The sequence below is a fragment of the Scomber japonicus genome, chromosome 11 (genome assembly GCF_027409825.1).
Source record: "Scomber japonicus isolate fScoJap1 chromosome 11, fScoJap1.pri, whole genome shotgun sequence".
NCBI lineage: Eukaryota > Metazoa > Chordata > Actinopteri > Scombriformes > Scombridae > Scomber > Scomber japonicus.
Window position 1 is genome coordinate 5,897,070 of NC_070588.1, and position 144,179 is coordinate 6,041,248.

Here is a 144,179-nt window from a genome sequence, read left to right on the forward strand (position 1 = left end):
AGTGTTTGTCTTCTTGTTTCTTGGAAAGCTGTGAGTGTGGTGAAGAATTCATATTTTATGAATTGAAAAGATTACTTTGAAAAAAACCTTAACATATCCTTTTTTTAAAGTCTGTCTTAATACAATACTGATGTGCCGTATGTCAAAATGGGTTTCAGTTGATGCAATAAGTCCGACTCTCCATTACTCACCCTGCAGCTACACTGTAAGATATAATGGGGCTGAAATCTATAACCCTCACTCTGTGCAAATATTGTTATGCCCGACTGGTTCAGGAGCATAACAAACAGGGGAGATCCACACAGTAACAGCTTAAGTAACCGAATAATTTATTAAAGATAATTCAATACAAACAGACTTTGAGGTGCAAAGTCAGAAGTGAAGGACGGGTGTTGGATGCTTAGAAACCGTGGGTGCTAATCTACACTATTCGTAACATGAACCAACACAATTAAAACCTAAACAAAATCAAATATAAAATGCCCGAGAGACACCCACCAGCCAGCTCATTAAGACTCCCAGCAGGTGACACCAATCCCTTGATGAGGTGGGAGGATCCAGACCACCAGGGAGAATCTGGAAAGAGGAAAGCAGACGCAGACCAACACAGATGCTGTCATATGCGTTTTAATGTTCAGCTGAGGCTAAAATCAGACTTCAGTAGCCTCAGATAGTTTAAACTTTAAACTGAGCTGATATCTGGGTATCATTTTAAAAAAACTAGGATACCAGTACCAATACTTTAAAGTGATACTGATACCAATTGAGTACTCGATATTACACATTTAGGTCTCTGTCTTTTATCCGGTGTAACAGGCGTGTAGCGTAGACACACTTCAGAGCGTTTAGGTGGCATCTTGGCTGCTGAACCGCTAATCGCATTGACTCAAATTCACCATGACTTCACCACCACAGAGGGGTCGTAGCTGCTGAGGCAGTGGACCAATCACATGTTGCATTAAAATCGAAGAATGCTTAAGTTAATTGGCTGTGAGAAAGTCCATACAAATCAAGTCATATTTTCTAGCTCTGGGTGCAGAAAAAGATCGATTGCAGGTATATATATGTAGGTATATAGGTAATGGGAGACATTCCGATACTACTTGATATATGACGTTTCGATACTACTTGATTTATTTCGGTTGATACCTTAAACGGTACCGATTATTGATACCCAGCCCTATTATCTACTATAAGATGTCCTTTTTTTGTTTTTCCAGAGGGTTACTTTCCAAGCTGCAGCAGAAGGATATATTCTAGTAGTTGTGTGTATATCTGCTATTTACACTTTTCAACTCCTCAACTGTTAAAAGTTTCTTCTACTGAGCTTTTCAAATTGTGTATTCATGTCCATTTCACCAGCTATTAGGCACGACCCAGTCCTAGTGCAGGATCTCTCAAAGGAAATCTCTTGAAAACATTTCCCCCCCTGTTGCTGGTTTCTTTCATAACACACCAGACAAACACTGACGAGAACTGGAGATAGACGCCAAAAACAGTCAAAGAGCTGGGTTGTTACCAAGATATTAGTGTCCAAAAACACAGACTGCAAAAATTCTCCAGCTATCAAAAGAAGAAAGATCACTTCAATCAGGGAAAACAAAAAGAGAGGAAATTTCATACTAAACAAACTGTCATTTTCGATAATACCAAGTAACTCCGAAGGCTGAAGTGTCATTTTAGCATCAGCCAAACTATGGAATGAATTTTTAAACAGAATAAGAGGATGTAGGTTTTTGTTACCCATCTCTTAAGATAAGATAAGATATTCCTTTATTAATCCCACAATGGAGAAACTTACATTATTGCTGCAGCAAGTGGATAGAATAAATAGAAGAGCATTAAGAGAAAGAATAATGAATACACAAACAATAAATAGTGAAAAATATAGTTCAGTGTCGTTTCGTTCTGAGAGAATAGCTCAAGTATGGAGAGCAAGAATAGTTACAGCTGAGATCCATTTCCAAGTATATATCAAAAACATCAGTATTGTATTGAGACAGACCTGAAAATACCTGAATATATCCTTGAATTGGATGAATCTCTTGAGTTTGAGACAGTCCTAATACGAATCCTTTCACAGAACTTTTTATATTTGTGGTATCATTCTACAGGAGTACGAATGTGAGCTTTAACAACTTGCCGTGTCATTTTTTTAGACACATCTGTCCATATTCACCGCCAAAAAAATAGCAGCTTAGTTTACACTGATGAAAACATTCTTCTGATTCAACACTCAGTAAAACACTCATTAGATGATTCTCAGGCTGGAAATTAAATGTTACTGCTCTCCGTTTGTCACTGTGCATGGTGAATTACAAACCTTACCAGCTAGTTTCACTGTTTCATGAGGTTACATTGATATCAAAAACAGAAGAAAACATGTTCAGACTGTTAATAACACAACATTGCTTGCAACATGTTCAAAAAAACAACTTTTAATTTGCCTTTGATTGACTGATGCAACATTCCCATTTATCCAGGAAGGCTACATTGGTCGTGTTAGATAATTATCTCATGCCTAAAAGCTTGAATTTTTTAACTGCAGTTTATATAGTTGTCTCCAGTAAAAGTCACAAACAAAAGTTTCAGAACAAGCCTTGCATTTAAATTATTGATTTAGAGATCTGGGGAATTTTATTGTTGTGTTCTTCAGAAAAAAGCTACAGATGTGATTCGCTTCTGAGACCACCTGCTGTTCAACTAAACAACACTGTGATTATGATTAATGGATGAATTCACTGACAGCTGCGAGGTTAGGGAATATGTAGGTGACAGGATGATCAGTACAAACACTGTCACTGAAAAACTGTTTTACTTGATTTGTTTGGCTGCTTTAAAACACAACTTCTACTCCACCAGCTTGTACTAGAAATATCTCCATCTATTAAATGCTCCACTATGTTCAAGCTAGCTGTCTGATGCAGTTTGAATTCATTCTTGAAGTCTTAAGGCCCATTTATGCTCAACGTTAAATACGGATACGGACGGAGCCTTCTGTCCGTGCTCTGCGTTCATTTCATCCGTATTTCTGCACGTTCCCATACAGCTATACGGACCAAATGGAGCAGTACCACCGGAAACCACGGGGAGGCAGTGTTGCTGTCACTACTCGATACGTAGCTCTAGTGAGACACGAAGAGGAAATAACAATGGCGGAACTTTTTGAGGAAAGGTTGTGTGAGTTGGTTAGAAACTTTAAACATATTGTTTTTGTCTTTTATGCAAGAGAAACATTATCAATATCTCCTCCACAGTCGCCATGTTTGTTTTTGAGTTTGTTGTTGTCATAAACTTTTGACTCTGCGCTGCCCCCTGGTGGATGTATTGGTTAACATCCATGCCAATGTAAAGGATGCATGGAAGTATGTGAGTAGTGACGGTAACATTGTTTGAAACGGATGGATACATTTTCACACGTCCGTTGAGCATAAATGGGCCCTTAATTGACATTATACGATATATAATGCCATTTTCAAAAGGCATCTCTGCAGTATACTCAATAAAAAAAGAAAGAATAAAAGAATAAATAGCAGATAAAAGAAAGTCTATTTTTGTAAACAACTCACTGATCGTAATTTCACAACTGTACAGCATATATGTAAATTTGTTATCTGTATCTCTTGTGAAATCCCAGTCTCTCTTTTGACCTTCCTTTTAATAATCTTTAGATTTCTCTTCATCCTTTGATTAAAGTACCACCTCACACTGCAGAGAGCCTAGATTAAGCCCCCTTGAGGTTTTTTTTTGCACGTCTCCATCACATCCTATGTTGTAATTTGTCTTTGTTTAAACTAATTAAAATCTAAAAATCTAAAATACCAGCAATGGCTCTGCTGCAGTCCACTTTAGATTATGTGGAGCACTTTGATTGGCTTATAGACATCCAATTAGATAAAATTGTGCATTTTAGATGACCGTAATCATAGATCTTAGAAAAGTTATGTCCGTCTGTGTTTATCTCAACAACCCAACTCCTGCTATTCTTTCTTATAGTAGTAGTGAATGAATCTCGTGTGATTTTGTTTCCACTACGTTTGGAAGGAATTCTGGTTACAAAGCCTATTTTATACTTTCTGCCACCTCATAGCGCCATGTAAAGAGTTACTTTCTTCTTTCAGTGGATTTAATGTTGTTTAATTGCAGAATGCATTTTATTCCCTCTGAATTTGGTTCAATAAGACCAACAGGGTGGCTAATCGGCATGGAAACTACTTTTTTGTCACACTCAGGGAAGCAGTTAAAACTGAAACTTTAAAACTTTCATTAAAATAGACCTCAGGAGGCACTGAAATGATTTCTACCAGCATTCAACCATTAAAGTCAAAGCAAATTCTCTCCATGTGAAACTCATTCAGTCCGCCAGACGTGGTATGTTAACATCATCGATCCTCACAAGCTCCTTTTGTCTAATGATCCTCACCTGTCTTAGTCATGAGCCTGGCCTTGGAGACGAATCATGACTCTTGTACCTTCACAAAGTGAGAGCAAAGAGGCCAAAAATCCATCGCGCTCTACACACGCTGTTACAGGTGCAAAGAGCAAAAAAAATTAAACATAACCGATGGGGGAGAGGATCAGTGATGGGGAGGAGGAAATGATCAGTGAATGGTTTTGATACTGGAGACATAACACTCTGGCTGTGTATCAATTTGCCAGATAACACAGAGGTAATTATGTTTGAATTATTGAAATGGAAAATTTGTTTTTCACTGAGTTATGCTTGTTAGGTTCCTTAATCACTGTGACAGCACACCTGTTCCCCGTCAGGTTGATTGACTCCAAGTGAAGTTACAGCACTGAAGCTCACACAAAAGATAAAAAGAGTGAGAGAGAGAGAGATTGAGAGAGAGAGGGAGGGAAACAACTGTGTGTTTTCTAATTGTTTCTAGTCTGTGTTTTGCAGAGGGAATATGCAATAAAGAGGAACTTTGGAATAAAGTAGAAAGTGTATGAATAGTTAATAACTTTTCTTTGAGAAGTCAGCTAGATTTGTTTTTATGAGCATTCAATGTAATAATCAATGCATCTTAGGTCAGTCCACTAAGTACCCATGAATAAATAAAAGCATTTAATATAACTTTCATAAAAATGTTAGCTTTAACATAACAGTTGGTTATCAATACGAAGCAGCTGCAGCTGTTAAACTTGCTGCAGTGAGAGTTTGAAGTGCGGTAGCTTAAAGAGAAAGAATAAGAAATGGATTCAACAGTCTGTTTATCTGCAAGTATCTGTCTACCTACAGTACTGTGACAATGTTAATGCTACTTTACAAGGCCAAAGAAGTCATCATTAAAGTACCACCTGAAATGAATTAGCAAATCAACTCTTTAATAAATCAGTATCGTGGTGTCTTTAAGCAGAGGAGACAGTCACACTGAGCCTGATTGCATCCTGCTACACAACACAAGAACCACAGACTCTGAACAACCTGTATTATCTTTCCTTCATTATCTCTCCTTCTTATCTAACTTAAAAACATGAACAAACCTCCTGACCTGCACCTTAATTTGTTAAAAGGATCATCAAACTGGGGAAAAGTGCACAGCCATTAGATGCTGGTTCGATCGTTGCTCTTTAAAGAGCACAGACACACTGTCTGGCCCTCACTACAGCAGTTTATTTACTTTACTTTTGTTCCATATAATGTAACACTGGCAGCGACAGAAAGGCACAATTATAATATATTTTCAAAGACCTTTTTTCTTATTTCCTTCCTTCCTCCCTCCTACCTTTCCTTCCTTCCTCCGTCCTTCCCTTCCTTCCTCCCTCATTCCTTCCATCCTTCCACCCTGCTTTTCTTCCTTCCTCCCTCCCTTCTTTCCTCTCTCCCTCCTTCCTTCCTTACTTCTTTCCTCCGTTCACCTTCCTTTCCTTCCTCCCTTCTTATCTTCCTTCCTTCCTTCCTTGACTCGAGGACAACAGGAGGGTTAATAAAGAAAAAAAGACTTGAATTCTATACATTTTATTTATTAGGTATAATTGACTCTACTGGGTGTTTCAGTAAATGGTTGCACTGTTTACCAAAAATCCACAACATTACTGTGTTTGAAGTGTCTCTGTGCCAAAGAGCCCCAGCTGTTAAAAGTCGGTTGCCTTTGTAATGGAGTCGTCTGTTACAGTGTTATTGGAATTCAGTGGCAGAGCGACATTCAAGAGACCCGGGACTGTGAGGTTTTTAAACAGCAGCAGGTGCCTCTTTCCTCAGATAAACTTCCTATGAGGGCTGCAGTGAAAAGATAAAGGGAAATACATAATAAATCCACATTTATATATCTTTTTGAAGTGCTTTAAAATGCATTTGATTTTTTGCTGCTGTATGAAAACACATAACAAAGTCAAATGTATTTTTGCCCCTTTTGAAGTGTTTGAAAATGCATTTGGTTTTTGCCCAGCAGGGAAGATTCACAATAATGGTACAATACACAACATAAATAACAGCTACAACCTCATTGGCCTCGTTTGTATCAGGTTCACGTTCATAGCTTGATTTAAAACAATAAGTCTTCAGGTTAAATCGTGATAACTAAATCGTCTTTCCTTATAGAGGCCATCTGTATCTGTAGTGTGCAACGTTTGGCTCTTATAATTATAGACTCTGCAGCTTTACAGAGCTTTATCGTGAGTTTCAGCTCATTGTTTAGCTCTCTGGCTGCAACTTTGCTGGTCTTGTTCACTCTCAGCACTCTCATAGCGTCGTTTTCAGAGAAAAGGCTGTAAAAAGTCACCACACCACCTGCTCAGCACCAAACAGCAAACAAGCACAGTTAGCTGCAGATTAGCTGGTGAACACAGTGGAGCATTTAAGCAGCTGAAGAGCACTCAGGAGTTTGTAGAGACCGTTCATTCTGGTCCCAAACAAATTCTGCAGTGTTTTGTTTGTGGTGATACAACCTCGATCTGACCCGACTACTAGATGTACTCTGCAAGTTTGAAGTATATGGCTCTTGTAGCAAGTGTGCTTTACATGAATGAGTAAAATCAGCCGTTGTTCGCTGCTAGCCAGAAAGTGACTTGAGATCTGATGTGGATTAAAGATGAAGTACGATGCATTTTGGCTAGAAAACCTTCTCCATGTGTTTATGTTCTTGCTACCATTCGGATGTTTGCTTGATTTATTTCCATGTAAAAAGAAGCTGAACCAAAGGGAAAACAAAATACATTTACCAAGTCATCCACTGAGCTGAACCAGAGGAATATATAGGTTTTACATTTTACCAGCTGACCAGAAACATGACTCCAAATGAACGATAATGTTGCTTTGTGACTGTTAGACCTATAAATAAACAGCTGTTTGCTAACAAGTTCAACATATCAACTTTAAAGGTAACTCTAATGACTTTTTTTTACATTCATATCAACATACTGTCACATATTTACTAGGCTTTACACGATCAGGATTTTTGGGGCCAATCACAGATCAGTGAGTTTAAATAAACCGATCACTGATCCGATCACGTTTTCTTTGTCCACGCTCTGTTTCTGAAACTCGGCATTTGTGGTGAAATATTTTGCAGATGCTTCCCCACCAGGTACTTTAGTGTTGCATAGATTGAAAATAGCTTAGCTTTTATCTGTCTGCCCACAACACTGACATGTTTGTTTGTCTGAATTTACATCAGTCCCCATCACCCTTTAACACAGTTTGTTTTATAGTCAGTAACATATTCAGTTGCACTCCAACACTACAAGCACAGACCTCACCATGTAGAGATGCTACCTCGTGCACTCTGCTTTTTTCCAATCATTTCACTTGAGCTTCCCTCAAAGTGCACAGCAGTGCATGTAGTTAGAGTCCACCGCAGCCCGCCAGGCAGAGCACTGAGCAGCAGCCTGGAAAGAGGGCAGAGGAGGTGAAGGTGATATGAAGAAGACAGACATGAAGCAGTAGAGGAGTGAGAAGTAATAATACCCAAAGGGCTGAAGACAGGGAGGTGGATGCATGTGGTAGAAGTAACTGTTTCAAAGACTCGAGAGGAGAAAACAGGTATTTGAGGAGCAGCGGAATGAGTGTAACCTTGCTTTTTGCAGCTCGGGGGGGATGCATGGACGAATTTTGATGAGATTGTGAAATTTTAAGTGAACTTAATAGTCCATGAAAGCTTAAGTACATTGTCCTTGTGTCTGAATGCTGAATGGTCTGTTGGTCAGCAGCCTGGTTGAGTGCAGTGAATTTGAAAAGAGCTCAATAGTTAATTACCTCTTCGATATATATATTTTTTTCCCTAGTGCTCGCATTTATCAAACTTTTAAGAATTACACTTTCTAGAAGTTTACTCTAAAGTCTCAATTCAGGTGAGTGAGCAATAAAAAACATTTAACAAGTAAATTACTCCCATTTACAACAAAGTGTAACTTATAAGAACAACTATCAAATGATCACATGATTAATTACAGCCAGAGAGAAAGATGAATTAACCCTAAATCCTGCATATTGAACATTATTTAAAAGTCATTAAGATGAGTTATTCTGCTAAATAAAACATAATAATTTTTATTTAAAAGCTCATCTACAGTGAGTTGTTCGCCACTCTTTTTGAATGCTTACTCGGCGCAGATCAGTTGGTTTAGAAGGATTTGCAGTTAAATTTCCATTGCATGCAAAAAAAAAAAATTATATATATAGAAATGAAAGAAAGCATGGTGCCTGTAATAAAAGCATCAGCGTAATAGCTAATGCTCTGTGGAGAACCCTTCATAAGCTGTCGACTCACCAGCTGACAGAGCTGTATTATTGTGACTGAAAAAGTTAGACGTCATCAAAGATACTATCATTTATTTACACAAGTTTTTATGTGAGTGTGTCCGAGAGATGGAAATATACACACACTGATGATTAGTGGATATTTTACCAGATGCTCAGGATGACTCTTGTGGTCCAAACTGGTGCATCATATTTATTTGCAGGAGTTAAAAAAAACCTAACAAACAGCTTTATGACAAATAATCAGCAGCAGTGTTCATATCATCGGTTGCTGTTTGCTCATCTTACGTTATCTTGCATCAGCTCCTCACTGTAATAGTTTTAACTGACAGTTCTGCTCCAAACTTCTCATAAGAGTTCACTTTAAAGCTATATAAAGTTTCACAATCCTGGTTTATTTTTATATTAGTATTCTCTCAAACACACACAATACTGACATTTCTCACAGTGCCAGTCAAGAGTTTTGACACATTTTGATAAAAACTTTTACTTTGCATAAAACAGAAGTATTTTGGCATCATCATCATTATATCATCAACAAAATATACTGAATTACACACATGTCTACCATTAAAAACTTTCTTCTATGTCCTCCTAAAATCAGTTGCTTTACAGCTGCCACTGGACATATAACACCAATCCACCTCGGCTGCAATTTGAAAATAGTTTTGTTCAAGCCTAAAAAAAAAATCTCCCGTTTACAGATAAATCCATAAAAACTCACAGCTGCTACAAAAACCAACAGCACTATCAGCCACCACTCTAACAGCATGGTGGAAGTCAAATGAAATTCTCTATTTCAGCCTCTCACCATCTATCCATACTCCATCATGGTGTAAACCCCATATTTCTGATCAATAACAAACCTTATTATTTTCTCGACCTGGATTGAGAGAGGAGTAACCAGCTTGGGGGCAGCTGCTCAATGACTTTCAACCACATATAAAATAAATATTACATACTAGACCCATTGCTACTTCCAGTATATCCAGTTAAAAGAAGTCATAAAGAAGAATATCAGACTCATATCAGCTACATTTATAGTTACAATAAACCCACAGAGTGTATAAAAGAAATGGACGTAACATCCGTGACGTCACCCATTGGTTTGTGGACTGCTGCTCGGAAGCCAATAGTTTCGAATCTAGGCAGCGCCATCTTGAATATTTCAGGTGCATGCTGGGAAAAATAAAATCACGGATTTTACTTATATGGGCATGAGGCGGAGTCATGGGCGGAGCGGGGAGGTTGTGATAGGTTGCGAGGGCTGGATCTCAAGGACATTGTGCAATCAACCTATCAATCACGACGTAGCCACGCCCTAATGCATACCCTGCTTTATTGTCAAATATAAAATCAGGGAGGCCAAAATTTCACAAATGAACATCATACTGCATTGAAGAAGGCTTTAAACTAGCGATTGAGACCATAAACACATTTTGAAAATGTTTACTGAGGTTAGAAATCAAGTGAGAAGTTGGTGAATTCTCCATTGACTTGTATAGAGACGGTCGCCCCCTGGTGGCCTTTTGCTAGAATGCAGCTCTAAGTTACTTAGAGCTGCGTTGGCTTCATTTCAGAGGACCGGAACTCCTCGCCTGAATAAACCTCAAAAAACGTTATCCCCAAATGTGCCAACTCTTAGCATCCAAAGAGAGAATAATATCAGTCCATACATACAAATAAATACCTTACGAACAGATATCAATTGGCAAAGCATATGCAATAACGCATGCAATTGCAAAACCCAACTAATACAGTATAAAAATGGATTCACAAGAAATCTACAAAATCTGATCTGTTTGCTCCAGAACTGTCTCAGGTTTCCCCAATACCACCAGACAGGAAACAGCTTCAAAACAAGCAATTTTAGCACTTTTATTTACAGAAGTGTCATACATTTATTTATTTATGAATTCACTTTAAGTCACGACATAGATAGATGTACTTTTTAAATAGAGGAAGAAAAGGCACAGCACTATGCTTTTAAATCTTGAGTGAATCATGTCTTGTGCCCTTGTGGGATATATTCTTGACATATAAATGGATAGTAACAGAAAAAAACCTGCAAAGACATGTCAATATTGATACAGTCATCACCAGCGCACTGATAATGGATGTAGATGACGGATACATCCAGAGCAGCTCCGTACTTACTGTGACAAAAGTAACCTGCAGAATGTGAATAAAACTCATTTAGGTATTATTACTGTATGTGTCTAGGGAACTGATGATTTCTGCCAGCCTTCAGATAGTGTTTATCTTAATAGGCTTTCAGCAACTTTTTTCACAAGTATTTGAATGTGGCTTCGGTGCTGCAGCAGTCACAAGGACGCAATCTTCTTTTAAAAAAATAGCAATATGTGAGTTTTATGGCATAGAAAATGAATTATGAAGAAAAGTTAATTACAAAGTGGAACAAAATTGAAGGTATAAGCAGAAGAAAAACTCCACAGGCTTCATTTTTTGCCCTTGACTTTATAAGCGTTGTGCCTCTCTGATTGAGGGTTTTGTTAAACTGTATCACTTGTGTCAAATCTCAGATACCCCTCGACATGCTGACTGTAATTAGTTTCAAGATTAATCCACACAAGCATACTCAGATGTGGCCTTTTCCCACTTGTGCTCGTGAAATAAAGGCGGATAATCAAATAATAGGTGAATATCAATGAATGGTCCAAATCACTTCAGTCCCAAGCTCCCTTATGCAATTATTTCCTATTCACATTAATTATTACTAACAGATGACACTAATGACTTTGAGATGAGGCTGGCTACGGCCGCCCTGCAAACGATCAATGCTGTTTTAAATGGGGTCGCAACACTTGACACCTTCGGGGTCCCTCGGATAGGAAATGGCACCGATGGAAACAGCATCAGCAAGTCTAGTGAGAAGCTTTCTACAGAGCTCATGTCCGTCACACATACAGTAAACGGACCTACGGAAAGAGAAGCTGAAAACATTAAACGTTAGTCTTTTGTGAGAGAATTCCATCTAATGTACAACTTTTCAGGATGCTCTGATATCAATCTGTTTATTTAATAAGTTTATTTTATTTTGAAATATGAAGAATTTTTTATTTATCAGTTGTCCTTTGAAAAGGACAACTGACAACTGAAATTGAAGACAATGCCACTGTTTTTATGAGCAGAACAAAACATGCATTGATAAAATATGATAATACAGTATAAACAAGTTTATTAAATAAGTATCAGGTTTAATACGAAGCTGAACGAAACCCAGAGGACCGGTTGAGATTGTCATTAAATTGAGAATAGCTGATCCACCTTAAGTGAGTCTGGTTTGGGTCTTCAGGAGTTGTAGCATCTACTGTATTCATCGACAGACAGTTTGGGGTGGTCATGTGATTTCTAGCATCGTGAAACAAGGCATTAAAATATGTTGCAGCATTACTTGAAAGGTCAATACTTTGTCAAGTAGACAGCTTTGAGTGTTACATGACTAATCATTTGTCAGTTGGACAGAAAAGGATGTTTGTGTTTCGTGAGTATGCTGTAAAGCTGCAGTGTGGGACTTTAACATATAAAATAAACGTCCATTACATTAAAGCACTTGCTAAAGGAGTTACCACAATGCTGATTAAGTCACTGCCAGATAAATCTCTCTTGTATTTCAAAGTACACCAGAGTTTTTAAATCTGGTGTTTGAGGCGACTTTCCCACACTGATGCCCTGTTAGTATTTCGATGCATGTTACATCAACCAGCAGTGATTCGTTTTGTGACTGTTGACCAGGGCAGACCCCAACTGTACTGCATCACCAGGGCAGGGACCACCTCATGTAAAAAGTGTGTGGAGTCTGCAGAGATGACATCGACAGTGTTTGTGTAATTACTCCCGTTGCCGAAAAGGGGAAACGACAAAAGTTCCGCACTGCAGAATTAAGTTTGATTCAGTATGTTTTGTTTTCCCAAGTTAAGCCAAGTTTTGTTTAATTGTTATTTTTCTTTTCATTTATTTGGAGATAGCTGCGTTACTTGGGTTGCACAATGTAAGGCCCTGGTCGGATACAACAGTTTGAAGGAACCAGGGACGGCTTTTTGTGTTGCTAATTGTTTTCAGTGACATTGAAGCTTTGTGTTTGTGCTTTTGTGTTGCCAAGCGCCTTGCTTTAAGTGCCTCATATTCTTCCGCTCTGTGTTTTTACATGAGGACCCTGAGCTCCTTGAGTTTAAAATACTTCAACTCGATTGTTATTTATGTTTTTTTCCACATTGTCTAATCTGATGAATAGAGAGGTTGGCCTTCTGTGGTGGTTACAACAACAAATGAAGCTACCCAAACCAGTCTGGGACAAATTAATGGTGACTGTTACTGGATACCAACATCTATATTACTTAACCAACCGTAGTTATCGGGATCTAAACAGAAAACAGCAGCATTTACTTCACAGCAAAATAACAGTTAAGCTGAGAACAGGTTATTCGGTGGTTGCTTGGCAACCATTAAAAAAAGGAGTTGCAGTAAGCTGCTCTTTTTTTTTTTTTTTTTTAATTGTAGGCTTAAATAAAAAAAGATGGTGTGGTGCGCTTCACATTTATCTTATCAGGCCCTAAATCACCTTTTTATTTGTCGTTTACTGAATCTTTTGAGTCTGCCTGTTGCCATATTTTTTGACACTTTGGTTAGGCTTCCCCACAAACCCTGAAAAAAAAATCTCAGGAGGCATTTAATGGGATTTTTAAGGAAGAAAAAACTGCAGTAATTTGACTTTTAAGGAAAAAAACACTGTAGTAATGAAACAGTGTGGTATCAGAACCAATCAATCAATAAACCTTAAATAGACAGATGGCAGCTGGTCAACATCACAGGAAACTGCTGCCTCAGATATAAAACAAAGAACTGCAAAATACAGTCCATTTGATCAGCTATGTAGTGAGTGTCCTCTGTTGTCTCTCCTAACCTTTAAGTATTTTGCATTAGCTGAAGACCTCTATATAAACACTGTGTTCATAGTTCTACATAGTTCCTTGCTATTACACTAAACTTTTCAATCAAGAGTCTAACAATGTGCTTTCCTGTCCTGTCACTGATGACGAACAAGCACAAAGCGAGCTCTGGGAAAAACATGTTTTCTTTTTCTGCTTTTCTTTGGACAATGTTACTAAAAAAAAACCCACTCCAGCCAGTGAAAGATGAGATTAAGAATTGACTGACTCAGAGGAACACATTGTGAATGTTGATTCGTTTTGCAGACTACGACAACAAGAGCATCATCCTCCGTCATCATCAGCAGTCATTGTGTGGTTATGTTTGAAATATAAATGAAAAGCAGGCCTACCAAGAGACTTCGTGCTCAGTGGATACCATGTGAAAACAGAGGCATTACTTTAAAATTCCTCATTCAGCAGCTCCCAAAATATAATCATGGTACTGTTTACCTGTAAGAACAGAGAAACATAAAAACATATCTAACTAGTGAAGTGGAAACATGTCACTCCACTCCTTCACTAGCCTTTGGATGGAAAGGGACAGCTATGTATCTATCATGTCCTATTTTTAATATCTGAAAAAAACTAATTTAGAGCCAGAGAGCTTTTTCATTTCATTCAGACTAAGAAAATCTTTTGAATGTAAAATTAAATTAAATTGTACATCAATAAATACAAAGGTGTTTATGTAGAATAAATCACATAAATGTAATAAATTGTAATGTTAACTTTATTGAAAGTCAGCTTTTATTGAAGTCTGAAGAAAATTTGTTTGAAAATTAACGACAGACATAGTATGTACATATTAAACAATTGTTTGGCCCTGAATCAGTTTCTTGAATTCAAAAGATCTTCAGATGCCCAGTTTTTAACATTTAGGGGTAAAACTGTGTGAAGTGTAAAGTGAGTCCCAGTTTCTTTTGTACTGTACAAATCACGATGATATAAAGGGGACCTATTATGCTTCCCCTCATTTTCAGTCATATATGTATAATGTTACATTGTTAGATGTTCATATAAAACATGACCAAAGTGTCAAATAATGGGGTAAATGCATGGGAAGCCAAAGCAAAAAGCACCAGCTTCAGACTGCTCCGAACGCTCCGTTTCAATTTACAGCCTGAGCCAATGTCTGCTTGTGACAACATCATGATTTTTGGAGGTACTTTGTCGTTTTGGAGGTAGTCACACTAAACCATGACTTGAGATGAGCTGGCACACTGAGTGTTTTTCCATTACACAGCACGGCAAAGTAAAATAAGTTGCAGTAAAGCATAAAATGTGTTTTCATCAGCGTTAACTTAACACAATTCACATACAGCAGTTAGCCAATCAGAACAGAGTGGTCTCATTGGTAGGGGGCCCATAAATGGAGTTAAGATTAAGAAACAGAGGCACTGAGGGGCTGCATAAAGAGCCAGTATTTTTTTGTTTAACTGAACTGTTTTTGAACTCATGCAAAGCTACTTTAGTGGAAAGTGAGCCCCATTTTCTTTTGTCCTGTACAAATCTTGATGATGTAAAGGGGACCTGCAATGCTTTTCCCCTATTTTCAGTCATAAACATAATGTTGTAATGTAATAAAAATACAGAGCTGAAAATGAGCATAATAGGCCCCTTCTAAGAGAGTTAATTTTCCATGAAATGGCTCAACTGAACCCTGAAATATAATGGTGTACAAATTGTCAAAATTGGAATGGCTGTTTAATTGAGCATTGAAGTTTGCTAACTCAAAAGCCTAGAAAAGAAGACAATGGTTTATTTGATTAGACTTTATTATGATTATTGATTTCTCCCTTAAATACAGTATATATTTTTGTCACTGATGTTTTCATTTTGTTATAGACAATGACGGCCTGAAGATTTGATTGTGAAAGATGTTGAGTTGTTGTCTTTCTCTATTGTTTGGATTTGGAAATGTATATGCAGCACTCTGGTTCTGACTTTCGTGAATGTGCGGTGTCTTGTAGGTCTATGTGGGCTGGGCATAATTATATGTAGGACCCAATGATGAAAATGTAATTCATTCATTCTGACTATCACTGCGGTGACAATGTTTGACTGAAATGGTGACTTTTGACATTTATTGCCTGACAATGGTTGTATAACTTGGAGTCTTTATTACCATACCTACCTGTCATGTTTGATTATTTTCTGTTCATTGATTACATAATTGATTGTTTTCCAGGAGGTGCAAAGGAATGGAAAAGCTGGTATTCCTGCGGGACGGTGGCCCAGCCTGCTGAGTCTCACATGCCCGCGCAGCAGTGGAAGCGGCAGCAGCAGTGAACTCTCACTATCCAGTGCTTGTAGTGAGTACTCCAGTGGCTCCCACACATGGGCGGAGGGACGTGGCTTCTCCAAACAGGTGGGTTTCATTCATCTTCTATTCCTTTTCCATCAAGTTGAAGTATGAGGAATCCTGGTTAAAATCAAGTGATCCATTTATACATGCTGTGTCCATATCTTTTGTAATCAACAGTGTGCCACAAGCCGGGACAAAAGGATGAGCACGGGTTCAGTATCTAGCAATCATTCAGCACCCATTGAGCCGACAGAACTGGGATGGAAGGAAGGCCACATTATAAAAGGCCTGAAGCGTCTCCAGATGTGCAGCTCCAAAGAAGCATCCTCACTTGCATCTGTACCACATTGCAAAGACTGTATGACCTCCAATGAGGGCATATACTCACTTGGTGTCAAGTGTGGTCCACATGGGACTACAGCCAAGCAAGTAGCCCCTGCAAGTAAACCTTTCAAGACCGGAGCAGCGATTGCAGCCCTAGACTCTGATGATGCAGATGATGATTCATCGACATTACAAAGCAGAGAGACCAGCGACAACCCAACAAAAGAGCCTCTTTGCTCAGAGAAAATGGATGTCACTAGGGATGATGACAGCAATTTTCAAGAAGACCCTGTAAAACCTGCTGGAAATACTAGCCTTTTTCCCTCACCTGTCACAGACAATTTCTTATTTTTGGAGGCACCCACAGTAAAACCTGGTGTAAGCCCAACAGATAGTCTTACCCATCTGGAAGAAAAGAACAAAGATTCGCTGGAAAAACACAAGCCTTCAGGCATAAAGTTAAGCGACAGAAACAATAACCAGGAAAGGTCTACTGACCGTAAATCCAGACTTGATTATGTCAAAAGACACCAGGGAAGACTTTCAGGGACAATTGATGTGAGCTCATCCATTCCGCATACTGCAACAAGAGCCCTGAGCTGCGTGAGTGAAGCCAGACAACGCAGCTCTTCAATGGAGGTTCCTCATTGCAGGGACCAGGCAAGTCAAGCTGGTAGTGAAAGGCAAAACCACACCATATCAGATTCTCCACAGAGGAAACCAAAACCTCAGCCTTGTGACTCAGCAAGGAAGGCTTTCATTCTGCGGAGCAAGAGTGCAGATGGCGGGCCAGAGCAAGCTAAGCATGTACACTCTCCATTACACCAAAAGCTTATTAAAGGTCACAGGTCCAAAGGACAATCCAACCCTTCTGGACACAGCACTCCTAGCAAAAGGACACATCTCAGTAAAACGCATGCTCCAAGCAAGGGAGCGTTATCTAAAGGTGAAAAAAATGAGGATAATGCAGTGGCAACAGGTTCGAAGTCTCTCGAGAGTGTACAACTTCGCTCTCCTCTTGCTTCCCCTGTGAAACATTCAAAGGCATTTAAGCCTTCAGCGGTCAGTGAAAGCTCCAAGAGTCCAACAAAAACACCTCTGCAAATCTCCAGAGTTCAATCCAACAAGGACTCTGTGGAAGAGAGCATTTATGACAATTTACCCTGCTCTCCACGAAAACAACGACGTCAAGAACAGCACTGTGATGTTTCTGCTTCAGAACATAGGTCCCCATCGCCCCCACCACCCCCAGGTCGAACTACTTCTCTTATCCATCGGCCCAGTACTGACTCTTCGCCCAAAGCTCATAAATCTGCAGGTCAACCTCAGAGCTCTACCACTGGAAAGACAACATCTAGCACCACCAAGCCACAATCAAACCAGCCTTCTTCTGTTTTACAGCCTCAACAGTCCAACACAACTAAAGACAATCAACATACAGCCCCACAAATTAATGCTCAAGTTATTAAGCCATTGACAGATGTCCCGGCCAAAGGCTTCCCACCATCCAGGATACCACCATTCCCAGTTCAAGAATCTGACAGAACTGCCACATGCCATGATGGAAGCGGTGTTAGCTCTATTTTGCCAAGTCAGAACATGTTGCAAAGATCTCAGCAGAGCATTAGTGAGCCAAAACTTTCAGAAGTCTTGCCTCAGGCGTACTCTAATGTTTACTACCACGGGATTGCTAATAATCCTCAAAGTTCCACCTCAAGAGCTGTAAAAATGGCTCTCCCCATGAATGCTAAATCTCATGAGGCAATTGCTGGACAAGAAACCAATACCTTCTTAGTTTTCGGAAGACAAAACAAAGATGATGCAAACCCTACCACAAAAGGGTTCCAGACCTTCCAGACTTTCACGTGTGATCCCCAGGTGAGACCTGAATGTGCCCGTAGAAAGATTGAGACTCGCTGTAACTCCCTGGATTCTGAGCCGTCAGTTCAGCCTGTTGCATCAGACAGTGGTGTAATGTTAGATTGGGGATTTGATGAGGAAGGCTGGCTGTTTAAACGGTCTGTGTCTGTATCTACCAGACCTCCTCTTAAGCCAGTGATGGGCATGAATGGGGCCAAGGCTCGAAGCCAGAGCTTTGGTGCACGCTACATGGACAGGCCAAGTTTCAACAGATCTGGAAAGGTCCGCACACAGATCAAAACACATTCAGGGAGCTCCTTAAACTCTCTCGGTGATATCCTTCCAGGGAGTATGAGTTCCTCCAGTAGCTACCATTGTCCAATGAATCGATCTCTTTTGAACAACTTTTTGATCGAAGAAGGCTTGACAGTTCCTCCACATTTGGGGTCCTCAAGTGAAAGACTTCAAAGTCTTAAACTCCAACGAGAGCAGGCTAGGCGCCTTCAGATTGAGCAACAGTTTTCAAGCGCCTTTGGTGAACCAGTTTCTGAAGAACCAGAAAGACAAATTACTATAACCACAATTGAAGAGAAAGTGATGCTCGGCATTGAGGAGAACTTGCACAAGACGCAGGAACAGGAGAGAACCGTTGAAGTGAAGCAAAAATCTAGCTCAACTTTGGCAAATTGGTTTGGTTTTCGTAAGAGTAAGCTTCCTGCTCCAAGCAAAAAGACTGATCCACCAAAAGTAAAAGAAGACAAAAGGGAGCAAAAGATCACATCACTTCTGGGAGGAAAGCAGACAAAGTCCGACAAAAAGAGAGACAGAAGGAAAAGTGATGGAAAAGACTGGTAAGAAATAAAATTAAGTTAACGACAACAGATACTTACAACAGGGCAGATAAGAATTAAAGCTCTGAATAAATTAATAAAATTAATTCACTGAAATCAGCACATTGACGCACATTAGCTTTATAATTTATGCCATGCAAATGTCATCCGTGATTTTTTGTGTTGTGTTCACACTTTGTGTGTCTTTTCTGTAGCTGTTCTGTTTTCTAATCTTACATTTTAGTATGATTTTAAAATGTTCTAATCCAATTTCAACATTTTTTCATCAGTAAGAAAGTCAAATATTAACTTTGATGCACGAATCACCAATACCTGTGTTTTTAAGATTCTTTTTTCATTTTATCTCTTCATAGTTTTTATGCCATTGAAGTAATTAACTACCTTAGCTGACTTGGGTAATTTCTATCAAATGGTCTTACACAGGATGTATCTCCTGAGTCCCGAGACCCGTTGAGACATGTTGTGTACAGAATATTACAGCCAGGTTTCAAGAGTAATTCATCAGCCACAGCGCCCTGGGCATGCTGAGTCAATATCAAAGGATCTCACTATGTAGTGGTTTGTTGACAAACTGCTTTCTTTCAGCTCTGTGGGGAGAAGAGAGTCTCATGATGCAGTGCGGGCCTGCATCTCAATGCCATGCCCAGGAATGTCCCTGAATGAAATACAAAGACACACGGACATCGTTGGGGACCCAAAGGTAAATTAGATCATTACTAAATCCAAAAACAGTCTGTCCTTGATTGTTCTAATCACAAAAATGTCCATACACAACAACTCCAACCCTTTTTTTAATGGACTGTATGTTTTTTAATGTGACACCACAAGAATTGCACCAGGAAAACACCTTCAAAATGAAAAAGGAATAATAGAAAGATATTAGAGATGCATCATAGAAATGCATGCTGAGGGATTAAATTGCAGAGAAGCGCATAACTGTTTAACAACTGAGTGTACTTAAGGTTAATTTCAGCAACTATCACTCAAACCCTCTTACACATAGTTTCATCATTTTATCCTTTATTACAAAGCCTCATTTGACTCTTAAATTGATCATAATATTACCATTGGTGCCACTGTATGCCTACAAAGAAATTATCTACAATGGTGCAATTCTATTGAAGTCCAACAATGACAAAACGCTCACCTTGTACTCATACTGCATTTACAGTATGTATAGTATATGTTACCAAACTAACTGCCAGCTATGTATTATATAACCTATAGACCTACTACCTACCTACTAATACTCACCTACAGCCTAATATTTTGTGATGATAATGAAGCATAAATTGATCTCCTACCACTTAATACCTGTGTATGTTGGCAATGTATCCTGCTCGTGAGTGGTCTGAAAGGTGTGCAACATCAAATACTCGACATACTTGACAGACTTAGCAGTGTGGATCATAGACTGTATATAAAGATACACATAATGAGGCGTGACGTCACCCATTGGTTTGCACTGGAGCCTATTTGAAGCCTAGAGTTGCGCCTTATGGTCAGCGCTATCTTCTCTGTTTGGAGTTAAGACCTTCCAAAATAGGAGTGTGGGGCGTTGCCTAGAAAAACGTTCTGGATACGCGCCCCGCTACCTCAGACCGAAACCAATGCTAGTTTATTCGGAACAATGCTCAGAGGAAACTTGAGCTTCTGTTAGCTACTTTAGCTTAACTGTGCTAACAAGAGAGATTTTACAGATGTATTGCACCAATAGTCAAACTCACTGGGGAGCGCAGCAGATGGGGACAGCACCATGCAGAAAACATCAAAGCTACTATAAGTCTTCAAATCTTATTAACGGTACAATCATTTCCTAAATGACCACCAGCATACGTATTAGAGACATGAATTGTCGCAATTATGAACATAATGACTTATTGAAAAAAATGATTGACTGTTTTTCTAAAGAGAATTTGATGCTTTTTGAATGGATGTCAACTAGAGTCAGCATCTAGTGGTCGTCAGTGGTATTGCATTTCTGCATTGCCTCCAGCTTCAAACCACAGTAGTTCATTTGATCTTTTTTTTCACTAGTGGTCTAATGCACTATGTTGGTTTCATTATTATTTAATTCATATTATTCCTATTCTTATAAATACCTCAAATGATGTGCAGATGTGTGCATTAGCATCTCCATATAATAATACTTTTAGAAAACATGACCTTCCTCCTCCTACCTTCCAAACTCTGAGAGAGAGCGTATCGAGCATATCTGCAGTGCTGCACATCAGTCAAAAGAGAAAATGATGGTAGCGTGATGTCAGTGGAGCGACCATGAGATGAAAATGAGGGTGGAAACAAAAGCACACCAGCAGAATATGGATTTAGAGGGGGAACATTGTGACTATAGTACTGCCAAGAGCCACACAGAGATTATTACGAGTAGTTTTTGAATGTAACATAGAGGCTAACAATGATGCCGTGTATGAATAACTATGAAAGAACATAAAGGTCTTTTTTGTCCCTCTTTAAAAACACACAGATGCAGATGATGAACCGGAGAGCTGATGGAGAAAATGGATCTACAATAAAGAGCCCCAACCAGGATACAGTAATAGGTCAGACTTTATTATTCTCTTTATTCTGTGTCGGATAGTAAATAATCCCAAACAGTCACTGCAAATAGTAATTGATGGATCCCTTTTAAACATCTTGGAACCAGAAAAACAGAATTAGAAATGTTAGCTATGTCCTTTTTCAGCAAATTACCCTTAAGGTTTTATCTGTGCTTACCATTTTACAGTCTGCAGAAAGAAGTGAAGACCAAATATGACAAATATATGTAAGTTATAAACGTGAATATGCTATGAGCAGTCAAACAAACATGCAAAATGTTTAATTTTGCCAGTGTGTGCTTTTTTTCCTTCACATTTATGTTCATTTTATTTGTTTAACCTGTGAAGTTATTTATTGCTTTTGGTGGCAGTTTGAGTCAGGGCAAACAGGAACCATTTCATGGTGGTATTTCACGCAGTCTACCCTTTAGTGGGGGTGTTATATGTAGGCTTGACTGCTCATCTTCACAGATCCATGCACTGAAAATTTGCATGCACAGGCTCATCCAATCGGGATAAATCTATTCATCCATAAAGAGGCCTGAGCTCCCTCCTGGTCAGGCTTAGCTGAAATAGTGGACACACACTGAAGGGAAAGATTAAATTTCACCCATGTGCTCCGAACATAGTTTAAACTAAGAATAGGGCTGCTGCTAATGATTATATACATGATCAATTAATCTACCAACAATTTTCTCAACTCATTAATTATTTGTGTGGTCTGTAAAACCAGTGAACTGTGAAAAGTATCCAAAACAATTTCCCACAGGCCTTGGTTACTTTTATAACATATTTTGTTTTGTTCGATCAACGGCCCAAAACCCAAAGATAATTGATTTATTATCACAGAGGAGGGCTGGAACAGGGTGAATTTATGCCATTTATGCTTTTAAACAATGCTTAAATTATTATTTGATTATCAAACTCCATTAATCATGCAGATCTAATTGAAATTCAAAGTTATTTCTTGACTTCTCTGACAATTGAGAAAAATAACCTCCAATAACTACCAGGTCTATTACATTTAAACTATAAACCACAGAATAGCTTGTGCTGTAGGTCCTGACTGGTCCACTTGGTTCATAGTAATTAAATCCTACTTTCTGGGTCCCACATCTGTCTAATTTCAGGTCAATCTGTCAATAAGTCAAAATCCCAAATTGATCCCAACAAGCTATCTGTCTCTGCTTTGATCAAGTAGAGCACCATAACAACCCTGTCTCCTAGTAATTAACTTTATATACTGCTTAATTATTTTCCCACTAATACAGCAGTGGCAAACATTGTTGCTGCCAGGATTCACATCTAAAGTCCTGACTGTGGTTAAACTTTGGCAAGAAAACACTTTTGTTAAGATTAAAGGTTGTGAAAGATTGTGGTTTCCAGAAGATCTTTTATCTGTATTAAACCAAGAACAGGATGCTGCTGCCACTGCCTAAACATAACCATAAAAAGTTAACTTGCCTTTGAACATTCCACTCATATATTTTTGCAGCTAATTACAACATTTTCTCGTTATGCTGAGAGAAAATGTAAATCAACCAGCACTACATTTCTAGAAGGAAGTTTAGTATCTGAACGTAATTTCTAGGAGACAGCGTTGGAGGTTTCGTCATAATCATCACAGCAGAAAATGTTTTTTTGAAGCAGACAGAGTCATAACTGTGAAGTTCAGAGAAAAATAACATGTATTGCTTCTCTCTTGACTGTGACCGGTGTCGCATCAGAGCTGCTGCCAGTGTCGCTGTTCTCTACCGATTTGAGTCTAATTATTGTGTCCGGTCTGATCCTCACCGGCTGTTTTTGGGTCCCATAGGTCTTTAAAAAAAAAAAAAAAAATCAACTCACGAGCATCAGGTTTGGGTCAGTTTTCCATCTGTCTGTTTCTGATTGGGTCCAAAAAATATCCAGAATATGTGACAAAACCCTCAGGCTCGAATTGGACTTGGGTCGAGTTGGCTCTAAAATGACACTTTGGTGTGGATGTGATCTCTGTCGCTCACTCAGTTTTCCCCTCTTACTACCTCATTGAGTCAAAAAGAGACAGACAGTTGGGCGAGCGAACGGGGGAACCTAGACAGGAAGTAAAACTTATTTCATTGCGGTCACTTACTAAATTAAAATAAGCAGATAAAACTCTCCACGTTGCTCAGGTAGAGCGTTGGTGACCTGCTAAAATTTCATTGGCTGGAGCGACACCCTCGGCGAGGCGCTGGCTGCAAATATCAAGCATGCAGACGTCTGCCCTCAGGGGTTAATCACCTCATTAAAATTTCAGCTTGGCACCATCTAAGCACGTTCATCCGAGCCACTACGGAGTGAATTGACTTTGCCTTCAACTGTGAGCTGAATAGATGAATCCAGACTTAGTATAGACCTGTTACCATTATATAGAGTTGACAGAGAACAGTTGCTTTAAAATGAGGTGACGAACAACAAAAGTACAGTTCAGCCAATTATTGAAATAATAACGTATTATTTTACTTTATTGTAACCATCAATCACTTCTGTTCTCTTTTGTTAATTAGAGAGTGTGAAAGAAAGTGAACGAGATCCACCTTGGTTAGTTTATACTGTTATATGTTCACAGCATATTATTCTTCTACACATGTTGTGCTGTGTTTAAAGTAGGCTTTACACGATCAGGATTTTTGGGGGCGATCACCGATCCGATCACGTCTCGGCATGCTCCTCCTCGTGTTCCCTATCCAGGTAAATTTGTGCTGTTGAAACATTTTGCAGATGCTTCCCCACGAGGTGTGGAACTTCTTCAGAGTAAATGAGACCGATAAAACACAAGCCATCTGCAATCTATGCAACGGGAGCATCTGCAAAAAGTTTCAACATGACGACATTGATCGGATCGGCGGATTAAGATATTACAGCCGATCTCACTAATTGCATAAAATGCTAAATATCGGCCGATCCGATATAGCCGATCAGATCAGGAGTAAAGACTAGTTTAAAGTAATAAAACTATGAGCTTGGTGTGATAGAAAGAGGATGGTAGGCGTACAGAAACCTCATTGTTCGCGTTTAAAAGCTTGTTGAGATCAATCAATACTCTGTGATTCTGGGGTTTACACTTCAACACTGTGTCACAGACGTTCTTATTAAATTCTAATTAAAGACCAAACTAATCAATGACATCTCTGTTCTCTGTCTTCTCAATTCAATTATTTCCTCTTGTTCACAGCAGGATAAAAATAACCATTTTCAACTGATTTAGTTTCAAGTCGTGCTTCATTAACCAACATAGCTAATGAAGTTGATCTTATAGATATGTGAGAGATGTTGCAACAACACACCCTCTAAATTATACTCAGATTGTGATTTTTCAGTGTTGGATGCAACAGATCTTAAATTGAATTTGAGTAGTTTATATATGACATTTCACATGAAAGGAGTGTTTTACATAATACAAACTATTATAAGAACAAGAATAAGAAGAGTAAAAATACAAACAAGACTAAAGGAAGGAAATACATTAAAAATGTTTTTAAAGTGACAGAGCATTAAAAAAAGGCAGCAAAAAAGACTGAAATTTCACTAAACTAAATTAAATAATGTTGCTAATATGATTTAGAGATAATAGAGAGGGCGAAGACTGCATATCCATGGCAACAGATAGCTTTATTTGTGATATTTTTAACCCACACTCATATCCACATTTTAATGTATGGTAATTTAACACAGTACTTATTGTAACATTAAAACATTTAACACAAGCAATTTAAGGTGTGTAGTTTTAAAAATGAATTGAACAAAAGGAGGAGAGGTGTGAAGTCTCATGTGTGCATGTCTTAATTAATAAAGGGGGAGCAGCTGTTGCCTTTGCACCACAGTGTGATTGCCTTCAGGTTTGTGCTACAGGCTACATATTAAAACATGATGACAGCTTCAGGATATCTTTTCTTATTCTGATTTTGTGCTCGGTGGACAGACGGCTTGTCGTGATACATTTTTGTGTTTCTACATTTCTGCAGCTTCAATGGAAAAACAAGAGTTATATAAAAAATACATGTGAAGGTCTCTGTGCTGATTCTTTTGGAAGATTTGCTTTGAAAGGTAGTCGAGTCTCTGATCAAAATGTAGCTGAAAAGCATACAAACACATTGGAAATAGCTTCATCACAGGTTTATCAGAAAAGCTGTGCGATTTATTTATTTATTTATTGTCTCTTATTGTCAAGAAATCTCATGTGCAGAGCCAAACCAACAATGAAATGATCCACTAACAAGTATTGTGTGTGTATCCAAAGCCTGATATATCTTATTTCTCTGTGCCGTAGAACTCTGTAGAGCATAACAATGAGCCACACCGCTGCAATGGGAGAAATGGCTCCAAAGACTAATAATAGCAATCAGTTGAGAAATTTAAAGCACAAATGCAATAGGGTGTGATAAAATAGCACAACAAGCTAAGCAAAGAACTGTAAAGAAAATGATCACATCTGCCTCACAAAGAACTACTCTCCAGAGACCGAAAACATAATCGCTGATATTAGTCTTTTAAGCCGTTTTCAGTCTCCGGAGAGTAGTTCTTTGTAAGGCAGACGCCACTGAGCATGTGCATGGACACAGGTTTTGACTTTGTACTTCATTGTACTGCAAATTTCCCAAGAACTACTCTCCAGAGACTGAAAACGTGATTACTGTTATTATTCTTTGAAGCCGTTTCTACATAAACTAACATGACTAAACTCTTGGTAGCAGTGTGGCTCATTGTAGGGCTGCTCAGTTAGGGAAAAAATCATCATCACGATTTTTTGGGTCAAAATTGAAATCACGATTATTAAAACTTTTTTTTTTTTTAACTTTAGAAACATGCGGCATTTAATTAATTTTCTCTCCAAGCAGCAGCCTTTTATCTGCAGCTTGCAGGGATATTAGTGTAAGCTTTTCAAAATAAAACCTTTGTTATTGTGTGCTCATCTCATTATTATTAAAAATCGTTTCCTCCCGATTTTATTAGTTTTGAGATCGTTTGGCCCCTAAATAGTAATCACGATCAAATTTCGATTAATTGAGCAGCCTTAGCTCATTGATGTGTTTTTAATAGTTTTTGGACAACAGAGGTCTACAGCACAGATGAATGACATATATCAGACTTTGGATATACACACAATACAGTAAGTTGATCAATTCATTGTTGGTTTGGATTTGCACGTGAGATTTAGTGACATTAAAAAAAATCGTCTTAAATAGAAAATTCTTGAGGCACAATGTCAGACTTTTAATTGTTTTAAAGTTAAGAAATAATACATCCAACATAACTGACAGTTATGATTGGTATATTTCCAATAAAATACACACATGTGCGGTGTATTTGAGTTTCATTTCACATGCCATTACATGCATTTCATACTCACTGTGTGATCGATGCATGCTGCGGTGGTAGACACATAAACCCATTAAACAACATCTGTAATGTAAAGCAGTGGTTCAAGTGGGCTTGAATTGGATTGGCTGAGTCATTATCTATGGCAGTGCTATGGTGTAATTAGCAAAAATGAATAAATTAAGAAGTGATTACCCTGCCTCACACTTACATGTACTTAGATTGAAATGAACCACAAGATCTCAACTTGGCTCTTAAGAGGAGTAAAAGAGTGAGTGGCAATTAAAAAAAGAAGATAAATTATTGCAGGTCTTCTTTAAAATGATAAAAACACAACACTTGGATCAGCTGCTTAGAGCTCAAACTAACAGTAAGGATAATGTGTTAGGAATAACAAGGAGGCATGAGGGAAACAATCCAATGAAGTGAAGAGAAGGTGCATTATTTATTTATTTGTGAAGCTGAATTCACATCCTCTGTTATAATTTCTACAGTCGCACTTTATCATCACTGAGAAAGATTTTATTCTGTGAGTGGAGCAGCTTTTCACAGTTTTCTTTGGCGCCACTTCAACCATGTTTACCCTGCTGTTTCATTCCTGCTGTGCTTCCCTCTTCTTCCCGCTACCATGAGCCACTTCAACTGTTCTCCTTGTGCCGCAGGCTCCGGCTGCAAGATGCGAACGTTGGACAGTGGAATTGGGACCATCCCCCTTCCTGAATCCTGTTCCTTCTTCTCCTCCATCCTGCACTTCCTCCCCAAATCCTCATCAACCCCAGAACAGTCCCTCAGTCCTCCCAGTGTCCCCGGGTCCTCCAGCGAGGAGGTGTCTCCTTCCCCATTACCCCGATGGAGAATCCCCTCCAGCTTTAAGGACAGCAACCATGCAGGGGTTCCCAGCTCCCTGTCCGACTCCTCCATGACTCATATCCAATCAGTGCCTTTCCCCACTGTGGCCTTCCTCCAGCCCATGCAACCCCAGTCTGAACCCATTGTGACCTCTGCCAGTGTGTGTGATACCCAGAGCAGGCTACCCAGAGCACCACAAGGTACAGTAAAGCCACAAAAGCTCCAGCGATAAAGTGTAACATTTGGACTCCAGCAGTAGAGATGCTAGTTGGGTTTTCTCCTTTTTAGTGCTGTGAACTCATCCGGTCTCATGCAAGAACATTTTCATGTGTTTAATCTAAACTTTTATCCGACTCTCTTAGCTCCACAAATTTGCTGTTTCAACTTAAAGAAAACCACCTGTACATGAGTAAGAGCATGTTCGTGAGGTTTGATCATTACCGTTATCAAAGCCCCCAAATTACCATATAAGACTGTGGGCAAGTTTCATTCATAAAAATGTTACCCAAGAGTAAGAAACTTCAAACTACAGCGCTTGAAGTCCCGCTGTCGGAATTTAGAGGACAAAAGTGCAGTGCCACACACACACACACACACACACACACACACACACACACACACACACACACACACACACACACAGTGTCTATGGAGCCTGCAAAGTGAAAGCAGCACATCTGCAGCAGCTACAGTGCTCCATCTCTGTCTACACGTGATGCATTAAGGCACAGTATTGAGTGTAGGTCACCTGTGTTCTGTCAGCACTCAGAACTCAACACACAATCAGCTGTAGTACCCAAATAAAATTTTATCAAATAGCCAAAAAAAAAAAAACACGTATAATGCGAGTGAAACATGAGCCGTCACACATCCTGTATAGACGCTGATTACTATGTATTAATTCTATCAGACACGTGAGACGGACAGAATCAGAGTAGACAAGCTCTCATCATGCAAAAGGCAAAAGGAATGATTAGACATTCAGAAAGTTAGATGTATAACCTGCTTTATGTGAAATGTGCACTCAGACCTTCTGGCACTATATAGATAAAATGAATTGAATTGAGTACATACTAAAGAACATGTTTCTAAAGCAAAGACATCAATGACATATGTGTGAGGAGGTCATAGTTAATGTGTTAGTCACCTACATAGATGACTGAAAGCACTCTGCTATGGATGATGAAGAACACGAGACCTTGAAGGAAAAGTCAAAACTTTTACCTGCTATCCTGCCTTGAAAGATAAATATTTGCACTGGAAAAAACTTAAGTTTAAATCCAATTTTCCACAGCCTGAGCAGCAGACTTACTGTACGTTAAATAAAGCAAACATGTTGCATAGATACCTTTAAAAAAACTCAACTCACTGATGGATACTGTTTTAAATTTCCTCCAAAAATTTGCATGAAGAATGTTATGTGAGTGGCTAAAGCTGCTGTTACTGTATTGTCTAGTTATCATACAAAAATACTAAATTTTACATAAAGTTTTTTTTTATTAATTTACTTACAATGTTAAATTTTAACATACTGTAAAGAAATCCAGACAAAACATATGTGACTCGAAACAGAGACTAACAAATGATCTGGTTTCTTTTTAATCATCAATATGTGAGAACATGTTCAGAGTGGTTCTTGCATGAAGCCAGAGAACCATTAAATTTTACTTTCAGTGTTGGATTCATACATTTCGTGGCCATGTTAGATGGATTAATTCAGTTTCTAGTCAACAAAGCTGCAGCTACTTGATCAATATTTGCTTTTTATTTGGCTGTAGTTGGGAAGGAAGACATTAGTGACAGCACATAACCTATAAGCTTCAATCAGTATATTATCTATGAATTAATACACTAAATTACTTGTCATTAATACATGCATGTATGTATGTATGGACTTAAAGATGCGCTGGATGTTGTTGTATAAGATACAGAACAAGCTGTAAATCTCCATCTGTCACTCTCACTTCCTTTCAACAACCAAATATCCGATAGAAAATCATGCTTGGATGATTTATTATTCATTTAACCATTTTAAGAGCACTTCAAAGGAGATGGAGACACTGCGTTTGCACATAAAGGAAAATAAGCTTCACGACTCATGCCGTGATCTCTTCATGTTCTTTGCTTTAGTTTAACGAGGGTGCCGATTAGATAGCATGATTGCATCTCTATATGTGTAACAGTATGTATAATAGAAAGCAGTAGTAGTGATCATGGTGTACTATTACAACAACCAGAGGCTTCATCACTACACTGATAGCTTTTCATGCAGCAGGACTCCTCGTTGTAAACATGAATCTGCTCAGTATGCTAATCACACAGCATCTGCCCAAGAAAAACACTCATTTACACTGTCGAGAGGAAAGATGTATTTTCTGTGCTGTGTCCTTTGGTGGTTATTAATGTTTTCAGAGAGACTTTCAGCAGGACTTTAGGCGGGAGACGAAGCAGCTGTGTGTCTTGATTACTTGATTTACCTTATTATTTGAAATTGATTGAGGAGCCGATTTCATTCCAGTTTTACTTACTACCTTATGTCCACAGCATCCACCTGTGTTGCTCTCTGGCTGCTCTGTGGCTTTGTCGTGGCTTTGCAGAGTGTTGTTATATGAAGAATGACAAAAAGCAGCTCGATCAAAGCCCAGAACTCACCCAGATTAATCTTAGACTTTCTTTTTACTTGGAGCGTTCATGTCATTTACAGACTCAATATATTGACAAAAAGACACTGTATCCATTAAGTTTCATTTGATCACACTGACGTCTTTGGCTGATGTGAGGTGTCCATGTTTGTTTGGTTTCCAGGCACTTTTCTATATGATTAAGTGCCAAGTTGGATATAGCGGCACTTTCAGAAAATCGGCTTTTCCCAGTTTGTAGCTTTGATTTGGATGTTGACATGAACGATATTTATAAGTCGGAAACGCAAAAACTAAAACAAAGTCAGTAATAAATATATTCAAAACTATTTTAAGTCATCTGTTTGTAAATACAGGCATTCATATACATTCACAAGTGACTCTAAGATATGCTATCTGTTCCAGCAGAAATAGACCCTGGCTGTGTAAACATAGCAGAGTGGAGTAAAGAGCCAAGACCTCATGCAGCCGGATGCTGTGGACATCGTGGATTAAATCACATGGGTCATGTTGTGGTTGTTAAAAAAAAGGCAAAATTGTACTGCCTGAAAAGAAGAAAAGAAGAAAAAAAAGTAAAACAGATCACCTTTGGTAAATTGTCAAAAATCAAGACACATCACTAACCTTGCATCAGACTGACTGTGTTTCTAGTTAAATGTACAGTACCAGTCAAAAGTTTGGACACACCTTACCATTCAGTTAAATGAGAAAGTGTCCAAATGTTTAAAGCGATGGTTCGGCTTAATTTCGACCTAGCGTCATATGCACCATGAGGTCTATCTAAACACCAACCTCAGCTGTTCATTTTCATTTGGTCGGAAAATAATGGAGTTAGAGCCATCAGCTGAATGTCTTAGTACAGGCGCTAACGGGACCACCAGTGTATCTGGTAAATGACCCCACTAATAATGCCTGGATTGTTATCAAACTTCTACAGTAGTACAAATAGGGTCTTTACTCATAAATCCATGCATTGAAAAGTTTGTAAGTGCACCAGGAGTTTGTTAAAATAAACACTTACCTGATGGCTTTTACTCTGCTGCTAATGCTAAAGCTGTAAACATTGTGGAAAATATGGGGCAATCAATGAAATACCGTGTGGACTCGCTAGACACCCACACAGCACATCTAAAGATCTGATGATATTTGTGATGGCTCTAACTCCACTGTTTTCCAACCAAATGAAAATGAACGGCTGAGGTGGTGTTTAGATTGACCTCATGGTGCATATGATGCTAGGTCAAAATTACGCCGAACCATCACTTTAACAGGTAATGTTTGTCTCCAAAGGGGCTAACCTGATGCACCAAATGGTTTGTTACAGGGAACCATCAGAAAAGTCATTGTTAGAAAAGTTTGGACACTAATACTAAAATACTTGGTTGATCCATTTGTCTATCAGTGTTTTATCTTGTGAGGCAGCTGGATTCTCGACACCACAAGATCCTCATTGGACACTGATTGGTCTGAATCACTGGTGGTTTGGACACAAGTGCATAACTTGAAGCCCGAAAAGATGGATCCTCAGGTGATCTCATGATGTTGTGATCTTACGAGTCCAGCTGCCTCACAAGATAAAAAAAAAGGTCTTCTGACAAACAGTGAATACTTTTGGGTGTTTGATTTAAGAGGCTTAAACTGCAAACCTGCCAATTCTATTTCAATTTGTCACATGAAAGTCAGAATTATAAATGTGTCGTCTGTCAGGATGTCTGCACGAGCTCTTTAAGTGTCGCCCCTCTTCTGCCACTTTGAATTCAGAGTGATAATCCTGCTCTCTTTGAAGATGTCAGATCTCAGTCCGTCAGTGTCACTCTATTCTCCCAACTCCACATTTGACTCCTCTTCTTGACAAGAGATGGAATTAAGTCTGACTTCTGAGAAAAAAAACCTCTTGTGTCCTTTTTTTTTTTTTTTTTACAGGCGGATTGGAACCAAAGAAGTTGACCTACATCAAAACGAAAACAAGAGCAACGCCAAGCCAACAGAAAGAGCAGACGAGACTTCAGGTGGCCAACTGTAAGATATGATGAAACTGAACGGCAGTAATTAAATGGATTAAATAAATGTGAGCATGTGTTAGTGTGTCATTAGGATAGATGACTTTTCTGAAGAGTTGCTATGGAGATAAATACAGATAAATGCTGTATTCAGTTAAATTAATTCAATTCAACTCAAAAACTGCAGTCAAAAGAAATGTTGGGAATAAAAGCAGGGTTTGTTCTGCGGGCCAAAGACTACACATTAGTGAAGCTTTTTTTTTTGCACTCTGAAGGGTTTAATATTGAAAAGGTTGAATTGGTAGACCTCCTTTCAAAATTGTCACTGTAGCTGGAGGCAAAAAAAAAGAAGCTCAATAATTTCATTTTATCCGTTATAAACAGTGAATGCGGTTTACCTCAGAAGAGCTAAGCTTTGCTGTAAAAGTCATTTCCATTCCCATTGAGCAGAAAGCAAACTTAATGGTGGCGACTAAACACATGACTAGCAAACATCATTTACATCTTACTACAGTACATTAACACCAGCATTTATGACGAGAGAGAGAGAGAGAGAGAGAGAGAGAGAGAGAGAGAGAAGCCAAAGGTTTGAGGCTGCACACACAAACCTCAGAGGAAATTAAACAGATTTACAGCTGCAACAATTAATCAAATGGTTAGATGGCGAGAAATTGAATAATTGTTTTAGTTATTAGTAAAAATATGAGGATTTAATTTTTTTTGTTATGTGTGGTCATAAACTAAATTTCTAAAATGTGAGGATGTCAACTCAGACATTAAAATGAGCATTTTTCTCTATTTTCTGACATTTTATAGACAAAACAATTACAATTGTCAGATTAAATGATAATGAAAATAATCACTGGTTGCAGCCCTATTTATATTAGTTCCTGAGTTATCCTAACTCTAATCAAACCAAAGCTTAGACTTCATTCACACCTGAAAACATCTCGGCCTTAAACAATGCAAGGGGCTTTGTTGGTGGGGGCATGATGTTTAGGTACTTTTTAGGAGATAGTGAAATATTATCCAGGAAGAGGTAAAAGGTTACTGCGTATATAAAGGCTGCACAGCAACTTCGTAAAGTTATCACAATGGCAAAACTTTTATCTTTCATTGCAATAACCGTTAAACAGCTGAAACAACATGTTCACGTTTCACAGTAAACCACTAGGAATGTGCACGTTACCGCGGCAACAGAAGTTAAAGCCTGGTTCCACACCTCTTTTCTTTGCAGATGACACTGTGTTGTTTTGCTTGAGCTCTTTGCATCTGCACACACACAGCCTAAACCTCATCATAACTTTAAACCAGGCAACTCAATTTTAATTGTTTTACATTATGGGGACTTAATTTTCCCAGAATGTGACTGTGTAAACACATTTATGTTCCCACAACATCATAATACAAGTTCATAAAGCTGCAACTAACAATTAAGATAACTTTAATGTCCCGAGGGAAATTTGTCTCGGGCAACAGTGCTCCACAGAGCTGCAGTCAAGCAATGCATGACAATATAATACATAATCAAAATAATACATAACGTACAAGACAATGCAGAGGTGCACTAATGCAATAATGCACAATTCTTTCCATAATTGATTGTTTTGAATTGATTTATTATTTTGGTTATTTGGTCCATAAAATGTTAAAAAATGATGAAAATATCAATGACTGTTTCCCAAAGTGTTTTCTTCAAATGTTTTGTCCCGACCAACAGTCCACAACCTAAATATATTCAGGTTTCTATCAGACAGAGAAACAAGAACATCAAAGAAGCTGGAATCAGAATTTGGACTTTTTTTCTTAACCCTCCTGTTGTCCTTGAGTCAAAGAAGGAAGTTAGGAAGGGAGGAAGGAAGGGAGGAAGGAAGGAAGGGAGAAAGAAGGAAGGAAAGGAGGAAGGAAGGGAGGAAGAAAGAAGGACAGGAGGAAGGAAGGAAGGAAAGAAAGGAGGGAGGAAAAGGAGGAAGGAAGGAAGGAAGGGAGAGAGGGAGGAGGCAGGGAGGGAAGGAAGGAAGGAAGGGAGGGAGGGAGGGAAGGAAGGAAGGGAGGGAGGGAGGAAGGAAGGAAAGAAGGAGGGAGGGGGGGGAAAGGAAGGAACAGTCAAAACAGATGGGGTCAATTTGACCCGGGAGAACAACACAAAGGTTCAAGAAATGTCTCCAAACGATAAATCGATTAAAAATAGTTGGCGATAAATTTGACAGTTGGCAACCAGTTGATTAGTCGACTAATCGTTGAAGCTCTACAAGTACACACTTCATTCTGTGTTGCCTTTATGTCTCGTGGTATTATTCAAACCTCCTTAATAGAAATGCACTCAAATACAAATGTATGCCAGTCTGTAAAAACACATAATATTCACAGAGTGATCATCTGATGAATGTGAACATGCAGGGCAGCAGGTATTAAAATACAAATATAGAAATACAAACATCATCTCTGCCCAATCAAATCACAAACTGATTATTTCTACTTTCGTTGAAACTAAAAAGCTCTGACTGAAATGATTACATGTTCAGTTTACTTACAACAACACTGTAATACAACTGAAATCACCATAAACTGTAATTTAATGTGCTCAACCGTCAGTGGAAAGAGCTGCTGACTTTCCTTTGAGTATAATTGGTATGTGCAGAATGTGTTGAGACATACTGAGGAACCATTTCATACAGTAAATACCTTTAACATCACTTTTATAAATGTTTCATTGTTGTGTATGAATCCATTTGTAACAACTAGTGTTTTAATTTTCATTAAGTGTGAGATTTTTCATTCTGGACTCTGTTTGCATGGCGTTGTGTTGAAGGATCTCACTCTGCTCTGCATCTTCCATTTCAGAGTTTATGAAGCCGAATGAGTCGACCTGAAGCGTGGAATCGAGCAATCAGTTGGCATTATCACTCTCAACACACCTGGAGGATCAAATCAACCCTAAATCCTGCAGTTTGGACTCTGCGTTCGTCTATCAGGATAAAACGCTCAGAACTGGACATGTGAGCTTGGCATTGTAGCTTGGCTTCCACCTGCGCTCGGTTTACTGTTGAGACACTGAGAACAGCTGTTCAGGTGTTGTGATGAGCCTTCTGGCAGCCATTTTGGAGGTCTGCAGCTTTTTGGCGTCCAGCCTGTGAGCAGCTGGTTAAATTTCTCAATAACTAACATTTCCACAAAACATACATGACTGATTCTGGCTGTATCTGAAATCACTCATTAACTGATCACTATGTAAGTGACACTAAATATTTTACACAATAGAGAGCAGCTAATCGAGATTTCTGACACTGACTAATCTTCGTCATTTTGCGTCGTTACTATCAGCTGTAGAGTTGCGGTATATGTCATGGACTTTTTCATTCTATTGTGAAATTTTGACTGCACTTTTGCACTATTGTGGATTATTATGGATATTATTACACATTTAGCATTTAAACCATGGATGGATTAAAGGAGCTGGATTAATTTCCCAGTGGCCACTTGTGGTACTACAGCAAAAATATGCCCCCATTTTTCCCGTAGACCACCATTATATATTATGACTTTTACTAGCATAAATTTAGATTCCATGAAGGTTTTATATTTGTAAAACTTTCCTTGAGCCTAGAAAATATATGTTAAAATCCATGACGTCATCACAATGTAAAGTCTGTGGGCCGATTGTGGGAAAAATGTCCAGTATCCAGTTCTTATAATACATCCATGATTCAAACATTCAAATAAAATGGCAGAGGATAAATGTAATGGACTTTATAGAGAAGGGAGGGACTTTTGCATTTTGGTAATGTCAGATTAGCCACTATAGCATTACAGCTCTTGAAATCATCAAGGTGTTTCAATAGAATACTGTGTTTTTAATCAATATGACTGCTAAACGGGTTTTTCTTAATTGACAGACAGTCAATTTCCTGCCTGTATAAACGTTAGTTGTAATTTAGCAACACTTGCGTTTATCTTTGACCTCTGACTAAAGTGAGAACTCACCAAAAATTTCTCGTTCTCGTTATTTCCCTCCAGTCTCTGTCCATTTCATCTCGTCTCTGTAAGTTAATGAAGCTGTTTCATAACGTCTTGGTACACCTGCATTACTGTACAACAGGCTTCCTTCACATTACAGGAGTCAAAATATCCAAAACTAATGCAGGCTTCATTTTTCTTAAACACAACCTGCTCTTTAACAGACCTCCATGATGGCACCAGATGTGATTAGTATTAGACATTAATGAGGCAAATACACGACTTCCATCTAAACCCTGCTGAACAAAGGTTATGTAGCTCATTCATTTACATTTTCCAGCCATGTTATGAACATTTCTAGCATGTTTTATGTGAAGATCTACTGTAATTCTGCACTGGATCGGATGCAGATCTGATATATTTTTGAGCAGATGGAACTTGATGATTTTAAGATTACAAACTATGACTTCCATCCTGAATATATATCTTTATGTACAGCACTAACTACTGATTGCCATTCATGAGCTCTACACACCTGACTGAGCAATGTGATTCTTTAAGCTTTTTTATTGTCACTATGTTGATATCAACCTGCATGCAAACACCCACGGGGCTTTTATTCTAACCAGAGAAATGAAGATGCACCGTATAACTCTGATATCCATCATATGAAGGGTTTCATTTACAAGAGATGAAAAATACTGATGGTAACTGATATAAACTAAGCTGTTGAAAAAAAATACACCCTCATGAGTCTGACTTTCATGCTTGCAATTACTTTAAATAGGTGTCACATTTTAAAATCGGTGCATATCATCTTGAAATGAAACTCTTCATTCTGTATTTTCTTTATTTTTTTCTTCGTCTTTCCACAGTTATGACATCAAGACAAACCAGTGAGTTTTTTGCATGTAACCTTAGTTATAAAAAAGCACCTAGTAGACACATAGTGGACATTGTTGTGCTAGCTCAGGGAAGAAAAAAAAACAAAAAAAAACATTTATTGTCTCTGATAGATGCTGTGGATTTAAAGAGTAAACCTCAACGTTGCAACCGGTGGACGCACCAGATTACACTGTAATGGTTTAAAGATTATTACCTGAATTCAATATTTTCCCTCTTGTCAGTTTTTGTCTGTACATTTAACTGTAAGATATCTCATCATTGGTTGCTCAGTTTCTCTCTCTCTCTCTCTATTATGTATGCTGTGTCCTTTATAGTAACGTTTGTTGGTGTTATGAATGCATCCTGACATATTTCACACTTTTTAGCTGCAATGTTTTACCCGCTCCCCCACCCCTCCTCACACCCTCGCCTCGTCAGCTCCCTGCCTTTTCATGTGTAGATATTTGCCAAAATGCATACTTGCCAAACACTGCTCTGAGCTAAACACATATACAGAAAATGAATGCAACTGAATCTACATATCAGACTTGTCATGGTGACTATAGCCATATTCTTTTCAAACACCAGAGACAGTTTACAATTTCACGTGATGTAGCATTAGTCATGTCATCTTATTTACCTCTTCTTTAAAAAAAAATAAAAATCTTTGCTCACTTGCTACTGTACATGTATATGTTGAAGGTAATACTTGTAAAAAAAAAATTGCAGCGGTGGTTCATGCCAATAGCAACACACAGGTTTAATAAAATGAAATATGTAGCGTACAGGTGAGACAAGGGATCAGGGAACAGATTGGCTGTACTGATACGGGTAGATGGAGCATGGCGTCTGTGCTTTTAAAAATGGCTCGCATAATGAAGAGCGTCACTCTCACAAGAGTATTGTATTTTTCTAACATTTACTCAAATGCCCTGTATTTGTACTCAGCACTGATGAGTGTAATTTAACCATTTATTGCACATATTGTCACTCACTATTACAGTAATTCTCCTTCTAAATGTTTTTTTTTTCATAACCCAATAATTACAGTGATGTTCTTGTGTGACGGTCACCTTAGCAGTATTAACTGAGAATTGTATATTACTGATATTCTTTGTTTTATGTTAAAGAAGAAAGGAAAAAATAAACTATTTCAGTACTTATACAACATTAAGGATATTGCAGAGTGGTTTGTTGAATTTTAATGAATTGTTCTTGAGGTTAAAAAGGTGATTTTAGTTTTGTTTGGTTTTTTTTGCTTGTTTTTCATTCAAATATTAACCCTCCTGTTGTCCTCGAGTCAAGGGAGGAAGGAAAGAAGGAAGGTAGGAGGGAGGGAGGGAGGAAAGAAAAGAAGTAAGGGAGGAAGGACAGAGGAAAGAAGGAAGGAAGGAGGGAGGGAGGAAAGGAAAGGAAAGGAAAGAAGGAAGGGAGGAAGGACAGAGGAAAGAAAGAAAGAAGGAGGGAGGAAGGAGATAAGGACAGAAGGAAGGAAGAAAAGGGGATAGAGGGAGGAAAGAAAGAAGGAGGGAGGAAGGAAGGAGAGAAGGAAGGAAGGAAAGGAAATATGGAAGGTAGGAGGGAGAAAGGAAAAGAGGAAGGAAGGACAGAGGAAAGAAGGAGGGAAGGAAAGAAGGAAAGAAGGAGGGAGGGAGGAAGGAAGGAAGAAATGGGGAGGAAGGAAGGAAAGAAAGAAGGAACGGTCAAAAAAGACGGGGTCACTTCGACCCGGATGGACGACACAAAGGTTAACTGAATTTCCAGATAATCTGCAAATGAAAATTAAATTTTATGCATGTTTCCATCTGTTATGCAAATATTAGGAGTTAGGTCATCTAGACAAGCAGCTGGTTGTGCTAAATTTCCAGTTGGGCCATTAATCCATTGCAGAGGAAGAGGGCACAACAACACGATGTAATTAAAAGAAAAGCAGTCAAACCTCAAATGGTGACAAAAACAAATTTGAGATGCTTTCGATGTTGGAAATGTGCTGTTATTATAATGTAGAAAACCTGATGGAAATATGCTCTATATATTCTGTTCCTAGCTTCCTAGCTTTGTTTGGGACTGTCTCATACTTTGTGTAGGAGGAGGAGGAGGAGGAGGCAGTCCCAGGCTATCCAACAGAAAAGCTTTGGGATAACCAAACCTACATTTTACAAACCAACCAGGTAGTCGTCATCCTTAAAAGTCTTTTCTCTTGTTAGACCAACTTCTGATAAAGCATAAATCTCACCTTTGTGCAGCTTGCCCAAGTTCGTTTTCAAATGAGATCTTAGCTTATTCATGTGCTTGGTGGATATTGGTGGGAAAGCACCTAGTTTGACTGTGGTGCTCACAAATGTTGCTGATGGATGTTTTAAGCCATCTGGCCTCAGGAGTAATGAGTATATAATGGTTTGGCACACCAAAATGAGGGGGTGAAGACGCTACACTCGAACACTTAGTTTGAACAAGCGACACAAAAGTGAGATTTATGCCTTAACAGTAGTATTTACAAACTTTATTTTTCAGTTTTACAAGAGAAAAATCTTTAAATATGAGGAATAACTGGTTGATTTGTCAAATGTTCATCTGGTTAATGGCCCCACGTCTGGACCAGTGCACAGCAGCCTCCCAGAGCTTTCCCAGGAGATAGTGTGTGTACAGGACAGTCTGAAGAGATGCTACTCATTGCTCCACACAGATCTGATGTTTTCATTTGCTTTCATCTCTTCAGTGAATGTCACATTCTTCGTGAACATCAAGATCTGTTCACTAAATCTGTTTCCATTGCACTTTGCAATTTTTGCTTTTTAATGAAAAGTTTCATCATTCTTCAAATTTTCTGCATTTCCTCAAGTTTTTAAAGCACAAATTGGAAATATGAATAAAAACAAGTGAGTGGAAAAAGCATCTATTATCCTCCCAATTTGAGTGTCCACTCCAGGCTCGGACCCAATCACTCTGCTTGCCAGTGTGAAAGATGGAAGCTCCTCAGAGGCATTTCTGCAGGGACTCCAATCTGCTTCTCCAACAACAAGGAAACAGAATAAACAATAGAGAAGGATACCAACCACCATGTCTGTTGGAAGAAAACTCTCGTTTGGCTGCCAAAGAAAAGTGTTGTCTGATGAAAACCAGAGAGAGAAAACCATTAATGAAGAATACTTATCATCAAAATAACAGCTATGTTTTTATGAAACCATATAGAGAGGCTTATGAAGCACATGAATAGATCTCCTTCAGCGTGAGTGCAGCAGGAGCTCAATTATCAAACTTCAAATAATTACATGTGAGTATGCTCCAAAGAACCAACTTGTTGAAAAGTTATTGGCTGAAAGTGAACAATAAGACACATTTATGATGTGACTCACGCTGCTTACAGTGAAGTGTAAAAAAACAAAGAGCGGCTCTCGAATGATTACGTGATTAATCGTGTGTATGATCAGAGCCGCAACAACAAAACACTGTCTGTGGAAACTCAAAAAGAATTTTTTAGTAAAAAGAGTTTAGACTTTAGTTTTCAAAGAATTTCATTGATTTGACTGCTGAACCTTCGTATTAGCTTTAGTTAAACTTAAGAATGACTGAAGACTGAATTTTGTCCTCCACCACTTGCATTAAAGTATGAATATTGATTTAATATGGGCTTAAAAAAAACATGAACCTTTCCTTTAACATTTCCTCCTTAGCATATTTTGCCAATGCACATAATTATAATTCATATGTGATAATGTTTGTAGCAAACAGGCTCAAATCAAACCTCAAATCTGGAGCCAAAGAAGCTTTTCTTTTAGTCTGGCTACAGGAAACATTTGGACGTTCGAAGTTTCAGACCATCTGGTGCGGTCTGCTTTCTGAACGCAAAACTGCCTTGAACTCAGTCTATGACAAACCCAGGACCTTCAGGGCATCGGTTCGATTTGAATACAGATGTCGCGTATGGGAAACCAGACGGTGCCGGCTGTGTGTTTGCACTTTTGCAGTATTTTAACTTGTGAACTTTGAGCCACCAGACTCTCCCTTTATTCATTATGAACGTTTATATTTATGCATCCCATGAAAAAGTCTCAGACAATTAAAAGCTTCCAGGGTCTCCTTTACTGCACGGTGCTGTACATTTTTCCAAGATGCGCATTAGGTCTGACTGATAAATTATCTACAGTGTGGCATGTAGAATATTTATTATGAGTGGTTGAAGTTTGCTATGAAAGATATAAACTGAGTATGGGACATTGTTAGGCATGACATACAGCGTTGTGTGCATTCACTGTATATAAATATGGACGACGTACCTCCACTTCCTACCGCTATACAAAAGTGAGGCCAAAATACTTAGTTTCTGTGAGCTGCCATCTTGCTTGTATGATGTCATTTGGAGCCAGAGGTGGCAATCATGACGTCATGCTCCCTTTTTATATCATCAAATAAATAAAAAACAAACTTAGCAAAAAAATAGTACTTGGACAAACATCTGCATGACAAACTCAACCTAAAATGACATAAACCATCTTTGGGAGAAATTAATTTGACATATAGTTTGATTTTTTTAGGTTTGGCTCATGTCCCATCCGCTAACATGGAACGGTTAAGGTTTCGGGTTAGGGATGTTTTGGCTTAAATTTTGGCGAGCTGTCATGACATTCATATTGATACAGAGTCAATGGTCAAGTCTAACAACCCTTAGCTGTTCTAAAACCACAGTAAGCCAGCTTCTTGTGGTTTATTGCTTAGTGAAATAAGCCACAATCGTCATCGTCTTGTGCTTAAAGTCACAAGACTTCGTCTAAGATTTAAGATGATGATCTTACCTGAGCCTTAAGTGCTGCCTGAGCTGAATCATAACCTTAAAAAAGGTTAAAGATCCCCTCCAGTCATGTTTTAAAACATAAAAATCCTATCCATAGTTGTTTAAGTTGCATACAGGACCATGACTGGCTCCAAACTAGTTGTGATGTCACAAATCCTGCTCATAGGTACACCTTCAAACTCTAAGGCGAGCACAGATAAACTTTTCACCTTCAGCAGATGAATGTGAAAACAAACTCTACACATACATCATTCTGCACAGTGAAGCTCAAACATCCAACTGACAGAAGAAGAAGTCATATTGGTGTTGTTACGACTGGCAGACATTGTACAGCAAGATCAGATATTTTGGCAGAAAAAACTTTAAAATATTTGTCACTGAACATTTTACTCATACATCCAATATTAACATTTTTATGACTTCCCAGATATGCTAATTACACAACATTTCCTCGTCATGTTGACAGAAAATGTAATTCGTGTGCCATTATCTTAAAAAACACATTTACTTTGTTCAACCGAGTGCAACAACATGCACATTTTTGTGGTAAATGTCTTCAACTGGTAATCTCTATATCAATACAGCATGATTGTCTCATACAAAGATGCTTTAAAAAGACTCTTAAGACTTTTACAGAGGCATTCAATCTGTGCATGTTTTCACTCTGCCAGAGAACATACTGAAGGTTTGAGGTTCAGATTGAAAGGTATAGAAATTATGAACAACAAAACATCATCCTTGATGATGAAAAGAGGTTTTTTTCTAATGAACTGAACTGCTTGTCTGTGAATATCCAGGCTCCTGTAACCTTGTGCAGAGTGAGCTACAGTATCAGAGCAAATAATTTAAACCCCTATACATTTTACAGTCTTTGACACGATGACGTCCTTCAGATTTATTGGTACTAATTCAATAAAACAGCATTCAGATCGGTCTCTTCTTTCAATTATGAATTAAGTGCATTTTGGTCATTTTGCTCAGAAAGCTTTACTTCCTCTTGCTGGGCACATTGTGTATGCAGAAGGCTCGCTCTGATCTGATGGTCAGTCATCCTTGATTAGCGTCGCTGTTTTTAAAAAGCTCTATGCATAATGCCTCCCAGTGTGCCATCAGTCATGTTATAACACTCCATGGAGAGAAAATCGAGAGCACATTTAGATAAACTCTTTAAAATGCTTTGGTGCACTCACTGCTGATGTCCAAGAGAATATTTCTTCCTCAAGCAGAGAAAAACTAAAAGTGAAACAGTTAATGTATGAATTCAGTCACAGCATCTTTCCCCTAAAACAATGAACAATCTCTGTCATCAATTGACAGTTTCATTAGCTGCCCATTACGTTTACTTTCATACCAGCAGGGTTTTGACTTCAACTCTCTTTCTGGACTTGTAATTCTGGACTAATAAGCTCCTCGGTTGTCGGTGTAAATCTCCTCAATGGCTACAATGTAATGTAAAATGGCCGGGAGCTAATTTAAAGTTCGACCAAAGCAGGGATTCATAACATCTAAGTGTGTCTTAATGTGCAATTATCCAAGTTCCAATTAAGCTGATTAGGACACTAAATCACAAACAAGTCCTCGACAGCCTCCCGGTTGCAGCGCTGACACAATGTTTCATCCACTGATTAAAACAGGTTGATAATGACGACTGTGAATGAAACTATCAGAGTTTAGACAGAGGATTGCAAAGGACCAGAGAGTAAACAATGACAAAGCATAACGTGCTGCAGATCAGCAATTTGCCCCTCATCTCAGTTTGTCCTGCTCTGAAATCCTCTTACTCTTTATGCAGCAGTGTGCTGGTAGGTGTAGTGAGGCATATACAGTATAAATTAGTTTGGAGGTCTGAAAAGAGCAGGTTGATATGGTGTCGGGCTCAGCAATGAGGACCACAGTCGCGGAGCAGAAATTGTTCAGCCAGTTTTCGGCTCTAAATGATATATTAGTCTACACTGTGCAGCACTGAGGAGACTAATCCATCTTTTGAATTTGTGAAAGAGTATCCAACCGTTTTTTACCCCCCACCCCACCCTCAAGTGTCGCAGACAGCGTTATTAGTTTTTCACTTCACAGAGACTTATCGCAATGGCCTTTATGTGGCATATTTTTGTGCCGTTCTTCGACATGTTGAACCGGAGAGCAGGGCACCTCTGTGTGTTTACCTCAAACTTATGATGCATTTCACTGCCTGCAATATTTTCCTCGGGCACATGTTGTTTTTAAGTCTTTGTTTTATGAGACCCATGTTAAAAGTTTTGTTTCGATTCAGAGCTCAATGAAACCTTTTGAATGTAGAAGCAGTTTGAGAGAGTTAAAAGAGGATGATTTTTCTTATACTGTTATAATATTAAATGTTAAACTTGGTCAAAGATCCAAAACAATGTAAAAATGCTACCTGCAAGTCAAAACCCAGGGCTACTCGACTGTAGGCTTTGTTGCTAAGATTGTTCCATGTGTTGGTTACGTCGTACACTCCCATATTTCAGGATCGGATTCAGGCGTGAACACGTACAATTTTATTTGTGAAGTTTCCATTTGGAGTGAAGAATGAGCGAAAGAAGGGCAATCCTACTTTTATTGTTTGTTTACGTTGCTTCTGTAGCAGCTGGAAGTTGGCCGAGGAGAAGCTTCCTGAAACTGACCAATCAGAACAGAGTGGGCTCATTGGGAGGCGGGCCTTAAAGAGACAGGAGCTAAAACGGCTTGTTTCAGACAGAGGCTGAACTGAGGGGCTGCATAAAGAGCCAGTGTGTTATATAGATAAATAATGAGTTTTTTAAACTGTAAATCATGTAAAGATATTCCAGTAGAGCCCCAGAGTATAAATATAAAGCTTGAAATATGCCCTAATATAATATATAATACGCCCCCTTTCAATGGTATCCTGTGGACAACTAGTATAAATATGGAGCAATGTTTTTACAAGTGGGCACACAAGAACTTTGTCTCCTAGAAATTATTATTGCATACCACATAATTGTTTCCCTAATTATGTTGCCCTGAAAAAATGTAATCACTGGCTTGATTATGTTCACAGGCAGCTTTTTTTTTTAAACTTTACTTCAGATACCTCACTGAAGTACTGGAGAGGTGATTGGGTAACACCAGAAACTCAAGATCTTATTCTGAGATTAGTTGAATGTTGATAAACACGATATGTTTCAAGTCACTATGACTTTTTTCTGTATTAAATAAAGACCATGATCTTTCTCCAACTTTAAACAAGTGCTTCCAATGCCTAAACATAACCATAAAAGATGAATGATGCTGTAGCGGTTACAAACAGATAGTACTGCAAGATCAAATGTATGAATAAAAATATGTTGTCACTGAACGTTTTTTACTCATATGGTTTCAATATTTCAGCTCAGCTCAACTTTACTGTTCTGGTTTGGTTGACTCTCAGCGCTCTCAGAGAAGGAAGCTGTTTAAAGAGAAAAAGCTCTAAAAATCCCCACTGTACACAAACCTGCTCAGCACCAAGCAGCAAAAAATACAAAGTGAGCTGTAGACAAGCTGCAGAACATAGTGGAGCATTTAGAAACTAAACAGCCAGATGTTTCCCTCAGGAGTTGTTGGAGAATCACAATGTAAAGCAGCAGTGTAACATCATGGTGATAGGCCCCGGTGTAAAAAAAATTTTCTGCCCCCACCCCGCCCTAAACACAAGCACGCACACGCACACACGCACAGCCACTCGAGAGAACTGCTATTGTCACTATGTAGGCTAACATTACAAGTGACTGGCCACACACTCATCCTGCAAACCAGCCACGGACAGTAGCTGAAGCTCCATATCAACACTTATCTGACCTGGGTTCAAACTACCACATCCTGATGATGTCTCCAAACTATCAAATATTCAAATATAGCCAACACTAACAAAGCTACACAAAGATATCTTGCACAGAATGTCCATAACAAGCATAACCATCAATAAAAACACAGCTGATGTGGCAATTATATCACACAGTCATTTTTCCAACATTACATTACATTGCCATAGATTTAAATCCCACCAATTCCACTTCATAACAAAGAGAAGCTGTACTCACTCATTAGAAGTTCATCTTCCGGGCCTCGCGCTCAGCAAAGTCATTTAAGATGCTGCTCAGGTCCAAAGTCCTCTCTGCTGGTCTCATAGAGAGTATAACCAGTCCACTGAGTCCGGAGAAGCTCTGCTGTTCTCAATAGAGAGTTTAGCCAGTCCACTGAGTCCGGAGAAGCGGGACGCAGCGGGACGCAGCGGTCAATGCCGCTTCATTTACGGAGCTAGCTAGCAAGCTAACGCTAACCTCTAGCGGCATGCTAGCTTTAGCCTGGGTTGGCTGGGTTTGAGTAAAAAACGTGTCTAATTTGGTCATTTTAGCTTTACCCTCATCCTGCTTCTTTCTTTCCTTCCTATTTTGGACGCTTGCTAAACATGATACTACCTTTTCTAGTCAACTTTCATCCACTTGCTTTTTTTTCCTGCTGAGAGGAGAAACAACCATGGAAACAACTACGTCACTTCATCGCGACTCATCATGACTGACAGCTATCAAGGTGATTGGACAAATTATCATTTCCTCCTCCCATACCAGCCACTCAGCTAGCCTACCTTACTGACCTGCCCCGAGCTATTTCAATCACAAAAACAAAGCTGCTGGACTCCTGACCGTCGATAGGCTGTGGGCCGAGTGTTTCTGCCAAAAAAATCAGTTGATGCAGGATTAAGTATAAGGAACCTGGTTCAGTGAATATATTCATTTATTTAGCCTACAGTAAAACACAATAGGTGCTATATTTGATTGTATATTAATCTGTATGGTGTCAGTGTTGAAATGTGGATCAAACTGAGGCAGGGTAATATAAAGACATAAATAAAACTGATTGGGGACTTTGGAGGTCACAACAATAAAAAATGAACTCTTACGAGTCTAAATTGTGTAAAAAATAAATAAATAAATACATTTTAAAAAAGATGAGATGAGATAAATCAAATATTTTGGAGTTTGTTTATTTGGAGAATAAAGACGATTAAAGTCATCAGAAGAGCAAAACAATGAAAGCTTACATTCCTTTTTTACTTATTTTGACAATTTGTAAAACTTGATTCCAGCTGTGCAAAAATCAGCAGGACATTAACAAACACATCACAGTAATGATAATAAGAGAAAGAAAGAGAAGAAAGCTGACTTTATTGTTCGAGTGCGGTGCGCGCGTGCGTCTGTGCTTGTGTGTGTCTGTGTGTCTGTGTGTGTGTGTGTGTGTGTGTGTGTGTGTGTGTGTGTGTGTGTGTGTGTGTGTGTGTGTGTGTGTGTGTGTGCGTCAGCGTCGGATAAAAAGAGATGGAGCATGAGGAGGTGTGAGGCTCACCATGCCAGACTGCCAGCTGCTGAGTCTCTGCTCCTCAGACCCGGAGATCATCCATCTCTCATGTTTCTGCTCAGCGCCACACTAAGCGGACGATGCGGCTGTTCACTATCACAACTTTGCTCCTGTTGTTCTTCAGCACAGGTATGGACACACCGCTTTCACTCTCACCACTTCCCCGGGATTTAACCTGTCTTTTTTTTTTTTTTTTTTTTTTATTATTTCTGGAGAGGAAGCGCAGTGACTGGTGAAGGAGAGTAAAAAGGTAAACTGGGAGGCGCGCGCTTGCTTGGATCCCATGTTGTCTTTTCTTTAACTTTCGAGCAGATTGCTGATTTTGGCTCCCAATTTTAATGATGGAAAGGCTCATATTTGGATTTACTCACAGTAGATTAGAGTATCGGGTTGCCACACCTTTACTGTTATGACATTGTAGTCTCCAAAAGCTGCGCTCCTGCGTGTCTGAAATGATCCAGGTAAGTTTTGCAGATCCAAAAAAAAGACCCATTCGGAGTTAAATCGGTCTGATATCTCCCAGATCTCCCAATGATTCACTATAATCGGAGAAGCAGAGTGTAAAGGAGCGTTTTTCTCTTTCTGACAAGTGTGCAGATGTTTTTACTTTATCTGTCTCCCGCAGTGAGACAGAATATTCTGATCATTTACTTGAATAAAGCATGTAATTAAATAAATGCGAATTAATTAAATCAGCAGAATATATTAAATAACTCAGGAACATCAGCACCTTTAAGGATGACAATGATTTTATTGTTATTAATACATGAATGTGTGAGCAGCGTTTTAATCTTGTGGCTGGTTCCTCATTGTAACTGCTTTATATTCTGTTGGGCAGATTAATTATAACAGTGCGTCATATTTTAGAGGCTGATTGTGTGTTTTGGATGAAAATTATAAATGAAAAGTAAAGAGCTGTCAGATTAATGAAGTAGAAAGTAAAATATACACTACAGAAAAGTGTGAAGTGAAGCTGAAGTATCATATGGCATGAAATGATCAATTATTATCACTTTATTTGAAGTGCTACTACACAGAAATGTGGCTGTACTTTATATGTTTTCTGATTGCAGTTAAATTGAATAACAGTCAAAGTCAGAGATATTGACCAGAGGTTAAAAATGCAGTAAAATATCATCCTGTATTCTTGCTTTTCAATCCCAAAATCATCAGTTTGGGATATTCATTTTGCAAATATTATATAAGAGTTGATTATTTGTATTCTGTAGACTGTTATAATAATGAATATACTGTACATGGTGTAATTTAACCTTTAATGACATTGCAGAATATATCTTGTCCTATTGGTAAAACATGAGAGCAAAGAGGATCATAAATTCTAAATTAATTAATTTCTACAGTAGCTAGTGGTGAAACATCAACTATTAAAGACATGATGAAATATTGCAACAACATGCTGCTGAGATAAATGTCATCAATGCTCCGTATGCCACCAGATTTACAGAAAGCAGCTGAATAACTGAGCGTGGCTGTCAGATTAATGTGAAATGATTGGAAACTATGACATGAAGATTCATCAAAACCAAACTTACTTTCAAGGGAAAACATTTGCACATTCCTCGTGATACCAGAGAAGATAAGTGGAATATTTAAATAGAGAGAGAGTCAGTGGAAGAAGTATTAAAATCCTTTACTGAAGTTATATGCTGCAATGTAAAAATACTCTATTACAAGTAAAAATAATCCTCCTTAAGTAGAAGTATTACAGTATTATGAGTGATGTAGTATGCAGTATTACAGTAAAAGTAGTGATATATTATTATATATGACATCATTAGATTATTAATAGTGAAGCATCGGTGTTAGAGCAGCATGTTACTGTTGTAGCTGCTGGAGGTGGAGCTAGTTTATACTACTTTATATACAGTTAGCTAGTTTATACTACTTTATATACAGTTAGCTAGTTTATACTACTTTATATACAGTTAGCTAGTTTACACTACTTTATATACAGTTAGCTAGTTTATACTACTTTATATACAGTTAGCTAGTTTACACTACTTTATATACAGTTAGCTAGTTTATACTACTTTATACAGTTAGCTAGTTTACACTACTTTATATACAGTTAGCTAGTTTACACTACTTTATATACAGTTAGCTAGTTTACACTACTTTATATACAGTTAGCTAGTTTATACTACTTTATATACAGTTAGCTAGTTTATACTACTTTATACACAGTTAGCTAGTTTACACTACTTTATATACAGTTAGCTAGTTTATACTACTTTATATACAGTTAGCTAGTTTATACTACTTTATATACAGTTAGCTAGTTTATACTACTTTATATACAGTTAGCTAGTTTACACTACTTTATATACAGTTAGCTAGTTTACACTACTTTATATACAGTTAGCTAGTTTACACTACTTTATATACAGTTAGCTAGTTTATACTACTTTATATACAGTTAGCTAGTTTACACTACTTTATATACAGTTAGCTAGTTTATACTACTTTATACAGTTAGCTAGTTTATACTACTTTATATACAGTTAGCTAGTTTACACTACTTTATATACAGTTATCTAGTTTAGTCCAGTGGTTCCCAACCTAGGGGTGGGGCCCCTCCAAAGGGTCATCAGATAAATGTGAGGGGTGCTGAGATGATTAATGGGAGAGGAAAGAAGAAAAAACTAAGTTCTGATACACAAATGTGTTTTCAGTTTTTTGGACTTTTTCTCTAATCTTTGATTTTTGCTGAAATATTGGATCATTTGAACATTTATTGAAATGAAACCATGTAAGAAGTTTAGAGGTAAAATCACTATTTGGTGGAGCTGGAGAGTTTGAGTCGTGTTTTGTGTAGCAGAAGATTGAAATGGTGAGCCGCCTTATTCAGTTCTCAGAAGAACAGCTGAACGAAAAGATCTTTAACTTTGAGCTCACAGTTATCCTGGGCCGAGAGAGAGGAGCAGTGATATTTTTCTGATTTGATTTCTATTATCAGGAATAACTTGAAGTTAATATAAATGCAGTCAAACAAAGATTAAAGATCCATAAGGAACGATAGCTCGATAATAGAAACCAAAGATTAGAAACTAAATTCAAATCAAAGACGATGACTATGCAGAACCATGTTTAAAATTAAATATACAGAGGAGGCAAAGGTTCATATGTGCTCAAGTATCTGCCAGTACTTAACTACTGGCAGATATGAAAGTTTTCATGAAGAGCAAAAGTTATGTGATGTTAGGGATGAATTCATATTCATATCGTTACTCTTTGTACAGGACATGAGAAATGATTTGTTTGAAAAGATCCAATTCAAAAAATACTGATTCCTTTGATTGTTTGAAGCTGATAAGTTGAGTTGGCTCTTTAATATGGAGATTTTTGTTTTAATGAGATTTATAAGAGGTGGTTGGGAGCTACAGTAAGACAGAGAACACTGTTATCCATCATAACGAGATGTTTCTTCCATGAAGGTCCTGAAATGTTCTCTCTGTTCTCTGTGGGACTGTACATCATGTTTTGTCGTGTTGCCCTCCTGGTTATTATCGATTAGTGTCTTGCACCTTTCTTGTTCTCACCTCAGAAAATGTGCACTTAAATAAACAAATCAATCATAAATACCTGAAGTGTGACCCCGACTACACGTTGCTTTTTGTAAGACGTCAAAAAGGTTGTAAATATTTAACAATGTGTTGTATTTTAAAAGCTTGTTATATTATCCATTGTGTCAAATCTTCATCTGAAAAGTAACTAAAGCTGTTTTAAATAAATGTAGTGGAGTAAATAAAGTAGCATTAAATGGAAATACTGCTATACCCACACCTGTACAGTAGGAGGCAGCATACAGCAAGTAGCTTCCTTTTCCCTTTTTCTTGTTTTTGACAATACATACAGTCTATTGTCCTTCAGTCCTTCTCTTCTCCTGTCAGATCCGGTAATTCTTGGCAATAAGGGGCCATCAGGATGAACCATCATGCAGAGAAAGGTTTTATTAGCAAACAGCAGATATCAGCCACAATGATCATCCCTAAACAGTACCATGGATGTATTATAAGAGCTGAATATTTCTAGCTTCCAGGTTTGCTTCCACATTATGCAACCTACTGAATATGTGCAGGACTGTCTCCCTACTGGCTCCACCCGCAAGTTCCCGCTTGGTCCATAGACTTTACTTTGTGATCAGCTCTTCTCAGCTCGAGTAAAGTTTAACCCTCCTGTTGTCCTCGAGTCAAGGAAGGAAGGGAGGAAGGGAGGAAGGAAGGATGGAAGGGCAGGAAGAAGGAAGGAAAGTAGGGAGGGAGGGAGGAAGGAAGGAAGAAAAGGAGGGAGGAAGAAAGGAGAGACGGACGCAAGGAAGGAAAGGAGGGAGGAAGGAAGGAGAGAAGGCAGCAGGAAGGAAAGGAGGGTGGAAGAAAGGGAGGAAAGGAAAGACAGAAGGGAGGAAGGAAAGGAAGGACGGAGGAAAGAAGGAAGGAAGGAAGCTAGGAGGGAGGGAGGAAAAAAGGAAAGCGTGAGGGAGAAAGGAAAGGAAGGTAGGGGGGAGGAAAGAAGGAGGGAGGGAGGAAGGAAGGAAAAGAGGGAGGGAGAAAGGAAAGGGAGGAAGGTAGGGGGGAGGAAAGAGAGAGGGAGGGAGGAAAGAAAGGAAGGAAAGAAGGGAAGGAAAGAAGTACAGAAGGAAGGAAGAAAGGGGGATGGAGGAAGGAAAGAAGGAAGGGAGGAAAGAGGGAGGAAGGAAAGAAAGAGAGAAGGAGGGAGGGAGGAAGGACAGACAGAAGGAAGGGAGGGAGGAACAGTTAAAACAGACGGGGTAAATTTGACCCAGGAGGACTATGGGGAAAAAACTTTTGCTGCAATACCGCAAGTGACCACTGGGGGGAAAGTGGCTGCCCTATATCCTGCTCTTATTAACACATCCATGAACAGTAATGGCAGCAGGACGAAGAAGCCAACTTCAGTTTCTGCTGCAACTTTAACAAGAAAAGAAGATAGTGTGATAGTGAATGCATGTCCGAGTGTCTGCTTTCTTCTTGGATGCTATGAGTGATAGTTGGAACAGTTACTATTAAACCCTTATAAGCTTTTAAAAGTACAATTTTCTTTCACTTTTTAAACATTTCTGTTTATCAAACTACTAAATGCTCCTGGGTGAAACTGTTGCAAAGCTTTAGCTGAAGTTAAAGAGGCCTCAAACCACAGCAGCTATTTGTTAGTCGTCTTTTTAATAAATCAATCATGCTAATTTTGTTGTTTCGAGTAAAAGATTGAAATGAGTCAGAGATGATGAGGAAGAATCCCTCTGGCTTGAATCGTTGTTAGTAACTTATTTAAATTATGTGAATGTTGTAATTCTGCTATTTTACCTTCGTGTAGTCCTCCCGGGTCAAATTGATCCCGTCTGTTTTGACTGTTCCTTCCTTCTTACCTCCCTTCCTTCCTTTCGTCTGTCCTTCCTCCCTCCTTTCCTTCCTTTCTTCCTCCCTCCTTTCTTTCCTTCCTTCCTTCCCTCCTTCTTTCTTTCCTTCCTTCCTCCCTCCTTTCCTTCCTTCTTTCCTTTCTTCCTTCCTCCCTCCCTCCTTCTTTCCTTCCTTCCTTCCTCCCTTCCTTCTTTCCTCCCTCATTTCCTTCCTTCTTCCTTCTTTCCTCCCTCCTTTCCTTTCTTCCTTGCTCCCTCCTTTCCTTCCTTCCCTCCTTACTTCCTCTCTCTCATCCTTCCTTGACTCGAGGACAATTCCTATAACTTATAGACATCCACCATGTTTCTGTATCCTGCTTCTCTCGGGTCCAATCCAAATACAGGTATATTCATGACATGCATCTTTCATAGTTATATATATGTGTCTGTGTGTCTGTGTGTGTTTCAGGGCTGGCTCTGCAGATTCAGTGCTACCAGTGTGAGGAGATGACACACGACTGCTCAATGCCAGAGTTCATCGTCAACTGCACCGTGAACGTGCAGGACATGTGCCAGAAGGAGGTTCTGGTGAAGGAGGACGGTGAGTCACATCTCTCTCCATCGTTTAAAAAAAGTGTAGTTTAGCTTGTTTTCCTGTCAGTGTATCTCAAAAATTGAACAGACTCCAATGAAATTTGGCCTCAATCCAAGAACTATGGATTATATTTTGGTGGTGATGTAGTTCTGGGATTTGATTCAGAATGTGTGTGAGTGTTTGTTTGTTTATTTTTGGCATGAAATCAATGTAAAACTGACGTGATAGGACACTCTCCAACTTGTTCCACCAGCAGGATTAGTTTGTTTGTGTTGTTCCATCACAGCATCAGGATCCATTATTGCTCAGGATATTATACTCTCTGAATCAATGGAAATATCGACATGTTTTTCTCTCAACAAAAGGGTGTTTTGAATTGTCGGAGGAAGGAAACAGTTTGTATTGTCGGCGTGTGTGAATCATCGTTTTAAAATACAAAGAGAAGAAACAGAAGTGAGCTCTCGGTACTCTGCTGTGAGCAGAAATCAAACTGATCTGAGGTCAGCGACAGACCCTTGAAGTCTTCGCTGTAGGTCTGTATTGTGAAATAGGGGTCAGTCATGGATGTGAATTATTCCATTTTTATGTGACAAAATAATGTTTCATCTCATGCTGTGTGTCCGAGCCTTTCACAAAACCTCAGATCCTGATAAATAGAGTAAATGTTTTAGCCAGCATCCGTCAGTGTAAGATTTACTGGTACACACTGCAGATGTTGGCCAGTAAGTCACAAGAATTGCAATACAGCAGGGGTGGACTGGTCATTGGGAGTACTGGGATTTTTCCCGGTGGGGCCGATGGCTGCCCGTTTTTATTTTTTATTTGTTCATTTAGTTTTTGCTTTTGTGTGTTACAACTAGGCCTAAATCTAGTTATCTAAAGTATTGGAAAACAATAACCATATTCATATACTATCCTGATTAATTGATTAGTTGCTTTACCACTTAACACACGCCCCTGTTTTTTATGCTGTTAGCCTAAACGACATGCCCAAGTTGTGAGCAGCACAGATCCCACATAGTTTGAGACTCAGAGATGTGTCTGGTATCATTGGAAAGGAAACACTCTCAGGATTCTTGTAAAAGTGTCTGTGTGATTCTGTGACTTACTGACAAAGAGTGGCAGAGGTTACAATGATGGGGTTGTTTACTCGCCCATAGGTTTGCCTTTACAATGACATGTGTACAGACATTCAGGGACCTCTCAGCGGGATATAGACACAATGAGGCCACAGCCACAGGTCTTGGCTTCATGCAGTCCAAATTTGGAGTCAAAAGACCAAAAGATGAATTTTTCTGAATTATTTTTCAACAGGTATGTCCATGCGTTTTCCTCAGGTCCTTTTTGGACACTTGGTTACCAAAGCTGTATAACCACAATCAAACACCTATAACTTCACATCCCCTTTGCCTACAATCACAATATTGGTCTCTAATGAAAGCTGACGCCATATTATTATTATTATTATTATTATTATTACATATAACCATATTTTTTTGTTTGGCCATATCTATCTATCTATCTATCTGTTTATTTTGGTATAAGTCATATGTTAAGTCGAAGAAGAACCAACCGTGTACCAAAATGCCGAGTGCGTAATGATATATGGTTCAACTCTTTTACGCACCGGGCGCACGCCGGTTACGCTTGGAGTTTGTTTATGGACAGCCAAACGTAATAGCTTAGTGTCATACACCGTTGGAAACCTCAGACTATTGGCTAAAAGGTTATCAACTTCATTTCACCGAATATTTCCATAGGCTAGAACAGCAGTCAATCAAAGCCATTGTTGTCGGTCACATGTCCTCATTGGCTTTGGAGACATGTACTGCCTAATCCTAAACACCGATTGGCTTGTGTGTGGTGTCGTCAGAAGCAGGAGAGGCTCACGGTCGTAAACATCTAGTCACGTGTACTCTGAGATGGACGTGCAGGTCAGGAAATGACGTAAACGGACCGTATATGGTTTGTTATTTGTGTTATTACGTTACGTATTGGACTAAATACATGGACATATTGAGGAAAGTATTTCGGTTTTATGGAAACGGATTTCATATTTCACAAGAATGGATACTTGGTGAGCTGTACAGAAAGTCCTGAGTCATAAGATGATCGTTGTGGATAAAGGGAAGACTTTGAAGGTATGTAGGCATTATAGCTTTTCTTACTTAGCTCAGGGGCTAGCCGAGCTAATCGCTAATACTATCACGGCTGTGAGCAACCATATAAGTCGTGAGTGGTCTTGAATGAATCAGGACAATCTAAGCTTTCCAACGATGTACGGCATGAGTATATATGTTTAAGGGTTGGTGTTTAAAACATCCAGAAGAACTTGTGGCTACCTCCTAACATCCGTCCCGTCCCGTAGACGGAACAGCGTGCGTTAAGTGGTTAAGTTACTTAGTTACTTTTATTAACCACTTGACCACTATTTTCATCAAAGGATGCCACATAATTGCAAATCTGCAAGCTTACAACTCACATGTTGCAATATGATGTGGTTTGAGCATGTAGATCTGCTATTTTCACAATTTCTACCCATAATGACATTCCCCAAATCAGGTCACCAGAGTTAAAGTGTTTTAAGTGTCCACATGCACCTTTCTTCATTCCCACAGTCCAATGTGTTCATGATGGACATTGATCTAACAACATGACACAGTAACCTATGCTTTACATATTTTCAGTCAGTGTTTAGGGTTTATAGCTCGTTCAACAGTTTCACATTATACAGTTAAAACTAATTCAAGCCTCCAGAATATAAGGGATATTGTTCAGTATACTACTGTTATTAAGGGCTTCTGTGTTTAAATGTACATCAATGCGAGTTGGCACAGTATCTGAGCGTGGATTGTAGTGGGCTGGTCTGGACCAAAAAGTCCAGGGCCGAAGTTTTGTCCCAGTCCAGGCCTGCAATACAGTAATGCCAAAGATAAATTTGAGATTATACCAGGTCAACAGCTACACTGATGGCAGTTCATTTCTTCTGTGTTGTTTCAGGGGAATTTGGCAGAATAGATTCTACAGTTAAACGCTGTAGTAGTAAAGCAGCACTAATCAATACTTTTATAATACCCAGCTTGGAAGAATTAGTTGTGTTTATGTTTCTTCCACACACAAAAAAAGTACAATTTCCAATGTTAAAAATCAATAAAATAACAAGATTGTCTTCACTTTAATGTCTATTCTCAGTGAATCTGCACTGGAGGCTTCAGGTTTGTGTACTGGAACATTATTGGGACACATCTTCATTTTTCAAGTGTGTCTTAAAACAACAGTCAGGAACCCAAATGAACTTTAACCTTTGTGTCGTCCTCCCGGGTCAAATTGACCCAGTCTGTTTTGACTGTTCCTTCTTTCCTCCCTTCCTTCTTTCCTCTGTCCTTCTTTCCTTCTTTCCTCCCTTCCTTCCTTCTTCTGTCCTTCTTTCCTTTTCCCTCTTACCTTCCTTCCTTCCTTCCTTCTTTCCTCTGTCCTTCTTTCCTTCCTTCCTCCCTTCTTCTTTTCTTTTCTACCTCCCTCCTACCTTCCTTCCTTCCTTCCTCCCTTCCTTCCTTCTTCCTCCTTTCCATCCTTCCTTTTTCCTTCATCCCTTCCTTCCTCCCTCCTTTCCTTCCTTCTTCCTCCTTCTTATCCTTCCTTCTTCTTCTTCCCTTCCTCCCTCCTTTCCTTCCTCTCTTCCTTCTTCCCATCCTTCCTTCTTCCTCCCTCCTTACTTCTTTCTTCCTCCCTTCCTCCCTCCTTTCCTTCCTTGACTCGAGGACAACAGGAGGGTTAAAGCATGTTTTTCTTGCTGTAATCATTCCTCCTGTTTATACTGACCATTAGAAGATCCTTCATAATTTACTTTCAATGGAAATTATGGAGGACTAAATCCACAGTCCTCCTTCTGTACAAAAATAATGTATTTAAAAGTTGATCTGAAGCTAATGTGAAGCTTCAGTTTTATCCAAATGAGACACATCTTCATCTTCTATGTTTCAACGTTACAGTGTTTTTAGTGCTAAAGTCTTTTTGTTACTATACTTCCACCACAGCTCAACAGGAAACACTAAGAGGAGAATTTGATGCTAAAAAGACTGTAAATGTGTCAGATATCCACTAACTCAGAGTTGCTGAAGCTGAATATAAAGCTTCACATCTACTTTTAAATGACACACTGTGGATTTTGTTCTCCATCACTTCCATTAAAGCACATTTGAAGGAGAACTTTTAATAGTCAGTATGAACAGGAGTGTATTGATTTGGCACCTTTATAATCTTCTAACCACTCAACGCATTTTACACAACAGGCCAGCATTCACTCATTCACTCACACACACACACACACACACACACACACACACACACACACACACACACACACACACACACACTCATACACTAATGGAAGAGGCTGCAACTCATCATTCAGATACACTCACATATGTTTTTGCCTTCAGGAGCAATTTAGCATTCAGTATCTTACTCAAGGACACTTTGACATGTGACATGACACTTGAAGAATGCTTTTTAACTTCACATTTACATCACCTTTCATGTATATGTCTGTATGTACTGTACTGATATACACTGTAATAATAAAAAAAAAAAAAAAAGGCATTGTAAATTGGGAATAATTAGGCTGTACAGTACGTTGTGGGTCGTAATCTAAAGTGTTACCAAACAGATGCTGTGCTCACGTCAAAATTATGAGTTATCTTAATTATGATATTCCAACTTGTTAATAGCATTTACATGAACAATTACAACTGGGAAATTTCTTTTCAAACGTCATTATATATCCAATTTTGCCCGTAATAATGGAGACTTGCCTGGAAATTAAACATACATGAATGCCTCACATCAACCAAAGACTTACGTTTAATGTAACAAAACCCACATTTAATTTTTTATCATTAAATTATATCATTATATTATCATTACAGTGTTTTAATTTTTACACAACCAACTCTGTGCTAACCATCAAACTGTCAAAACCTAATTAGTTCATTTATTACAAATTATCTAGTTTATTATTCCAGTTCTTAATCTGTCAGAGCTCATCATACAAGCTTAAAGGTTTAAATGTTCAATGTAAGATCTATTTATTGAAATAATAAAACTGTTATGATTTCTATTAGTTTCTCATTTGTGTAAAAAGTGTATAGTTTTAGACTTCAATTATAACCTAATTACACAATTATGCTGATAATAGTTATACTGAACTGTTCATATTGGTAAAACAGAAGACTGCAGGCTTTAAGTATTTTAGATAAATTTGTGAAACTGGAGCCACTTATATCCTTAACCTCACTGTGTTGAATGTGACAGCTAAGAATCCACACCTGAAAAGACGTTTTGAAATCAATCATGATCAGAGATTTACACCTGACAGCTCGGATTTCACAATCTACAGCCGTAAATCTATCTCATATTTTCCAGATTCTTTCTCTCTGATTGCTTTTGTTTTGTGCACGTCTCATCTTATTCAGTAAAGATTTATACCTTCTGTGCAGTATTGCTCCAGAGAGATTCTGTGCACATCTGAAGTTCAGCTTTCATGATCTTTTAAGTGCAGGTTCTTTCAGCCTTTGGGCTTGCAGGTTGTTTCATGAGCTTTGCAGAGTATTGTTGCTCTTTTATTGATGAATAATGTCTCTCTGCTGTGTTTATGGGTTTACTTGCTGCAGGTTGTTCGAACCCCAGACTCTAAAGATCGCTCCTCACACTCAAGGCTGGCTTCATTTTCACACCCAGCCAAAATTGGTGGTCTTTTTTGTCTTGTTCATTTTTTTCTCTTTTCTTTTTTTTTTTCATTGCCGCTGCTGATGAGCAAAAGCAATAAGCTCTTGTCTTTGGAAATGTGGTTCTCCATTCAAAGACCAGTCGTGCCACACTTTGGAGTCGACAGTTCTTTAATAAGAAAATTTCCGCATGAATGCTTATGTACGTCCGAGCCTTTATCTCCCGGTGTTATCATTATTGCTCCTCTGCATGAAAAGGAGGGCTTAGAGAAACCCAACTGGCCGCACCTTATCGCTATTTGAAATGCAAAAAAGATACATTCACAATCGCGCTGCCCACCCACCCCGACGCAAAGTGCTTAAGTGATGAGAATAAAAATCAGTGAGGCTGTTTGATTCTTCCTAAGCATACTTGGCCTTGTGATTGCCTCTGTAAGCCTGTGACTTTGCATGCAGCTCTATGAGGGTAGATGTAGGAGATGTAGAAGCGCTGAAGTGCGTCCTCAACTGGGCCATTTTCTGTCCCCTGACTCTGAGATTAGTCCTTCTGATCGTGAGGACGTTATACAATCTGTCTAGATTTGCACCAGCTCCTCTCCAGCTGAGGGAAAAAGATTGCTGGCAAAACTCTGAGATATTGTCGAAGAGTGAAAATCGTCCGTCAAACATGCATCCCATCATATGACGGGCTGGTTTTTCAGGCTGGCTTCCTTTCCAAGTCGATCTATTACTGCCATCATCATCGTTATTATTCCCCTCTGATTATATCTTGAAATGAAATGATAAAAGAGGTGTGCTTTTATCTCACTGAGGACTCCTCTGTCTTTAAAAGAAGGATGATTGCCACGCACCAGCATGCCTCCTTTCATTTTAATGTCCTCTGTCCTCTCGGGGGGGGCAAAGTGATGGACGACAGAACTGGCCTTCAGTAACCGAATTAGTGTATTAACACACAAACAAGCATGAAATTGGAGATAGCTGTAATCATCTTGCAGCTTATAATGGACTAATCATTGGTGCAACAAAGATGTGTTGGTGTTTTTTTCATGTACGACTGACCAAATGAATCCACAGTGACCCATCACTCGACTCTGCAGCATTTTTTCTCTTTCAGCTTGTTGTTTTGGTTTTATAACGCCTGTATTTACTGATTTTGTTAAGTCTCACTGCTCTCATGAACCCCGTCTCCAGCAGCAGCAGCAGCTCTGATAATCCCACTGTGCACCACCTGATCAGCACCAAACAGCAGAAGGATACAGTTAGGAGCAGATAGCTGGTGAATATCATTTAGAAGCTAAAGAGCCTCAAGAGCTGGTCGAGTCCAAAGAGCTAAATGCTAATGTTTTAAAGCAATTATCTCTTTTTCAATTTACCTTTCTGGCAACACAATGAATTAAAGTATTTAGATCCTTAGCTTCTAGACTTTCTTCTTTGTCAGCTGTTTGGTGCTGGACAGGTAGAGCACAGTGGGTTAATAAGAGCGTCATTTCCATCTGCGACAGGCTGATATCGAAATATAAAGCGGCAGGAATTAGTCTCCTCTGTTGGGTGGTAGTAAATAAAACCAATACAACAGTATAACAAGTTGTTTACTCCATATGTTTAGATATTAACTTTTTTTTTAAACTTTCCAATGTTGTTGTTAATTTTATTGTTTTTAGAGGCTTTTAACAAACATCATTTCCCATGAACTTTAAATTGTCACAACTTGACAAAAATGGTTCAAACATGTGTAATAACAGCAGGAAAGAAAAGGCTTAAGGCTGGGCATGTTGAAGATAACAGAGATTAGAAACCAAAGAGTTGGAAAACTGACTTTAGATGAGAGTGTGTGACTACTTTCAATACAGATAAAACCAAGTTAAAATGACATTAAGAACTTGCACCAGTAAAATGTTCATGGAAGCTATGGAATAATCTTTCATTTTAAAGTGTTTTTAAAGTGTGTCTTAAAATATGCAAAGTAAAGACAAATAAAAGTAGTGGTCACATGCACATGCTTGTAACTCTGTTTAGAGATGGAAGATTTTGACCTGACAGCAGCAAAAATCATAACCAACACTATCCCTCAATTTATGAAGCCAATTAAAATGCACAGTTCAGTTATACGAGTGAGCACTCAGTAAAATGTGTGACAGGCTTTACAGGCAACGCTAACTTCATGATACTGTGGGCAGCTCCGTCACGCAGAACCGACTGCCTCGAAATAAATGTTTAATGGTGAACAAATGAATCTGTCACAGTTTGTCTTCTGCTGCGTCTGTCCTGCAGTTTGTCTTCACGCTGAAGATGTAATTTCATCAACAACAACATCCACAGAGGCAGCGATGACTGGACAAATAAGCGTGATGTCTCCTCTCAGTTTCCTCTGGAAGGTTTTCAGAGAGTCAGACAGTAGTGGTTGATGAGCAGCATCTTACCAGCTGAGCAGAAAGTGATGCTGGGTTTGTTATGAAGGATTCTTCTTAAGAGTTTAGAGTTTACTGCAGATGTGATACTGAGCCTGAAGCTTGATTTTAACACTTTGCTCATAGAGACTGAGGACAAGCTGCAGGTTATGTTGTTAAAACTGGGTTCAAACCATTAGCGAGTTTATCAGGAGCAGGACTATGTTCCCACAGCCCTATGTGCCCTCAGTTTAATAATAACATAAAGAATTTCACTTCTTGTTCAAGCATTTTTATAAATGAAACATGTTATGTGCATTAGGGAAATTGGTGGAAAATCCTTGAGGGAACATACTGCTGAGGAAACATAGGGTTTAATTTTGATAGGAGGACAATTTCTTAGAAATAGGGGAACATAGGGATGACCCCAGTTTATTTCTCCTGTTGTCCTCGGCTCAAAAGGACAACAGGACAGCTCAGAAATTAGGTCGTTTGACCATCATTTTTTTTTTTAAAAAGAGAGAGTTTAGAGTTTACTACAGATGTGAGACTGAGCCTGAAGCTTGATTTTAACACCTGAGTAAGACTCACAGGTCTTTGCTCATAGAGACTGAGGACAAGCTGCAGGTTATGTTGTTAAAACTGGGTTCAAACAATTAGCCAGTTTATTGGGAATGTGTCTATGTTCCCTCAGTTTAATAATTTCACCTGTCGTTCAAACATTACATGGCCATTAGGGAAATTGGTGGAAACATACTGCTCAGGAGACATAGGGCCTAATTTTAATGGGAGGTTGTCCTCGGGTCAAAAGGACAACAGGACAACTCAAAAATGAGGTTGTTTGATCATAATTTCCAAAAAAGTAATGTAAAACCTGTAATAATAAGTTGGAATAAAGTTAGCTAAATAGGTCTAACACAGAATTGGTAACTGATCATTTATACCTTTATGCTTTATAAACATTCAAACCAAACCAGGTCAATTTTTACCCAGGAGGACAAAAGGTGCAGACAACAGGAGTGTTAAAAAAAACCTTCATTGCAGAACTAATCTAAAGTATTTAGGGAGACCCTTTATATTGTGGTGGTTACATGCAGTTCACTACAGAGGAAAATGGGGATAGAGCATAATTTCCAGCAAGGTGTGTCCTCACTAAAAATGTAAGAGGTGTAGGTTTGATAGCGGCCATTTCAAGCATCTGGCGTGCATTTAGAAATCCCCAGACTTCGGTAGGTGGAGATCTCTGATTGTTTAGTATCACAAGACTACACCTGAAACTGCTGCAAACATGTTAAAACATATTTGCTGTTTTGAGGGTCACTGGTTCAATCGCTGCAATCAAGAAGGAAAATCTGAATAATTTGATCGCTTACACAAAAAGGCCGCCAACAAAGATATTAAGCCCAATTCAGATTTACTTCTGCAGAGGAGGTGATTTTTAATCCAGTCCAGGATGTGTATGTGAATCATTCTCATCCTTGCTTGAGTAGTAATTACAGTACAGCTGCTGTTTTTCATAAAATTTAAATCCCTGTAATTTAAATCCCATCTGGAGCAACGTCGTCGTATTTTAAAATGGAATCTTAAATGTTTTTTTTTTCCTGAAAGTTTGTTTATCTGAATGACTGAGATCCTTCATGTCTTCACAGATGCTCCAAATAAGACAATGACTGATGAGGTAACATGCAGCCAGTTTGCTGCTGCTGGTGCACTCTGGGAAGTGTAGTTCTTTGAGACCCATTCCTGAGATTTAGCTCAACAAGGGGCTTCTTGTGAAATCTGACTTTTGTGTGAAAATGAATCTGATAGATGGAAACATGCTAACACCAACATGTCCGGAACCAAAAAGACGACAGAAAGACATAAAACCGTTATGAGAGCAAGACTCCATGAAGTTCATCAAATGGGATGACAGATACAAGTATGGACTGCTATTCTCTTTTAATTAGTTTAATGATTATTTCTCTTTTGACACCTATGTATTTGCTAACATTTTGGCTAACTGCTTCCATTAAACGTTTACCAAATTAGCTCCTGACAACTATTACTGGATAACTTTGATGCTTGAAGAAAAAACTTTAAAATGTGATGTTACGATCTCTAAGTAGACAGAGTAGAATAGATCTTTATTGTTCACCAGAGTGGAAAATTGTCTGCAGCTCAACCAAAACATAAAGACGCTATACACCTGATTCTCACAACAGAGAGATAATGAAGCAGTCAGTATAACAACTTTCAACTTCAAATATAACTTTTTAAGTTTTTTAAAGTTTGCATCACCTAGAGTCTCACTAACACACACACACACACACACACACACACACACACACACACACACACACACACACAGGTCATAATGTTAATATTATACCAACCTTGGAGATATAAGAAGGAGACAATCAATTTGAAGCTTTATAAGTAAGAAATCAGCTCTTGCATAAATGCAGAGACGTCAGTACCGATGTTATATGATCCATTTTTAGATTTTTAGACCTTGTGATGCAGCTGCTTTCTGGACTAGTTGAAGACCTTTTGTTGGTGTCTAAAGTCGGCCAAAGAAAACTGCATTACAGGAGTCTATTCTAGATGTTATGAAGGCATGTATGAGGATTTGAGCGTGTGAATTTAATAAAATGGGGTGTATTTTGGCTATTTTATGAAGGTGGAAGAAGGCAGTTTGTGTGATAAGTGGCTCAAATGAAAGCGATGGATCAAATGCTACTCTGAGACTCCTAACTGTAACCGGTCTGAGAAATTGTGCAGCCATCAAGATTAATGAAAAAGTCTGTAAACAAACAAGTACAGAGACAACATGGGGGTCACATCACACATTAAAAACAGTTCAGTCAAGTCAGCGGCTTCTCATCAGTCACTTTGCAGGGTTAAGAGTACTGATGGCACTCAGGATGAAGGACTTCTTAAATACATTTATAGTTGAGGGACTTTCTTTTTAGCTCAAGGGCTAAAAATTGGCTGAATAGAAGATGAGATCTCTGCCAGATACTTTCTTTCTCATCCTTTCCATAACAAGTTAAATAAAATATATCTGGGAGGGTTTGCCAGATATTCTGATGGCTATTAGGACAATCCCAGAGAGTTTATTCTTAGATCTACAATTCAAGTGACCTCGCCAGGTCTGAGGCTGCTGTCAGCTCTGAAAATATACTCTGTATTTTCAGAGAAGCTCACCTTGAATTCAACAACTGTACCAAGATATTTAAAGACAACGTAAAAAGGAAACAAGGTAAAGAAACGGCGTAAAGAAGAAACAACGTAAAGAAGAAACGACGTAAAGAAGAAACGATGTAAAGAAGAAACGATGTAACAAGGAAACAATGTAAAGACGAAAGAGCGTCAAGAGGAGACAACGTAAAGAATAGAAAACAAAAAGAAAAACTTTATAACGAGGAAACGATAAAGAAGAAATAACATAAAGAAGAAACAACATGAAGAAAAAACATAAGAAAGAAACAATGTGAAGAAGAAACAACGTATAGATAAAACAAGATGAATCAACGTAAAGAAGAAAAAAAGAAAAAGAAACAATGTAAAGAAGAAGAAGACAACGCTGTGAAAAACAAACTTGAGGTGCTCGTGTGGAACAGGAACAAAAAAAATTATGATTCCTGCTTCATATGAGTGCCCAAAGTTTGTTTTTCCCTCCATGTGATTACCCTCTTCTTGAGTTTTATAGGATAAAGAGCACACTGCTAGAAAAAGATGGCGACTGAACATATTTTGTCAAGTCTGAGGAAGAGTCACCGGTGGAAGTCTCATTAAATTTGCTTCTAAGCGAGTTTAAAGTGTGCAGACCTTCATCTTTCTTTTTCTAAAATAGTTAAATTCTCATCTGAGACTTTGAGTTAAATTACAGAGGAGCACAGTGAATATTTCATTCCCCACCTCCCCCTCTGTAATATGAATCTGGTCCAAAAGGGGCTCCAGATGAAATCAGGCTCAGGAGGACCAGAGAGGTGATGAGGTTTAATATTGACCCTGTTGATGGAGAGATTCTCCACATTTCGTCTGAGCGTCCGGGACACGCCGAGCTTCCTGTGAGACCGGGATGAGAGCAGGATGAAGACGAGATGAGGCTGAGGCAGTGTCTCTTCGATTTCATGGCTTATCTAAATTAGCTTTTGCAATTCACAGAAGTTAATTTACTGTATCAGGCAGAAAGGAAATGAGAATGTGATTAGTCACAGTAGTTTTCATTCATCTGGTTAAATGGAGGGACTGTGCACGACTGCTGAAGTTTGTTTGAGTGTGTGATTTTTTTTTTAATGTTTATATAAAGAAATGTTTTATGGACTTTAGATTGCTTTGGTAGCTGAAGGCCTTTCAAAAGAAAAATCACAGTTACAGGTTTGTTTTAAAAAGTTCAGAGTTGTTTCAGAGCTGACAAGCTTTAATTCACTGAACTCCTCGGCTTTTATTCGTTTGGCAGCTGTGAGTAGAGGTGAGTCGAGTGGTCATAAACTGTACTCCAGTAAAAGCAGTCATCTAAATAACTACTGGAAACACCTACTTCAATACTGAGTGGTTGTGAGTGTTGTTTTGTCTTCCTCAATTAACAATAAAGACATGAACACACACCATAAAAGGGCTGCTATTTTTAATATTGATTCATCTGATGATTATTTTTAATCAATTTGGTCCCAAACTGACGTCCCAAATGTATTTTTGTAGTCCAGACAAACAGTCTGTTGTGGAAACTGTCTGAAACTGTCTGAAAACACTAAACAGATCAGAGCAGCTTGTCTGACAAGCAAAGAAGAAACCTAATCTATTATAGTCTCCAAAGGAACAAAGAAATTATCTGTGATTGGTCAAATAAGTCAAACTATATCACTACAGCCAATGGCAAACAGCCACATAGAAATACATTTGCATATATTTATATGTATTACCCAAAACTTAAAGTCTGTGTAAAGTAAGAATAAATATGTTTTCTGAGTTTGACATACTACAGAAAAGTGTGTTGTTAACCACCCTGCCAAATTTGAATGATTGAAAAAATCACCAAATATATGAAATTAGGCTTCAAAGTTGTGTAAAACTCTCTTTCTCTGCTGCCAAACGCTGTGGGCGTGGCCGCCGAGTCCGCTGAAACCCCGCCCCCTACCAAGTGTCATCTGTCAATCAAAGTCACCACCTCTACCTGAAACATGGACGCTACATCTGAGAGCTTTCTGCTGCTAACTCAGCGGCTAACTCGGCTGCTAGCTCAGCGAACAGCCTAACTGTAGACTGTTGTAGTAGTGGTGTGTGCTGAATGTATTTATACCTCTACAGCAGCAGGGTCGGGTAAATCCGAACACAGAAATCTTGAAACACAGTGTGTGAAGCCTAGCTCCACAATTCAAATCTAAATGGTTGAAATGCTTTTTACACCTTTTTTAGAAATACATTTATGACCTATTTAATGTGTTTAGAAGAAAAAGTCTGAATTCACTTTACACAGTCTTTAACCACCACATCCTTCCCTTTCCAAGACCCCAAATCTTCACCTTATCTGGCTATAGGTTACCATCAGACCCCTTAATGTAGTCAATGAGAGCATTCCTCAGGACACACAGACCTACAGATTTAAGGCCTTCATACATCCTCACATCCCAAAACTCAGAACTGCTGTTATCCTGAAAAAGGACCAAGGCAAGAAAACTCAATAGCAAAGAGCAAAATTCACAAGACAGCACAGTTACGAGGCAAAAACATGAAAAACTCAACCATTTATTGCTTCTTTACTCTTTACAGTACCAAGCAAAAGATGTTCAGTTTACTATCAAAAAGGCAAAAAAGTGATCTATCAGTTATCAAAATAGTTGCTGATACATTTTCTGTTGATGGACGAATAGATTAATTGACTAATCGATGCAGCTCTGTGACATTATAGTCTGTTATGAAATGTCTCATCATCATTTCCTGTTTAGATAATTAGCCTAATATTAAAATAGTGAATAATCCCAGTCTGTCTCACCTTATAATGTAATTTATGGCTAAATATGTTAACTAACAATATTTGCTGTTTCTATTTAGTTGTATATGGATATAATTTCTAGAAGGCCGAGTTGGAGCAATGCAACCTTTCCAGGTGCTTTCTTATAAAATGTTACTGTCTTCTGTCGTATTATTGATGTAGAAAGGTTTGGACTAAAGAGACGCTCCACTGCTGTCACAGAACTTTTACTTCTTGATGAAATTCAGGCTTTTATCACCAGAAATTCTCACTATTCATTTTTATTGTCCCTGCTGACCATTTATCTGGTTGACATCTTTATGTCGGCTCACATAAAAGCTGCCATCTAATTTCATTGCTTAGTCAAGTTTGATTTACAGGGATAATAAACCTAATCGAGAAGACTGAAACACGTCCACCAAACTGTGGGTGATACACGACTCGAGCTAAGAAACAGTCGACTTTTTTCCTCGTTTCAAGGACAATCCAGTCAGCTGTTGGGATCATTTTAATGTAGGGCATTAAGATTAAATTTGGATCATCAGCTCATGTTTAAGGTCAATTTATGTCGGATAAAAGCACCAGGCTAGGAAGAAATCGAACGTGTGTGTGTGTGTGTGTGTGTGTGTGTGTGTGTGTGTGTGTGTGTGTGAAGCATGCTAACATCAGCTATTCAGTAATTTGATCATAAACAAGATATCACAACAATAAAGATCAATAAACAACATAAAACCAAACCAAAACATGTAGATTCACACTGATTAAACTAAGCAGTCCTTTGCTTTAGCCATGTGCCTCATGCTATGCTAGGCTAAGCTAGGCTATGCTATGCTATGCTCGGCTAGGCTAGGCTAAGCTATGCCCAGTTGCTGCACAATGTTACAAAAGATACAAGATACAAAAGACCTGCTGTGTTGTACAGTACTGTAAATATAACTACTGTAATTTCAAGTCTGGAGATTTGACATAGTCCATATTGCATTAAGTCATCTGAATGATGGAGGAGACTTTGACAGCAGTTTGACATCAACTCCAAGCATTAAAGGACAGGTTCACCATTTTTCAAGTCGGTCTTAAAACAACAGTCAGGAGCCCAAAAGAAGATAAAAGCATGTTGTTCATGCTGTAATCATTCCTCCTGTTCATACTGACCATTGAAGATCCCTTTGTAATCCATTTACAATGTAAGTGATGGAGGACTAAATCCACAGTCCTTCTGTGCACAAATGTATTCAAAGTCCAGATGAAATGGCATCTAATTATTTGCATTGTGACGTATTTCCAAGTGGATAGACAGGCAGGTGTGTAATAATGAATATTAGCACTGTGCTGCAAGAAAGATGAAGGCTGATGGGTGGATGGTATGGTATTATTGGCTGAAATTGGTTGGTTCAAGCTTATCTAAGCACATATATTTTGTTTTACAGGAATAAAACATGATTGGATTTTGATATGAGAATACAAAGAACTTTTTGGCACATGCTGCACAATATAACCAGGATTGTGATCTAAAATGGTTTAACAAGGCATTTCTTTCATATAATCTCTATTAAAAAGTTGATCTGAAGCTAATACGAAGCTTCAGTCAAATCAAGTCTTCTATGTTTCAACGTTACAGTGTTTTTAGTGCCAAAGTCTTTGTGTTACTATACTTCCACCACAGCTCAACAAAGGAAACACTAAGAGGAGAATTTGATGCTAAAAAGACTGTAAATGTGTCAGATATCCACTTGATATGAATATTAAGCTTCACATCTACTTTTAAATGACTGTGTGGACACACTGTGGATTTTGTCCTCCATCACTGACTTTTAATAGTCAGTTTGAACAGCCAAATGCTTGTTTTGACTCTCTGACAGCTTTTGCTTGATTTATTTGATTTGACATCTTATTAAGAAGAGTAATCAAAGGTTCTCCAGACACTTGGACATATTGAAGCAGCCAACATTCGATTTCTATCAGTCCTCCAAAGATGAGAGATTTTACTCTTGTCCTCATAAATCTACTAAACAGCATAATTTCACGATTGAAGAGTTGAACTTTAGAATTACCACAAACAAATTGAATTAACTCTGTCAACAAGTGCTTCAAACCAGAGTCTCCTTGTTGAATTCACACAATACTGGTGCATCTAAAATACCGACTGAGTGTTTTTGTTGTGGTAATGAATCACATATTTGACACATAACATCTTCAGGGGTGCCATAAATTGGAGGAGGTGTTTGTGGCAGAGTTAAATACAAATAACAACATACAGAAAAAGCTATTTTTGTTTCAAAATCATATTAAAAACTTCTACTCCTCCCATCAAAAGTGTGTTTTTCCTCTGGTTCCTTCAGTTGGATGTTTGAGCTTCGCTGTGCAGGCTGATATACGAGCAGAGTTTGACAGTATAAAGCTGTTTTTTTCACTTTCATCTGCTGAAGAAGGAAAGTTTCTTCATGTCTTCGGGGGAATCTTTAACGATTTCTAAAACCATCCAATCCCTAGCAGTCGAAGGGGGCAACAGTGTTGAATATCATCATCTAATTTGGCAGTTTTACACTTGAAAAATAACACTTTGACTTTGTCTTTTCAACCTTTTTGATCAATTAATTAAAAAATAAAAAAGAAGAAGAGTTGTATTATTTAACTTCAGGGCAATAACACAGAGCGAGGAGATGCTGCGTGTGGTATCAGAGCGGAGTCGGCTCCACTTAAATCTTCTGACAGCAGTTCAGCGGCAGCAGGACTGAGGTGTCGGAGCTCAGTTTTCACACTTTCATCTTTGTATTTAAAGTGTTGCTCTGTCTCAACACATTTATCTGCCGGGACAGCTCCAGTTTATTTGTGGACACACTGTGAACGTAATATTTCACTTTCGCTGGTACATTGTCATTTTCTTTACCATTTATAAGACTTTCCGGAGTGTAAAATAGATGCTGTTGAGCTGGAAGCTTTATAGTTACTCTGCTAAATGTGATTTAAAATCCCCACAAATTGGCCGTTTAAGACAAAGTTTACACAGTTGTTTTAATTAGTTAACTCCAGGCAAGCTGTGTAAACTGTTCCTGCTTATTTTGTAGTGTTATGTTGTTTTGTTTTGTGTTATTTTACTTTTAATAAAGCTGCAGGAGGAGGACCAATTTCAGACACACCTTAGACAATAACTCACAGTCGGAGCTCTTCCACTAGTTAAAACTCTCCCAATTAAATTATCAGTACAAAATATGAACAACTGTGTTGGAAAATATCTTTTTGAAAAAGTCGCAAGAAAGTACAACACTGTAACTTCGAGGCAGAAGTTAACTACAACTCCCAAGGTGCATTTCAGCAAGAAAAACCCAATCAGAAAGGCAAGGCACGGCAGTTTTATTTATATAGCGCATTTCATACACAATGGCAACTCAATGTGCTTTACATAAAACAGAAAAACATGCAATTTGAGAAACATTAAAACATAATTAATGAATTAAACCCCCCACCTCCCACCCTAATAATAAAAACAAAGTACAGAAAAATAGAAAGACATAAATAAAATGCTAGAATACAGCATTAAATATAAGATTGCAACATAAAATAATGATTTGCTTTAAAATCATTAAAAGGACATAGAGTGCAAATGAAAGATTAAAATGTAAAGTGCTTTAAAAGAGCTCAATCATAAGCACAGGAGAAGAGAAAAAAAGCTTAAATATATGTTATGTTTGCAACTAATACAAATCAAAATTAATTAGATTACAATGTTGACAAAACTAAAAACACAATCTGCAGCTTAAATTTGTTAAATCTTGGGTCAATTGTGGGTGAATTAAACCACAATGTTGTTTTATTGTAACAATGAAGCATTTGAATTCATTATCTCTCTCATTCACACCTCTGACTGACTTCGGCAGCAAAGGCCGACCGCCAAAACGGTGAAAAAGACACGATTTCTGAGAGAGGAATATAAAATGATTAACTGTTAACCCTCCTGTCGTCCTCCCGGGTCAAATTGACCCATCTGTTTTGACTGTTCCTTCCTTCCTTCCTTCCTTCCTTCCTTCCATCTGTGCTTCCTCTTTCCTTCCTTTCTTCCTTCCTTCTTCTCTCTTTCTTCCCTTCCTCCATCTCCCTTCCTTCCTTCCATCTGTGCTTCCTCTCTCCTTCTTTCTTTCTTTCTTTCTTCTTCTCTCCTTCTTTCCTCCCTCCCTCCTACCTTCTTTCCTTCCTTACTTCCTTCTTTCCTCTGTGCTTCTTTCCTTCCTTCCTCCCTCCCTCCCTACCTCCTACCTTCTTTCCTTCCTTACTTACTTCTTTCCTCCATCCTTCCTCCCTTCCTTCCTTCCTTCCTTATTTCCTTTCCTCCCTTCCATCCTTCTGTCCTCCATCCCCCTTTTTTCCTTCTGTCGTTCCTTCCTTCCTTCCTTCCTTCCTTCCTTCCTCCCTCCCTCCCTCCCTCCCTGCCTTCTTTCCTTTACTCCCTTCCTCCCTTCCTTCCTTCCTTGACTCAAACACAACAGGAGGGTTAACTTAAATCTCTGATTGAACGTCAGCTGAAAAAGTCTTGAGCACACCTGAATGTGTCTCTTCTTGTTTAGGATAACCGTTGAAAGGAAGAACTGAATAATACAGAAAGGACAAAAACCACCCGCGGCTCCTCTCGCTTCACAGCTCTGTAACAACACTGACAGCGTATGAAAGCTGTTTAAAGCCGCTGTGCAGTCATGTAGAACAAACACAGGTGAATTCAATTATTTTGGCTGATGAACTGTTCAGGAGTGTTTGTGCTGGAAAACACCAACAATATGTGAGTCCGTGTGTGTCTTTATAAAAGTCTGAACACGAGGAACAGACTGTAGAGAGATAATATTGTAAAAAAAAAAAAGAAAGAAAAGAAAAAGAAAGATATGTCAAAGTTGTCAGAAACATTATTGAGGACAGATTGAAGGGTGAATCAGTCTTCTGAGCAGATGCTGATCTGAACCTCTATTTTATCAGCTCAGTTATTCTGTATTCCTTAAAGTTTCCTGACAGGTGTTTCAAATTGAAAGTAATTGGCATCAGTCTGACTCCACACCTTTCTTTCCTTTCCTCTCCTTGGTTTTTTTTTTTTTTTTATACATCCGAGCGGCGACTGCTGAACTCTAAAAGACATGAAATACTGTTTTAAGCCTCAAGCTGCACTGAGACTGCGTGCTGTTAGCTCTTCATTTGTTAAAAGCTGCAGTTCAATTCTTCTAGTTAAGTTAATGTGACGACTTTACATACAGTATTGTGCAGTATTGGTGATGAAGATGAATGGTTTTATTTTCCCATCCCTCAAGGAATTATTCAGACACATTAATCAACAATAACTCTGGCATTTAAACCTATAACACATCAAAATCATCCAAACATGAATATATTACACTCTTTAATTATCTGTAATTTTGCTTTGGTCACCATAGTTACAACGTCCTCAGCCAACATTTCCTATTTTGAAAAGTGTTCCCTCCCCTTCTGCTCCGGAGCCAAGATGGCGACCGTTGAGGGCGAGAAGTGTCCGTAGTTACACACTCAACTTTCTGACCATTATGTTGAGTGAAAGCATCACAGCAGTATTCATAGTGCTGCATGTTTCCACCATACATACATAGATTTGAGACACAGCAAAATAGTAATTATATAATCCATAAAGAATAAAGTGTGAGGATTTTATCTATCATACCTTATTTTTCTCCCCCCATCCTGATGCAGTGAAACAGGGACTGAGCCGTGGTGGAGTAAAAGTGGAAATCACTCAAATCTTCCGCTCGACTGTAACAATAGAAAGCAATTAAACTTTCCATTGAGCTTGAAGCAGCGGACTCATTTTGACTAGAAGGGAGCTTTTTTTTTTTTCATACGTTCACCTCACATGGATAAAAAAAACAAACATTGTGTGTCCTCTTTTAAAAGTGTTCACTGTAAAAACATTTTTTAAAAAGTCATTAAATTGTGAGATGTAATTCCGACTAATGCAAAGAATTTAACAGGAGCCTGAAAGTGAAACTTGACTTCCGATTACTGGGAAACTATGACAAGATGTATGAAGGTTGGTGAATGATTTAAAGCAGGGGGGTCAAACATGAGGCCCGTGGGCCAGAACCGGCCCACCGAGGGATCCGATCTGGCCCACTTTTCTTCCTCCCTTCCTGTCCTTCCCTCCTTCCTTCCATCTATCCTTCCTGTCTTCTTTTCCTTCCTTCCTTCCTTCCATCCTTCTGTCCTTCCTGTCTTCTTTTCCTTCCTTCCATCCTTCTGTCCTTCCCTCCTTCCTCCCTTCCATCCTTCTGTCCTTCCCTCCTTCCTCCCTTTCTTCCTTCCTTCCATCTTTCCTTCCTTTATTCTTTTCTTCCTCCCATCCACCCTTCCTGTCTTGTTTTCCTTCCTTCATGTCTTTTTTCCTTTCTTCCATCCATCCTTCCTTTCTTCCTTCCTTCATGTCTTCTTTTCCTTCCTTCCTTCCTTCCATCCATCTTTGCTTCCTGTCTTCTTTTCCTTCCTTCCTTCATGTCTTCTTTTCCTTCTTTCCTTCTTTCATGTCTTCTTTTCCTTCTGTCCTTCACTCCTTCCTCCCTTTCTTCCTTCCCTCCTTCCTGTCTTCTTTTCCTTCCTTCCATCCTTCTGTCCTTCCCTCCTTCCTCCCTTTCTTCCTTCCCTCCTTCCTGTCTTCTTTTCCTTCCTTTCTTCCTTCCCTCCTTCCTGTCTTCTTTTCCTTCTTTCCATCCTTCTGTCCTTCACTCCTTCCTCCCTTTCTTCCTTCCCTCCTTCCTGTCTTCTTTTCCTTCCTTCCATCCTTCTGTCCTTCCCTCCTTCCTCCCTTTCTTTTTTCCCTCCTTCCTGTCTTCTTTTCCTTCCTTTCTTCCTTCCCTCCTTCCTGTCTTCTTTTCCTTCCTTCCATCCTTCTGTCCTTCCCTCCTTCCTCCCTTTCTTCCTTCCCTCCTTCCTGTCTTCTTTTCCTCCCTCCCTTCCGTCCTTCCTCCCTTCCTGTCTTCTTTTCTTTCCCCACATCCTCTCATCCCTCCTTTCTTCCATCTTTTTAATGGTCTGGCCCACAAGAGGTCAAATGAAATTACCCTCCTGATTTAAAGTTTCTATATGAATGAGAATAAAGAGTTTCAACTGTAGTTTGTTTGCTCTGCTGGAAGCGAGGCACATTAACAGATTTGGTCGGTAAGTGATTGTTTGAGGTGAGAGGAGCCATCAGATCTGTATTCTCCGTCGGCGACACTTTTACTACTCCTCATTTTTCCGCTGAGTAACCGTGTTATCGCCTCTTGCCATTTTCCAATTACTGCTCGAGATGAAAAACCAACAGATTAAATAACAATTATGAAAGCCAAGTAGGATAATCTTACTTTTAGTTATTTCACATACAGAACTTGTTCCACAGTCTTCATAATGTTAATGGACATTTTTAGGGCTTGAACAGAAAACATCAGAGATCCATTGAAACTGTTAAAATTAGAGACATAAACACAGTGAGTCCAGTTTTAATCTCCAGACTTTTGCATCTCTCTCTCTCTCTCTCTCTCTCTCTCTCTCTCTCTCTCTCTCTTTTCTCGGGACCCCCTGCTGATACATCCGCGGGGCACCATTGGTTTAGGAGGTAGAGCAGGTTGTTGTTCACTAATTGCAAGGTTGTCTAAAATCTGAGGTTAACATATTTATAAATGCTCCCTGCAAGTCAAACGTCAAGGTTTAAACCTTCCTCTGAACACTTTTACCTCTTTTCCACCGAGCTGGAGCCAGTGCTGGTTCGGAGCTAGTGCTAGAGCCAGTGCTCAGTTGGTGCTAATCCAAGCACCTCTTACAAATCTGTTGTTTTTCCACCGGCAAGGAGCCACGCGATTACGTCACTGTATAACGTAGCCAGCGTGCGCCTTTGAAGCACTTCCATGATTCACCAGTGAGAGGCAGCAACATGGCGCAAGGCATCTAGCCTGCCGGAAACGAAGAAGAAGAAGAAGACTCAGCTCTGGCAAAAAAAATTATAAAAATAGTACTTTTAATCAACAAATCTTTAACCCTCTGTAAATGCCACGCTAATAAACATTAGCCCTGCCCCCAGTCCGCTGACATAATCGGTTCTTGCTTTAGACTAGCAAAGAGTTGGTGCTCGCTCTGGCTCCTGTTCTGAGGCTCGGGGCTGGAGCTTTAGCGGTGGAAAAGCAAAGAACGTTGCTTAGTCAGGCTCTGGCTCTGAACCAGCTCCAGCTCCAGCTCGGTGGAAAAGGGGTATTTGTATGCGCCATTTTTTTCCTACCGTGCCCAATAAACTGGGTATGTTTTATAGCCTTTGTTGCTAGCGCTGTTGCTAGGGTTGTTCTACGTTAACCACTCATATTTTGAAACAGATTCGGGCTCAAGCATGTACGGGCGTATTTGAGAAGTTTCGATTTTGGTTTCTCGACATAGCCTCTGGAGCTGCTGGAAGGGATGGGAGGGGGGGGAGACAGGAGCTAAAACGGCCTCTTACAGACAGAGGCTGAACTGAGGGGCTGCATAAAGAGACAGTATAAGATAAATAAACTCATGCAACGATATTCAAGTGGAGCTCCAGAACATAAATATACAGCTTATATGTTTGGATGTGCTTACAGACTTTTAAGTGTTGGTATATATCTGATCCATAGATGCTTATTGAATTTCACTATACTGAAAAAACCCCACCTGTAATGTTATTTTTTATATTTCCTCTCTTTTGAATGACAGTTATTTATACTTTTGTTGATGATACCTTTCACTGTTGCACATAAAACCCTTTAAACATGACTAATTCAGGGTGTGAAACCAGCATGGACATTGTTGATGAATTCAAACAATGTTCATTAATGTATTTTTACCCCTCCTTGGTAATTGAAATGGTCACAGCTGAGGGGAAAATTGATGCTTTTCTGGAGAGATTTGAAAATGGAAAGCAGTCACTGGAAATGCTTTTTAATCAAATGTAGTCCTGAGAATGTCTCTTTGATCAAACTACACAGAAAGTCACATTTATTCTTGTACAGATTGAGAGTAAATAGGACAAAGTCTAATCAGAGTCAGAGGAGAAAAACATCCAATCATAAAAATACACATTCACAAAAACTTTGTTCTTCATAGCCACAGATGGATCCTCAATAAATCAATTGATAGTGTTATATTATACAAGAGCTTCCCAGTTATAGATTAACTTCTAAATAATAAGTAGCTCGGTATAGCGGCTGAATCAAGGATTGTGTAATGATCATCAAAGAACAGACTGATAGATACCGTGTTATCTTCATTTATGTTATCAGCCCACCTATAACCTGTTATCCTGTTTTTCCCAGGCTGTAACTATGCAACTATGCAACTATGCTGCTACTCGTCTATCGCAGGAATCCCTCCTCTGTTGCTCTGCCTGACGTTAATTCATACTGAACAAAGGAGTTTTTCCTTATTTGGATCAAAGGTTTAAGGATAGAGGATGTACAAAATGGAAAGCCTTGTTTGGCTAATGTTGTGATTTGTGACTTTGGGATAAAAAAAATAAATAAAAACTGACTCGACTATTAAGCAAACTTCTAAATGGAGGAAGGTTTATTTATTTTTGGTTTTACACAACAAATAGCCATCAAAGAAATGTCAGAACAACAAAATAATGTGTGTGAGAGGGAACAGGAAGAAGCAGAAAGCTTTCCTCCCTTCCTTCCTTCTTCTGTCCTTCTTTCCTCCCTTCTTCTTTTTTTCTCCCTCCCTTCCTCCCTTCCTTCCTTATTCTGTCCTTCTTTCCTCCCTTCTTCTTTTCTTTTCTCCCTCCCTCCTACCTTCCTTCCGTCCTTCTTTCCTCTGTCCTTCCTTCCTTCCTTTCTCCCTTCTTCTTTCTTTTCTCCCTCCCTCCCTCCTTCCTTCCTTCTTTCCTCTGTCCTTCCTTCCTTCCTCCCTCCCTTCTTCTTTTCTTTTCTCCCTCCCTCCCTTCCTTCTTTCCTCTGTCCTCCTTCCTTCCTTCCTTTCCTTCCTCCCTCTTTCCTTCCCTCCTTCCCTTCCTTCTTCCTTCCTTCCCATCCTTCCTTCTTCCTCCCATCCTCCCTCCTATCCTTCTTTCCTTCCTCCCTCCTTTCCTTCCTTGACTCGAGGACAACAGGAGGGTTAAAATGAAACCACACCAGTAACCATAAGCAGGACTATAAATGTTTTACTTCAATTATTTGAAAAAAAAAAAGGCAGCTCGGTGTAATGTGGAAAATAACTGAATAGTATCGAAGTGTAATTTCTACTGTAGGAGGAAAAGCTGCTGAGATGACACAGCCACAATCCTCAGTCCTCCAGACTTCAAACACTTGAGGCCAAACTTCTGAATCTCCAGTCATGAAACACTCACGAATAACTGCCCAGTGTTAGAGACGGAGGAGCTGTGGGACGTAACCAGCTGCTTTACAGTCCGCACAGTAAACCACTGAACTGTAGAGCTGGTTTCACTGCAGTGGACTCCAACTTAAGTTTTATCTATAAACTTCTTCTGGATGTAAAAAAAAGAAAAGAAAAAGGAAAACACTCCCACTGAGATCAGCAGTTATTTCCATTTTATATACTTTACTCTACTAGCTGCTCAATACATTTCATTTCATTCTTGTGTCTATAAACTTATATTTTACATAGTTCTTTCTTATATGCAGAAATGGTAATAATTGCTTTGTCTTTCCATATTGCTTATCATACAAGACTCAGGTTGATCTATTGGTCTTATTAATATTGTTTTTATTTATATTTTTTCTTTTTATTTCATGTTTTCTCTTTTATTTATCTGTTTATCCTGTGTTTTTTTGTTTCATTTATATATTTAACTCATTTTATTATCTTGTGTTTCTTTTTTTATTTATCTTTTTATCTTTTTATCTTTCTTTAATTTATCAATATAACTTTATTTTTTATTTATCTATTTATTTAGTGTTTTTTCTTTTTTACTCATCTATTTATCATGTTTTTTTCTTTTTGTGGTTTTTGTATATAATGTACTATGTGTAAACATTATACTTAGAAGACACATCCAGTTGTCATCAACAGTTTCTGCTGTAGTTAGCCAGTTAGCTGAGTTAGCCAACGAGCTAGCAGCCGAGTTAGCTGCCGAGCTAGCGTCAGAAAGCTCTCAGATGTAGCATCCATGTTTCTGGTAGAGGTGGTGACTTTGATTGACAGGTAACATTTGATAGGGGGCGGGGCTTCAGCGGACTCGGCGGCCACGCCCACATCGTTTGGGAGCAGAGAAAGATGTTTTTACACAACTTTGAAGCGTAATTTCATATATTTGGTGATTTTTTTAATCATTCAAATTTGGCAGGGTGGTTAACAACACACTTTTCTGTGGTATGTCAAACTCTGAACACATATTTATTCTTACTTTACACGGACTATAAGCTTTGATCCTCTTGTTGAAAGAGTAGATCATATTTATCCTCAATTACAGGCAACCATCTCACAGTTTCTCTCTTTGTTCTCTCTCTTTCTTTCACTCACACACACACCCTCTAATCCTTTCATTATAAGTCTAATGCACCCATTTGTGTGTTTTATTCCAGGGATACACTACCGTAAGTCCTGCGCCTCGTCAGGAGCTTGTCTCATCGCCTCTTCGGGCTACCAGCAGTTCTGCACCGGCAAGCTCAACTCAGTGTGCATCACCTGCTGCAACACGCCGCTGTGTAACGGACCACGCCAGAAGAAACGACCCCAACCGTCCGCTGCCATTACCCTGACCCAGCCACAGCTCCCCGTGTTCTCCTCCTTCATCCTCCTCCTGCTGTCCTGCGGCCTGTGCTGACAGACCTTCACACACACGGAGATGAAAGGAAATGCTGCACCTCTATCAGTAAAAGAAGACCAGAACTGGAACTGTATTGACTGAGACAGTGAAGAGAACGCATACGTCGGTGGAGCATTGTATAGTATTTATTGTCTTCAAGCTTGTTTCCAAATGTGAAAAAAAACCCAACAACTCTGCACTGTGAAGTTTTATCATCATGTTGTGTCACATCACAAATATGATTGTGGTGCAGCAGCAGCAGCAGGTGGAGTCGGGTGAGGTGAGGTGAGGTGAGGTGAGCTGGAGGACACTGCTGTGGATGAATCTGTATTTTTGTTGAGAAGCAGTCGACTCCTTCTCATTTGTCTTTATTTACTTATACTGTAAAGTCCAATGAGACATATCGCTGGGAAGAATTCATCATTTATTCTCTGAGCCTTATCCCCAGAATGATTTGCTCTGTATGAATACCATTACGTGGAACAATCAACAAGTTATATGAGCATTTATGAACTGAAAGATGTATGATAATAATAATAATAATGTGTGATATATATTTAAAGAAATAGTGCAATCTGGATAAAGAAAATCAAACCAGAGATTATATATTAAAGCCACCTGCAGCTAAACACCACTTCACAGGTATAATAATATGTTTGTATCCTGCATCTTTTCCTTTACTAGTTCTGTAACAGCTTTGGCAGTCTGTTCACACATGTTGTAGATAAAGCTTGTTATAATACACGCAACCTCTTTGAAACCACTGAAATCAATACAGATTGCATTGAGCAGGAAGTGATAGTAGTACAGGCATCTAGAGTGGCTACAAGTCTGTAACCATAATGACCAACGCCAACATTTTGGGAGTTTTGCACTGTGGCCACTTTAAACTTTATGACACTGAAAGAAGCTCTGAAGTTGTCTTTTTTAGATATGATATGATTAGGGAACCAGGTGTTGGATGTACATATTTCCAAACATATGAGGCAATGTGCTAAAAAAGTTGTGTTGTGTAATATTCAGTTAAAAAAAGGTCTGCTTTGCTGATTTGAGCGGTTAATATTGACGTTTTTTAAAGTGACTTGATCTTAAAGGTACTCTGTGGAGTTTTGTTTGCGTTTGATGTTCCCAAAAAATGTATCCTTGGTGTTTTTTTTACATACATATATATATTTTCAGACTTGCTTTTCTTACATTGGGTAGCAGTCCTTGCCATCTTTGCTGATGTATTCCTGCATGTATTGCTTTAGTGCGTTGACCGTCGTTGCTATGATGTCACAGTTTACATACAGACAGCTGAATACAGTGTTCAAAGATGGCCGTGGTTCGTGTTACTCAACTTAATTTGCTCTGGTCCAAATCAGTTGATGTTTCTTTTCTCACAGATTAGTGAACCAGAATACTGCAGGAACCGTTTAGCTCAACGCCTCATAGCAGGGTCGGTTCATGGTTGGGTCACATTGCCACCTCAAATAAACCATTCACAGAGTTCGTTTGGGACCAGATCGAGACCACCAACTCTAAAAAGGTCTCTGTGTGGTATGACTACTGTGTTCAGAGCTGCCCAAAGGAAGTGCATCGAGATCAAAGTCAAACTAAATTCTTATTAAACCAAACTGAAAAGAACCGGTCTGAAAATGAAAATAAAATAGTGTCTAATAGAGCCCGACCAATGTATCGGTCAATCGATATTGGCCTATCACTGAAATATCGGTATCAGTGTTTATGCTGTCCGATATGTGCTAATATTTTTTTAAAGATATATAGGCCACATTTTATGTATATGTACATATTAAATTCCCAGTTACTGTTTCAGTGCACTGATGTCATTCTATGAAAAATCAGTTTATTCTTTTCCATTCTTGGTTATGTATATATTTTGTTGATATAATATTATCGGCCGAATTTCCTATTATCGGTATTGGTATGAAAATCTAGGATCGGTCAGGCTCTAATGTAATACCTTCTCGAAGACAACAACATGCAGCGTAATACTCCTTTATTTTTTACATTCATCAACATATCAAACTCACATACATGACTGCTGGCTTCCTGCTGGCTCCCTGTACACATAAAACTGTTTTAAATGTCTCTTCAAGACTTTTTATTGGACCTTAAAGAAAGTTTTATTCATTATTTCACAGATGTTTCTTGTGTCACTCAAACAAGATTTCTGGGGCGTCTTAATATTTCTGTTACATACAAAACCTTCACATTATTACTATGTAGTCCCTCTAGTGGTCACAAACTCCACCGGGTACCTTTTAACTTTTACTTAAGCTTCACGTTTAACTGAATATTTGAGCTTTTGTATAATCATATTCTGAAAGTGTCCCTCTGAAAAGTCCCATCGAGCTTTCTCTATCGTGCCAAATTGTCAGCTGAGCGTGATTTGTCATGGAAATTTCTAACCTAACTCTTTGTACTGTGTGTACTGTGTATAAGGAATATCTCTATATTTGTTGCAGATGGCACAACACAAGCGTCCTTGGAAGAAAAAAAAATCTATTTCCGCCATGTTTGTTTTACTGTTTACTGTGTGGCATTAAATTGTACAGCACATTATACTTCAGTCTCTGATGATGGGTCTGTCTTTCCTTTGAGAGATACTTCAGTTTCTTCTGTCAGGCTGAGAGTATTTGAAGCCACTCCTGAGTCACTTTGACTCTGAAACGTTGTGAAGGTGGGAGGAGTTTTATCTTTTTCCATGGTGGATTGGTCGTCCCGGCCGCGACGCAGCGACTTAAACAGCAATGGTCGCAGGGAGCGCGCAGACGCAGCGGGGGTGCTCCTCACAGTCCGCTTGTTGACATGTTCGATGGTGAGGCGACACCGCAGCACTTGCATAAACACCTCCCTAAACTGCCTGGAGGACAGGTTGTAAAGGAATGGGTTGATGACGGAGCTGAGATAGAAGAAGGTGTCGGCCACGGGATGGAGGGCGATGTAGCTCTGGAAGAAGTAAGTAGTCCACCTGGCTTTGGGCACGGCAGCCAACATGAGACGACGGATCTGGTTGGGAAGCCAGCACACCATCAAGGATCCTACGATGAGACCTGAGGAGGAAGAGGAGTCAAAAAGAAAGTTAGAAACACAAATATTTGAGGACATACACCTGTTTGCTTTGCTGCCAAGAGTTACATAAGAGGATTAATATTCAGGTTTCCACATTCAATACAAAGCCAGAACCAACAGCTTATCTTAGCACAAAGATGGGAACCATGGATGTATTATAAGAACTGGATACCAGACACAAACATGACACCTCATTTACTCAAAGTCCAAAGCTTGAAGGATCCTGTCAAACATTTGGCAGGCTGCCAGTGGTCTAGATACAAGTCGTGGACAGGCAGTGTTAATAACATTTTCAGGTACGTTTACATACAGTTTAATGTGCTGAAGCTGAGCAGCTAATTAGGAACTGCTAGCTGACGTTAGCATTGCACTTTTCCCCCGTGAATGTTTGTCACATGACTTTGATTTGAAAGTCAGATAAAGGTTAGATAAGAAGGAGACTTTAGCAGAACAGCTAAATGTGGGTTGTTGTTCAGAGTCTGTGGCTCTTGCATAGCAGGATGCAATCAGGCTCAGTGTGATGACTTTGGGGGGGGCGTCGTCGTTTCCTGTCAGTTCGTTGTGTTGTATACTCTCTGTTTTGATACTGTTCCTGCAACTTTTTTTCCGGATTTACTGGATATTGGACTTGGATTTTGGACTTTGGACTACTGACACCCATGGTTTGACTTCTGCCTGGTAAGATTTACACTTTGTAACGAACTGAAGGAACAAGAAAAAAAAACGGCGGGCTGGTTAGCTAGCTATTAGCTAACAGCTGATTGGGAAAACAGCTAACTGTGCTATCAGCTGACGCCGGCAAAAGATAGCTAAAGAAGGAATGAGGATACGGACACAGTGGATGAAAAACTATTTGGATGACAGAAAACAATTTGTAAAACTGGCTGATTATTGTTCCAGATCCTTGGAAATTACTTGTGGTGTAACCCAGGGGTCAGAGATGGGTCCCAAATTATTTATACACTGATTTATGCCATGTGTCTACAATATTAAAACCTGTACTATTTGCAGATGATACACATTTGTTTTGCTCTGGTAATGATTTACAACAATTAATGCTTGATGTCACCACAGAATTGGATAAAATAAAATTATGGTTTAATGAAAGTAAATTATCATTAAACTTGAACAAATCAAAAATAATGCATTATGGGAGCTGGAAGAATAATATGCAGATAAAGGTTTTATTGGATAGTGTTGCGATTGAAATAGTAAACAAAATTTCTTGGGGGTGACAATAGGGGGTGAAAAAAATTACTGGAAATCCCACATCAAGTACGTATAACAAAAAGTCGAGAGAGACCACTGCAGTTTTAAACAGAGCAAAATCATAAAGCAACTTGCACACTGTGTATAGTTTTATACACTGGTGAATTCATTGTTATAGAGTAAAATAAACCCCCATGGGAGGACATTATTTTTTTCAAAAGCTACTTCCTGTTCAGAGACAATGGTTAGTTTTTGTATTTATCAGGCTTTACTAATCCCAAATATCTAGGAGAGATTGAAAATGCAAACAAAACAAAAGCTCAGATCAGGTCTCAGATAATGACAAACTTTTAGGTTTTTGTGTATATTATTTGTTCTTATTTATTTATATATAGGCTATGTGTTTATTTGTGTATATGTATGAGCTACTGGACACATGAATTCCCCAATCCGGATGAATAAAGTATATCTATTTATCTATCTATCTATCCATAGTCGAGATAAAAGGCTGTTTAGTTTCAGCTGCAAAGGTCAAAGGTAACACAGTCAGCACCTCTAAAGCTCAATAAGAAACATGTTATATATCTCATTTGTTTAATCTGTTGTGTCACAGAGGGTAATGTGATGGATTATTTCCTAGTTTTACTCAGACACCTAAGAGTACACACTTTGTACCGAGTACATTTTGTTTCCAATCGAGAGAGTCGCCTCATCGACCTCCAGGACACAGGATGGCATCTCTGACTGCTGAGTCCGCCCACTGATTAATCTGCCACGTTTGTTAGTCTCTGTAAGGAATAACACATCCTCCTTCTATAACATGGTGTTTATCTATTTCCCCTGCAGTGTTTTTAATGGGAATAATGCTGTGACTAATAATCCTTTCAACATTCACAAAATTATCTGGATTGAGACTTCATTTCCTGCCGAGGAACACAGATAAACACATTTATTTATAATTAGTTATGTCACTTAAGAAAGAAGAATAACAAATGAGAAAAACTTTCTTCACAAAGAGTCAAATGTGGGTGGTAAAAATCTCTCTCAGTTGTTTGTTTTGATGACACATTTTTTACTTTACAGGTGTTTATTAGGAGTTACAGGCACCTGTGTGAAGACTTTGGCTCAGGTGTTTCGGTTCAGTTGGAAGCTGTGATTCTCACTTCATGCTAATCTAAAGCGTCAGCTAGCTGTGACCCCTGCAGGCCATGTCTGAGTTTGTGCTTTTTCTTTTTTAGAGATGCAGGAGACAGTATGCGGTAGTAAACACTGACGACAGCAGAAACACATCCTCAGTATTTTGGTGGAAAATCAAGAATTTTCACAACCTGAAGTGCACTTACATGAGAGGTTTTGAAAGGACAAAAACAACACTTTATAGATTGAATTGGCTCCATTGTGATGTCTCAAAATTGCATTAGAGAGGTGTGAACGCTGACTGTGTCGTCAATATAAAGCTTTCCATGCAGCACAACACTGAAGCCTTCAGAAAAGAGATGTGCTTAATTTTTAATCATGTAGTAGTGGTAGTGAAAAACAAGCTGCAGGTCAGAATTGATATATTATATTTAGGTATTTTTCTCTTTGTCTGGGTTGAGCTTCCAAAACTATCCTCCCAAAGTAAAAAGGAGAGGATCAGTCTTTTTTTTAACCTAAAACAACTTAAGGCCCATTTATGCTCAACATTAAATACGGATATGGATGCTCTGCGTTCATTTCCTCCGTATTGCTGCACGTTTCCATAAAGCTTACAGATACGGACCTAACGGAGCAGTACCACCGGAAACCATGGGGGGGGGGGGGGGGGCAGTGTTGCTGTCACTACTCGATACGTAGCTCTAGTGAGACGCGAAGAAGAAATAACAATGGCGGATCTAGAAAGTTAGAAACTTTAAACATATCGTTTTTTGTCTTTTATGCAAGAGGAACATTATCAATATCTCCTCCACAGTCGCCATGTTTGTTTTTGAGTTTGTTGTTGTCATAAACGTTTGACTCGGTGCTGCCCCCTGGTGGATGTATTGGTTAACATCCATGCTAACGTAAAGGACGCATGGAAGCATGAGAGCAGTGACGGTAACATCGTTTGAAACGGACCTATACATTTTCGTACGTCCGTTTATCATAAATGGGCCCTTATGTTAATGTTCACATAACGGAAGTCCTACTGTGGTGGGAGTAATTATGACAAAGGAGGAAATCAGATGATGTGCTCTCCTTGAAATATAAACTTTCCAGAATACAGTGACAATCCCAGCGGAGTAAACTGGCAATCACAGCTGTCAATCAACACCTAGACAGCAGACAACAAAGCTAGTTTTCAAATCTTATTAATAGAGCAATAAATCCTAACATGACAGCCAGCACACTGAATTTAGAAATTGAGACCATAATAATAATATTTGATGAGAAAAGTTGCAGCTTTTTGAATGGTTGTCTATTTGAGCCAGCATGTAATGGCAGCAGTGGTATGGCTCGGTTTATACTGGTTTATACTCCACTAATGGGTGCCTGCAGGAGGAGTTACAGTTTTTGACAAATACCAAACACTTATATCTGACAACAACTACATTATAGTGTGTTAGACATCATCAAATTTTAATATACTGCTTATAAATACTGAATGTTAGGCCTCAAAGCAAAGTGTAGCTGATGAAAGGCACAAACAAGTAACACCAGTAATAACTGTATCAGAACAATGATTGCTTCAGAGAAGAAAGGAACATCAAAAGATTATAATAAATAAAACAAAAGATAAAAAATGTTGGAATGAAAATGTAAAAAATAGTCAATGATGTATTTTGTTGTTTAACCTTTGTGTCGTCCTCCCGGGTCAAATTGATCCTGTCTGTTTTGACTGTTCCTTCTTTCCTCCCTCCCTCCTTCTTTCTTTCCTCCCTCCTTATTTCCTTCCTTCCCCCCTCCCTCCTTATTTCCTTCCTTCCTTCTCTCTTTCTTTCCTCCCCCTACCGTCCTCCCTTCCTTCTTTCCTCTGTCCTTCTTTGCTTCCTTACTCCCTTCCTCTTTTCCTTTCTCCTTCCTACCTTCCTTCTTTCCTCCGCCCTTCTTTCCTTCCTTATTCCCTTACTCTTTTCCTTTTTCCCTCCTACCTTCCTTCTTTCCTCTGCCCTTCCTTCCTGCCCTCCTTCCTTCCTTCCTCCCCCCTCCTTCCTTCTCTCTTTCTTTCTTTCCTTCTTTCCTCTGTCCTTCTTTCCTTCCTTACTCCCTTCCTCTTTTCCTTTTTCCCTCCTACCTTCCTTCTTTCCTCTGCCCTTCCTTCCTCCCTCCCTCCTACCTTTCTTCCTACCTCCCTCCTACCTCCCTTCTTTCCTCTGTCCTTCTTTCCCATCCTTTCTCCCTTCCTCTTTTCCTTTCTCTCTCCTACCTTCCTTCTTTCCTCCCTCATTTTCTTCCTTCTTCCTTCCTTCTTCCTCCCTCCCTTCCTTCCTTCCTCCTTTCCTCCTTTCCTCCTTTCCTTCTTTCTTCCTCCCTTCCTTCCTTGACTCGAGGACAACAGGAGGTTTAAGGTGGCAGAGATGTTGGATGTTCCAGTTTCCACCATGTACTAAAAACACTCATTTTTCAAAAAGCACTGCAGCTACACGTCAGGTCTCAACATGTGCAAACACAGCCTGACTGTGGGGTCACAGGTCGCTCCATCAACCCGCCGCCCTTTACCAGCTAGAAAACATCAACCATCAACCGTCACCATGGCGATGCAGGTTGTTGCTTAGCAGGGTCACTCACAGCCGCCTCAACATCACACATTTAGTTTTGGCCCTGTGGCCTTTAAATAACACAAACAAGAGCAACACATCTACTCTACTCCAACGTGAGACAAAACCAATCTTTCACCTCTCTGTAATCTGACATGAAAACAGTCGACTGAGTGTGTATTTATTTGTAATAATATGATACCAGATACTGTTCATGATCATATTAGTACATCTGGTATTGGCAAGGCAAGTTGTATTATGTGTTATTATTATTATTTGTATATGGTTTATACCGCACATTTCATGCACAAGGACATTCAAAGTGCTTTATATAGTGCAAAAGAGTGTGAGAGCAGGAATAAGAACAATAATTAAAAAAAAAAACCAAGGCTAAAAAAGCAAGTAGATAGATAGATAGATAGATAGATAGATAGATAGATAGATAGATAGATAGATAGATAGATAGATAGATAGATAGATAGATAGATAGATAGATAGATAGATAGATAGATAGATAGATAGATAGATAGATAGATAGATAGATAGATATTGATTTATTGTCCCCGAAGGGAAAGTTGTCTTGGGCTCTAAGTGCTGAGACCGCTGTCGCCATAGTAAACAATTAATGATATAATGCTACCTGTTGACTCAATAATACATACAGATAATAAGTACACATATTGCACATTTAATTAAGTGCAAACAGATGCATCTTGAGTTTAGATTCAAATGTTGTCACTGTGTTTAACTTTAGAAACCACAAGAAGACCAGAAGCAGCTGAACTGAGAGCTCTGGAAGCTTCAAACCCTATGAAAAGATCTTATGAGCCATTTATGGACAAACAATGTAGTGATTCGAGGGCTGGTGTATATACATATGATCTGATTTTTTAGTCTTTGTTTTGTTAGGACTCAAGAAGCAGCGTTCTGGATCAATTGAACCATTAAAGTCCATTACAGTAGTCCAGCCTGCTTGAGAGACAAAAGCATGAATGAGTTTCTCCAAATTTTCACTAAACAATCTAATAAATCTGTGAAGAAACAAATGTATCAAGATGGAGTTGTGGATAGTTGCGTTTGTGTTGTACTCTGTAGTATTTCTTCTGGGGGGTTTTTTGTTTTATTTTATTTGTGTGGTCTTCAGTACTCCCTTTCATTTTATTCGCCTGGGGAAAACTGCTGAAGATTCGACAGTTCAGTCCACAGACTTTTTCAAAAGATCTTCACACAAACTGAAACTTTTTCCAGAGATCTTAGTAGGAGGAGCAGCAACTCTCAAAACCAGAAAGACTTTATTGATGCCTGAGGGAAATTGGGTCAATGTTAAAGTTGCTCAAACTCTGGAAGATAAATATATATAAGCAGAGAGAAACAAAATAAAGATTATGAAAATGTGTAGATTATATGACAATATATAACGACACTATAAATAATAAGGTTAAACTGAGGCCTGTAAATGTGTTAATGAGCAAGAAAAGTATAAATAAATAAGATAAATAAGAAAATAAGTCAGTATTAATGGAGTATATATAGTACACTGTTGAATTATTGTGAATCATTTTGCTGTTAAGTCATTATTGCACAGTTTAAAATATAAATTATAATAAATTATGGGGTTATGAAGCTGCTGACGGTGTGAAATAAGTCCGAAGGGCCAGTCTATTGATTCAGAGCATCTGACACTTAGAGGAAGGAGTTGTTTGATGGCTGCAGACAGAAATGACTTCCTGTGGCGCTGTGTGGTGCATCTCTGTGAAAAGAGTGGACTGAATTCACGAGTCCAGCTTCACCACCACAATGACATTGGCCTCTCTAAACTGTTTGTTGAGTCTGTTGGCGTCCGCTACCCTCAACCTGCTGCACCGGTACACAAACAGCAAACAGGAGAACACCGACCGCCACAGAATTATAAAACATAATCAGCATTGTCATCCAGCTGATACTGGAGGATCTCAGCCTCATCAGAAAGTAGAGAAACCGCTCTGTTGCCCAGTCTAGTTTATTTTAATCCTCACACACCCGCACAGGTGTCACAGTGTTATAAATATGGACCGATCACCTGGAGAGTATTTTCATCACCTGCAAACCGTTTTATTCACCGCAGACGTTTCTCTCCTTTTATTCTGGCCGGTGTTTGCATCCTACCTTACAACACCTGGTGGACCAGATAACCAGCATGGAGCGTAATCATACTGACTCCCTTCCTTCTTATTACCTATGGGGATTTTAACAGAGCAAACCTCAACCAAAAAAAAAAGCCAATATACAGACTCACCAGGGAGTATAAACACACTGAACCACTGCTACAATATCAACATAATATCAAAGGATGCATATCGCTCTGTTCCCCGTGCAGCTTTGGGACTCTCTGATCACTGTCTGGTTCATCTTCTTTCAGCTTACAGGCAGAAAATAAAATGTGCAAAGCCGAGAACTGTGAAGGAGATGGACCAATGAGTCAAAGCTGGAGCTACAGGTCCGCTTTGACGGCTTGGATTAGAGTGTTTTTCAGGCTGCATCTACAGACTAGGACCAATTTACTGACACTTTGACATCTCACTTTCTGCATCTTCAATTACAATAAGAACTGGAAGGCACCAGGACCAGACAACATGTCACCTTCCTGTGTGAAAGTCTGATCGGCTGGCTCCCATCTTCACACAGATCTCAAGCAGATCTTTGGAGCTGTGTGAAGTGTTTCAAATGCCCCACTATCATCACCAGTCTCCAAGAAACCCTCCATCACTGGACTGAAAGGGTACAAGTACCCTGACTACTATAATAATAACACAGTCAACTTGAGACTACACCACATGTTGAATCCTCAGGGATGTATTCAAATCTGATTCACATCTGATTCCTTCTCAAATCCGATTTTTAGGCCTGACTGTCCACACTGTTTTTAGCAAGTGTCCAAATCGGATTTGGCTCTGTTCAGACTGGGCCACATTAATGACCAATCTGACGGAAAAGGTTGACAGAGCGAAGGTGTCATATAATTGCGACAGCAACAACAAACCTTCGAGCTTCGCTTGAACCGAGCCATCTCCCCAAAGATTAAGAATCTGGTTTGGTCCTCTGTCCATGGACTGATGTTTTCAACGTCCTCCGTTGCCCCCAGTGATATCACCTAGCAACAACAACTGGAATAAGTGCGGGTCTGGTGTCGTACAGAGTGACGTAGCGCAGAGACATAGAGAGACATCACGGACAGTCAAATCCAATTTGAGTGTTTGGAGCTGTTCAGACTCAGACACATCTGTCCAAATGCGATTTGAAACTTCCTCCCAAAGGTGGTTTCAATCTGGTTTGCAAAAATCGGATTTCATGTGATTTATGATGTTCAGACTTCATAAGAGCCATCTGGTTCTTATCTAGATTGGCTAAAAAATCGGATTTTGGCTTGCAGTGTGAACGCAGCCTTAGTGGACTTCAGCTCAGCATTCAACACCATCATCCCAGAAATCCTCCTCACCAACGTAACCCAGCTCACCTGTCAGTGGATCACAAACTTCCTGACAGACAGGAAGTAGCAGGTGAAGCTGGAGAAAATAACATCCAGCATCCAAACAGTCAGTAACCCTGACAGAGGTGTGTGCTCTCTCCACTAATCTTCTCCGTCTACACAAACGACTGCACCTCAGGAGACCCGTCTGTTCAGCTACTCATCGGCCTAATCTGAGACAGTGGTGAGTCTGCATACAGATCGGTGTTTGAACATCTGGCTTCTGTGGTTTGGTCACAACAATCACAATTAAAAATGCCCAAAACTGTGAAGATAACAGTGGATTTAAGGAGGAGCCATGCATCACTGCCCCCCCTCGTACCATACTGAACACCATTGTCTCAGCTGTGGTATCTCTCTGGTTTATTGGGTCCATCTCCCAAAACACGAGGTGGAAGTCATCAAAAAGGCCCAGCGGCAACTACACCAAACTGCCTCAGGAGCTGCTGGTCCAGTTTTGACTCACGTTACAGTCATCCAGTCTGTTTTCTGCTCATCCATCACTGTCTTGTTTGAACTTTCCATCAAATAGGACACGAAAAGACTAGAAAACGCCATTGCTACCGACCCTGTCCATGTTCCAGAGCCAGGAAACAAGCAGGGAAAATCACTTGCATTTAGAAGAAGCTACATTGAGCTGTCAAAAAGGAATAAAATATTCACACACACACACGTAAAACCACAGTAACATAAATCACACGCTGACAATATACCAGTGTGCTACAGAAAACTGTCCTAAAGGTCTATATAAAAGTTTTAAGTGCTTTTCGTGCTGTAAGATAAAAGGAGCAGATGTGATGAAATGAAAACTCAACACAATAAAGAGAAGACAGTCTGTCACACAGGAGCGATAGAAAAATCAAACAGAATAAAACAAAAATACACAGATATATTGTATACAAACAGTGTTGCATTGGATGAAAATGTCGTGGATGATTACTGCGGCGAAGAGTGGTCCGGCCTTCATCGCTGTTAACGACAGATTCAACTCAATGTTTGACAGAACAATAAAGACGGACAAAAAGTGTTGAAGTTGAGATGAAAACAAGGAATAAAAGAGAGAAGAGAGCAAAATGGGGAAGGAAAAAACAAGTCTGGAATACAAATGCACTTCACAGGAGAGACACACAAGAGGAATGAATAAGCAGAGACAAAATGTTCGAGATGAAAACTACTTTAATCAATGTTGCCATGCTTCAGTTTTCCTCAAGGTTGGAAATATAATTAACGCTACTCTGATAATTGGATGAGTCTTTCTTTGTCAGTGTCTAAATGTATTCTCCTCATGACCTTTTGAAAATCCCCAACACACTTTTCAGTAAACCGGGCCAATCCCAAGTTTACAGCTTCGTAAGCAATTTCCTGTGATTAAATACGGACTGCCATTTTTAATATATAAGGAGGGAGGAAGAAAGAAAAAAAGAAAGAAAGAAAGAAAGAAAGGAAAGGAGGGGAAGGAAGGAGGGAGGGAGGGAGAAAGGAAAAGTGAAAGGGAGGAAGGAAAGAAGGAAGGACGGAGGGAGGGAGGGAGAAAGGAAAAGAGGAAGGAAGGAAGGAAGGAACAGTCAAAACAGACGGGGGGCCAATCCCAAATTTACAGCTTTATAAGCAATTTCCTGTGATTAAATACAAACTGCCATTTTTAATATATAGGTCTAACCGGTGGTAATAGTCAGGTTGTAGTCTAACATCGTAACCATAGCAACCCTTCAAAATCCAACAAAAAAACCCTGTAGTTTGAATAAAAACATCCTGCCAAACACCAGACTCTTCTGTTGAGTATTTAATGGAGTATGACAGGCTGCGTAATGCTTTCATTAAATGCTTTCTGGGCTTTCATGGTTTTTAAGGGGCATTTACAGCGGGAACAGAAGCTTGTGTCAAAAAGGTGTCAACATTAAAATGTTACTGAGCGTTTTATAGAAAATATGAAAACAGGTGCAGGACTACACATCACCGCACTTTAAGATTCTTGTGACTTGCTCAACAAACTTTTTATTACTAATTTTCTCTAAAAATCTGACATTTTGATGACTGAAGCTTTATTCACACGTTACAATCAAATCAATCTTCAGCTGGTTCAATGACATGATCGCCATACTGCGTTCCAGCATTTAAACACTAGATTATTTCTGGACTGTACACTTAAGGCCCATTTATGCTCAACATTAAATACGGATACCGACGGAGCCTTCTGTCCGAGCTCTGCGTTCATTTCGTCCGTATTTCTGCACGTTTCCATACAGCTTACGGATACGGACCAAACGGAGCAGTACCACAGGAAACCATGGGGGGGCAGTGTTGCTGTCACTACTCGATACGTAGCTCTAGTGAGACACGAAGAAGAAATAACAATGGAGGAACTTTTTGGGGGAAGGTTTTGCGAGTTGGTTAGAAACTTTAAACATATCGTTTTTGTATTTTATGCAAGAGGAACATTATCAATATCTCCTCCACAGTCGCCATGTTTGTTTTTGAGTTTGTTGTTGTCATAAACGTTTGACTCTGTGCTGCCCCCTGGTGGATGTATTGGTTAACATCCATGCCAATGTAAAGGACGCATGGAAGTATATGAGCAGTGACGGTAACATCGTTTGAAACGAACATTTACATTTTCGTATGTACGTTGAGCATAAATGGGCCTTAAGCAGGAACTTGCAGAATGGAGCAGGTGAAGAAACACAACTAAACATATTCAGTGGGCTGCACACGTCAAAATCAACCTGGAAGCTAAAAACAATTTTTTGGTGCAGGTCGAGCAATTTTCTTTCCATCTTTGAGTCCAGTACCCAGTTCTTAAAATTAATCCATTTGGAGGTAGCAAACAGAATTTAAGTATTTAGTTACCCTTTTTAAAAATGTCACTGATTGGATAAATATGGATGCTATAATTGAAGGTAAGACCATTTAATTTCCAGCAGGAAGCCTCGAGCTGCTGTTCAAACACACACTGGGGGAGGACGATGCATTTTAGTGCTGTGGCTCTGGCATTTTAAAACCTTGCATTAGTAGACTCTAGAGGATGCACCACCATCATTAAAGGTCAAGTTTTACATCTGTATTATTATTTTTTTAAATTGTAATGTGTTTTTTATATTAGCATCAAATTAAATGACTCCTAGATATAAAACTCTGGCTGTTCCTATACTGCTGCTTTTAGCTTCTTTTTAGCCTCGTTATTTTTGTTCTACAGCCCAGATGCAGGCTCACTTTTTGACTCTCGCCATTCCCAGAAGCTGTGTATCATTTTCAATACTGCGAGTGAAAAGTCGAGCTAAGTGAAAATAAAACCAGATTTAATATTTGAGATGCATTTGTCACGTGTCCAGAAACACAACTTTAAGAGGAATATTGTTTATGGCCGTGTATGTGGGTGTAAAAGTTTGTTAAGAATGGAGCGTTAATATCTGGATAAGCTGACTGTATGTTGCTTGTGTTTATTTTGGACACTTTCTGCCTTCCAGCAAGGCTGACTGCCCAAATGCCACAAACCCTCAGGGGCCCCGAGTGCCCCAGGTTTATTGTGTGCTCATTTTAATGACTTCCCCTAACACTGAGATGGCTTCTTCCACTTGTTTTTTTTTCTCCAATAGTATTCAGCCCAAAGAAATGCAGTAAATCTTTGTATGAAAAAGCTTGAACTCGAAAATGTTTGGCTTTTTTTTTCTTGTCTTAGTTTGCCAGTCTACAATTTGAGCCCCTGATGCAGAATTTGGTGGTCAAAGGTCAAGTTTCAGAAAATGTTTAATTGGGTAAAATTATCTATTATATATCCCAAAGGTCTACTTCACTGTGAGCTCATAGCATTTTGCAAAACTTTAAAACTGAGGAGAAGTTAAAAATGTGATGATTCTCAGGCAAGTTCTGGATTTATAGGCAAGCATTTTTAAATTATGTCTGAACAAATTTACTGATGTTAAGAAGTGATGGACATTAGAGACAATAGTCGCTCTAAATCTAAAACAAGGTTAATCGGAAACTGTTGGTCTTAATTGAGCTGCGTCACACCCACTGCAGCAGCCAAACTACAATAACTTGGAGTTAATTAAAATGAACCAAAACCAACTTATTTAATTGATTATTGAAATTTTGTTTGATAATATTTAAGACATTAAGAGGCTGATTTTTGCCCTGGGCTCCACCTCTGCCTGCAGATAGTGAACCATCACAGCTTTTTAAACAGTTTTCTACACTTTAAACCCAACTGATGAAAACTTGCCATCCCTATCCTGCCGTCCTTTATAAGGAATTATCAATATCGCACACTCCACTGATCCAGCTTAAATTAAACTTTGAGAGATGATACATTTTGGCAGTTTGCTCTGGCGTTTTAAAATTGTTCAAAGTATAAAATGTTTAATAAGGCACTGAAAATGAGGCATGATGCAGCTTGTTACTGATTTATGATTTATTTTACTTTATTATTAGTGGTATCGCTCTGATCAAGGCAACACATCATGTATGAAATAGCAGTATCTCTCTTTCAGATGGATTTTTTTTTTCCACTTCGGTTCTACCTGTCACGTCAGTTCGTTGCACAGTCTAAGCATTCATCTGGAAAATTACCACTGAGTCAGCACAGATCAGTAAACGTCCCCACAAAGACGAGCGTGTAGGCAGCTGAAGTTGTGAAAGTGTTTTGATTTTCACATTTGGGGTTTGTGTGTGAAGCACTCGCATATTGTTGATACATTTCTTTCATTTCTAGCATTATTATCAGTATAATTATCCCATTCTTGTCATGCTGAATGCATCTGCCTCCATAACTGCAATCCAAGTTTAGTTTGACAGCCTCATCACACACACACACACACACACACACACACACAGCCACAGGCAAAAAACATAACTGTCTGCTAATTAGAAAGCAATTAAACCAGATTATTGGAACAATTAATTCCCTGTCTTTGCTGTAATTAGAGCGTGTTTGATTGAACTTCTCAGTTACTTGGTGCAGCACACAGTAGAGAGCAGGCTGAGTTGAGCCACTGTTTCAAGTCAACATAATTTACATTGATAGCATTACCAGAAGAAAACAAACCAAAGAAGGCCTTAAAGTGGCTTTAACTCTAATTTAAGAATAATAACGTATGAAATGAAAGTGTGTAATGTGAGAGGAGTCTATTGTAGTGATGAACCAACACAGATTCTGCAGGTTCAGAGCTTCATAGTGAGTTTCAGCTCATTGTTTAGCTGTCCGACTGCAATTTTACTGTTTTAGTTCACTCTCAGCGCTCTCACAAAGGCTTCAAAGTAAAAGCCCTAAATGGTTAATTTATGGTGGGAATATGATCTGACCTCAAGCTTTGAATGCTGGGATGCAGAAATCAACAGTTTCTAGCAGCTGTATGGAAAGAATTGATATTTGGCAGATAAGACCTTCTTCAGGGTCTTTTTCCTGTTTTTCCTGTTTTGGTTTGAGTGAATATGCACTTGTGGGTTTTTGTGATGCATTTTGATTCATTTGGATTTTTTAACAACCTTACAAACTAATTTGGATGAAAGTAAATGCCCTAAAATAATCTCTTGGCCTTGTAGTTGGAAGTCATGAAGTTGTTGGAGATTTGGTAAACTAATATATTATTTCACTGGTAAATCTTTGATGAAATATATTATGAACTCAAGTTGTGCTGACACTGTTTTATACTGAAGAGGCTGACCACAAATAGGTAAATCTCCCCTACTGATAAATTGGGGTCGACACCTGATTAGGACGAAGTGCCTCGTATCAGAATGAATATTCAGCAGTTCAAGTTATCACTTTAAATATTTTGCAGCCATTGCATTTTATTTGACTCTTTTGTAGGAAGACTTCTAAGCTCTGCTATAGGCTCCATAAACCTGCACATGAATGTTCAGAAGGACCTTTTATAAATGCTAAATTTCTTTCAAAACTCAGGGAGGAACTTTTCAAATAGAGGGCATCGCCACATAATTGATGGCCTTGATTTCCATGATTGGAAACGGCTCCGTAGACTCAGACCGAATAATCAAGGGGAAGTGAAATATTTCTTCCAGTATGTATGAATACCGCCTGACTGAAGCCTGGATCACATCAAGAGCCATAGCTGCTGTATAACAGTCTTGATTGCATATTGATTTAAAGCATATGTCATATTTGCATGATGTCTCGAGAGCAAAGAAATGAGCTTCTTCACTTGTTCGCCGGATGATTATAAAACTGATTTCAACCATGGAAGCTATTTATTTCAGTCTCCATCTGTGTGCAATTTAATGTCATACAGACTAATAAAATATATTTATCACCTCTCTAAATACAAAAAAGCAAATGTGTCTCTCAATGAATGGAAAATGCTACTTAAATTATCATAATCTTACATTTGTATTGCTATGGATTTTATATTATATACATTATCATTCACTTAGAGTCGTGTTTCTGTCCACCTGGTGTATGTAAATCCAATATTCACTTTCCTTTAGCTCTGTTTTTTAAGATAAGATATACTTTATTGTCCTTTTTTGAGAAATGTTTCTTGAACTCAGAGTCACTACATCACGAAGCATTTATCTCCAGACTCCGTAAAAGCATCTTTACACTCTGTTACGTGCCAGGCAGGACCAAAGTGCTCGTGTTTGCTTTCTTCCTGTTTTTGCTCCAGGTGCCAACTACATGATTGGGTTGCACCTGTGCAGTTTGATCATGCTGCCATATAGGTTCCTCTCAGAAGTGGAGCTGGCCAATCAATACCCAAGGTTTTCCACAAAAAGAGGCCCGCCGACAGAGTTCACTCCCGGCTCTGTGCTGGACTGAGCTGTGCTGCATTGTTTGAATCAACTTGTTAAGAAAACTAGTTGTTATTGAAAATGTGTTCTTGTTAAAAAATATTGGCAAAGAGGTATGTGGTTGGAGGTGGAGGACAGTAGGTGGGCTGGGGTATCCTTTAAACTTCTCACTCACATAGTTTTTGTTGACTTGAAACATTAGGTTATTGGTTAATGCCACCTGTGTATTTGTGTTGGAAGTTATTGAGGCCTTTTTTTGTGTTGTTTGTTTAAAAGGTAGAAGCTAATGAGGCCTAGTTTTCTTTTATTAATTTCAGTTTGTTTGGCACATCCACCTCGACCTATCCTGATTGTTGATGATAACCTTTTGTGATAATTCAAAATCATGCTGAGCTGAAAATAAACAGCCATTTTCTTTTTCCTCTACTTTGACTCCCTCAGTTTCTTTTATTGTTGTGTTATTGACTTTCCATGTGAGTTCACACAGGGGACATAACACACTCGTTCATGCGTTAAAATGCATTAAAAAAATTCAACAGAAGAAAAATAGAAAAAGGAAAAAACAAACGTCCAATAAGTGCAATGAACTCATACAAACTGATTACATCATTACAATAACCAACTAGTATGCCAGAATATTCCACATTCAATATAAATCCTACAACTGGAGTGTTGCACATAGCGATGTAAGCCCTCAAACGTACCGTATAACAATCCACCAATACAGCATTGAACTTCTTCTATTTAACGAGTTTTTATAGTGGTTCAGCCTTTTGGAAAGACTGCATACATAAAGATGGACGTAGCGAGGAGTGACGTTGCCTATTGTTTTGCCTGTTTTAAGCTCAGAGTGACAGGACATGGCATCATCTTTTCAGTTTAGAGCCAGGACTTTCCAAATAAGAAACAACCACAACCTTGGGAACACGGTTGGGCTAAGGTTAACTACGTTAGCTAAAATGTACCAACAGGGAAGGTATCATAATCAAAGTACTGCTTAACATACTGAAATACAACATGTGAGCATCCACTGAGTATCTCTTGTTAGTTTGACTCTTGAACTACAAACACAGTATAAGTGAGCTTAAGAAAAATCTTTTTACTCTTTAAACAGACTGTCTGAGTGTGAGTCCCGATGCCAGATGTCAATCAACTCCCACACAACAGACATCAAAGCTACTATAAGTGTTAAAATCTTATGAATGGAGAAATAATTTAGAATATGACCACCAGAACACTTGTTGATAAAAAAAAATGTTTGAGTGAGTATTTCTAGAGAGAAGTTGACAGTTTTTGAGTTAATGGGAACCAGATCTTTTTTGGGCGCCAGCATCTAGTGGCCGTTGGTGGTATTACATTTTAAAAAGGTACTTTCACTTCACCTCTAACTGTGATTGCTACTTTGTAAGGTTCTTTTTAATAAAAATGATATTATAACTGCTTTTACAGTAGGCAGCCTGAATAAATATACATTAATACAAATCATCTCTGTACCGGTAAATGAAAATAACAGAGAAAGTCAACATCATACAAAGCACTAGGATGAGGAAATAATCTCTGAGCAGCCATCCTATTGATCTGGTGAGCTTTTCTCTTCAGACCTTGGATGAAGTCTGCCCTGTGGACAATAAGCAGCTTGTGATCAAGGCAAACATTATCAAAGCCTGTGACAGTGAGTACAAATATCCATTGAACTTCCCCACACACACACACCATCAGAGGAGTGTAGTCTAAAGCACTATGGATGATTTACAGCCATAGAGAGAGTATATAAAGGGGCTTTTTGTAGATTGGGATTTTGGCATATCAATTGCATAATAATGAGTATTTGGGGTGCCAGATGGATGGGTTTAACTAACAGGCCAATTCAGATGGTGCCAGGTAGGCATCAATCACAGAGAGAGAGAAAAAACAAAAACATCCTCACTTTTTTAAGAAGTCAAACACTGTCTGGTAAATCTTAAAATGTTCTGGCATAAATTGTTTTGTCCTTCATGGCAAACACTCATCAGATAAGTTTAAAGTTGACTATGAAGAGTAATTGGAAATACGGTCAATTAAGGTTTTCTTTCGAATCTCTTAACGACAACTGCATTGAATTCATTAAACACTATCCCAAAAAAAAAGGGCTCTCAGACTGGGGAAATCTAAAGTCATGTATGAGTCTGTCAGGCAAATAGATTGATTTCCTCCTCCCCACTGCAAATGGAGAAAGAAGTGACTGTTGGTAATGGGCTGAAATCCAGGAAGAGTGTGAACGAATTAATTTGAAGGCAAACAGAAGATCCTCCCTCATTAAACCACTTGAATAACTCGAGTAAATCACAGGGGGACATTATTCATGATGGAACTAATCTAATAATCTTAGCGGAGATTTTCTCATGGAGGTTTGGGTTCCTGCTGATGGATAATCCAGCTCTTGAGATTCATGTTTGTTATCTCGGAAATGAGGGGAAAGGATGCTTTTGCATACGCGCAGATGTTCTTGAGTTGAGCGGTGGTCTAATCGTAATGCAGATGGGTTTTTCTTCACATATCTACACTCAACATTTAATGGACTTTTGAGCAATGTTGTCACAGTTTGTAGATTTTGTTTCATTTCGTGTCAGTTCAGGTTTAAAATCACAAAATCAGATCTGTAAACTCTGTTATTCACATACTATTTACAGAGTTAGCGTTCATTAGCAGTCATCAACAGTGTTTAACATGTTTGCCTGAATCTAATTAAATTCCAATATATCAGGTGTAAGAGTGCTGGAAAGAAAAACGACAAAATTATGTTTTCTTTTAACCCTTAGATAACACGTTTGAATATGGTGCTCCATTCATTTAGGCCTATAGAGCATGCTCACATTTTTATGAGGACTTAATCTGCTGCCTGAGCCGTTGAGTGGAGCAGCTCTTCAAGTGAGCAGGTCAGATATCTTGATCCCTAATGATAGCGCACTTGTCGACAGTGTCATAAATTGATATGCTAATGGTGACACACTTGCACTTTGCACATTTGCTAGTGCCAAATTGATATTAAGGTCTGGCTACTGAGAGCTCTCTGTCTGTCCCTATGCACTGCTCAACTATGGTGTGTAGGAATCAGTTCTGTTGGCTGTAAATTCTCTAAAAGAGCTAAAGAGGGATGTTTCCTTCTCGGGGTAATGAATGTTTTCTACTCATTACATCTGCTTTTTGTGCACTGTGAAGTACAAACTCTTCTTGTTGATCTCCCAATAAGGTCTCAGTCATTCTGATATATTTTCTTCCCCATGCATGTGTGCACATCTCATAATGAATTTGCACAGAAACACAGTTACACTTTATCATTTGTCTTTTATCTCTTTGATTTTTTTGTCATCTTTTTTTTCATGAGTGGATAACAGGCTTGAAAGATCTAGGAAGTTTTGGTCTCTCTTCAGCTCTCTATGCCATTTTAATTAACCAACATCAGTTACAGATTTCAGTGCCAAAATAATAAGACCAAGACAAATGGAAGATGCCAGGAAAATGTTCTGAGCTGGACTCAAAACCAGCAGGAAGTACTTCAGCTCTGAATAACACTGTAGAATTAGATTATTTTCTATGAATTCACTTAAAGGAGTGTAGCAGCAAGTGTGCTTACACACATCCCCAATCACCAGCTCTCATGTGGGTCTGCATCAATCACACTAATGCTGGAGCGGATTCCAGACTGGAGCAGATGGTGGTTTTACTCTGATTAAATGGAGGTGTCATAACAATACTTCATTTATTGGGTGAGTGGAGAAACAAAGAGCAAGCTGAACACAATGTCTCAGTTTCGTCTCACTGTTCATCATGTCAGCGTGAAAAATAACTTGGCAACAATAGTCCAACTGAAATTAATTTGTTTGGTTTTTGTTTTGTCTACAACATCAACACACCTGCCCGGTAAATCATTTGTCTTGAGTTCACCTTTGAGAGAAAATCTTAATCCAAGAGGGAGAAATTTGAGTTTTAAATCCTTAAGTTGCTTCCCGTTAGTTGTACATTAATTCTATTCATAATAAATAATAATAAATCATAATAAATAAATGGAGACCTTATTTCAATACAGCAAATCAAATGTGTCATCTTATCACAGGCAGAGCAGACGGTCACACTGAGCCTGATAGCATCCTGTTACACAACACAAGAGCAGCAGACTCTGAACACAAGTTAGCTTTCCTGCTAAGTCTCTTTCTTATGTAACTTGCAGACATGAATACACATGTTGTCCTGCACAGCTCCAGCACGTAAACTTGAAAATGTCACTTCAGATCAAACTGCAACTACCTGCTAGAAAGATGTAGTAGTAGTAGTAGTAGTAGTGGTAGTAGTAGTAGTAGTAGTAGTAGTTTGACATGTGAAAATCTGTCTTGCAGAATTCTTCCAACTATATGAAAGTGCAATACTATACTAAGTCATTGAAGTAGACCTTCAATAAACAAACAAAAGTGTGTCTGGTTTGGAAATACTCTGTACAAGAACATATATTTGTGTTCAGTCAAACTGATAGACCTCTGAACCAGAACAGACCTTTAAAAAATAAAGGAGTTCTTGTTAGCAATTATAGTTTTTCCACTATGTTTCTGACACCTTACAGTCTGTTTATAACCCTTAAATCACTGCACTGCATTGCTTAAATTCCCCAGTTTTATTCTGAATGCATGCATATTATAGAAGTAATACTTTTCCAAACATTTTAATAGTAGTTGCAAAGTTTTTCTGTGAGTAAATATTTCCTCACCAATATTTCTTTTTAAATGTGATTCCTGGCAGGCTGGCTGCAAAATACATAAAAAAAAGGAGAAGAAAGTGTGTTTTAGCTTATTTAGTTTGTGTAGTGATCAATAACTATTAGCCTTTTTTACTGTTAAAATGATATTCTAGCAATACAAGGACAAATGCTGATTACAGGATGGTCCATTTAATGATGGATCACATTAGAGGTGACCTGTCTCTCTCTATTATGCATCTTGAGGTGTCCAGATTGTGTTGCTGCCTACATCCCTTTTGCTAGAAGGTTAACCGGCCCACTGTACAGTTATTACGTCAAACAGACAAGTGCCATATTAGATGGGACAGTTCAGTCATTCATTAATTTATTTATAACCTAACAGCTACAACATATCAGTTCATGTTTGTCGTTTGTTACATGATCTTAAAAATGATTTCACATAAATGTTCTGTTGTAAAACGAAGAGGACAATATGTGTTTAGTGTGTCCGTTTCAATTGTAAAAATTAATTTTTACGCTGAATGATTAACATCAAATCCAACATGAAAGGTTGTATATCTGTATGCATGATTGTGAGCCAGCAGCAACAGTAATTCATCATGTTGATGTTGCTTCAACAGAAGAAATATCAGAACAAATGAGGGAAAAAAAAGTCCTTTAGCAACAATCTCATGTTCGTGTGACTCATCAGTCTTCCTACAGGGCACATCCTCTGCTCTCATCTTCTGCTTTTTAATTGCTTTTTTAAGAGACATGATAGAAAAACATGCCACTTTGTTTTGATTAAGGTAAAGCTCCTTGAAGCACAGAGTCCCACAGGACATTAAAAAGCTCCTTCATCCCCACCTGCTCACTCTTGCGCCTGCAGCCTCGCCCTCAGCTACATCCAACGTGACAAAACCCCCCTTGTAAGAGAAGAAAGCAATTTTCCAACTTTAAGCGTGCTATGAGATTCCTGAAGAGAGGAAGCTCGTCAGTGTCCCGGGGCTGAATTAATCCAGTAACTCAGAGTCGGAAATTACTCCTAACTGGTCTAAAATTCTCAGAGTGATGAGAGTTTGTGGTCCTAAAAGACTAGGAATAAAAGCAATTAATCAAATCTCTTAAAGGATGAAGATTTAGCATTTTTTCAGATCTGTGTGCTGTGGTGGAAGTAAAGTAACAAAAACAGACTTTGCACTAAAAAGACTAACGTTGAAACATAGAAGACTTGATTTGACTCATTTTGGATGGCCTGTTTTAAAGTTCATTTTTACTTTTTCCTATAAGACAGACTTAGAAATATTGAACCTTATCAGGTACGGATCAGGACATAATGAAGGAACCGATGGGCTCAGGCTTACTCAGAGTCGTTTATTGCAGGTGGGGTTCAAAACCAGGGAGTTAATTAATCAGCAGGCTAAACTCTATGGCTGTGTCTCAAGTGGCGCACTTGCACACTTCAAGCACTATGTTTTAGGGCATAGTGCGTTCACACTGACGAACAAGCGAAAACTCAGTGCTCTGAAAGTACCCGGATGGTGCACTTATAACGGACAAAAAATCCAGTGTGAGATGATGGACACTACTCACACTAAACGCCATTTTGCCTACGTAGCGGAAGGGGAGGGACTTTTTGCCCAGTTTTCTGATTTCAATAATGGCGGCCAGCAGCGACATGCAAGCCCGTCACTTCCGCTAAGTGCAAAACGCCAGTGCTCCATTTCTTACCCACGACAGTGTGCACTACAGAGGTAAGTGCTCAGTGCGCACTACGCACTACATTCTGGTGCACTCACGTAAGTGCTCCATTTGAGACACAGCCAATGGTCGGGGAATCAAAACTTGTCACTCACAGGAAGATACTCAAGGAAATTAAACGCTGGAACTCAAAGGACAAGACGATCTGGCTCAGAAGGGAAACACGGCTTAAATACACAAGGAGGGGGAAGACAATTAGACACAGGTGAAACACATTAGGGCGGGGAAAGCCATCACACAGGCGGGAAACTTGACAGGAAGACAGGGGTAAGACGAGGACTTCAAAATAAAACAGGAAGTGGCACAACAAGAACAGAAAATCAACTAAAACCCTAACAAACCCATCCTTTTAACTTTTGAAATGACTCCCATCTTGGCCAATATTTAGGAGCTTCAGAGGTGTCCTTACCTGATATGTCCTTCAGGCAGAGAGGAGAGAGATGTTTTTATTAATGTTTGATGAGAATAAAAGCGTTCTCAGCCATAAAAAGGAGGACAAAACACACTGTCCAACACAAACTGATGTTCTGACTTTATACTATATTGTAAATTTGTCAAAGAACTTCAGTACACATGCTGAGTGATATCGGCCTTACACAGAACTACTCTCTAGAGACTGAAAACGTGGTTGCTGTTTTTAGTCTTTGGAGCATTTCTACACAAACTACACAAAATACCATAATCCTTATAATAAAGGAGCAGGTCACCTTAGGGTAGTAATGTGACTCACTGATGTGTTTTTAAAAGATTTGAACAACAACAGAGGAATAAGATATTTCAGACTTTCAATATACACAAGTAGATCAGTCGATTGATGGTTCAAGACAACTTCATACAATCATATTGGTTTTTTCAGCTTGTTGTGGTGATATAGCCTCAGGGATCCGGTCTGCAAGAGTGACTTTATATCATATTTAAAGTAAAACCTTTCTCGTTACAACAATTCTGATTTGTGTTACTTTTGGAAAAGCAAGACAAACTTTTTCCAGTGTTGGATATTTCATATGGAGACAAATTGAGTGAGAAGTAGCAGAATAAGATGTGAAACTGATCACCTTGAATCATGTAAACATCCCTCGGTCCCTGCAGACAGGCTGCGTTGTGTCGTGTTTGCATGCTACTGTATGTCGGTGTATGTACAGTCTAGTGTTGTACAGCAGGTTAGTAACCACATCGGTGATTTCCCCTCCGAGTGGTGACACACCATGAAGCTACATGCAGGGTTGTCTCCCAAGTGAGAGCCGGCTGTCACTCACAGGAAGGTTTGCCTTTAGCTAAACTGGCTGCCGAGGAGCTGCAGGGCTCTGGAGCTTATTACTAAACTATGCAGCTGTCACTCAGTGCAAAGTAGATACCGGCAGAGAAGAGGAGTTAGAGAGAAAGGAGAAGAAATGGTGAAGCGCATTCATCGACCTGCCCAAAAGAGCCCCAAACAAATCCTCCCAGAGGTTTACTTTATATTTGATAGTGAAAGAGTTTGAAAGAGGCCATCAGTGCTGCATAAAGAGGCCGATGGGGGATTCGTGATCTGCAGTCAAACACAATAAATAAACTCCATCGATCCGAAAAGGAGAGAGGGTTCATGGGTGGAAATTGGCCTGTCAGTGCAGTTCAAGAGCTACGGCCGCGCTCTGGCAGGCTGATGGGAACAGATAGGACGATGCAAGGCCGCAGAAGTTATGAATCCTCGTCCAAAGAAGGAAATAAAAAATCTCCTCCACTGATGTTTAATTTCAACAGTTTGTTTGATCGTTATTGTCACTTCTATTTTTGCTGCTCCTGTATTCCACCCCTGCTCCTCCACCCCTGTCTGGTTTCTGTTTGCACTTGACTGGCATCACAATCAGGCCTTATTAATTGAAGGAATTCCCCTCTTGAGTCTGTTTTCTGTGTGATACCACCAATTAAGTCAAAATTACTGAACTGAACAAATCCCAATGTTATCTACTGGAAAATAATCCAATATTTTGAAACCCTGTGAATTTTCTTCTATTTCAATTTCCACTGCAGCCTCTGTAATAATCACTCAGTATGGGAAGAAAAAAGGGAATCTTGGAGGGTCCAGACTTAAAAGCCTTAAAGCTGCAGCTATTGATAGTTTTATATTTATTTAAATGGATCAAACAACTACATGAACGACGTCAGCCAAAGTGGCAATCCACAGAGAACTCCACATTTCCTCCTCAGCTTTAGGAAACATCTTACTTTTTTTCAGCTGCAACTTCTCTTTTTTCTGCAACTTTATTTCCTAATGGTTAATGAAAAGCTTATTTCACACCTGCTAGGTTAACTTAAGTTATATGTTTGTGTTTAGTGCATTGTGGGGGGAAAAGGTGCAGTAATACATTTAGAGAACAAATCTGCAGCTATTCTGGAAGAGAGCTGCTGGAAGTAAAAGATTGACTGTCTCCATCTTTTAAATCGTGCCTGAAATCACACCTATTATATTCGCACTGGCATATTCTGTCTCATACTGACCTCAAAATCATGTTCATATCAAGTTCTGCACTGATGTTTTATCTATTGTACTAATTTAATATTACATTTTACATGGTCTTGCCCTTCTCCACCACTGAGTCAGTTTGTGGCTAGAAAGGACAATACCAGAACCACAAGGTCCACATTTAGAGGGGGGGCTGCATTGTTCCTTATAGAAGGAACTTCGGCCTTCTCTGTCCGAGCATCACGTTACCCGTACACATAAGAACCTGTTCAACCCCCCCCCCCCAAAAAAAAACTCTTAAACACTGGTGTTGCGATCTAGAAATATTTGAGACACTATAAACTTCACAGAGGTATAACAGGTGAAGCAGTTGCATGAAAATGCATATTTTGTTTTGTTTATCCATTATCCAGATATTTTGTGCTTATTCTGCTTTATCTGTGTGTGATACGTCATGAGTCGGCACGTAGGTGTGTGACAGTTGTTTAGTTTTAGTTTTTTTACAGGTAGGACGCTGTTGTATGAGCTCCGGCTGCGGTCCTTTGAAAAACTCTTATAAAAAAAATTATGCAGAACCGGGAAAATAAAGTTGCCTAAACGGAAGATGGAGTCTTATCTTTTTAACCCTCCTGTTGTCCTTGAGTCAAAGAAGGAAGATGGAAGGAAGGATGGAAGGGAGGAGGAAGGAAGGAAGGAACGGAAGGAAGGAGGGAGAAAGGGAAGGAAAGAAGGACAGAGGAAGGAAGGGAGGGGGCAGGAAAGAGAGAAGGAGAAAGAAAGAAAGAAAGAAAGAGTCAAAACAGACGGGGGACAATTTGACCCGGGAGGACGACACGAAGGTTAAGAGTGCAACACTGGCTCAATCAACGCCAGAGCTGCAGCATCATATCACCATCAGACTGCTTTTACTCACTGCTTGTATTAATGATGTGTTATTTATAGTTCATAATGTAATGTTTATTTTAATATTACTTCTTCCTCTCTTTTCTCTTCTTTTTATTGTGCTTGACTAAATTGTTGACCTGCCCAGGAACTACAGATATAAACTAGCCTCTTGGTTAATTCTGACTCATTTACATTGTGGAGAGCCTGTACATCAAACGTTTGGAAACTCACAATTATGACTGATTTTAGACCTGACTTGAATATCTGCACTGCTGTGATTTGTTTTTGTTTTCTTTAGTGTGTGAAGTGAATACCTTTCTCCTTTGAGCAGGTGAATGTGAAAACCAGCTGTGCACAAACATCACTCTGCACAGCGAAGCTCAAACATCCAACTTGAAGGAACAAAAAGCTAATAAATAAAATCCCCTTTTGAAATACAATTGCTTTTTATTTGTAATTAAGCTGCAGTTTTTGTTTGTTTCTGCATGAGAGCACATTCATCATTTACACTCTGGAGACGCCTCGTGTTTCATGTGAGCTGCTTCAACATTTCTTTCCTTTTTTAAATGCTCCCTTTTTTATTTGGTTGAGTTCATGCAGGATTAACGAGGTGCATTTCACTACAGCTCGGAGGTAAATGTCACACACACATACACACACACACAGGTTCAGGTGATATTGTGGTGTCTGCGTAACGAAGTGTAAACATCATTTTCTCTCTGGATCTTTTCTGCGTATCTCTTGATTCTCAGGCGTGATAACACAGTGTGAAGACGACGGGATTATCATCGCAGCACGCCTCTTGAATGCAGAATAACTTGACACAGCGCTCCCGTCTCTCCAACCTCCCCGATTGTTCCCATCACGTAAAATGCCCTTCCAAAAGGTCAAAGGTCACAGGCCAAAAGGCTGAAGTCGGGAATAACAGAATTAATATTCATTTCACAAACGCCGGGCTCCAAGCGACTGACAAAAAGTATGTAAAGCAATTAACCTTCTGTCCTGGCAGTGATGTGCAGGCAACTTAACAAGGATGTTCTCTGCTTTTAATTACTCTCCAAAGTTGCAGAGGATTCCAGCCTGGATTTAAAGTTAATTCAAGGAAAGAGCGGAGCGGCGACAAGGACTTGAGCCACTTGAGAGATACCTGACATTAGCGATTTTGCGACAGGAGCGACCGCTTCCAGACTGCAGCTGGTCTTTTTTTTTATGTGCCACCTGCAATAATAACTCAACTTGTATTCAAATTCAAGCTCTCGACTCCTCCGGCAGTCAATAAAAAGAGTGAACAATACTGTTGATGCAAGCACACTGTGTCATGACCCCCACTTGCACCTGTAATATTCAGTAAAATGTAATATTCCATTATGAAGATGATGAAGTCCAGCGCTGATGAAGTTGTTGTTTATGAGCTGTTACGAATTTTCTAGTCGCTATGACGACATGATAATATAATAAGAGGATGAACAGGTGGGGTGATGATGAGACATTTCCAGTAACATTTGGAAAGAATATCACAGCCATTAGAAACAGAAACACAATCTCTTCTGTGTCTGCGCTCATTAATATTAATAGATGCATCAATATTCTAGTCTGGTGGTCATAAGTAGAGTTATAAACCGTGAGCGAGAGGAGCCAGCGTCCCTCACAGCTCCTGCTGAGTGGAAGCACAAGCAGACTGTTTGCATAAAGGACGATCGCACACTGCCGAGCGTCATTACATGTCGCCTGATTGAAAACCGATCAAGGCTGTCGGGTTTTTAGTCTCCAAAAAATATGAGTTTCTGGACACATTAGCATAAAATTAGCAGTTTTGGCTTTCCACTATGAAATGACTCTTCAATATAGCGCCTCAGACTTTCTGCTGAAAACTAAAACAGAACAAAACTCTTTAAATGTATTTTTGCTGAAAGTTTGAAGAGCTAAAAACTGCAATAAAACACAATTGAAAATAAACAACAGCCAACAGCTTTAATTTAATACAGATTAATATTGTGCAGATCATGGTGGCAAAGGTTATTCCTGTTGGTCAACTTCACTGAACGCTGTGCCCAGAAAAATATTATTGTTCATAACTTTATTCTGGTGCTTCAATATCACAACAGTATTTCTGAATATATGATTTATAAGTGCAGGGATCCCATACATGTAAGCAAAGATTAAGCTGTGGCCTATTACAGTGAGTTGATTGATGTTATCAGATTCATATTTTTGGGATGTTAATGAAGCAAAACTTTGAAAACTTGAGACTAACCCCTCAGTACAGAGCCGAGCAGTTCCTGAAGGACTTCTATGTGTCAGGTGAACTGTTGTTTTTGTTAGTAAAATAAGAGTTAAAGGTAAAAAAACAGGATTCACAAAAATGGAAATGGAAAAAATGGAATTTGGGAAAAAATAAAACAGATTTTGTAGGGCCCTAAATATCTGACCCATCCTACATGGGATTACAAGACACTAACTTTACAAAACATGCATCTTCCCTTCCAATGATACATATACAAAGGAAATACAGAAGCATGTGAAAAAAGGAAAGACAAACAAAATAAAACCAAACTAAACAAAAATCCCTGCTTTCAGAAAACAACGATTACATATCTACATATTATCTGTATATGTGACACTATAGCTGCCTATGCCTGACCATCACAATTATCATTATCATCATTATCACCATCATGCCACCATCCTCATCAGTTAAAAAAAAAAAGTGAATATGTGTAAGTAGGCTCAACATTGGCTCGATGCAGCAGGACAGAAACAATTATGTTCTATCAATCAATTAAGCTGCACAGTGATTGCGACTAATGGATGAAACCCAATTTTATGCATTAGTTGTAATGCAGCTGGCCCCATCCGTTTAAGGTCATCAGAGCACAGAAACCCAATTAAATTCACATGCTGTTAATACTGAAGTCATAATTAGAGCGGTGAAGACGTATGATTGACTGGTAATTGAATCAGAGCACAACTGTGAAAAGTTACATGAGTATAGAAGTGTGTTTGTTCTCAGTAGAGTAGATACAAACATAAATATAATGGTCATTCATTTATTATTTAGCATAAGAAGAAGAAATAACATTAACCCTTACATACTGTTCAAGGTCAAATTTGACCCATTTTTACATTTGAAAGCTGTAAAAACAGATTTCTTTTAGCTTGACTTTTCCTAATGTGACCTGCAGGTTACAAAAATGGAAACAAATGCATCTTTTTTTTAAATTTTGTGCAGCTGATACACATTTTTATATATGCAAATGTACAAATTTGACCTGTGTTCCCTGAACCATAAAAAAGTAATTGTGAATATCAGAAGGATTAATCATAAATATTTATGAATGACTGATGAGGAATTTATGAATGTGAATTGGTGGAGAGACTAATTTTGAGTCAGAATGTGAACAGTATGTTTAGTTTAGTTTATTTGGATCCCCATTAGCGGTTACCCAGGCAACAGCTACTCTACCTGGGGTCCATATTTAAAGGGTTAAGTAAGAGTTGTTGATATGTTAGTTTCTTATCAAAAGATGAACACAGTAAAGGAGTTTGCAGAAAGTCTCCATTATTATCGTTTTTCCTCTGCGGGAAGCTGTGAGGCTGATTAAATGTGTCAGAGACTCTCAGTGAGGCTGACACATGACCGTCCTGGGAATTTCAGTTTAATTAGTCACAGTGCCAACCCCTCATACACAACATATATTGTAGTTCTTGTCATGAAAAGTAAGATACGTATGGATGTTATCAGGATATAAAGGGCCAAAGTACTAAGAGTTTTCCATCTGTTTTTCAGTATTTAGCCTAAAACACGTGTGCTGTTTGAAAGGTGTGTCTCTCTCCTCATTACATAGCTGATACATTTAATGCAAGATAGTGAAAATAATTGGAGGAGGTGTTGGAAACAGGATGGCTAAGTAAGTTCTTCCTCCTCTGTGTGTGATATCAGGAGTTCCTCAGGGTAGCGTTCTTGGTCCTTTTGCTTTCCTTTCTCTTCTCTATTAATGATTAACTGTCTTTGAATATTCTACTTACTGTATATGCAGATGATGCTGTAAATTACTTCACTAACTCAGTATTGATGTGAAAGACACTAACTAACTGATTTAACTGGTTTCAGACTCACTATTTGACTACATAAATGTAATAAAATAAAAGACAACTGGATGTTTGTATTTATAATTCTATAATAATGATGTATAATGTCAGAGATGTGGTTTGTAGTAATTAACCTACTAATTAATAATCAGCTCCCCTCAGCTTTACGGAGCTTTAGATGCAACTTTACTGTTTTGGTTCACTCTCTGTGCTCTCGTAACGTTGTTTTCAGAGATTAAAAAAAGTTAGTTGTAGACTAGCTGGTGAACTTAGTGGAGCGTTAAGCAGTTAAAGAGCCAGATATTTCCCTCAGGAGTTGGTAGAAAGTAAAAAAAGAGCAAAAAGAGAATGAATATTGGACTTACATTCACCAGATGGAAAAAAAATATAACTCCAAATGAATGATAATGTAGAAATTAGCAACTATTGGCTAACAATTTTAACATATCAACTTAAAGGTATGTCAGTGTCGTGGCCAAAAAAAAAGGTTAAAAACAGGTTGATTATGTATTCTGCTGGATTATATTTTTAGGAACAATTCTCTCCCTCTGATAAATACATGTGAACAGAGTGTTAATGGGATTTACTAGAGAGACTATTCAGGTTGTACTGTGATCAACAAAATGTTTTTATAAAAAGCTCCTGCACACTGTCTCGCTAACCACTGTTTGTTTTATTAAATTACTGCAACATTTCGGTCACACAGACCTTCATTACGCATATCACAGGCAGCATTACCACACTTTATTACATACAAGAGCTGCCTCAATCATCCAATGAGAAGACTGGAAAGATAACTCTGAATAATTGATGAGCACCTGGGTCAATTAAAATAATCTGCGTCACCTGCCAGATAATAATATATCAGAATAAGAAAGATCAGAGAAATATAAAAATGGTAAAATACAATAGATAAGCAGCACAATTAAGGACCTGATGTCACTTGATGAATAAATAGTATATCTAATCAGTGGTCCAATATTACAACGTTGGATCCAAGCTAGAAATATGACATAATGCGTAATAACAAGGTAAGAAAAATACCCTGTATCACAAAAAGAAGAAGTTTAATATGGGAAAGTAGTTTCATTGACTTTATAACAGTCCGGTTACACAATCAATACCTTTGGAAATGTGAGACCGAACCTTAAAAGTACATAATAATAAATTCCAATGCTGTGATTCAGACCAAAGTAAATGGTGAGTATTTGGTGTCTGCTCAATGCCAGACTGATTCAACATGACATCATTGGTGTTTAAACAAAGGTTGATCTGTCTGGTAGTAAACAAACAGGATGTCTAAGTGATGTCTTCCTCCTCTGTACGTGACACCAGGAGATCCTCACGGTAGCAGTTTTACTCTTATTCTTGCACAATAATGACTCACCTACTTACTGTGATAGTCTACTTACTGTATAAGGGTCAGTGACAAATAAGGGTTGGCAATATGAGCAGGGAAAAATAAAAACACGGATTCTACTTATATGGGCATGAGGCGGAGTCATGGGCGGAGCGGGGAGGTTGCGAGGGCTGGATCTCGAGGACATTGGTCAATCAACCTGTCAATCAGGACGTAGCCACGCCCTAATGCATACCCTGCTTTATCGTCAAATATAAAATCAGGGAGGCCAAAATGTCACAAATGAACATCATACTGCATTGAAGAAGGCTTTAAACTAGCGATTGAGACCATAAACACATTTTGAAAACGTTTACTGAGGTTAGAAATCAAGTGAGAAGTTGGTGAATTCTCCATTGACTTGTATAGAGACGGTCGCCCCCTGGTGGCCTGTTGATAGAATGCAGCTCTAAGTTACTTCCGCATTGGCCTCATTTCAGAGGACCAGAACTCCCCGCCTGATCAGTGACAAATAAGGGTTGGCAAGATAAGAAATTCAAAAATATCTTTAATCCTGAAAATGGTGTAACTGCAAAAGAATGATAAATATTACATATTTTAACCACCTACTGTGTATTTAAATGGACTTATACAAATAATTACTTCATTTTAAAACATCAAATGAAAAGAAAACATGTTGGAGTATTTCTAGATGTAGAGTCGGGTGCTAATTCTCTGTGGGTTCATGCATGACACACGTTTATATAAAATATAGATTTTTGCAGCTTTTTAAGTTTGTGCAGTCATAAAAGTGTTTACTCTTTTAATAAACTTTTCTTTTATCAATCTTATTTTCTCTTGTGTACATTGGAGTTTTTTTTTCTTTCTTCCTTCGTCATGTTTATTCCTTTTCTATATGTCGTCACTTATTATCAGCTCGTCAATCAACTGTGAAGCACTTTAAACTGCATTAACCTGCATTAAAGCTACTATATAAATAAAGTTTGATCTATTGATTGATTTGAAAGTAAATGAATCTGTTTATCCACTAATGAAGAGTTCTTTGAGATTAAAAATAGTAAGGTGACATTTAACAGCAGTCCAGCTTCCTCCTTCAGTTCCTGGTATTTAGTTTGTTGTGCGGCTTCCTGTCGGTCGAGCTGCTTATTCATGTGGCCGTCGTCTGTGACCGCTCTGCTGTATGACTCAGGGACTTTGGGAGTTTGTCTGCTGTGTGTGTTTTCTATCTCCGTCCGTTCCTGGCTGTCTCCACCGGAGCATATCAGCATCCCGTTATCATCTCCAGAGTCCCTCCTCCCTTCTCATGTCCAAAGCTAGCCGCTGTTTCTTGGACCACGACGGCGCTGATGTCTCCAGGATGTCCACCCCCTCCCCCCCACTTACCTCCCCTCCTCCCCCTCCTGAGCTCACGTACTGTTTATTCTGCAAATACTGTTATTAAAATTTTATCAGAGCTTGCAGACTATTGGCAGCCGTTGCATGCCTGAATGCTTGGAAAGGGTGAATGTTTCTGGGCGCGGTCCTTCGAGAGATTTCTCCTTCCTTTTTTTTTTCCCCCTGATGAGGATTAAACTATAACTTTTTTTTGCCGTCTTGAGATTGAGTCACTTCTCTTTCAAAGTTTTGAATTGAAGATTCGATGTCGTGGCCTTTTTGACTCATCTTTATTCATATTTAATGTATTTTAAACATACAGTATCTTTGTTTGGACACAGTTTCTCTTTGATGTGAATGGGAAAGTGTGTCCAAACTTTCTGACTGATACCGTATCTTCATCAAAAGTTGTTTTGATTGGTGGTAAATCCATCTTTTCTTAGAGCAAAGATATCCCTCTCTCCTCCAGCAGCCTGTTTCTAAAGCTATTATTTACTCAAAACAGGTGATGAATGGATGGCTTTATTTGATGTTATATTTCATGTTTTAACTTAACACCTATGTGTATTCCCTTTGAATTTAACCTGGTGTCTTTACCTCGATTTATCCCGATTTTATATGCTTGTAGTTTATTTTATTTATTTTAAATATGAGGCATTTTGTTACTGTTATCTGTTACTTAAATTCAATTATTTGTCTTAAAACTTCATCCAAAGATTAGAGAAGAGAAAGTTGAAAATCCTGCAGCATGCTGAGACGGAGGGAAGATTGTCTCCAAAGATTAGTTTCAGCTGAACAAACAGCAACATTTCCAACATCCTGCTTTACCCGGCTGAAATTCAAACTCCGAATACAGAAGTTATGCACACACTCAGTGTAGCACTGGGCGACAGAGGGCTCGTGTTAAGGCCCATTTATGCTCAACGTTAAATACGGATACGGACGGAGCCTTCTGTCCGTTCTCTGCGTTCATTTCTTCCGTATTTCTGCACGTTTCCATAAAGCTTACGGATACGGACCAAATGGAGCAGTACCACCGGAAACCATGGGGGGGCAGTGTTGCTGTCACTACTCGATACGTAGCTCTAGTGAGACACGAAGAAGAAATAACAATGGAGGAACTTTTTGAGGAAAGGTTGTGCGAGTTGGTTAGAAACTTTAAACATATCATTTATGTCTTTTATGCAAGAGGAACATTATCAATATCTCCTCCACAGTCGCCATGTTTGTTTTTGAGTTTGTTGTTGTTATAAACGTTTGGCTCTGTGCTGCCCCCTGGTGGATGTATTGGTTAACATCCATGCCAACGTAAAGGACGCATGGAAGTATGTGAGCAGTGACGGTAACATCGTTTGAAACATAAATGGGCCTTTAAAGCTTCCTGTGTATTTGATTTGACTTTCTGGTTTGACGCAGTAACTAGGGGTATGAATCATAAGTTCCTTCACAAAACCATATTATATATATTCAATGGACAACAATTCGATATGAGACGATATCACAGCTGATTTAACACAATCATTTCCATTCATATCAAATCACTTTCAAAATCACAAATCACAAATCATTTTATTTCTGAGCTTAACCAGACATTTAAATTACAATTCATCTAGTCTAGAAAAATAGACATCCTGTTCCCTATAAAGTGCCACATTATGATATATTGAGCTTTAAGATTTTCACATCCTTTTAAAAGAAACTAGCAGCAGCACATTTCAGGCCGTTTAAATTCTGTCTGAAGCATTTGATGATAGACTTGACTCTATAATCCAGCTGCTAGTGAAACTTATCGCTCTTTTTAAAGTTGTGATTTAGTTTTTGTGGGGAAAAAGCTGCTCAGGATAACTTCATTGACTTTTTTTTTTCTGGCCGTTGCCATGGTGCCGCTTGCATTTTGTGTGGAGGAGTGCTGCGTGCTTGGGCGCCAGGCGAATTTCAAAATAACGACGCCTTAAAAGATGATGATGGATGTCTTATTTTCATTTTGCATCGATGCTACATTGTGAACAGTCTGTGTTGTGTTTATTTTTTAGATCGGGTTGCCAGTGAGGCGCCAGCCAGCATCCTGCTTTTGCAAACTGCGACTACAGAAGTTACTGGTGTGTGACGTATAAACAGGTAACACCTCAACACCACTGAAACAGATGAGAGTATATGTGTGTGTGTGTGTGTGTGTGTGTGTGTGTGTGTGTGTGTGTGTGTGTGTATTTTCCAGAGTTTCCTGTCCAACCTCTGAATCTCTTCTAGTCGACAAATAAAGAGCAACATCAGTGTCTAGTTTCAATGCTTTAGCTTCTTTTAATGCTCTCCATCTCCCACACACTAAATCCTATCGTACAGCTCAGAGACATCGCCTCTTATCAGATATTAATTTGATCTTTAGTAAATATCCATTTGACATCTCTCTCTCCCTTTTGCTTGGCAGGTTACTTTTCCTTTCTTGGCCCAGGAGCCAGCCGGCGGGATTAAAGAGGACGTCAGGAAACTACCTGCAGCTGGTAGTTTATGCCTCAGTTTATTTAGCTCTCTCTCTCTCTCTCTCTCTCTCTCTCTCTCTCTCTCTCTCTCTCTCTCTCTCTCTCTCTCTCTCTCTCTCTCTCTCTCTCTCACTACTGATTAACATTATTTTATTGAACTTAATAAGTTCATAATAATGGTTATTTTAGAAGCTTTATTCAGGTGTGATTCCCTTTTGTTTAAATGTGGACTCTGAGTTGGTTTGTAACAGTCTAAAATCTTAATTAATGCACCTTTTAAGAAGTTTAAGAGTGACTTTAGTACATTTATAAATTAATGGAAGTTTAAAGGTGAAAAAGGACGAATTAAATCCATCAGCAAGTGTGAAAATAAGAACTCGAGAAGCTCATTTTATACATTTAGCTTCTCATTGATCAGGTTGAGGAGCGGTCTTTAAGGTCAAAATATCAAACAACTAAAACAAGCAAAAGTTAAACATGACAGTTTATCTGCACTGATTCTTTTAGCTCAAGTACAGGCTTTAAACAGAAGTGTATGTGTGTGTGTGTGTGTGTGTGTGTGTGTGTGTGTGTGTGTGTGTGAAATCAATCACTTCAGTGGTCATAACACTGGAAACATGGCTTGGACTGTGTCTTTTTTAACTTCCACTTGTGGCTCAGAGTCAACGTTGTGTTTCCACTGCTGCTGTAAACAGTTGAAGAGTCTGTCTGACACGACCGCACGACCCGGCCAGCGGCGATAACTTCACAACATCACACAGACACGCACGACACAATATAAGGTGCACCAAAAATAACACTCGCTAACACCTCTGCTGCCTGTTTTTCCAGAGATTCGCCATCTTACTTAAACTTGATCCCTTAAAGCAGCCAGTCGGCCAAAATCAGCCTTCAGGCAAAAATGTTCACTTTTGACTTTTATGGTTTACATAATCAATCACAAATCTGCTGTAGATTCAGAAATAAACACAAAGCTCATTTAAATGTTTACAAATATAAACACTGAATCGAATACTACTGAGAGACAACTGAAGTTAAGTCAATATAAGTGGCAGAAATGGTGTGTTGGGGCCTCTTTTTTTTCAAAGACAACAACAACAGACGTTTAATTAACCGCAAATGAAGCCAGGTGTTGTTATTGAGTGTGGATGACCAATAAAAGGTATTTCTAATAGGATCATTACCATTATCGATCAATCTGTGGTTTATTTTCTCTATTAGACGACAAATTGGTTAGTCTATGAAACCCTAAAAATAGTTAAAAAACAATAATAAAAGACCATGATCTTCATTTTGAGAAGCCAGACCAACCAAATGATTGGCATTTTTCCCTTTTTTATGAATGAGTAAAGCAAATAATCAATTAGTCTCCCATTCATTTTCAACTAATTGAGTAATTGTTGCCGTTATGGTCCAAATGAATGTTGAAATAATACTGTTAGCACTCACTTACTAATGTCAAAAATGACAGCGTTGCAAATCGATCTTATCCCTAAATAATAAATAAACCAAACATACAGGCCACCCAAATAAACACTGGCCTGTAGTTGAAGCTAATTGCCGACCACTGCCTTAAAGGATGGGTCCACAATTTTTCAAAGGTATCTTAAAGCAACAGTTTACTTCCACCACAGCTCAACAGGGAAACACTAAGAGGGAATTTGATGCTAAAAAAACTGTAAATGTGTCAGACATCACTTGATATGAAGCTTCACATCTACTTTTAAATGACTGTGTGGACACTTTGAAAAACACATTTGAAGATCTTTTAATCTTCAGTATGAACAGGAGGAATTATTACACTGAGGAGAACCTGGACACCTGACTGATGGTTTAAGACACTTTTCCTTCAAGTATTAAAACACAGACAACCCAACTGAACACGACACAAATTATACTTTAAAGATATAAAACCAACGACCTACCAAGAAAAATGATGGTCTGCTTCCTCGCCATCTTCATATTTGCACTCTCGTGCTTGGGTGCTCTTTGGGTCCCGTTGACGCTGGTGTCCGTGGAGGTCATTGGTTTCCTCAGGACCACGATCATCGCCCGGCACATGAAACCCACGCCGACCAACACAATCATGTAGATGGCAAAAGCCACAAAGATGCTGGTCCTGTACATCACCCAGCGCTCCCTCAGGTTGGTGCAGAACGTCAGATTTTGGACGGGTATATCAGACCGGAAGGGGATGTGGCCCTCCGTTCCCGTGGCGATTAGCAATGGGAGCGCCACGAGGATGGACACCAGCCAGGCGAAGGTGATGAGGCTCAAGGTGCGTTTCCCCCCAAAGGCTTTGTAGCGAAACGGATGGCAGATAGCGATGTAGCGCTCGAAGCTAAGCGTAGCCACGTTGAGGATAGTGGCGTAGCTGCAAGCCTCAAACAAGAAGTTGTAGATCTTGCAGGACGCGTCGCCTGAGTCAGTGGTGAACGGGTTCCAGATGGCGCTGTAGAGCTCCACCGGCATGCCGATGAGGAGCACCAGCAAGTCCGAGCACGCCAGGCTCACCATGTGGTTGGTCACATTTTTCTGCAGGTAGCCGTTCCTCTTCAACAACTGTGTCACTCTGATGGTCACCGAATTACCAACGATACCCGTCAACAGGATGAGGCTGTAAAGCACCGTCAAGAAGATTTTGACGGGGTAGTTCGGTTCCAGCTCCCTCCAGTTTTTTTCTTCCCCTATCTCTTCTTCATCCATGATAGGAAAAAGTGGTGAGCTCAGATTTTCCAGGTGTATTGATTTTTGTCCCCGTAGCTTATCAGTGCTGTTACTGGGTGCAGCCGCTGTGATTAGAGCCGAAACTCAGAGGTGAATACTCCCCCCCCTAAGATAACAGCTACAACAGTCACGACTTTTTCTTTGTGTCTAAAAAGATTCCTGAGTCTTCAAAAAGATGATTCCAGTGGCTCCAAATCACAGTTTTACTCTACACTCAACTCCACAGTAGAAAATACAAACTCTTTCTCTCTTTACTTTCTGCTCAGCTTTGATTATTCAGTGTTTTAACCCCAAAAGTCCAGCATGTGACCCTCGAGGCTGATCCATCTTTACCTATCTCTGATGACTATCTGTGATCCCCCTGAGAGAGTCCTCACAGGTCCTGGTCCGGAGTCGGTTGGTTTCACCTCAGTCAGAGCAAAGTAAAGTGTTGGCGGACGCTCCACTCAGCACAAATATCCGCCTCCCTCCCACGAGGGCAGGGCAGTTAAACATTAAACACCACAGGCAGCATGAGCTCAGGCCTGGTTTCATTTCTTATCAGCAGTAACATGCCCCCCCCCCCCTCTTTTTACACACACACGCTTGTTTTGTTTTTAGTCCAATTTATAGATGAGATTAGAAAAATATTGTTAAAAAAGAAAAAAAAGTTAAAGACAAAGAAAAAGAAGCAGTTAAAAACATGCTTGACTTTGACCACAATAAAATAAAGTGTAAGATTTACAACCTTGAAGTTGTATTTGGAGATAATGTTTACAGATAACACAGCAGATATGAGCCAGCCTCCTGAATATAAGGCGGGTTTTTGATTTTAAAAGAATGGAAACTATGAGAACAGGGAGGGAGGGTTTGAAAGGTTAAAACAGGAACAAGGTGGAAATTGTCCAGGTTTTGGGCTGCGGAGGTGAGGTGAGGTGAACATACTTCTCCAGTTCATGACCGTGAGAAATAAACAAGCCGCTCATCAACATTAGATTCTTATCTTAAAACAGCAAAGTTTTTCAATGAGGTTTAAAAGTTGGAAACAAGAAACTATCAGTGGCTACATTCAAGTGGATCAAATCTGATGTTTTTTGTCTCTAGATGACTCAGATTTGGTCCTAGAGCTGCCTCATATCTGATCTCTGGATGGGCAGATTGTAGTTTGTGTGTTTTTTTTTAACGTCTTCTGTTCCTGTGAATGTCATCTGTCCTCATCATTCATTGTCGGCACCTTCACAGCCTCGTTAACATAAACATGGTGGAGAGAAACAATGAGGAATGAGGGTCAATGAGTATGGATCAAATGACAGCGTGTAATGTAAAAGTGGTTTCTCTGCTTCTCAACTCTACTGAGCTTTAAAACTCTTTTCCAACCCTCAAATTTCACTTTTATCAACCTTGTTTCTAAATGCAGAAGCTTTATAATCCCTCTGTTTACTTCCTGCAGATAAACAGTTAGCGTTAACTGGTGAACAGAGTGAAACGTTTAGCAGCTAAATAGTCCCATATTTACCTCAGGAGTCGATTTAAACCAAAAACCAACTAAAAGTTAGTGAATATTAGACTAATACTTATATAGATCCATGCTGTCTAGATGTCTAAATAGGTAATAGATAGATAGATAGAGAGATAGATAGATAGATAGATAGATGTGTAAGAGTAAATAAAGCCAATAGTTAATGTTAGATTGATGAGGAAGTTTCACATTTGTTGAATGTTTGTGGAAAAGTCCCCATTCAAGCGAAAGTGGACAGAAGTTAATGATTTGACACATGCAGCTCATATGTGTGGCATTTTAGGTGCTGTTTTAGTTCAATCGTTTATTTTAGTTGATTTCTTTTATCATATATAAAGGATGAGTTTATATATTTGAATATTTATATTTATATTTAATAGTCAGTATGAACAGGAGGAATAATTAAAGCAAGGAAAAGCTGTTTCACTGTTCATATTGACACCTGACTGCTGTTTTAAGACACATATAAAACATTTAGAGCTTATCCTTTAAGAGATTTGATTTAATTGCTTTTATTCCGAGTCTTGTAGGACCAAAACCAAAAAGTTTTTGAGCCGGTTAAACGTGATTTCCGACTCTGAGACGCTGGATTAATTCTGCCCTGATCTCAAAAAGTACAAGAAAATAAATGAATGCCACAGATGTTCTTAAATCATTGGTATGAACCTCGTATCAGTTCATGCGAGTGGTTCTCGTATGAGGTCAACCGTTGATATGAAGCAAATTTTCAATTAAGATTGGGCGATAACATTTGAGTGGCTGATAAAACGGTACTTTTTAGATAATGATTAATGTGTGACCCTGATTTCTTAGTGAGCAGTGTTTTCCAGGCAGTCTGGGCTGTGAGTAATAATCTGACGACAGTTTCTATTTGGAAAAGCTGCTTTAATCGACACTACAGCACAGCGTAACCCAACTTCAATCTGTTTACTGTTACACAAACAAGTGTCCCCCGTAAACAAAGGCAGGAAGGAACTAAAATGACTCACTAGTTAGACAAGGAGACATGAATACACAGCTTAAATGTTACACATACAACATATAATTAAAAAGAGATTAAACAAACAATCTTATAAAATAATTTACTTAATAACATTGTGGAATTATTCCTATTCCTATAATTGACCAAATACTGTGAAGCTTAATAGCAATATAACAAATAAGGTAAACTTTTAACTGAATTAACACAAAAGTTGTTAACTTATAATTTTTGCTGTTTTGCTTTATTTTATTTCACAATGTTTGTTTGTAATATTAATTAGGTTAATGATATTTGGCTCAGTGACAAATACGGGTTGGCAAGATGAGAAATTCAAAAATATCTTTAAAAATAGTTTTAAAAGCAGCATCAGGTTTGTTAAAATGTACATTTTATATTTTTGTTGGTTTTGAAATGACATTTGCACCATTTTTAAAAACCAAAAGTAAGACTGAATGCTCCTGAAAATGTCAAATGGTGTAACCGCAAAAGAATGATAAATATATAATAAACATTTTATCCACCTACAGTGTATTTAAGTGGACTTATACTGATACTGATCCATCCATCCATCCATCCATCCTTCCTTCCTTCCTTCCTTCCTTTGCTTCCGTCCTTCCTTCCTTCCCTCTTTCTTCCCTCCCTCCTTTCCTTCCTTTCTTCGTTCTCCCTTCCTTCCTCCTTTCCTAACTTCCTTCCTTGACTCAAGGACAACAGGAGGGTTAAATAAATGTTTCCTGATCTCCATGATTCTCCAGATTAAATGTAATATTTATAACAATAGTATTCCATTAGCTTTATTTAATGTAAAAGTTATAATGTAAGATCATGCCAAACTAGTTGATATGGTGTTTTATTGACGATTTACTGTTTTTTAGCAAGTTGAATTATTTGGTACGAAGTTTTTATGGTTACACCACTTAGACATTTTTACCATAATCCTCTAATATATTCTCTCAAAATGGATTAAAAGCAGAAATTTGATGCTGAGTCCACAAATAAATAATGTGTGCAAGTTATTCATACGTTTATTTTCACATTTTAACCCTTTAAATCTGACTAAACCACTTGATATTTTACTTTATTGCATTGTTATTATGTTTTTCTCTTTTTAGGTTTTAGGATAAGGTTTTAAGATAAGCCTATATTGGATTTCTACGTCACCCGCACATTTTATTTTCATTTGACTATTTTTCTCTGACTTTTATTTTACAAATGTGCAAATAAACCAATAAAACCAATAGTGTGTATTACCGTAATTATAGTTATAAGACCTTTTCCCGCTCATATAATATAGAAGCAAAACTCTTCAAACTCTCGGAGGATATTATTAATCTTAAAAGCATCTGTGTTTCATCCCCAGACGAAGCTGAAGTGATGTCAACATGTTGAAGCTGATTAGATAAAAGCTCTGAGTGCCCTCTCTCTGTGATTGGATATTGTCAGATAAACCGCGTCGCCAGCCAGATGTTAACGATCTAAAGTGAAGAAAGTGAAAAAATAATGGAGGCTGATGTTAATCACGGTGCTGAAGATCTCCTCTGAATTATCTGTATTGTGTTCAGACGCCTGCTTGTAATTAGGCTGCATGAGACAATACGTCTGTGATGAGGTGCTCATGTGGAAGAGATGGTGTGAAATTGTCTTTGTGACTTTGAAATAAAGACATTATGGAGCGTATTGTTCTGAATATGTGGAGCTCGAAGCCATCTGTTAGATGTTAGAAGACATAAAACGGTTCACAGACATGAAAAATGCTCATGTAGCCGAACTAATGTCTAATTATTTATGTGACAAAACTAGTCATGCATCGATTTAAGGATAACTTGTTGGAGCTGGAAAGGAAATGAAAAACCTTAAAGGAGCAGTGTGTAAGATTTAGGGGCTCGATGGGCAAAAATACTGGCATAAGTGTAATATAAGTACGTTATAAGTAGTTTTAATTAGTGTAAAATCACCTGAACGCCACGTTTCTACAGTAGCCCAGAACAGACAAACCAAACATTGTCTCTCGAGAGGACTTTTCAAATTTCTTGCAAGTTTTGCAGCAGCTGTAAGTTCTCCTTATCAGGTACGGCTCAGGACACAATGAAGGAACCGATGGGCTCAGGCTTACTCAGAGTCGCTTATTGCAGGCAGGGGTCAAAACCAGGTAGGCAATGGTACAATAATCGGCAGGCTAAACTCTATGGTCGGGGAATCAAAACTGGTCACTTACAGGAAGATACTCAAGGAAATAATACGCTGGAACTCAAAGAACAAGACGATCTGGCACAGAAGGGAAGGGAAACACGGCTTAAAAACACAAGGACGGGGAAGACAATTAGACACAGGTGAAACACATTAGGGCGGGGAAAGCTATCACACAGGTGGGAAACTTGACAGGAAGACAGTGGTAAGACAAGGACTTCAAAATAAAACAGGAAGTGGCACAACAAAAACAGAAAATCAACTCAAACCCTAACAGACACTAACAGACCCTGACACTCCTATACGCTTCAAAGAGGAGAGTGGTATTCATTTGGTTGCAATCTGCAGCTTCACCACTAGATGTCACTAAATCTTGCACACTGCTCCTTTAAGGATGTTACTGCTGTTATTTATTCACATCTTTTCAACAGGGATCTTGTGCCGTGATTTCACTCTGATATACAGTAAACCTGCAAATGTAGTCAAGTAATATGAAGATGACCAGACTGCTGAAGTGAAGTGAAATGAAGGGGAAATGCAATCAGTGCCGTGTGTAAAACTGCAATGGTTAATCGATTGATTGATTGATTGATTTACAGATAATTAACTGGCAACTATTTTTAGAGAGTTTCAAAGCCACCGTAAGTTCTCCCATATGCCTGGAAGGGGAGGAGAGGTGTATTCATTTGGTTGCAATCTGCACTTCACCACTAGATCACTAAATCACTAGGTCACTAAATCTTACAATTTTATTTGTATAGCCCAGTATCACAGATTTCTTTAAGGGGGCTTTAGCGTCTGTACAACAATACAACATCCTCAGTCTTAGACGCTCAATTTGAATAAGGAAAAACTCCCTAAAAACTTCTTTAATGGGGAAGAAAATGGAAGAAACCTCAGGAAGAGCAACAGAGGAAGGATTCCTCTTCCAGAACAGACAGAGACTCCTGACTATTGTATATTATTATTTCATTTTCTTCACTTTAAAAGGTCCACAGTGTAAGATTTAGAATATGTTTGTTTTAATCAGTGTTTAATCATCTGAAAATAAGAATAATTATGTTTTCGTTACTTTAAACGTCACCTTTTATATCTACCTCTTTCGCATGTCCTCTTTCATGGAGCCCACCATGTTTCTACCGTAACCCAGAACGGACAAACCAAACATTGTCTCTAGAGGGTTTTGCGGTCACTGTATGTTCTCTGAAATACTTGGAGGGGGAGGAGAGGCGTTTTCATTTGGCGGCAATCTGCAACTTCACCACTAGATGTCACTAAATTTTACACACTGGTCCTTTAAGTCAAATCTATTTTATTTGTATAGCGCAATATTACAGATTTCCTTAAGGGGGCTTTACAGTCTGTACAACATCCTCTGTCCTTTGACCCTCAATTTGAATAAAGAAAAACTCCCTGAAACCCCCTTTAGAAAGAAAGGATGAGAAAGGATGCGTGAAAGCGGAGGGATCTCTCTCTCAGGACGGACAAATAGATGACAAATTACAGGATAACAACATTATAATGGATTTATAATAAATAGTATATGATGAATGTGATGAAGAGGAGGCCAAACAGCTTCCAGGTGTCACCAAAGCAGAACAGGACAAACACATCACACCATTCACACCAAGAAAAGACATAATTCACAAAGGAGAGAGAGAGAGAGAGAGAGAGAGAGAGAGAGAGAGAGAGAGAGAGAGAGAGAGAGAGAGAGAGAGAGAGAGAGAGAGAAGGATAAAGACATCATTCAGAGAGAGTGATCCAAATCCAAAACCCTTCGGATATTGGCACCGGCAGGATGGATGCTGGTCCAGTAGAGACAAGAGAGGCCAAGAGGAGACAATAGAGAGAGAAGAGCGAGGGGCAAACAGCTCGAACACTCGTGTACTTATGACACAAACAAACAAACAAACAGGTTTTTCACTTTACTCTCCACTTTAAAAAGATTAAAAGGTCTCCTTGAAATACCTCGGGGGAAATTATATTTTATACTCGACAAGACCTAAAATGTGTGTTTCATTATGTAACGATGGTTTATAGTCAACATTCAGGCTACTAGACTGTAAATCTCTGTGTGTGTGTGTGTGTGGTTGTTTTCAGACACTCAGCAGCACAATCAGGTCTTTTATTCACGATACACTGAAAAATGTATAAAAGCAATATTTAGCAGGGCTGAAATGTTTTTATACAACGTTATAAAAGACAATACTTTGAGCAATTTTGTCCTTTTCAAACACTTCTGACATCATGAACGGCGCTGAAGAGGTGAGTATATTTGTGAATGTGGAGGTGCCGAGTCTGTAACTAGATCACATTACAAACTCTCCTCTCTTTGTGCCTTTTTCTCTGGTGTGCAGATGTTTCTTTTTCTTCATTTTTGTGTCATTCATTTGACTCAATAACTAGAAAATATATTTTTTCAGCTTCTAAAATAATTTCACACAGAGAAAATAGAGACTCTGCAGCACCACTAGCAGCTCTGTGAGGCTGAAAAATGACCATGGTGCCTTTATTTTTTCATATAAAAACTAAAATACAGATAACAGCTCACATATCCAGTAGTAAACACACCTTATACTGAGAGTGAAATGAGCCTGAAGGCCCGTGATGTGAATGTAGCTGCTTGAATTTGTCGCTTGTTGAAGCCTGATGATGAATGTCATCTATTAATCAGTATGTTTGTTAGATTTATTAGAATAATCAACACCTCTAAATGTTCTTCTTTCATTCACAAAAATTCTCCCAAAGAGTAAAAACAAGAATTTCACACAGTAGAGCTTCAAGTCCTGCAGTTCTGCAAATATTGATCTAGTTGTCTTTTCTTCTCACTTTTATAGTAATAAAATAAAGCTGCCAGCGTTGATTTCAGGGTTCAATCCAACACAGACTGTTAGAAGTCAAAAGCTTCAAAAGTTAAATTAAAAATATCCCCCAAAGTTTGGTGATATTTGGACAATTTGTTATTAGGGATGTCCCGATCCGATATTGATATCGGAAATCAGTCCGATATCAGCCAAAAAAGTGAATATCGGATTTTATCGGACTGAATCTAAAAACTCCGATATAAACGCTCCGATATAAGCTGTCCATTTACCGCTCCAGCACTTCTATAATAATAGGTGACTCTGGTTTGATCACACTCCAACACAGTAGGTGGTGGTAATGCCCCTTAATTAACGTTGGTGCCGGCCGCGGAAGAAGAGCGTCTCTGATCCAGCATGCACAGCCCACGTGATCACAACAACGACAACGGGTGTGCCTGCAGCAAGGTGTAGTGTTGTCGGCTGTGTGGAAGTATTTTACTGTAAACTCGGACAAAGACGTTGCAGCTAAATGCAACATTTGTCAGGCGCAAGTGTCCCGTGGAGGGACAGAACCGGGAAGGTTCAATACAACCAACCTCATCGCACATTTGAAAAAACACCACAAAAAAGAACATGAGGATTTTCGCGTGAGCAGCAAGGCGAAGCAACAAGCCTCTGGCTCGCTTCAGTTGTGTTGGTAACCAGTGGTTATTTTGCACTTTAAATATAACATTTTGTTTTTATTGGATTTGTTGAGGTAATACTCTTATGTTGAAGGTTAAAATTTATGTAACCAATTGGTTAATAATAAATGGGTCAGTTTTTCCTATACCTACTGTTGCTGACTATTGTTTTCTGTTATATCACTACAACATCAGTAACAGTAACAGTAACATCACTTTATCAAGCCTTTTCTAACATTCCACACAACAAAATAAGGAATAAATATATGTATGATTCGTGCCTATATCGTATCGTATTGATATCGGTATCGGCCAATACTCAAGGCTACAATATCGGTATCGTATCGGAAGTGAAAAAGTCATATCAGGACATCCCTATTTGTTATTGATTTATGGCCAAATTTACACTTAGCCTACACACATGTTTGGAGCTGGTGGCGCCCTCTGTTGAAAGATTTCAGAATAATTTTAAACACCTGGTTCAACATACTGTAGTTATAAATCATCCTATGAGATGTGTAATGAATGGACAGATAATGTCTGATTTATAGTCTAAATATGTGTTATAATGCACCATTTTTTTTTGCATTTGTGGGACCCTCTAGTGTTTTGATTTGAATGAAGTTGTCAGGATCTATTTCAGGATAATATGTGAACATTGTCCTGCAAGTTTTGTGATAATCGTCCCAGCTGTTGTTGACTTTGGTTTATTTATGTGCTGAACCACACCCTTTGTTCAATGATCAATATCTTGAGAATTACATAAGATATCAACAAGCTTACTGCTCGGTTTTCAAAGCTTGGTCCAATACTGATCCACAGAAAACTTTGTAGCAATCGGACCTTCAGTTTAGGAGAATCCAGGAAAAAAATAGTTTTGTTTGTGAGACTTACACTTCAATAAAAGTCATGGGCCAAAACATGATTAACAATTATAACAGTTTTGTTATAGCGCTCCCATCAGACCAAATCTGCTAAAAGCTCTGTAACCCACAAACTCTACATTTCATCTCATCAACTTCTCATGAACACAAATAATCTTACCTTTTAATTTGTAGATATTGTGTGTAGTTTTGCTTTGTACTGTTTTGGCGCTTTTCCACTACACAGTTCCAGCACTACTCGGCTCGACTCGGTTCCAGGAACGACCTTTTCCATTACAACAGGTACCTACTCAACGTGGGCAGGGTCGTCATAGCAACGCTCCGCGATACTGCCGCGACTCCGTTTTATACGCGACACAAACACATAAACAATGGAGGACATGGAGGCGATGGTGTACTTGCTGCGGTATGTGGCTTTTTGTCACACACAAAGCAAAGAGAAGAGAAACCAAATCGCTGGAACACTGTTGCCGGTATTTAAAAATGCCGGGTTTGATTCTTGTGTGGGAGGGCTCCATAGACTGCATAAAAGAAATGGACGTAACATCCGTGATGTCACCCATTGGTTTGTGGACTGCTGCTCGGACACAAAGCCAATAGTTTCGAATCTAGGCAGCGCCATCTTGAAAGTTTCAGGTGCATGCTGGGAAAAATAAAAACACGGATTCTACTTATGTGGGCATGAGGCGGGACCATGGGCGGAGTGGGGAGGTTGCTATGGTTGCGAGGGCTGGATCTCAAGGACATTGGGCAATCAACCTGTCAATCAGGACGTAGCCACGCCCTAATGCATACCCTGCTTTATCATCAAATATAAAATCAGGGAGGCCAAAATGTCCCAAATGAACATCATACTGCATTGAAGAAGGCTTTAAACTAGCGATTGAGACCATAAACACATTTTGAAAACGTTTACTGAGGTTAGAAATCAAGTGAGAAGTTGTTGAATTCTCCATTGACTTGAATAGAGACGGAAGTCCTTTTGACACCAAAACGGTCGCCCCCTGGTGGCCTTTTGCTAGAATGCAGTTCTAAGTTACTTCCTCATTGGCCTCATTTCAAAAGGGTTAGGGTCCCTGCTCGCTCGCTTGGAACCTCAGCAGAGCAGGTACTAAAAAAGTACCAAGTACCAGATACTATCCCTAGTGGAAATGCAAAAATAAATCGAGTCGAGCCGAGTCGTGCTGGAACTGTGTAGTGGAAAAGCGCTATTATTTACTGTGCTGTTATACGTTTTATAATTATGTCCTGCTGAAGGGACCGCAGATGAAAATTAGCTATATGGTGATGATGTTTGTGTGCATAGTGCCAATATATAACATAAATTAATTAATACATATTTCTTGGCCAGCACTTGCACACCACTTCCAATTAATGGGCTCATATCTCATCTCTGTGTCTTTACCATCTCACAGGAATTTGCGGCCACATCGTCAGAAAAATAATAAAAACAATAAAGTTTCAACCCTTCAGGCTCGAACGCCTTAATTAGACGACACGGTCTGAAGATAACGGAGCAAATACATGCAGATCTAATCTCAGGGAAATAAACACAGTTTGGACACACGAGGACATTTACAGCATTTTAAACGCACATATTTTAAAAAGATGTTTTAATAGTGCAGTGTAACTATGAAAACAGGCAAAAATAAAAAGATAATTACAAGAAGCTGAAGTTGATAACAGAGAGAAGTTTCTATTACAGCTTTTTTTTTATCTCCTCCTCTTTAAGATCATGTATAACAAAATGAATTAATGACACTTAAAAGACAAAGAAACTGGTTCAGATTGTAAAAAAAAACAAAAGAAACAAAAAAACAAACAAGACAAAAGTACCTGAGAAAGAAAAAAATCATATTTATGATTTCACAAGCACCAGTGATGAAGTCTCTGCAGACAACATGGAAATATTATCACCTGTAAAGTCATCATCATCATCATCATCATCATCATCATCATCATCATCATCATCAAAAAACCGTGACAGAAAAAAGGTGGGACGGTTTTTTTAAAAAGAAAAAAAAATGCAATAATGAAAGTGAAGTAGACGAGTTTATGTGTCTCACTTAAAGTGCTCAACCTGTTCATTTAACCCTTCGCAGGCAGGTCATTTACTTCACACGTCCAGTCAGCGATGATGAGTGCTGGAAAAACACTCATCATCATCATCAATAAAAAAAAGAAAAAAAAGAAAGATGACATTTAACATGAAGGATGAAGAGGAACAACATCAAACATATTCACCTTCAGCTGTAGTGTTTAAACATGAAATCACAAAAAAACATGGTAAATAAAATCTTTTTTTTTTTTGCTTTTGAAAATAAGAATCATATGTATATATATATAATCTCATTTGCAAGTTAAATTTGGCTGTAATCGTTTTACACAATGATACATGAAATGAAACATGAAAAAAACAAAAAGGCAGGTGAATCTTTTAGTGGTCATCTGAAAATGTTCACAAACAAACAAACAAAAGAACAAACATGAAATACTCGTGTTAATGTTTTTACTGTTTACAGTATTTACAACGATTTCTGACAAAAAAGGAAACCGCTCGTTTTCTGAGCGGACGACCGTTATTGCAGCAAGGCGGTTTTTGTAGCTTATAGCAGGAAGGTTTCATTTATTTAGTTATTTATTTATTTATTTATCATGAGTTCATATTTATCATCATTAGAAAAAAAAAAAAAAAAAGAGAGATCACAGTTTGTCTTCATGATCCAGCACGGTCAGGAGGAACGGGACACAACCAGAGAAAAAAACAGCTTTTCTCGTTAACGTGTGGCGGGAAAATGGTTAATAAAGATTTTTAAGATATTTGACTCTTGAAGCTCCAGATTGTGGAAAAACTTGAAGGATATTTTCTGTTAGAGCTGCAACGATTAGTCGATTAACCGATTTATTGTGTAACAGAAAATTAACCAGCAATTAATTTTGATAATCATTAAATCATTTTAACTATTTTTAAAGCAATAAATGCCCAAAATTAACTAGTTAAAGATATTTAAATGTGACAATTTGATACTTGTCTTCATCATATATGATAATAAACTGAATATCTTTGGATTTTTGATCAGTTTGGTTCAATAAAACAAGTAATTTCACTATGATATATGGCATTTTTCTATATTTCTGTCTATTTTCTGACATTTTGAAGGCAAAACTCTTTCTTAAGATTAACCGTTAATGATGTAATTATCATTAGATACAGCTTTAGTTTAAATATTAAACCATGTTAGTGTCACCTGGAGGCCTAAAGGAGGTGAAAAATATCTCCTAACCCACACACACACACACACACACACACACACACACACACACACATACATACACACATACACATAGACGGAGGTCACTGTGAACAGTTCGGACTGAGTTTCTGATTCTCGTCACACAGATGTGTCACAAGGACGATTTGCACAAAAAAAAAAAAAAAGAACAGAAGAAGAAGAATTGCAGATGAGAAACAGTGAAAATGAGGGCGATGCGATGCGGCTCCAGACGGCCTTCGCTTCAACAGCCGCAGGTGTTGAAATTAGTCAAAGAGTCGCTGCTGTGTTTAAATTCAAGGATATCCTGCCGTCAGCGACTTTAAAAAAAAAAAAAAAACCCCATCAGGAGAAACTTTGCTCTGATTCTTTTTGTTAGTGTTCGGATTCAACACGTACCGTCACTTCTGGTCACATGACACGATTAGTAATCACTGATAAAGTCCAGCACCTCCAGTACCGTAAAGTAAAAACAGCTCCTCAGTCGAGCGCGGTGTAGAAATGGATGGTTCGTCTCAACACTGTAGAAAATAAATAGCTTTTCATTTTTTGTAGGCACTGCGGTAGTTTTTTCATCGTCTCTGAAAAAAGCTTCCAGATTGTCCGCTCGGTGAGATCCACGAGAGTCGGGCCTCCTTCAGACACAAAAGAGAGAGAAGACAGGATGAGGAAAAAGTGGAAGTGGATGAGAAGATATACAGATCATCAATAAACACAAACAATAACTTAAGTAAACAACAACAAAACGATCCTCATGAAATGGAAAACTAGAAAATCCATAAACACATTTCACTAGGAAAAAAAAACTCACTGGTCAGCACTTATTACTTAGGATTATTATTATTATCTATTTATTTATATAAGTGTTTTCTTTTACACATGTAAATATTGTTTGTATGTTTTATACAGGTTTTTCTCTCTTTCTGTTTTTTCTCTTCGTATTGCATGTTTTGTATTTGCGTTTGTTTGGCAATAAAAAATAAAATAAATAAAAAAGAATATCTACAGATCAATAACAATTAACTGATAATAAGTTGTAAGATTGTAAAATTAAAAGTAATTTATGTCTCTAACAGCTGAATGAAGCCAACAATTACCGAGCAGCTACTGACAAATTTAAATTGTTACAGTATATTGTAGTCATATAAATTCATAGAAAAATAATAATAAAAAATAATAAGCTGCCTTGCATTCCGCTATTGTATTAAACAATTAATCAATTAACTGAGACACAAAATAAAAGAGTGAATTATAGTAAAATAATCATTAGTTGCAGCCTTTTTTCTTCTTTAAAAAAAAAAACGGTGTCTCCCAGTGATACAAATATAAATTGTTAAGAGTATATTATAGTCATTTAAAAAACATAGAAAAAATAAAATATAAAAATAATAAAATGATAAAACAAAAATAGTATAAAATAGTAAATAATAAAACAATATAATATAGAATCAAAAAATCATGAAATAATAAAATAAAAATAACAAAAATAATAAATATAGAAATAATATAGTATATAATAAATAATAAGCAGCTTTATTTCTCTGCATGTTGCTCTTTAAACATGACAGATATAAACTCTCTCTCCTCCGTTAAACACAAAATACTCCGCAGACGGGTTTAACTTTGTCCTAAATTGTATTATTTTCATTCTCCACTAAACGTTTCTATTAGACGCCACATGCTGAGTTTTAAATCTCTCTCTCTCCCTCTCTATCTCTATCTCCCTCCCTCCCTCCCTCTCCCTCTCCCTCTCTCTCCCGATAAATTCCTCCGTGAGTCTGACTAAAACTCTCTGAATGAATGAACAGCGAGCAGCCGACGGAGGAGTGTGGGTGGCCGATCTGCGGTTCTGTCGGTTTTTAAAATATTTACGTGACGATCATCCTGTCCTGCTCATCTTCTGTCTTTCTTAATCATCCACATGTCCAAACAGAGAGAGAGGGCGTCGCCGCTAACGCATGACAGATGTTCACCAGAGACACAGCAGCCACGAAGTCTCATTATAACATGAGTTCATCTTTAAAGCTGCTTCATCTGCACGGTTTAACATGACTTTTGAGTCAGTGAAACAAGTTGAATATAAACTATTGACTTATTATTTACCTCATTGTTCTTATAAAGTTGTTTATTAGTGAAGAATTACTTATTTAGACATTTAGACAAAGTGAATCCACATCAGCATTAGTCCAATATTCACTCACTTCTAGTTGGTTTTTGATTTAAATCGACTTTAACCAGTATAATAGTTTTTATTCTAACTTGCTCAGGTGTTTTTTTATTGTCTGTTTTTTTACTTTTCATGCTTACAGTGAGCTGCTGGAAACCTGAACTTCCCGTTAGGATCAATAAAGTGACTATCTATCTATCCATCTATCTAGACATCTATCTATCTATCTATCCATCCATCTATCCATCCATCTATCTAGACATCCATCTATCCATCCATCTATCTAGACATCCATCCATCCATCTATCTAGACATCCATCCATCCATCTATCTAGACATCCATCCATCTATCTATCTATCTATCCATCTATCCATCTATCTATCTATCCATCTATCCATCTATCCATCCATCTATCTAGACATCCATCCATCCATCCATCCATCTATCTATCTATCCATCTATCCATCTATCTATCTATCCATCTATCCATCTATCTATCCATCTATCTAGACATCTATCTATCTATCTATCCATCCATCTATCCATCCATCTATCTAGACATCCATCTATCCATCCATCTATCTAGACATCCATCCATCCATCTATCTAGACATCCATCCATCCATCTATCTAGACATCCATCCATCCATCTATCTAGACATCCATCCATCTATCTATCTATCTATCTATCTATCTATCCATCCATCCATCCATCTATCCATCCATCTATCTAGACATCTATCTAGACATCTATCTATCCATCCATCTATCTAGACATCTATCTATCTATCTATCCATCCATCTATCTAGACATCTATCTATCCATCCATCTATCTATCCATCCATCTATCTAGACATCTATCTATCCATCTATCTATCTATCATCCATCCATCCATCCATCTATCTATCTACAGTATCCATCCATCCATCTATCCATCTATCTATCCATCCATCCATCTATCTATCTATCATCCATCCATCCATCTATCTATCTATCTACAGTATCCATCCATCCATCTATCCATCTATCTATCCATCCATCCATCTATCATCCATCCATCCATCCATCCATCCATCTATCTATCTATCATCCATCCATCCATCTATCTATCTATCTACAGTATCCATCCATCCATCTATCCATCTATCTATCCATCCATCCATCCATCCATCCATCCATCCATCCATCTATCTACAGTATCCATCCATCCATCCATCCATCCATCTATCTACAGTATCCATCCATCCATCCATCCATCTATCTACAGTATCCATCCATCCATCCATCCATCTATCTACAGTATCCATCCATCCATCCATCCATCTATCTACAGTATCCATCCATCCATCCATCTATCTACAGTATCCATCCATCCATCCATCCATCCATCCATCTATCTACAGTATCCATCCATCCATCCATCTATCTACAGTATCCATCCATCCATCCATCTATCTACAGTATCCATCCATCCATCCATCTATCTACAGTATCCATCCATCCATCCATCTATCTACAGTATCCATCCATCCATCCATTTATCTACAGTATCCATCCATCCATCCATCCATCTATCTACAGTATCCATCCATCCATCCATCCATCTATCTACAGTATCCATCCATCCATCCATCTATCTACAGTATCCATCCATCCATCCATCCATCCATCTATCTACAGTATCCATCCATCCATCCATCTATCCATCTATTATCTATTTAGACATCCATCCAGCATGGATCTATATCAGCATTAGTTTAATATTCACTAACTTTTAGTTGGTTTTTGGTTTAAATTGACTCCTGAGGTAAATATGGGACTATTTAGCTGCTAAACGTTTCACTCTGTTCACCAGCTAACGTTAACTGTTTATCTGCAGGAAGTAAACAGAGGGATTATAAAGCTTCTGCATTTAGAAACAAGGTTGATAAAAGTGAAATTTGAAGGTTGGAAAAGAGTTTTAAAGCTCAGTAGAGTTGAGAAGAACAGCAGAGGAAAAACTTTCATTTGATCCATAATTAACCTTCATAACTTCCATACTGTAGTAACTCTAATTACATCTCTTTATAATTATTGCTTACACCAAAAACTTTGAACCACAAATGTATTTTATGTTCATGTTTCTTTAACTTTGAGACAATTATAGTGAAAGTACACTCACAATCACACTTTAATATGATCTTATGTAATCTAATATGAGAATATAACAGCTGTAATTACTCCTGTTAATGTATTGAACGGCTTCATGATAACCTTTAACATCTTCTATGTGTAAAAATAAAGAATTTCATTTATCCATTTTTAAAACCACATTAATTTTAACGATGTTAGTTATGTTAATTACGCTGCTAGCATTTACATTATTATTTCAATCTAGAGCTGCAATCATTAGTTGATTAAATATATTTGATTTTATTTAAAAGTGTAAGTTTTTCTTCATTTAAATCTAAAGATAGAGGATGTTATAATGCTATAAGGACTGTAAAGCTCCCTGATTTGATTAATTAATGGACAGAAAATGAATTAACAATTATTTAGATAATTGATTCATTTGAGTCATTCATTTTGAGTCATTTTTAGGATAAAAAGTTCAGATTCTCTGGTTCCAGCTTCTCAAATGTGATTATTTTCTGGGTTATTTAAATTCCTTTATGACAGTAAATTGAATATCTTTGAGTTGAGACTGTTGATCAGATAAAAACAAGATATTTGGAGGATGACATCTTGGGCATCAAAAAAACACTAAACACATATTGTTTTTTACCATTTTATCATTTAAACAATTAATCAGTTAATGGAGAAAATAATCAATGGAGATAATCGATACTTGCAGCCCTATGTATGATCTCATTAAGAAGTAAATATATTTCCTTGGAACTTATTTTTCCACATGCAAAAGATCATAAAAAACTCCGAAAGAGATTCAGTTTACTGTCATGAAAGACTAAAAAAAAGAAAATATTCACATTTAAGAAGCTGAAACCAGAGTTTTATGGGGGTTTGTTCTTGAATAATTGCTCAAAACCCAGGTTTTTGGTTAGTTTGTACAAAACAGCATTTCAAATGCTCGATGAAGTAAAACCTTGGCCTCAATATTGACTTTTTCTGTCTATGACCTCTCTTGAAGCTCCCTACGAAACCTTAAAAATGTGCTCTAAACTACGGAGCATTGGAGACAAGTGAGAAATATATATATCAAGGTTTTGTTTTATTATATCAAGCGCTCAAAATGCTCATGACATATAAGTTGTCACACGTGTTTTGATGAATTCATATGAAACAGTATTTTAAGTGCTCAATGTAGAAAATCGTAGCCTAAATTTTACATTTATATATATTTGTTTTAGTGTTGTGCAGCTACCAGTTATCCCTTATAGAGGCACTGATATGGTTGTGTTTAATGACTGATGTGTGTTCTTTGTTTTTTTTTTTAATCCTGGACTACGAGTTTGTTATAATTAAGTTAACGATGATGATTTTTTCTGAAATCACTTATCAGAATAGTTGCAGATTCCTATTTTGTGCATTGATGAATCGAGTAACTATTGCAGGTTTGTTTCACATTTACACACACACACACAGTAACATGCACACAGTAACATGCACACACACAGACACACACACACACACACACATACTGTAACATGCACACACACACACACACACACACACACACACACACACTAACATGCATACACACAGACACACATACTGTAACATGCACACACACACACACACACACACACACACACACACTAACATGCACACACACACACTAACATGCACACACACTAACACGCACACACACACTAACATGCACACACACACACACACACTAACACGCACACACACACTAACATGCACACACACTAACATGCACACACACTAACATGCACACACACACACTAACATGCACACACACACACTAACATGCACACACACTAACATGCACAAACACACACACACGTTAACACACACACGTTAACACACACACACACGTTAACACACACACACGTTAACACACACACGTTAACACACACACACGTTAACACACACACACACACACACGTTAACACACACACACACGTTAACACACACACACGCTAACACACACACACACACGCTAACACACACACTAACACGCACACACACACTAACATGCACACACACTAACACGCACACACACACTAACATGCACACACACACACTAACACGCACACACACACACTAACATGCACAAACACACACACACGTTAACACACACACACGTTCACACACACACGCTAACATGCACACACACACACACTAACACGCACACACACACTAACATGCACACACACACACACTAACACGCACACACACACTAACATGCACACACACACACACTAACATGCACACACACACACTAACATGCACACACACACACACTAACACGCACACACACACTAACATGCACACACACACACTAACACGCACACACACACTAACATGCACAAACACACACACACGTTAACACACACACGTTAACACACACACACGCTAACACACACACACGCTAACACACACACACACACTAACACACACACACACACTAACATGCACACACACACACTAACATGCACACACACACACACACAGACACACACACTGTAACATGCACACACACACACACACACACACACTAACATGCACACACACACACACACACACTAACATGCACACACACACACACTAACATGCACACACACACACACACTAACATGCACACACACTAACACGCACACACACACTAACATGCACACACACTAACATGCACACACACACACACTAACATGCACACACACTAACATGCACAAACACACACACACGTTAACAAACACACGTTAACACACACACACACACACGTTAACACACACACACACACACACACACACACACACACACACACACACACACACACACACACACACACACACACACACACACACAGTAAGAAGTGAGTGATTTACTTTGTGTGTGTTGGATCACGAACAGTAGCTTCCATCGTTCGGGGAGACGGTGTGTAGAGGAATAAGGCTTTCACACTGCTCGCTGTCTTCCGGCAGTCTGGAAGAGAGGAAGAGGAGGAGGAGGAAGAGGAAGAGGATGAAGTGTCAATCATCATCACAGTCATCACCGTGACAACCATCATTATTATAATCATCCCTCAGCGAACGGGTACAAGCATCCACAGAAGAAAGGAGAGGATGTTCAGTGGAGCGTTCACATCTGATTACTGACTGAACCCGGCGACGCTTCGAGCTACAAATGGATCGGATCTATTGTCCTTGTAAAAATGTCACAGCGGAGAAAGACTTTAAGTGTCTGTCAGCGTTAAGGTCAATTTTTAAATGGGCCACACACACACACACAGACACACACTCTCACAGAGAGACACACAGAGACACACACACACACACACACACACACACACACACACACACACACACACACACACACACACACACACACACACACACAGAGACACACACACACACACACACACACAGAGACACACACACAGACACACACACACTCTCTCACTTCCTTCCTTCAGATTTGAGGGTAAATTGATTCCTCAGAGCTGCATCTTCATCCATGAGGCATGCAGACTGTGTTTACACTATTTTATCAATGGTGTCACAATCGCCACGGTTACCACACATGATGCTGGAAAGAGCCAATTGAAAGATGACTAATAACTGATGTAGAAACCAAAAAAAGACAGCAGGAGATGAGTTTTATCCTGATAAGATAATTCAGTGTAATACAGGAAACTTTTTTTTCCCACTCTGACCTCATTAAAACTGCATAAAGTGGCTGTTTTAACTCTAATAGTTATGTTTTCTTTAGATGAGACATGTCAAGTTTATCCAATTAGCCTCTAATAATAACAATAATGATGATAGTATCAACTCAAATCTATATGCATCCTCCCCATCTTTGATTCAAACCATTTTTTGAATCAAATTGTTCTGTTTTTCAGTCTGTTCATCACTTACTCCCTACTATTTTATCAATGGCGTCACAATCGCCACGGTTACCACACATGATGCTGGAAAGAGACAGAGAAAGATGACTAATAACTGATGTAGGAATTAAAAAAAGACAGCAGGAAATGAGTGTTTTAGTGGTTTAAACAGTAATGTGGTTACTCTGATAAGATAATTCTGCAGTAGTCAGTGTAATACAGGAAACCTTTATTTTCATCCAGCTTCATTAAAACAGCATAAAGTTTCTGTTTTAACTCTAATAGTATATTTTCTTTCGGTGAGGCATGACAAGTTTATCCTGGCTAATAACTCCTTTGTTTAAATCTCTATACATCCTCCCCCCATCTTCAATTTAAACCATTAAACCTGTTTTTCAGTCTATTCATCACTTACTCCCTACTATTTTATCAATGGCGTCACAATCGCCACGGTTACCACACATGATTCTGGAAAGAGCCCATTAAAAGATGACTAATAACTGATGTAGAAACTTAAAAAAGACAGCAGGAAATGAGTGTTTTTGTATCTTTGGCTTCAATAAAACAGCATAAAGTCACAGTTTTAACTCTAATAGTTATGTTTTCCTTAAGTGAGACATGTTGAGTTTATCCTTTCAGCCTCTAATAATAATCATATTAATTCTGCATCCTCCCCATCTTTTTAAAAATCTGTTATTCTGTTTCTCAATCTATTCACAACTTACTCCAAGTACATTTTTAAACTTTTATTTCACTTCAACTTCTGAAGTCCATAATTAAAAACACCAGCCGATAATCTCCACCTCACCTTTACAAAGTACGACTTTTTCTAAAATGTTTAATTAGATCCTGTCAGCGGGTCGAGTCTCGGCGGGTCGAGCTCTGATACAGAGTTCGTTTGGGATCAGACTGAGACAAACTCAATTTTGGTTTAGTTGTTTTTGGTCTGCACCTGAGTGTGATTCAGGTGTCAGGTGTGTTCACATCTGCACAAATGAATCGCACCAAGGTGGGAAATAAAGCAGAGTTTGATTTAACCAGAGTAAAAAAATAAATAAGGCAGATATGAGAGTATAAAGAGGGACAGCAGGAGAGAAACTAAACATTAAACCACAAAATAATAAGTTGATGCAGAAGTACTAAGAGCTGAACACAGAGTTGATTCATCTTGTTTGAGGATGACGAGGGGCGATGGGGGTCATCAGCGGTTATTTCCTGCTGTCACATGACTCATTTCATCGAGGGTTGGCTCGGCTCAGCTCGGCTCGGCTCTAATGTAAAAGCTCTTTTATAGTCAAGTGTTTCATTAGTTTAACCTGAAGGACAAAATCACATCAACACTTCCAGCAGTCTGACAGCAGGAAGTGTGATCGACTGACTGATAGACGAGCTGCATAAATCTGAGACTTATGTTCTGCTTTAATGATTTTAATTAAATATTATTTCACCTTTACAAGAGAGAGAAGAAAAAAAGCTTCAAGGACTCAACTCGACTCGACTCGGATAAATAGTTCCTCTGAGAAACTTTACCAGCAGGACGAAAGTGTGTTTGAGTCTTTAAGACATTTTTTTTTCTCCCATCATCTTATATTCAGGTTGTCCCTATATTACAGCCAATACGGTAATTTAATATTATAAAATTACCCCTCTCTCTCTTTCTCTACCAATCACCTGTCAGCAGATACAAGATGTGTGAGACTTTACTTTCACTTTATTTTATTATTTATCTATTATACTTTAATTATCTTTTATTATATCTTATAAACTATAGATTTTTTAAATTTTATAAAATGCAAAAATTCTCTTTTATTTATTTATTTTATCCCATTTCACTATTTGGTCTATCCTTTTTATTCTTTTTTTTAATTTCCTTTTTATAATACTTTTTATGTTTTCCTCTTACTCTCCTCTTCTTATTTTATTCTCTCTTTTTTCTCCCCTAAATTCTTTATTTTCATTTTAATACTCATCCTTACACTTCTGGCTTTACTACTTTATTCATCTATAATATTTTATTATATTTTGTTTCTCTTTTATTCATTTGTTTTAGCCTGTTTTACTACTTGGTCTACCCTTTTTATTCTTTTCTTCATAACCTACTTTTTATATCTTGTTTTATTTCATCACATCTTCTCTTAGTTGTTTTATTAATTTATTCACTTTTTTTTTTTTTAAATCTTCATTTTCATTTTAATACCCCATCTTACACTGCTACTAATACCCCAACCTTAAACTACGGTTTTTACTACTTTATTTTATTATTTATCTATAAAAGTTTATGAATCTTTTATTATTTTTTATTTGGCTAATCTGAATTTTTGACATTTTTATTCTTCCTCTTTTAGTACTTGGTCTTCCCTTTTTTAATCTTTTTTTTCTTTTTCATAACCTAGTTATAGTGCCTGGTTTTACTTCATCACATCTCAGTTGATTTATTATTTTATTCTCTTATTTTTATCTTTAAAAAAATGTACCTCTCTGTCTCGCTCTCTCATTAACTGACTCTCTACCGATCATCTGTGTTAATGTGCGTCATGTTGCAAGTAGATATGTGATGTGTGAGAAAACCTTTTCAATAAGTAATCATATAACTTTGTCTTTAAAAGAGAAATAATAATAATCACTAAAATAAAGCTTTGTGTCCTCGGAGGGTCTCCTTTACAAAACTCTACTGACACCACATCTTTTATTTTTGAGAGTCAGACGCTAAATTCACCTTTTTTTTTTTTTAAACCATTAAAATGTTGGTGTGTACCTCTGTATACGATGTTTCCTCCATATGAAGGCGTAAACTCTCCTCAGACCCACCAGCACCGGGTCCCAGTTGTTGTAGTGACATAAGAGCGTGGCGATGAAGAAGGAGAGGAAGACGGGAACCGCCCCGGCAAAAAATAACCACGAGAAACGAACCTGTCCACACACACACACACACACACACACACACACACACACACACACACACACACACACACACACACACACACACACACACACACACACACACACACACACACACACACATTTACTACGATAATAAGTTGACTTTAATGCTCTTTGTGTAATATGAAGTATACAGCACTCAGTTATACCCAAACTCGACAAACTGGATCAAATATTTAGCAGTTTGACTGAAACTAACACGACAAACATTTACAAACATTTCAGCTCCGACGTTTAAACAAACTGAAATTAATGAGACTCTTCACTCTGCAAAAAACCCAGAGTCTGGCCGTCGTCAAACAAACACCAGCGACATGAATCTTATACTACAACTGCTCGAGTAGCTAAAAGACGGAAAACGAACCTTCTGCATACAAATGTCCGCCATGATAGAGAGCGGGATGGTGAGGCTGAGAGCCAGAGTCCCGATGAGAGACGACGTGAGGAAACAGCCCCTGCAGAGAGAAATGAGACATTATTAATATTGTGTAAAAGTGTCTAGATAGGTTTATAAAATAGTAAATTTAAATGTCAATCTGTGGCTGCACTTCAGAGAGATGTTTACTGGATCCTGGAAGCTGTTTTTAAAAAAAGGAAAAAGTGCTTAAATTTTAAAATCATGCGCAACCTTGGTGATCTGGCCGGACTCGAAAATGCAAATAGGGATAAATACATGTTTTCTTTTCATGTGCTTATGATGACTGAGCTCATTTAAAGCACTTTAATGATACAAATCATTATTTTATGCTGCACTCTCATATTTGATGCTCTATTTTAGTCTAGGGTCATCTTTATTCATATGCACAGTGTTTCCCATAATGCATCTGTGTAGTTGTAGGGCTATTACCATAGACTGTATAAAAGAAATGGACGCAACATCCGTGACGTCACCCATTGGTTTGTGGACTGCTGCTCGGAAGCCAATAGTTTCGAATCTAGGCAGAACCATCTTGAAAATTTCAGGTGCATGCTGGGAAAAAAAGGATTCTACTTATATGGGCATGAGGTGGGGCCATGGGCGGAGCGCGGAGGTTGCTATGGTTGCGAGGGCTGGATCTCGAGAACATTGGGCAATCAACCTGTCAATCAGGACGTAGCCACGTCCTAATGCATACCCTACTTTATCGTCAAATATAAAATCAGGGAGGCCAAAATGTCCCAAATGAACATCATACTGCATTAAAGAAGGCTTTAAACTAGCGATTGAGACCATAAACACATTTTGAAAACGTTTACTGAGGTTAGAAATCAAGTGAGAAGTTGGTGAATTCTCCATTGACTTGTATAGAGACGGTCGCCCCCTGGTGGCCTTTTGATAGAATGCAGTTCTAAGTTACTTCCGCGTTGGCCTCATTTCAGAGGACCAGAACTCCCCACCTGGCTATTACAGAGGTATAAATGGTGAATATACTGTACTAATGTTGATTCTGCTGCCTTATCTAACACTCAGATCCTCCCTTGTTATACGTTTTGTGCCCAGTTTTTGTACGTCAGGATCTCACC

At 38.6% G+C, this 144,179-nt stretch overlaps 3 protein-coding genes across 3 annotated transcripts in view; 1 reads left to right on the forward strand and 2 right to left on the reverse strand.

Annotated features, from left to right (window-relative positions):
• Nucleotides 1-47,466: 47,466 nt before the first annotated feature.
• LOC128368315 (ly6/PLAUR domain-containing protein 1-like) lies at nucleotides 47,467-79,191 on the forward strand. The gene is made up of 3 exons (XM_053329105.1): nucleotides 47,467-47,515; nucleotides 53,230-53,361; nucleotides 78,950-79,191. Exons 1-3 carry the CDS (start codon nucleotides 47,467-47,469, stop codon nucleotides 79,189-79,191), a joined length of 423 nt encoding a protein of 140 aa, XP_053185080.1.
• Nucleotides 79,192-81,162: 1,971 nt separating this feature from the next.
• On the reverse strand, nucleotides 81,163-119,648 carry gpr39 (G protein-coupled receptor 39). The gene is made up of 2 exons (XM_053328710.1): nucleotides 118,445-119,648; nucleotides 81,163-82,229 (listed from the first exon to the last, which is right to left on the reverse strand). Exons 1-2 carry the CDS (start codon nucleotides 119,223-119,225, stop codon nucleotides 81,736-81,738), a joined length of 1,275 nt encoding a protein of 424 aa, XP_053184685.1. The 5' UTR covers nucleotides 119,226-119,648; the 3' UTR covers nucleotides 81,163-81,735.
• Nucleotides 119,649-131,997: 12,349 nt separating this feature from the next.
• Nucleotides 131,998-144,179, reverse strand: part of LOC128367995 (solute carrier family 35 member F5-like) — a 25,533-nt gene continuing 13,351 nt past the window's right edge. Inside the window, 5 exon segments of the mRNA XM_053328709.1 lie at nucleotides 131,998-132,191; nucleotides 138,736-138,832; nucleotides 142,492-142,646; nucleotides 143,041-143,131; nucleotide 144,179. The exon segment at nucleotide 144,179 is cut by the window's right edge and continues 159 nt beyond it. Of these exon segments, the coding sequence (XP_053184684.1) occupies nucleotides 138,751-138,832; nucleotides 142,492-142,646; nucleotides 143,041-143,131; nucleotide 144,179 (329 nt within the window). The 3' untranslated portion in view covers nucleotides 131,998-132,191; nucleotides 138,736-138,750.

What these genes read in the sequence shown, in the direction of transcription:
- gpr39 (XM_053328710.1), bottom strand. Translation starts at nt 119,225, where the DNA reads ATGGATGAAGAAGAGATAGGGGAAGAAAAAAACTGGAGGGAGCTGGAA. An exon ending in GCAGACCATCATTTTTCTTG is followed by an intron (nt 82,230 to 118,444) that starts GTAGGTCGTTGG and finishes CTTCCTCCTCAG; the next exon opens with GTCTCATCGTAGGATCCTTG.
- LOC128368315 (XM_053329105.1), top strand. Translation starts at nt 47,467, where the DNA reads ATGCGGCTGTTCACTATCACAACTTTGCTCCTGTTGTTCTTCAGCACA. An exon ending in CCTGTTGTTCTTCAGCACAG is followed by an intron (nt 47,516 to 53,229) that starts GTATGGACACAC and finishes TGTGTGTTTCAG; the next exon opens with GGCTGGCTCTGCAGATTCAG. An exon ending in GGTTCTGGTGAAGGAGGACG is followed by an intron (nt 53,362 to 78,949) that starts GTGAGTCACATC and finishes GTTTTATTCCAG; the next exon opens with GGATACACTACCGTAAGTCC.